At 39.8% G+C, this 121,896-nt stretch overlaps 3 protein-coding genes, 2 non-coding genes and 1 pseudogene across 9 annotated transcripts; 3 read left to right on the plus strand and 3 right to left on the minus strand.

Moving 5' to 3' along the window:
- Positions 1–23,672: 23,672 nt before the first annotated feature.
- CCDC32 (coiled-coil domain containing 32) lies at positions 23,673–33,059 on the minus strand. 4 transcript variants are annotated; one of them, XM_067743229.1, is made up of 5 exons: positions 32,904–33,059; positions 30,830–31,085; positions 27,977–28,133; positions 24,531–24,684; positions 23,673–24,500 (listed from the first exon to the last, which is right to left on the minus strand). In XM_067743229.1, the coding sequence occupies exons 2-4, from the start codon at positions 31,071–31,073 to the stop codon at positions 24,546–24,548; spliced, it is 540 nt and encodes a 179-aa protein (XP_067599330.1). In that variant the 5' UTR covers positions 31,074–31,085; positions 32,904–33,059; the 3' UTR covers positions 23,673–24,500; positions 24,531–24,545. The 4 variants fall into 4 exon arrangements, with proteins under 4 accessions (XP_067599330.1, XP_067599321.1, XP_067599340.1 ...); XM_067743220.1 differs by having other exon boundaries at positions 23,673–24,684; XM_067743239.1 differs by having other exon boundaries at positions 23,673–24,684; positions 30,830–31,080; positions 32,904–33,043.
- A 3,468-nt stretch (positions 33,060–36,527) lies between these two features.
- RPUSD2 (RNA pseudouridine synthase domain containing 2) lies at positions 36,528–40,374 on the plus strand. 2 transcript variants are annotated; one of them, XM_067743260.1, is made up of 3 exons: positions 36,528–37,179; positions 38,445–38,741; positions 39,433–40,374. In XM_067743260.1, exons 1-3 carry the CDS (start codon positions 36,553–36,555, stop codon positions 40,165–40,167), a joined length of 1,659 nt encoding a protein of 552 aa, XP_067599361.1. In that variant the 5' UTR covers positions 36,528–36,552; the 3' UTR covers positions 40,168–40,374. The 2 variants fall into 2 exon arrangements, with proteins under 2 accessions (XP_067599361.1, XP_067599370.1); XM_067743269.1 differs by having other exon boundaries at positions 36,528–36,996.
- Positions 40,375–50,173: 9,799 nt separating this feature from the next.
- LOC137208008 (small nucleolar RNA SNORA26) lies at positions 50,174–50,293 on the minus strand. The gene has a single exon (XR_010935432.1). It is a non-coding gene; the product is annotated as a small nucleolar RNA SNORA26 (small nucleolar RNA).
- Positions 50,294–52,523: 2,230 nt separating this feature from the next.
- Positions 52,524–52,605, minus strand: TRNAS-GCU (transfer RNA serine (anticodon GCU)). Its single transcript has one exon. It is a non-coding gene; the product is annotated as a tRNA-Ser (tRNA).
- A 131-nt stretch (positions 52,606–52,736) lies between these two features.
- Positions 52,737–116,107, plus strand: KNL1 (kinetochore scaffold 1). The gene is given in 27 exon segments (XM_067743285.1): positions 52,737–53,198; positions 58,102–58,155; positions 59,227–59,266; positions 61,222–61,287; positions 65,468–65,529; positions 72,898–72,950; positions 73,838–73,871; positions 76,091–76,128; positions 82,222–82,274; positions 83,103–88,196; positions 91,264–91,402; positions 91,799–91,866; positions 92,268–92,366; positions 99,076–99,191; positions 101,109–101,199; positions 101,784–101,900; positions 102,968–103,055; positions 106,685–106,762; positions 106,929–106,968; positions 108,311–108,412; positions 108,861–108,961; positions 111,706–111,774; positions 112,445–112,554; positions 112,758–112,876; positions 113,578–113,700; positions 114,417–114,510; positions 114,512–116,107. Coding segments are annotated over 26 exon segments (7,074 nt in total). The 5' UTR covers positions 52,737–53,198; positions 58,102–58,120; the 3' UTR covers positions 114,557–116,107.
- Positions 116,108–118,293: 2,186 nt separating this feature from the next.
- On the plus strand, positions 118,294–118,657 carry LOC137230097 (DNA-directed RNA polymerase II subunit RPB9 pseudogene; annotated as a pseudogene).
- The last annotated feature ends 3,239 nt before the right edge of the window (positions 118,658–121,896 follow it).

The following is a 121,896-nucleotide window of genomic DNA, read 5'->3' on the forward strand; positions in this document are numbered from 1 at the left end:
TTTACCTGTTCTGGACATTTCATACAAATGGAATTATGCAATATATGGTCTTTTGTGACTGATTTGGCATAATGTTTTCAAAGTTCATGTATGTTGTCACATGTATCAGTAATAAAGTCCTTTTTATTGCTAAATAATATTCCATTGTATGGAGTTTTACTTATCTTCATCAGCTGATGGATATTTGGGTTGTTTCCACTTTTTGGTTATTATAAATAAAGCTGTTATGAACATTATTCATGTACATGTTTTTGTATGGATATATGTTTTCATTTCTCCTGGGTATATACCCTGGTAACTCTGTGTTTAACTTTTGAGGAACCAGCAGGATGTTTCCCAGTAGCAATGTATGTGGGTTCCAGTTTCTCCACATCCTAGACAATGATTGTTGTTATCTGTCTTTTTGGTCATAGTCATCCTGGTAGGTATGAAGTGGTATCTCATTATGTTTTTGTTTTTAATACATTTTATTTATTTATTTATTTTTTGGCTGCGTTGGGTCTTTTCTTGCTGTGCGCGGGCTTTCTCTAGTTGCAGCGAGCAGGGGCCACTCTACCTTGTGGTGCGGGGTCTTCTCATTGCGGTGGCTTCTATTGTTGCGGAGCACAAGCTCTAGGCATGCGGGCTTCAGTAGTTGTGGCTCGCAGACTCTAGAGTGCAGGCTCAGTAGTTGTGGCACACTGGCTTAGTTGCTCCATGGCATGTCAGATCTTCCCGGACCAGGGCTCGAACCCATGTCTCCTGCATTGGCAGGCAGATTCTTAACCACTGCGCCACTAGGGAAGTCCCTCTCGTTGTGGTTTTGATTTGCATTTCCCTGATGGCTAGTGGCCATTTGCATATCTTCTTTGGAGAAATGTCTATTCAGATCCTTTGCTCATTTTTTAGTTGGATTACTTGTAATTTTATTATTGTAAGAGTTCTTTATATATATTGGATACCAGCACCTTATCAGACATCAGATTTGCAAATATTTTTGCAAATACTTTATCTGATTTGCAAATATTTTATCTCATTCTGTGGGTTGTTTTTTTTTCTTTCCTGATGGTGTTTATTCTCTGAAGCACAAAAGTTTTTAATTTTGATGAAGTTCAGTTTAACTATTTTTTTCTTCTGTCACTTGTGACCCCAAGGTCACAAGGATTTATGCCTACATTTTCTTTCTATATTTCTTCTAAGAAATATATGGTGTTTTGGTTTGAGGTAGGAGGCCAACTTTGGATATCCAGTTGTTCCAGCACCATTTGCTGAAAAGATTGTTCGTTCCCCCTTTGAATTGTCTTGGCACCCTTGTTGAAAATCAGTTGATTATAAATTTAAAGGTTTATTTCTAGACTCTCGATTGTATGCTATTGCTCTATACCTATCCTTAGACCAGCACCACACTGTCTTGATTACTGTGAATTTGTATTAAGTTTTGAAATTGGGAACAGTGAGTCTTTCAGCTTTGCTCTTTTTCAAGATTGTTGTGGCAGCTCTGGGTCCCTGGAATTTCCATATGAATCTTGAGTGAGCTTGTGAATTCCTACAAAAAATCCAGCTAGGATTTTGAGGTGGATTATGTTGAATCTGTAGATCAATTTTAAGAGCATCGGCGTCTTAACCGTATTGTCTTCTGATCCATGAACATAGGATGTCTATTAATTAGGTGCACATCTGATTTTTTATTTTATTTTTACTAGGCAGGAAGCTAAAATATCAGAAGGGTCTGGTTCACTCTCAAACATCTGGGTACCTTGAATAAAGCCTACTAAGCAGGTGGGTTTCATTCAGCACAGCTTTGAGGATAACACTCCCTCCCTTTGCAGTACAGACAGTTGCTCAGAATAACTTGGAGTTGTTGCCACAAATGGCTGGTTTTGTACTGTAAGAAAGTTTGGGAAAGTTTTCTCTGGACTTAATTTCCTTACCTGTAGAAAGGTAATAACTATGATTACCTCAATCACTTTAGTAAAAATTTGCTAAATGAAAAAAAAGTTTAATTATAAAAAATCAATAGAAAAAAGACTTGAACAGACATTTCATTAAAGAAGATATACAAATGGCCAATAAACAAATGAAATATGCTCAGTGTCATTAGCCAACATGCAAATTGAGACCATGTTGAGATACATACCCACCAGAATGGCTAAAATTTAAAAGGCTGACAAAGCCTTTTACTGGTGAGAATACAGAACAATTGGGACTCTCATTTACTGCTGGTGGGAGTGTTAAATGGTACAACCACTTTGGAGAAGACTGGCTGTTTTTTGTAAAGTTAACATACATAACAGTATGTGGTATTTACCCAAGAGAAATGAAAATATACATCTATAGAAAGATTTGTACATGAATATTAAGAGCAGTTTTATTCACAATAACCAAAAATCAGAAACAACCCAAGATCCATTGACAGGAGAATGGATAAATAAATCGTGGTATATCCAATACAATTAAAGACAAGTCAGTAATTTAAGAGAACAAATTACTGATACACACAACATGCACGAATCTTAAAAATATTATGCTGACGCCAAACACGATGATTTCATTTGTATGAAATTCTAGAGCAGACTAAACTAAGCTATAGTAACAGCAGATGAGTTGTTTCCTGGTGACAATGCGGGTTGGAGGAATGACTGCAAAGAGGCTTAAGGAAACTTTCTGAGGTGATGGAAGTGCTCTGTCTTCATTGGAGGCATGGTTATATGAGTTTATAGCTTTGGAAAAACTCGATCGAGCTGCTTTTAGTGTACTTGATGTACATTACAATTAGTATACTTAAAAGGATACATTCGTGATAAAATAAAATTAATATACTTAAAATGGGTATACTTTATTATATGTTGAGTTGAAAACAAGTCCACACTCCAGAGTTGGCTATTACAAGTGCTCCTGCTATCTTTCTGTCTTATCTGTATCAGGTGCTTCGCTAATTGTCAGAATGAATGTTAGAAACGGGTTTTCCTTGATGAAAATACTTATTGATCAATAAATTAATTAATAAATTGATCAATAAATTAATAAATGCCTCCCTCAGTATTGTTGCGAGGATCAAATGTGATAACATGTGCAAGTACCGCTTTGATGGACTTTACAAGCAAGTCTTGGCTTACGAGTCAGAAATCCCCCAGACTTCCAGCGTCCCCACAACCCTGACCTAAATGCCTGAGAGGTCCCTCTGGCTGTCCCCTCGCAGGGTCTTGGCTTGCTTACAGTCACCTCCAGGTCACCCGCCCACAATGTCTGGCCCCACCCAGTGCCCAGGCCCCTGGGGGTTCATACTCTGGTGTCTCTCCTTAGGTATAAATAAAACAGTGTCCTGAATAATTGCACATCTCGTCCTTGGCTTTTTTCTCCCTGACCCTGCAAGTTACTTTGAGTAGTGGTTGGAAGTGGTTGGGCTTTACTGTTCTTTCCCACTGAGAGAGCAGGAGTAAAGACCCTTCCAACAACGACTCCTCTGAGCAGCCTGGTGTACGCGTGGGCTGCCCACTGCAGCCTCACCTCCCACGATGTGGGCTCTGTAGACCAGATCCTGGGAAAGTTAAAGCTGCTCACACCCCAGGGGTAAACACAGTTGACAGTGCTCACTGTGCTTCCAGAACTTTTTTTAGGCACATGAAAATATATGGGCTTGTTTATAAGTGTGTGTTCATTTAAAAAAAAAAAAAACAGACTGGGATCATATTCTTTCAATTCAACAAGTATTTGTTGATTACCTTCTATATGCTAGGCACTTTTGAATCATTGAAAATAATTCTGCAGCTTTTGCTTAAAAGTATAAAAATCTTTCCATGTCAATACATAATGATCTGTCTTTTTTTTTTCATTATTGTAAAACATTAGTGCACTTATCACTTTGATGTATTTTATGCTGTGATAAATATGGAGTTGATAGAGGTATGCATAGGTATTTCTATCACCAGCATTGGGTGGGATACAATGAGCAGACTACCTAAGATTAAGAAATTGGGCAATAGTATGGGTTATGGACTTAAGTCATAGGATCTTTCTCCCTAATGAGTTAAAGCATGTTTTTTAGTTTTGCTTTCTACTGTGGGTCTGTTAGATCAGTACAACCACTTATGATCTGCATCATTGTGATAGCTGATACTGAGGGAGTTTGTTGGGGTTGGAGGATGGCAAGTGGAGGCCAAGGTAGGACTAGAGAAGTAAGATGGGCCCTGAGCACTTGGGATATTGGAGGTCATGTAAAGAGCCATGGGACAATATTAGAATTTTATATTATTTTTTTCCGGTTTTAATGAGATTGACATATAACATGGTATTAGTTTAAGTGTACGACATAATGACTTGACATTATATATATATATATATATATATAAAAATGATCACCACAATAAGTTTAGTTAACATCCATCACCTCAAAGAGTTATAATTTTTTTCTTGTGATGAGAATTATTAAGATCTACTCTCTCAGCAACTTCCAAATATGCAATTCAGTACTGTTAATATAGTCACCATGTTATACTTAACATCCCCAGAACTTATTTATTTTATAACTGGAGATTTGTACCTTTTGACAACATTCACCCATTTTCCCCAACCCCATCCTCTACCCCCTGGCCCTGGCAACCACCAATCTGTTCTCTGTTTCCACGAGTTAGGGTTTTTTTAGATTCAACATGTAAGTGAAAGGATACAGTATCTGTCTTTGTCTGATTTATTCCACTTGGCATAATGCCCTCAAGGCCCATCCATGTTGTTGCAAATGGCAGGATTTCCTTCCTTTTTTGTGGCTAAATAATATTCCAGTGTGTGTGTGTGTGTGTGTGTGTGTGTGTGTGTGTGTATACATGCCATATTTTCTTTGTCCATTCATCCATCAATGGACACTAAGGTTGTTTCCATGTCTTGGCTACTGTAAATATTGCTGCAATGAACATGGGAGTATAGTTTTTTGGGGTTTTTTTTTTGGTACGCGGGCCTTTCACTGTTGTGGGCTCTCCCGTTGCGGAGCACAGGCTCTGGATGCGCAGGCTCAGCGGCCATGGCTCACAGGCCCAGCCGCCCTGCGGCATGTGGGATCTTCCCGGACCGGGGCACGAACCCGTGTCCCCTGCATCGGCAGGCGGACTCTCAACCACTGCGCCACCAGGGAAGCCCATGGATATTAACTGAGTAGTTTATGACCTTCAGCACAGGGCACTTCTAGACTACAAATTAAGAGAGGTCAAGCTCTGGCCGCTCCTATGGGTGAGCTTCAGATTTGACTAACACTGGCTCAGGTTAGTTGTGCACTTTCACAAGTGAAGATTCTTTTCTCCCTTCCCATCACCCTCTAAGGTAAATGTCATTATCTCATTTATAGATGAAGAAACAGGTCCAGAGAGGCTGATGCTTCCAAATCACAAAGTTAATGAGTAACAGAGTCAGGGAGGAAGGGGCGTCTGAGGGTAAAGGGAAGAATAGCAAGGGCAAGGCCAATAATAACCCTGGGGCTTGCGTGGGACTAGGCCTAGGTCTCAAGGCCAGACCAGAGGGTTGGGGTTGGGGGCCGGGAATGATGCTAAATTCCTTCCCAGACTACAGCATGTGGGATCTGTTCTGCCTGCGTTTGTCCGGTTGGGCAGGAAGCAGAGGCTGCAAATATGGGGAGAGGAATGCCTTGGGTCTCGTAACTCACAAGGCCTGAGGGAGGAGTGGAGAGGACTGTTACCCTGGTGATGGCGGAGGTGTCTACATGTTGATTATATGTGTGCAGGCCTCGTCTACAAGCTACTGGGAAACCTCATCCTTCCTCCCAGCCGGCTGCTGCTCAGTCACTGCCCAGTGCCCTCTGTATAGACCTCATTCCTCCAAATAAAAGCAGCCCCTTAAGCGATCCTTGTAGAGCGGGGGCTCTAAGCCTGGGATTTTCAAGGACAGACTCTTGTTTAACCACTTTGTTCCAGCACTTGTAGCTCGGTCCTCAGAGCTCAGTGCTCTGAAGAAACATTTTCAGCAGATTCTGGGTGGGGCGCTAGCAGAGAGCCGAGTGCCTTTCCCTTGAGAGTCCATTCATTCCCCAGGGAAGCTCAGCTCCAGTGGACAAGCTTCCAGGATCACAGAAACTTCTGTGGCCCTGCACATGCAGAGTTTCAGTCCTCAAATAGGAGGCTCCCCAGGGGTGGTGCCAACGCAGCCTCTGCCCCCCACAACCTAGGGGAAGGCACAATATACCTCTCCCTCTGCCAGGTGTGTTAAGGGGGCTCTGCCCACTGGCAGCGTGACTGACCTGGTAGTTTGCTGGTGCTTTCAGATCTGAGAGGCCTGAGGACCGCAGAGAGGAGCCTTGCATCCTGAGCCTAGCGAGACTGTGGTCCAGGATCTCAGGAAGGTATAGTCTCTCAACTTTCTTATTTGTAAAAATAGTAGGAAATCATCCATCCTGTGCTGATATAAGGGAATGTTCTTTATTCTTAGGAAATTCTATATATGCCTGGGGAGGGGGTGGCACGGAGATAGCAAAGATGCAAATAATTGGTGAATCTGAGTAAAACATATTTGGAAATTCCTTGTATTGCACAACTCTTCTGTAAGTTTGAAATGGTATCGAAATTAAGTGGTGACACGGGGCTTCCCTGGTGGCGAAGTGGTTAGGAATCCGCCTGCCAATGCAGGGGACACGGGTTCGAGCCCTGGTCCAGGAGGATCCCACATGCCACGGAGCAACTAAGCCCATGCGCCACAACTACTGAGCCTGCGCTCTAGAGCCCGCAAACCACAACCACTGAGCCCACGTGCCACGACTACTGAAGTCCACGCGCCTAGAGCCCGTGCTCTGCAACAAGAGAAGCCACCGCAGTGAGAAGCCTGTGCACCGCAATAAAGAGTAGCCCTCATTCTGCAACTAGACAAAGCCCACATGCAGCAACGAAGACCCAACACAGCCATAAATAAACAAAAATTAAATAGTGACAAAGAAGTAGTAGAATTACAAAAGTCAAAGGAGTATATTTAGGTAAATTAATTCTCACTCCCACCCGACTAGCCCAAGAATAGACTTAATTTTTGCGTAAATTTTGAATTATTTTTACCCAGTTGTAATCATGGCAAATTTTATAGTCTTTTTTTACTGAACGTCGGCCATAAACTGTTTTACATGGTACACATTCCTCGTAACTACCACTTATGATATTCCATTATATGTCATAATTTCTACTCTCCTGTTGATGGACACTCACGAGAAAGAAGTGGATTGATATTAGTTCATCATGAACTTGGTACCAGGTGCTGTCCACCACAGGCTATGCATTATCTTTTTAAAAAAATTTTATGGAAGTATAGTTGATTTACAATGTTGTGTTAATTTGCTGTACAGCAAAGTGACATGTATATGTTATACATATATATATTGTTTTTCATATTTTTTCCATTATGGTTTATCACAGGATATTGAATATAGTTCCCTGTGCTATACAGTAGGACCTTGTTGTTTATCCATCCTGTGTATATGCATTATCTTATTTGACCCTCACGATCCTACTAAGATAAGTAGTTTTTACCCGCAGTGTGTGGATGAGGAGCTTATAACAAGCCAACCTCATTCCACTACGGCAGATTCAGGATTCTGTTGCAGTCTCTCTGACTCCTCAACCCATCCTGTGCCTCTGCTCATGCCGTCCTTCTGTTTTTTCATGACTGAAAGCTTTCTTTTCCTCCTCCTCTAACTTCACAGATCATTTTCTGTTCTGCAGTTTATACCTTGTATTGTTATTAATTCCATGTCTCAACTCTAAGGCTAGACTATGGGCTCTTTGAGGGTAGACTCACAGCAGAATCATCTTTGGAGCAGACTCACCTCAACAGGCTTAGCCCATCACCTTACACACAGCAGGAACTCACATCACTTATTCTCTCAACAAATCCTGTATTTCTGGAGGGCCTACTATGCCCCCAGGCAGTGTTCTAGATTCTTGGGACACATCAGCAATTCAATACACAATGGAGCTTACATTCTGGGAGAGGCAGATGTACAATAAAGAATATACAGACAAATAAGAAAAGTATATATTATGTTAGAAGGTGCCAAGTAATATAGAAAAATAGAACAGGGTAAGGAGGATAAAGAAGGAAGGGATGTTTCAATTTTAAATAGAATAATCGGGACTTCCCTGGTGGTCCAGTGGTAGAGAATCCACCGTCCAATGCAGGGGACGCAGGTTCGATCCCTGGTCTGGGAACTAAGATCCCACATGCTGCGGGGCAACGAGGCCCACCTGCCACTACTGAGCTTGATCGCCTCAACTAGAGAGGCTGCGTGCGGCAAACTACAGAGCCCACGCATTCTAGAGCCCACGGGCCATAACTAGAGAAGAGAAAACCCACACACCACAACTAGAGAGAAGAGACCCGTGCGCCACAACTAGAGAGAAGCCCAAGTGCCTCATTGAAGAGCCCACGTGCCACAACAAAAAGATCCCACATGCCTCAATGAAGATCCTGTGTGCCTGCAACTAAGACCTGATGCAACCAAAATAAGTTAATTAATTTAAAAATATTTTAAATAAATAAATAGAATAATCAGGGTAGGCCACATTGAGGAGGTAACATCTGAGCAAAGACTTGAGGAGATAAGAGTGACTCATGTCACTCTTCTCAAATGAACAAATAAAATGGCTTTTATGATGCATTCTAACTATGCAATTAGAAAGCAGACATTAGAAGGGCTAAGACCCTGAGCTGGGAAAGATAAATTCCACGGATAGATAAGATCAAAGTTTAAAGATCATACCCAACACAGTAGGGTGACAATGACTCATGCCACAAATAGTGCCAATTTGCTGCTTCAAAATAATTTTGGAGCAGAGAAAGCTGCTTTCTGTAGCAGGCAGTAAACACGTGAGACTTACCCCCTAAAGATGGTACAGGCTGAAAGCACAGGACAGTTTTCAGTAAATCCATATTGCCCTGGGGTCAGTGATTGAAAGAAGCTGGGGATATTTGCAGGGTATGCCCTAACCCTTTGCTGGGATCCCAGGTAAGAGTCTAGTCTTGTGCCACGTTAGAACATAGGATCTTGGTAGATTGAGCCCTGAAATGCATATCCTACGTCAACGAACATTGAAAGTCCTTTCTTTTACACTTTACACCGTTGATGTTTGTTAAACAAATTGCAAACTAGACAGACAGAATTATTACATTTGTGGCTTTTTAAAAAATACAGGAATTACATTGGATCAACTTTTTCAAACATAAGATCACACTTTCTGACCAGATCAGGATATGTCATTTTGACCGAAGTATAATTCTTAACAACTGATTTGCTTAATAAATAATTTCCAAATTAAATGGCCTTTGCTCTTTTTTTTTTTTTTTTTTTTGGTACACGGGCCTCTCACTGTTGTGGCCTCTCCCGTTGCGGAGCACAGGCTCCGGACGCGCAGGCCCAGCGGCCATGGCTCACGGGCCCAGCCGCTCCGCGGCATGTGGGATCTTCCCGGACCGGGGCACGAACCCGTGTCCCCTGCATCGGCAAGCGGACTCTCAACCACTGCGCCACCAGGGAAGCCCGGCCTTTGCTCTTCACAGAATGTTTCCATATAAATATATAAATATAATTTTGATGAAATGAATCATAACTGAAATGTATGAAGTTGTCTTAATATTTAAAAAATTTCTATACAAATAGAGGCTCAGCTTGTGAAGTACCTCCTGTAAATTTGCTTTATGTATGTAGATTTTTGTTTATTGAGTTTTCTTAGAGTAGAGCACACGCATTTGACATTACAGTTTTTTAAAAAGTATTTAAACTTTTTATACACTGATATGGAATGTTCCCCAAACTGTAAAGTACAGACTGGCACATATTTTATGCTATCATTTCTATTAAAAATATACACATATAGGCTCATGTATGTATAGAATATCCCTGGAAGGATACACAAGGAATTGGGAATAGCACCTGTCTCCAGGGAGGGAAACGGGGTGGTCAGAAGACAGGGGAAAGTGGCAGAGGTCTTTTTTACTTTATATCCTTTTATATCTTTTGACCTTAGTACCATGTGTATGCATTATTTAGTCAAAAAAATAAAATAGATTTAAACACAACATAAAAAAATATATCATTGCTGTTTTAGGATAATTATATAGTCACCAAAATGACTCAGAAATTAAATAACGAATGTTAGTGTTAATGACACATTGACAGGGTCAGGGAAAGTATTGTCTGAGTCCAGGAAATACCTTCCCCTATCTCTCCCTTTAAAGGTAGACTAGTATTGATACTTTAAGTTAATGGAACTCAATTTTGTTTTAAAGATTTACTCAAAGTACAGCTTATTTACATGCCTTCCTCAGATAGGGACCTCTGCTCTGATTTCACAGAGTCCACTATATCTGCTCTTCAAGATTGCCTTTTCTTTTTTTTTTAACTGCAGCTTCTGAAACATGAAGCTTTTAGTAATTATATGAGCAACAGATATGAACACATATTTTACACAAAATAAAATACAAATAGTAAACCTAAGCATGGAAAATATTCCATCTCAACAGTCAAAGAAATTCAAACTAAAACAAAGAAATATCGTATTCAATAAGCAATTTATTCAAAGGTTACCCCCAATGGAAAGGTGGGTCTGGTGAAATCTGTATACATTGATATCACTGGCTAAAATATAAATCAGCTGAGCCCTTTTACAAAACGTATGTCAATTCCTGCAGCCATAAAAATATTAATGTCTTTTGACCTGGTAATCCCGCTCCTCAGAATTTGTCCTGAGGAAGTTTTTCCAAGGAAGAGAAAAATCTCAGTGTAGAAAGATCTTCATTGCAGCTCTGTTCATCAAAGTGAAAAAGTGATGGGCTAGAAAGAGCATTGGCTTGGGCATCAGGTGTCGGGTTTGAGGGCTTGATTTGGGGATGGGCCACTTGGTATCTGTGTGGTCTTGGATAAATGACCTGAGTCTGCATCTACCAGGGTGGAAGGAGGGAAATCAGGCTGTGAAAGTTGGGTGGAACCAGATTATGGAGCATCTTGACTGCTAAGCTAAGGTCTCCAGGCTCTACGCAGTCAGCAAGAGGAAACATTGCAAGTATTCGATCAGAGCTCTGCATCAGAAAAATTACCCCAGCAGTGGCATATAAGATGAATGGAAAGAGCAAAAAGGTGGAGGTGGGGAGGCCACTTAGAAGTCTTCTGCAGTAGTCTCTATGAGAGGTAACGACTAATTAAATGAAATAGCCTAAATTGTGTGAGTACCTTGTGGGTGATGAGCCATTATCATAAACCTCCAGCCTCCCCGTAGAATCTGGTTAACAGTCTGCGCTGAGCAGAAATACTTCATAATAACACCTTATACTTCTAAAACCCTTTACAGTTAAAAAAAGTGCTTCCATGTGTATTATCTCATTCGATCTTCTAGGGTGTTTACAAGTGAATATTTGTAAAGTTTTCCCATGTATTGGACCCAGGTCTATGGGTTTATAACTTCCAGGGTCCACCCCTCCTCTCCTCCTTCCTTCAGCTTCCCTTTTTTGTTCAGTATTCAGGCACTCCACAGTTCTTTATTTCACTTTACTGCAAAAAAAAAGTGGCTGAACAATGCACCAGCCTCCTCACTTAAGTTCCTCCGAAGGCAGGTAAGTCATCAGTGGGCTGGATTTGAGTGCATTTGGTTTATTTAATCATTTGTTGTCTTTCTCTGATTGCATTGGCGTATCACATGTTCCACCATATGCTGTCCCCCGATGCTCTGCACACACAAGTGAGAGCCCACGAGGGGGCCTAACCTTCCCTCCTCTCCCTCCAGTTCCAACCCTTCCCCCATCCCAGCGAGGGGCATCTCCCACTGGAGGCCCCAAAAGGGAGCCTAAGTCAGACAGACCCAGTCCACGAGAAGTGGGTCTAGCGATCACCCAGGAAATCTGGGGCCCGGGACGGCACTGTGACAGAGACTTCCTAACTCCGGACTTCTCTGGCTTGCAGAGGCGCTAATGAGCAGGGCTGAGCGGTAATTAAGTCTGTGCTCAGCTCCACATCACGCAGCACAGCTGCAGCCAGCCAGGAGGAGGGAGAGGAAGACGGGAAGGAGGCCCCCAACCCTCTCTTCCCACTCTGAGCCCGCTCTCCAGGGCTCTATTTAGTGCAGCAAGAGGAATCCATAAAGCCACAGGATGAGGGAACACCTATAGGAGACAGCTGCTCAGGGCTGGGGGAAAGCACCCAGATGCCAGCCAGGTGTTGCTGCTCCAGCCCATGGGCCGCCAATGGGCCAAGCTGTAATTTTGTCAGAGGTGAAGATTACCCTGTCTTGCAACCAGCCTGGCACTACAGGACCTGCAGCAGGGTGGGGCTGAGGTCTGGCAGGAAAGGAGAGGCATGACACCTACTACCCACTACTCATTGCCATGCAGGTATGCCATTGTCTCTGGGGAGTCTGGGACCTTCTTCAGCTCACACCCCAGACCAAGGGTCTGCTCTGGATGAGGACCAACATCAATATGAATTATTCAGTGAGCAATCCTCTGGAAATCCACAAATCTATAGGACCCAGTCCATGCCCTGCAGTGGGAAGGCAGACGTGAAAACAGAGACGTGCCTTTTATTTTGAGTGTCTTTCTTTGAACTTTTGCATTTTCTATTTCTATTTTTGCAAGGATCATTTGGCATTTTTTAATGTTAGCATATTTTCCTTGGAGCAATAAAGGCGTTTGCAGTATGGAAAAAGTGACATTTGATCTGAAGGAGTCCGGAGGGGATCTTTGAGTGTGGGGAACTGACCTTTTGTAACCACCCACCCAGAGCACGGGCTGCAAAGTGTGAACTGAGCCTCCAGGAATGATGTCTGGTGCCCTCCACAGGTCAAGTCACAATAGGAGCCTTGGTGACAGCCGTGGGAGCATGTGTGTGCCTGTGCTCCCGTGCCTCTCTCCTGCGGTTTCTCTAGATGGCTGTGGCTACCCTTCTGTCCTTCCTCTCACTCTGTCGTCAGCTGTCCCAGTTCTCCGTCTCTCTCTCTCTCCTTTCAGCCCAGCCCGGAAGCCCAAGGGCTGGGCCAGAGGGAAGCAGTTGTTGCTGTTTTTCCCCAGCTCCCGCTCAAACCTGACACCCACAGAAAGGTCAGGCCCACGTGGTTCAGCACATCCCGGCCTGGCCCGCCCTGGCTGTTACCATGACGACTGCTGGTCTGGAAATGTCCTTAGCCACCTCTACTCAGCATGTTGGGTAGCTGTCCCAGGCTCCATTCTCAGAAAAGCCATTCCTGCCTGGCATTCCAGAGTTATAGGGCTTCTGAGAACATGGACGGACAGACAGAGACACAGAAAAACAGACCAAGTCAGAGGCACACACACAGACTGAGACAAAGAGAAACAAGCAGACTTAGGGACCCAGAGGCTATGAAGATGCTAGAGAGATGGTGACAGAGACTTGGCAACGCAGGACAGAGGGATAAATAAAGCAAAACAGAGTCGGAGATGGAAATAAGAAAAAGAGACAAAGAGAGGCACAGAGCACCATGATGGCCTAAGGAGAGAGAACCCCAGACTAAAAGGATAAAGGAGGGGGCCCGAGGGAGGGAGGGAAGGGGAAGAAGGCAGAGGTGTGCGAGAAATCGGCTTTCACACCCCCTCGCTCCCATCCCAGTAAATTACCTTGTTAGGCGCAGGGCTTGGATCCAATATTTCTCTTTGTCTCGTCCTCTCTGAGGTCTCAGGTGGGGTCTGAGATGATTTGCTGGCCAGGCTTTTCCTCTGGCTGGATAACATTTGCCGCCTTAGAAGAGGGATCTTGTCCTAAGCTAATAATGGTAAACTTGAACTCCACTCCACTCCACCCCAGAGCACGCACACACACACACACACACACACACACACACACACACACACACACACACACACCTCTCCTTACCCTAGGGAGGCCCTTGGTTCCATCTCACCCCAAATTCATCATAAATACCTACTCTCAGCCTTACTTATCCCAAGTAGTAAAATGGGTATCAGAACAACTGAATAGGGATGATAAGAAATGAGGCAAAATTAGGGAGTAATGAATGTGAACATCAGAGATGATGAAGCCCCAGGAGGTAACTAATATGAAAGAGGAGAGAAGAGATGCGCTGGAAAGAGTGAGTACCAGACAGGAGTGTGGGGGTAAGAGGGTAAGAGGAACCAGGGGAGGAGGAGAGAGACAGGTTCAGAGCTCTGATCAAGGCAGCCCAGAGGAGTTACAGGAGTGGTGGGCCAGCTTGGATCGATCCTCCAGGTCTGGCCGGGTACCCTGCCTCCACCATTAGTGCTATGATCTCCCATCTTGGAAGTATCTCCGAGGCTTTGAGCGAGGCCTCTCGGGGTCTTTGGGTTCTCGGCCGTTCTTAGCCTTTTCCTTTTAAGAAATAGTGAGGAGGCTTCCCTGGTGGCGCAGTGGTTAAGAATCCGCCTGCCAGTGCAGGGGACACGGGCTCGAGACCTGGTCTGGGAAGATCCCACATGCCACGGGGCAACTAAGCCCGTGCGCCACAGCTACTGAGCTTGCGCTCTAGAGCCCACGAGCCACAACTACTGAGCTTGCGTGCTGCAGGTACTGAAGCCCGTGCGCCTAGAGCCCGTGCTCCGCAACGAAGAGTAGCCCCCGCTCGCCATAACTAGAGAAAGTCCGCACACAGCAACGATGACCCAACACAGCCAAAAAGATAAAAATAAAATAAATAATGAGACCATTAGCACCATTAGCAGAGAGGAAACCTGGAGCCTATCCAGCCTTCGACCTGTCCTGACCTGGAGCACAGTGTAGAAGGGACAATGGAGCCAGTGTCCCTAATGTCACCAAGTTCCCAGCTCACTTGTGGATGGAGAACAGGTGCCAGCTTAGAGGGCCCAGCCCGGTGCCCTCTGCCCAGAGAGCCCAGTGAGGGAGCGGGGCCCAGAAGGGAGACCTGAGTCCAAGAGAGGTGTGTGTGGACATTCAGATAGGGCTGTGCTGAATTAGCCAACCTGGAGGGCACGCCACACCACAGTGGCTGGAATGTGCAAATCAAAGGTACCACACTGCCCTGGAAGATGGGTCCGGGACTGGGCGCGAAAGGGGCTGTGGCCAATGTTGTTGGTGCCCCACATCCCTTCAGCCCCCTTTTGTGTCCAGCTGCAGCTGTGGTGGACGGTCCTGACACATCCTCTTCTCTGCCAGAGGCTCTTGTCAGTCCCTGCCGGGCAGCCTGGAAGTCCCAGGAGCTTAGCTCTCCCAAAGGGCAAACCGTAACCAATGAGGGATGGCACTGGTGGAATTACTTCATCACTCAGTGGGGAATTCTGATCTGCGATCTTTATGGTTCCTCAGAGTGATCCCAGGAAGACTGAGCTATAAGTACCCACAGGGGACCCCTCAATGCAGCTTCCCTGTCTCATTGCTCCCTTGCTCCTGTTCAGCCCCTAAAATGCCTGCATCCAAGTCCTTGTCTCATGATATGTATTCAGAGAGCATAAATAGCACAAGGGCTGTCTTTCTGTGACCTTCAGAGCCAGAGTGTGTCCCATAGAGCTGAGCTAAGATAAGCAGTATTGGAGGGCTCTGCCTCTGACTGCTTGTTGGTAGGGGATCAGGTGTTTGTTGGAAGGGGTCCTTATCATCTAGGGAAGGAAAAGAGCTCACCAGCTCTACCTCCCAGATGTTGGGGAAGCCAGGGCTGACTTATTAGCAGCAAGCCTACATAGGTCTCCAACAGACAGCCGTGGACTGTCATAACTGGAGAGGACCTCAGGGGTTACCTGATCCAACTTTCTATGCAATTTGGGAATCTCCTTCACAACCTCTCTGACACCTGCTTAAACACCTCTAGTGACAGGGAACTCACTACCCTTTACAAGACAGTCCTGTCCATTCTTGGACAGCTATTAGAAAGTTCTCCTTATACTAGATGGTAATTGGTCTCCTTGAGACTTCCCTGCCCTAGACCTAGTTTGTCCTTTGTACTTCAATGTCTCATCTGTCTATCCAAGACTGCTCCAAATATTCTAAAGCCAACTGTGTCTACTACATCTTCTCTTCTCTAGGCCAAAAAATCTTATTGCCTTGATGATTCTTCAAATGACTCAATCTTCTGAGTCTCCTCATCCTGGACCCCTCCTCCAGGGAGCACTATGGTTTATCAATGTTACCCTTTCAGTGTGGTGCCCAGATGATGCCTCAGAGTAGTATGACCAGTGCAGAATGTAGTTTTCACTACTATGGCCCTAAGTACATTTCCACTATTAATTTCTAGAATTATAACTTTTTTGGCAGGTTCACAACACTGAACTGTACTCAGCTGAACTGTGAAGACAATGTCTGTGCTTTTGGCTTCTCAGCATCCCTTTTGCTTTTTTTCAGGTAACAGTAACTCTCCCCCATTTCCCATTCTCAAATGGGTCTGGTGGGATTGCCAACCCCAAAGCCCTGTACCCCTTGGCATAGGTTTGGACCCATGACCTAGGCTCAGCCAATAACAGAGTATCCTTTCCCCGGTCACAGTAATTGTTTCAATGAGGAGCATGTGACCCAAGCCAGGCCAGTCAGATTCCTTCCCTGGGGTTTATTATATGGAGCTGGAAGGGAGACCTCTACCTTTGGATGTGCTCAGCTGGGATGATGTGCAGAACTCTCTGTGCTATACCAACACACAAATCAGAGTTAATAGTGAAAGAAAGATGAGACTGAAGATACTGTTTGAGTCCTTGGATCTAGCCGGCCTTGAGGCCAGCTCCACTTCTGTCCTTCCCAGTCAGTGTCCCTTTATGGCTTGATCTAGGCTGAGTCTACCTTCTGTCACTAGAACAAAGTAGCTAATTCGCAGTTCTTTGTCCTCTAATGTGTAGTTAATTTTTTTGATCCTAGATAAAGATCATCACATTTATTCCTAGTAGGTTTCATACTTTGTCTCATCATTCCAGTCTATAGAAAAATTTTTGAGTTCTGATTCTGTGATTCAATTACCTATCCCTCTCACTTTTGATAGGGATGCCTCCTACGCACTCATGCAAATCATTGATAAAAATGTTGAGCTAGGCAGAGTAAAAAAAAAAAAAACCAACATCATGTCAATTTATCAAACAACTGAGTGTAATTTTCAGATGGTTGTTCAAACAACCATGAATCTACTCAACTGTACTCTTATCCAGCACTGACCGTCCATCCTGTCTCTGAGATCTCGTTACTTGATCAGGCACCATGCCAAAGACCGTGCTGCACCTCGGCATTCTGCCGAGCTACCACTTGATGATGTCATCCAAAAAGGACATAAGATTAAAAAACCAAAACTGGTCCTAGGCTTTAAAATGCTCAGAAACTCTCAGTAGCCCATCTCCCTTATGTGCACACATGCACACACATAGACACAATCCCTCCCCCGCCTCTGCCTCTGCCTCCTCCTGCCTTACTTGTCTGCAAAAGAACCAATTTTTTTTTTTAAGTGGATTAGGTCAGCATGAAGCGAAAAGAGAGTCCGTCCATTTGGGAAGAGGCAACCTTTACTTCAGAACGATCTGTGACAGGTAGCACTTGGGAAATGGAGGTGGGGGGAAGGGAAGCAGATGAGTATCTCTTAGCCACTCTTAACTCATGGAGGCAGCACAGGGACAACTTTAGTAAAGCCTGGAGCTGGAGGGTGGGGATATGAAGGAGCAGAGGCCCACTGTTGCTCCAAGTCTGGCCTGTTCGAGGCAGTACAGTGCAGCAACAGAGAACACAGGCTCTGAAGAGAGCTAGGCCCCGGTTCTCAGTCCTGGGAGTATCACTTGCTAACCACCCACCACTACCTTGTGCCATACCCGGGTGCCATGCTTCACTCTTCCCACTCTCTCACGCTTCGTTCCACTCGGTTACCAAGTTCCCGTGGTTCTTCCCCCTAAAGGCTTCTCACATCCACTGCTCTCTAGCCTCACTGCCGCATCCTCGTTCATGTAACCGTCATCTCTTCAAATATTTCTTCTGCCACTTTCTCTCTCTCTTCTTCTTCTGGGACTCAACTTATATGTGTATTAGACTGTTTGATGTTGTCTCACAGCTCTTGGAAGCTTGGCTTTGCTTTTTCTTCCCCCACCCCACTCTATTCTCTCCTTGTGTTTCAGTTTGGATAATTCCTATTAACCTTCCTTAAGTTCACGGATTTTTTCCTCAGCTGTGCCTACCTATTGAAAAGCCCATTGAAGGAATTCATCTTTGATATCATGTGTTTTTTTATTTCTAGCATTTCCATTTGGCTTTCATACAGTTTCCATGTTTCTGCCAAAATCCCCCATTCGTTCACGCAAGTTGCCCACCTCTTTCCAATAGACCCTTTAACATACTAAGTCATTTTTATTTTAAAGTCCCTGTCTGATGGTTCCAACATCTGTGTCATCTGTGAGTCTGGTTGTGTTGATTTCTTTACCTTTTGACAATGGATTGGGTTTTTTTCTTTGTGGGCTTTTTGTGTGTTTTGTAAATTTTTATTGAGTGCCTATCATTTGTAGAACAGCAGAGACTGAGGTAAATGGTATTTATGCCTGGAAATGAGCATGCACCTTCTGTCAGCCTGTTGGTGTGGGGGGAGGGGGAAGGACGGGAGTCCATCTATTGATAATTAGGAGTCAGGCAGGGTTTGAATTTTGTTGTTGCTGTCATTATCTCAGTGCATCACAGATTTAAATTCATCTAGTTGTGGGCTGCTGAGAGAGGAGACTGGGTGTCAGAGGGTTTTTCTGTGTTCCTGCTCCACGCTCCCCTTTTCGGCCATCCCAGCACGCCTGCCCCTCCACCCAGAGGAGACTGCCTTCCCTTGCTATTAGGTGCTAGTTTGGGGGCGGGGTCTCTGACATCCTGGTTCAGCTTCAGTCTTAGGCAGGTCCTCTGTGAGTTTCAGGAATGGGGCTTTCTCCTATTTCTGCTTCTGCTCCCAATGACAGCCAAACTCTGTCTCCTACCTGTGGTTGGTTTTGGGTGGCCAAATTTTCTTGTCCTCTCCCCCAGCAGAGCAGACGTTTGCTTGAATTTTCAGCCCAAGACAGTTTCCCACTTCTCCCCTTGGGGTAGAGGGCTTTTGCTTGTTCTCCCTCCCAGAAGCAATGGGTTTTCAAGTGTTCAAGAAGGACAAGAAAGTTCTTACCCCTCACCCAGAAGCAGATGAGTCTTGCTTTTATTCCTCCCCCTGAAGTAAGAGTCTGTTGCCCCTCCCTCAGTGGCTTAAGGCTGTTGCTTATTGGAGAAAAGGATTGGAAGCAGCCGAGGCATTTTGCCTTCCCCCAGCAGCTGCCTTAATCAACTACTTGCTTGTACCACCAAGGAGGGACGCTCTCTCCCATTTCCTGCCCTGCTCCCACTTTTTCTCATGAACCTCAAGGGACCTGTGGAAGAAAGTTTGCCGGTGAGTAGAAACCCCCTGTGTCTGGAATGGTCTCCAGCTACTCTAAACTGACACGCTAGCTCATGTGTAGCCTTTAAACGTTTGTTAAAATTTTTGTCGGTTTTGTCTTACCTGCTCGTATGACAGCTCCCCCGTTTCCCGTGCTCTGCTAAACTTGAAACTGTTCATGTGTATCTCTCTCTCCTTGAAGAGGCTTTACTTGGTTACCTTGTGACCTCAGCTTTCTGAGGGCTCAAGAAAAGCTATGATTTTGTAGATTCCCTGGCTATTTCTCATGGTTAAGGTGGGAGTGATGTTTTCTTGCAGCGCTGTTCATCCTCAGTAGAAATACAAGTCCTCGAGTCACTGTCACCTCTTTCTTAGGCAACTGCAAACACCTCACAGCTGGTGCCTGCGCCCAACTTTGCTCCTCTCCGTACTGCAACCAGCATAAGTATTAAAAATTCTGTGACCATAAGAAACTATAAGGGACCGCAAATAAAATACTTCAAACTAGCTACATAAAAACTGAAACCTAGGTTATGGTGTACCAGTTTTCTATTGCTGAGTGACAAACCAACCCAAAATGTAGTGGCTTAAACCATGACATTTTTCCTGTTTGTGAATATACAGGGATTGCAGGGACAGCTTGTCTCTGTTCCACTTGGTGTCAGCTGGGGTGGTTTGAAGGCTAGGGCCTGAAATCATCTGAATCACTTATATGTCTGATGCCTGGGGTGGGAAAGACTCAAACAGCTGGGGACTAAACTGCGGGAGCCCCTCTAGCTCTCGGTGGGGTCTCTCTAGTATGGAGGCTTCAAGGTAGCCAGACTTCTTACATGTTGGCTCAGAACTACCAAGGAACATATTGAGAAAGAGAGAGATCCCAGGTGGAATGTTTTTATGACCTAGCCTCTGAAGTCATATTATTCATGCTGTACTCTATTAGCAAGGCAGTTACGTAGGTCTACCCAGGTTCCAGGGGAGGGAATATTGACCCAACATCTCAGTGGAAGAGTGTCCACGCCACACTGTAAGTTGAAAGTGTGGGATGTGATATATTGATATGGCCATCTTTGGAAAATACAATCTGCCATACATGATTCTATGTGTTCTGTAATAGTGAAAAAATAACTTCAAAGAAATCAAGCCAGAAAATAAAAACAAAGGAAAACCACGAGCCATCTGACTGCATTATTTCATGTAGACAGATCATTGCCAAGTGTGAATTTGTGCTCCCCTCATCAATTTAAACATGTCAAACCCATGGCAGCCATAACCATCTTTCTAGATGCAATTCTGGTCCTGTCACTGCCCCTCTTAAAGTGACACTTTAGCTCCCTGTTGCTCCCCAAATACATTCCAAGCTCCTTAACAGGGCTTATAAAGCCCTCCCCACCTGGCCTTGTTTATTAATTTCTAAGCTCACCTTCTGATGCTTCCTCCTTTGTCCTTTATGCTCCAGCTACACTGAACCATTTTCCAGTATCCAAACTTTATTTTGCCTTCAGGCCGTTGTACTTGCTATTTTCCTCTTCTGGGACTTTTCTCTGCCCCCGTGCTCTTATCCCTCTATTCTCTCCAACTGCTACTCATTTTTCGGGACTCAGCTTCCCTAACTCGGTCTCTCTCCTACCTCCCACCCAGCTAGCCTAGGGCTCTCATATCTCCTTCCCATATGCTCTCAAAGCACTGTGTGCCTGTGCTAGGGCTCTACAGAATCAGAGACCACAGCACCAGTTAACTACGCCGTATCTGCCCCTCCATCAACCCACCCCACCCGTATGGGAACATACGGTTTTATTTTATTCACCACCATGCACAGTGCCTGAAGCATGGCAGGGGCTCAAAAAACATTGGTTAGATGAATGAACCTGTGCCTTAAATAGCCCACTGGGTTCAAGTAGACAGCCCTCCCACGAGCCTAAGATTGCGATGACAGTGTCCTGTCTTGAATCTTATAACTGAGGTAGGGCCAAAGCTGGCTGGGATAGTTTGGAAATTTCAGGAAAATATCAGCTGTTTTATGTGGCTGGAGCTGTTCCCAGCGTTGGGGGACTCATTCCAAGGCAGGGCCAGGGAGTGGCTCCAGGGCATCTTCCCTCCTCCAGCAATAGTCCCGGTGGGCAGGCCTGCCTGAGAGGGACACACCTCGGCAACGGCTGGTAGGACGTTTGTTTACTTGCTGTGCCTACATCCAGAGCCTATTTCTGGAGCAGGTACTGGATGCAAGCCTGTGCCATTCCAGCACTGATCTTGCCAAGCCCTGTGCCAGGAGAGAACAGCGGCGGTCACTTACCTTATCTCCCTGGCTCCAACCTGCCTTCTCTGGATATACCTAGTTATTATTGTTTTGCCCTGTTGGGAATTGCCCTTCTCTGGCTCTAAGGTTTAGCAGTAAATATTGCTCCATGTGCTCTAACTTTCTGTCTGTTTCATTAAGGACGTGAGGAAGGAAGAAAGTTAGGGGTGCTAAGAAAGACTCTCTCAGCTCATAAAGTTTACTGATTTGAGGAAGTCTTAACTGGAGCGCCTTGGGAGTTTCCAGGATCAAAGGAAACAGATCAGCATTTTTGGCCAATACAATTTTTCCTACGGTTAGTCCAATTTCTGAAAGGGAACTGGAATACAAAGAGGTCATTTGACTTATTTATGATCCCACAGTAAGCCACAGCACAGATAAAGATAGCACCCAAGACTCTTGGTTTCAAATTTAGTACTACATCAATCGCCTAAGTTAAATTTATATTAAAAAGTTAGCTTTGGGAACTAATATCAAATTTGTTTTTGGTAAATAGAGTTTCACCTTTTTTTAGAGCCATCACTTAAGTTGTCACCTCTAAACCAATTAAGAAACCACAGTTCTTAAATTCCATATATATGTGTTAGCACACGGTATTTGTCTTTCTCCTTCTGACTTACTTCACTCTGTATGACAGACTCTAGGTCTATCCACCTCATTACATAGGGGTAAGACAGGAATAAAGATACAGACCTACTAGAGAACGGACTTCAGGATATGGGGAGGGGGAAGGGTGAGCTGTGACAAAGCAAGAGAGAGGCATGGACATATATACACTACCAAACATAAGGCAGATAGCTAGTGGGAAGCAGCCGCATAGCACAGGGAGATCAGCTCAGTGCTTTGTGACCGCCTGCAGGGGTGGGATAGGGAGGGTGGGAGGGAGGGAGACGCAAGAGGGAAGAGATATGGGAACATATGTATATGTATAACTGATTCACTTTGTTATAAAGCAGAAACTAACACACCATTGTAAAGCAATTATACCCCAATAAAGATGTTAAAAAAAAAAGAAACCATAGTTACAGCCCATTAGACTCCCTTCTGTGGAAGCCTGTCTCTGTAGAGGAGTGAAGTGAGAAGGCAGCAGAGATCTGGGGCCTTCCCCCCCACCCCCGCCCCACCCCGGGTTTTCACTCTGGGCTAAACATCTTTCAGTCCTAGAATTCCTTTTCAGTTCCTCTGAATCAACTCCCCACCTTTTCATATTAAGATTTCTGTTTCTTAGGTCGAAAATGGGAGGTAGGGAAAAGGCAAAGTTGGAATCCTGCCTGAATGACAGAAACGCTGTTTTCTGGTACAGAAACATTCTCTAACCACCCATGATCAGCTGCTCTTTGGGAGAGTATTTTCAGACCTTACTGCTTTTTTTCTTAAATTGTTGTTACTGAGGAAGAATAATTTTGTTTATCATGCAGGGAGAAGGAAAATCTTAGGTGTTTTTTTTGTTTTTTTTTTCCTTTCTAAGCCTATCCATCCATCTGAAAGCCATCAGATGGCTCTGTAGGAAGAGTGAGGTTTGGCACCTGAACCCCAGTCAGAATCCCTTGCAAGCTTAGTCCAGGGCTGGATGACTGTCAGTGTCTGGCTTGCTCAAAGTGTCTGGGGAACAGAGGGTCACTCTCTCTGTCAAAGGCATCCTACTAATAAAAAGCAGTAAGAATAAAGCTAACACCAGTAGTCAATGGCAAAACAAATAGGAAAACCCATCTGGAAATTACGACAAAAATATTCATATAATTAAGCAAGTATATAGAATCACCTGGTTGGTTCCCATCCTTTTGGACAAGGCAAAATTTCTCAATCTACTTGATTTAGAAATGAGCAAATGTTCTCTGAAGGTTTTTATGGCCACCTGCTCATCATTAGGGATTTGGAACCTATTACCCAGAAAGAGGCTCCACTGGAGCCATGACCTCAGAATCCTACCCTCAGGGCACCGAGGTTTGGCTTGTCAGAGGGCACACGTTAAAAACAGGAATCTGGCAAAAGTTACCAGCTCTCCTGCGTTGACATGCATTTGTGTTTACCTCCTGACTGCCTAGGAGTGTCTCTCTGAGAGGAATCAGGTTAATAGCACCACACACAGCTAGTCTGATGAGAAAAGTTTTATGTGGACAATACCAACTGAACAAGAACACCATAAACAAGGTAGGAAGCATAGGCTTAGCCAGGAAAGCTGCCGCAAGGAGTAGGCGTGGAATTATTCAGGAGTGGTTTCAAATACCAATATCATAAACACAAGTCTAATTTGGAACCTGGCTCTTTTTAAGTGCCAGAGGAAGTCAGGGGAGAAACCATGCATGAAATAAAAAATATACATGTATACACAGAAACACCTATATTTTCACACTTCTTTCGTTCATTTTCCCCACAAGAAACAAATCAGACGAAGGAAAAGCCCAGCCTCTTTTTCCTAAAGTCCCTATATTTATTATGGACTTGTTAGAGAAGCCTCAGATGGGTCTTGGATTCAAGGAAGCAGACTTCACTCTCTTCGGTGCCACGCATCCCTGACCATTTACCAAGGGAACGCGTGGAACACAGGTGGGACCATCCAGAAGAGGCGAGAAAAAATATGGCTCACTTAACTTATCCATTATACACAAGGGTATCAGTTTCTCCAAATACTTTCACACTTGGTCCTTCACTAGGTTCTTAGCAGACTTCTCACCTGCAGCAACAGAGCTCAGACAAGCTGTGAGACAGAGAGGAAGGCGGTATTTTGATCCAGCACCCACTGGGTCAGTCACTTTACCCAAGACAGTCACACGTGCCAGCCCCCAGCAAGTCCTCAGGGGCCCGCAGCTGCTTGCTTGGTGGAGTGGAAGGCTGGGCTTTTTCCCTCCCTAGATTTCTCCTTGCTGCTGCCGCTGCCGAGCTCTCTGCTGTTCCCTCTGGAACCAAGACAGCTGCTGGGCGTGTGTGTGTGTGTGTGTGTGTGTGTGTGTGTGTGTGTGTGTAATTTATTGTTCCACTGCTGCTGGCTCGTCCCCGGGCGCTGGCTTCTCAACCTGCGACTCTGGAGGAATCAGATACTGGACCTCCTCCGTACTGATGGCTACTTTATCTGGCTGGAGCCACCTCTTGAAATGTTCCAAGGTGCTAGGAAAGAGCAGGAGAGAAGGGTGGCTGCATCAGACCTCACTGGTTAATTACTCAATGATTATCTCAGTTACTCAAAGACTGCCTTCCCGCCCACCACCAATTTCTTCCTATAATTGTTTTTCACTGCTAAGGTGGGGAGCACAGATACTCCTCTGACAGCTGTGCATCCTGGCAGCTCCGTGGCATAATTTACCCCCTAGTGGGCACTTGGGCAACAAGCAGCACCAGGCCGCCTTCAAATGAATGCAGAGTCTCTGAAGGCTTGATGAGAACAGCTAAAGAGCTTATGCCTCAGTCCTGTCTTTTTTTCCTCAAAACTGGAGAGAAGAGAAATCGTCAAGGGGAGGAAACATTCAAATAAATACCAAATTATTAGTGAGGCAGAAACCTGAGCATCTTGAAATCTCTTATACCTGAGGTAGTCTGAGGCTTAATTATACTTACAGCACTTAGTTGTACTAAACACGATTTTTCGTGTGTTTCTGTTTGTTTAGTTCTTTCTACAGCAAGATGCCAAGATGGAAACATCTGAGTAGCAATGTCCCCCACAAAGGAATGCCACTATGCCAGGGGGCTCTTTTTTGTTTGGATCTGTGGGGAGGGGGAAGTGTCCCCCTCCCACCTTCCTTGAGTACCCAGGATATCTCCACCCTAAAGCTATTAGACATTCACGGTAAATTGCAAATGACTAGGAATAATATAAACCTCATTCTGTGCTCTTCAATAGCAAAAAATCGTAAGCCAAGAAATAAGGCCATAACCAGCAGATTTTAGACACCTAAAATGAGGGAATCATGTTGTGGACAGTAGGATTTCCCAGCCCATTGCTCCCTTGCCAAAAGCATGCCATAAGGAGGGTCACACATCTGGCCTTCACATACGTGAAGAACCACACAATTCCACTACAAAATGGACTGTGTTTAAAACATAAACTTTGAAGTTTGAAACCAACTGCACGTCTACTGTTTCCTGGCGCTTGTTCTGAACACTGATAGAAAGAAGCATTCCCACAGATGTAGGCTCAGGGCGACAGGTGCCCACAGCTCAACAGGTGCCCATAGCTCAGGGGACTAAGGTGCTATGTGGGCATTTAATCTTCATCTACCATACTTTTCAAAAATTGTTTCAATTATTTCTATAAGGAAGGGAAACCCACATTATTTTAGGTATTAATAAATACACAGAAACATAAGCTTGAGTCTTGGTGCTGATCTAATTTCTGAGAAGAATTACTATTTGAGAATTATGCAGGAGAAAGTTGTCTTTTCTTCTCAGAACTGGAGAGGAAGGAAATATTGAAGAGGAGAGAATATAATACCAAATTATTAGTGGCTCAGAAATCTGTGCATCTTCATCTTTTGTGTTTGGGGCAGTTTAAGGCTCAATTGGGAAAAGAAAAGAGTAAAATGTATATTATTTTCTGAACCCTCAGAGGGAAGCTGACCTGACCTTAGATGCCACACTCATTTCTGAAGGATCTGGGGGCACGCTGATGCAATATTTGAGATAATGTAAGTGAAAATACTTTGCAAATTAAAAAATAAAATGTAACCATGAAGTTCTATTCACATACTGTCCATGATTTCAGCAGCAGTATCTTCATCTGATACCATGGGACTCTCAAAATCAGTGTTAATGCTATGATGTAAACTTAGGTTAAGTCATATTCCCCTAAGACCTTGTGTTAAAATTCAGGTTTTTATTTCCCTCACTGATTTTCATTTTGAATAATTTCTTACTGAAGTTTAAAATTCTGTTAGGAAGAATAATATTAAGAAGAGCTAACACACAGTACTGACCCTGTGCCAGGCACTGTTCTAAGTGCTTTATACATAGTAACTCATTTAATGCTCATAACAACCCTATAAGGTAAGAGGTACTACTCCTGCTTTACAGAGCAGGAAGCTGAGGCACACACAGGTTACTCACCCAGAAACATACAACCAGTAAGTGGCAGAGCTCCTATCCCCGGTGTCAAGCACCATCCTGCTTTTTGTGGCAGAATGCCCTCTCCTCCTTTCTGCATCCAGCCCATCTGCAGATACTGTTCTCCTTTGGTATAAAACCAGACCCCAGAGGGAGCTCAATGGTCTTTCAACTCCTAAAGCACATTGTCACTTCCACTCATCTGGCTCTTTTCTTATGCTGCCTCGTTTTGTTAGGTATGTCTACATATATATTTGTCAGCTCTCCCCACCTAGTTCTGAGGACCAAAAAAAGGCTCTAAAACGTCTTTACATCTCCCCTCCATGCCTATGACATCAAGCACAGTGCCTTCATAGTAGATGCTTAAGAAATTCATTCATCTGGTCTACACAAATTTGAGTGTCTACTCAAATTTGACAGAAATATGACAAACTCTGTAAGGCAGTGGAGATTGATAGGTAAGAAGACTTGGTTCCAGTTGTTGATTGATTACTACTTTCTCAAGCACAGTGTGTACTTAAAAATGAAGACAATAGCTTATTCTCAACTCTGCTCAACCTGTGATCAAGATGTAGGTGGGGGGGGGGGCTTCCCTGGTGGCACAGTGGTTAAGAATCCGCCTGCCAATGCAGGGGATACGGGTTCGAGCCCTGGTCTGGGGAGATCCCACATGCCGCGGAGCAACTAAGCCCATGAGCCACAACTACTGAGCCTGCGCTCTAGAGCATGCGAGCCACAACTACTGAGCCCGTGTGCCACAACTACTGAAGCCTGCGCACCTAGAGCCTGTGCTCTGCAACGAGAAGCCACCGCCATGAGAGTCCACGCACGGCAACAAGGAGTAGCCCCTGCTCGCCACAACTAGATAAAGCCTGCACGCAGCAATGAAGACCCAACGCAGCCAAAAAAAAAAAAAGATGTAGGTGCGGAATTTGCTTTTTGGCAAAAATACTCATTCCCCGGGCTTCCCTGGTGGCGCAGTGGTTGAGAGTCTGCCTGCCGATACAGGGGACACGGGTTCGTGCCCCGGTCTGGGAGGATCCCACATGCCGCAGAGCGGCTAGGCCCATGAGCCATGGCCACTGAGCCTGCGCATCCGGAGCCTATGCTCCGCAACGGGAGAGGCCACAACAGAGAGAGGCCCGCGTACCGCAAAAAAAAAAAAAAAACTCATTCCCAAAAATCTGCCACTGGACTAAGCAAATAAAGCAACCTTACAAAGGATGATTTTAGCTCAGAAAAGCTGATGTTGATATCAACTTATATCTGGACTCAGATGTCGCTCTCCCTGACTTCTTTAGAGGAAGAGAAATGCTTTCAGTGAAATAGACCGTCACCTGGAGCTGGACTGAGAATCAATTACCTCTCATCAGAATCAAGTCCATCCACAAAGAATTCTGATGCTAACTTCTCCTGGAGGAACCGATCCCAGCATTCCTTCTTTGCTTGGGCCAGGGTACGAAGCATGTCCTTGGAAGTCACTTCCTGATGTAAACCTTTGATTCTTCTCAGTTTCTTCTCTAAAGAGAGAGGAAGTTGAACTTAACAAGGAAAGTGAGTATGAAACAAAACTAATCTAAAATGCAAAATGCCAGACTTCCCTCGAGGTCCAGTGGTTGAGACTCTGCACTCCCACTGCAGGGGGCACGGGTTCAATCCCTGGTTGGGGAACCAGGATTCCGCATGCCGCACAGTGCGGCCAGACAAAACAAAACAAAGCAAAGATGCAAAATGTCAACTTAAAAATTCTCTCACTGATGAGTACAAGCACACTCCCTGAAAAAGAGCTCATTTTTTTAAGGAGGACAAACCTACATTTTTCTTTTTCCATCCCAATGCCTTCTCTCTGCATTGTACCAAATAACTGTTAAATTGTTTAACCCCAGAAAAGGAGTTTATAGGTTCTCATAAATAAATTGATGGCACGGTTTCTTTGAAATCACAGAAGCCCAGCAGGTATCTCTCTAAGAAATGCTTGTTTTCCCTGGCTTGACATGTGTATACTATTTTCTTTTTTCAACTCCTGAAAATAGTCTCTCGGAGGAGTAAATGGCTTTTTTTGTTACAGTGTCATAAAGTGGTTTCCAAACCTCATGAGAAAGAATTAGATAAAATGAAGAGAGATTCGTTGGTTCATTAGACACAAAAATTGACTTGATGAGAACTCAATAATAAGAGACCTTTAAGATCTCTATGTGTGATTAAGTTCTTGATTAAAGAAAAGGAATCTCCCAATGTTTTTTTTGAAGGTTGTTCTGCTTGTGGCCTGGATGTTGGAGCCTAACAAAAACAAACATCTTGTAATCCCTGTGAGAGTGATCCATTATGGCTTCCTGGTGATACATGTTTAGTTACTCTTCTTTGCATTTTAAGTATAACTGATGAACAGACAGCCCCTTTAAAAGAATACAAGTAAGGGTATCACCATTTGCCTTCTGCCTTAATTTAGTCTTGCCTCTAACTATAATAAATAGGTAAATGATGACTTTTTGGAGGGGAGGGGTGGACATCAAGCCCACCAATAGAAACTTTATGATTTGCAATCTTGTTTTCATTTCTAAACAAGCCGCATCAGCTGGAACCCACTGATCAAAACAAACACCTTTTGTTGCTACAAGTTACCACCAAAAGCTCACCCATGGAAAAAAAAAAAAAAAAACTACAGTTGATAAATGTTAAATATTTGAGAAGTTTTTTTCTCCTGGAGGATGGGTAAAGGATTATGTATATCTCAGGTTGAACTGGCTAAAAGTTTTTAATTGTTGCTCTTAGTGGATTCTCTGATATAAGTTTATTTGGCAATAAAAACAATCTTTATGTTGTCAGGCCTTGATTGTCAAGGTGGGAGGTAGTCTTTTGGGCTGGAAAAGGTCTTCCCCTTTCTGAGGGTGCTGAGTCCCTGATCAGATGTGATCAGGCAGAAATAGGTGCCTTGCATCCTCCAAACCCGCTTGCCATTATCTTCCAGACTCTGCCAAAGGCAACAGGAATCCCTCTTATTTTCTTCAGGGGAGGACATTTTAATCATCATCTTTACTGAGTTTAGAAAAGATCCGTGGAGTTTTAACTTTCTGAACCAGTCTTCACCAATCAAAAACATCACTGAATCCATGAAAGTTTCTTATATGCCCTGGGCACAGAGCACCAACAAGACGAAGGATCTGGTTCTTCAGCTTCCTAAGACTGTGGCTTCTTCTCCTATCATCATTAAACAGATATTCTGACTACAACAGAATTGGTAACCTCCTCGGCCATTGCTGCAAGTATTACTATACTATCTCTGGTGGCTTCCCAACAAATTTCATATTACACCCTCAGCTTTCTCATTAGCCATCATTCCACCTGTGTTTTTCTCATATTTTTTTCCTCCAGTACATCATTAACCAAATTCCTTCTATTTTTCCAAGAAATTTCTTAGCAATCATGTAAACTCTATTCTGACTCTTCTTTCTGTCCTTCCTCAAATGCTTCTTCTTCCTGAATTGCCTTTCCTTCCTCAAATAATTATTCTCAGGTTTGGTTTTGTGACATATTGATGCATCTCATGGATGTCTAATAATAAAGGTTAACTCAATTCTGAAGATTGGCAATCACTGCCCAAGACTGATATTTGTCTTTCCCCTAGCACGGGACAATCTGAATCTCTTTCCTGTGTTAGGAGTCTCTCTAAATACTTAAGGAAGGCCACAGGACAGGGCAGTGAAGATGTGTTCAGGAAATATTTAAAAACTAAAATGGCTAACAAGAGGCAGAATGAATTTTATGTCAATATACTCCCATCCCAACCATCAATCTATTAAATCTATTTCTCAAATTGTAGCATCATAAATCCACATGTAGCTCTGGGACCATGACCTTCTTCTTTCAGGATGCATAAGGTATGACACTTTGGGGTTATCTGAATACATGGGCCACCAAGAGTGAACAAGAGTGTCCTACAGAATGCCAATAAATAAAGCAGAATTGAGATGAAACAGTCAGAGGCAGGAGATGACAAAGACTGTTAAGGGATGTACAAGGAAAAGGGGGCTCCTTCCCAACAACCAACCTGAAACACCCCCCCTAGAATTACATCTGACAGATACATGTGGTAAGGACAAAAAAACAAACAAAAAAACAGAGAACAGAAAACCAGGTTTGATGTAACAGAACTTCAACATGCTTCCTTAAAACCACCAGCTTCTGATTAAAAAAAAAAAAAAGCCATCTAACTTACCTAGAGATGCTAAATACACTTCTGAATCCTGTAAGGGAGCCCAAGGCTTTACAGTTGGCTGCACAGCAAAGTCTGGGGCCTCCCTCTGGCCTGTGCCTGCAGGGTAAGAATCCATAAAGGAGTCTGAGAAAGCATTGCTGGCACTATCCTCTTGGTCAGGATGTGGCAGACAGGAACAGATTTCAGCCCAAAGATCCGGGCCAGGTCTTGTAGTTGTAGAGTCAACGTTCTCAAACATTTTCATTTGGAATCTGAGCTGAAAAAACAGAAGCTCAAGTGAATAAGGACTGACTTAGGAAGGAAGGTAATAGCCTTTTATCAAGTTTCTCTTAACAAAATTTAAAATGTCTTCTATTACATTCCTATGTTATAGAGAAATAGATGACAAAAGGGTAATTAGGTTCCTCTTCTGGCTCTGCACTCAGGTTGTTTTCATAATGAAGTTTGTCTTTTAAAATGGAATTTCTTTTTTTATTAATTAATTAATTTTTGGCTGTGTTGGGTCTTCGTTGCTGCACGTGGGCTTTCTCTAGTTGCGGCAAGTGGGGGCTATGCTTCGTTGCAGTGCGCGGGCTTCTCATTGCAGTCGCTTCTCTTGTGGAGCACGGGCTCTGGGCACGTGGGCTTCAGTGGTTGTGACACGTGGGCTCAGTAGTTGTGGCTGGTGGGCTCTAGAGCACAGGCTCAGTATTTGTGGCGCACAGGCTTAGTTGCTCCGCAGCATGTGGGATCTTCCTGGACCTGGGCTCGAACCTGTGTCCCCTGCATTGGCAGGCAGATTCTTAACCTCAGTGCCACGAGGGAAGTCCCTTAAAATGGAATTTCTATAAGCCAGACACAAAAGGACAAATATTGAATGATTCCACTTATATGAGGTCTATGCAGTCAAACTCATAGAGACAGAAAATAGAATGGTGGTTGGAGGCGGGGATGGTAATGGGAGTTACTGTTTAATGGGTACAGAGTTTCAGTTTGGGAAGTTCTAGAAATAGATGGTCGGAATGGTTGTACAATAATGTGAATGCCACTTAACAGTACATCTATAAATGGTTAAAATGGTAAAATTTATGTTATGGATGTTTTAACACATATACGCACACACACACAGAGGAATTTCTAGGACATTTCCAGTGAGGACAACCATTCTGCACTTTTCTCCAAATATCTCCAAAATGCAACCACTCTGTCCTCAGCCAATTAAATTCTGTTTTCAATAGGATACAGACTAAAGGCCCTGCACAGTTCCATATACAGTACACCAGGATAATAAAAATGCTGCTTGGTGAAAACTGTCGGAGAGTACTGTCATATGCAAGACTCATGTGCTCATTACATGGTGACGCTGGGCTATACGGCTCGTGTTCTTATTTTAATAGAAAAATGGAAAGACAGACATTGTCATCATTTTACAGATGAAAAAACTGAGGATCATGAGGGTAACTTGTCAAAGGCACGTTACTGATACAGAGTGAATCCCTGATTGGAAACCAGACCTGTGACGCTCCAAAAGCCATGTTTTTACCCATTATCACTCTGCCTGTTTGGGACTCTATACTGAAAGTAGCCTGAGCAGAGCTAAATGGGAAGGGCTACCCACAAAGCCCGGGGGCTTTCGTAACTATCTAATCTAATAGGATGAACTGACACCTTCTTACAGGAGGGACCTTTGAGATTAGGAAGGCTGCCTGGGAAAAGGTCTGAATAATTCCAGGAGAGAGCGCCCAGCCAGCGCAATGGCCCGGAAGTAAAAGGGCCAGATATGTGACGGAGTCCCTGTATGAACTGATGCCAAGGGTCACAATGAGGCTCCACCCCTATACCGAAGTCGTTTGAACCCACCCACACCAAAACTTTGCTAGCATCAGAGCCCTGGTCCCCTGGTCCCCCGGTCCCCCGCAGGAAGTCCATACCAGCGCGGAAAACCCTGATGTCCAGATCTCGGGCCTCAGTCGCTCAGGCCTCAAGGACTGGCCAGGAGGGACGACTGAGGCCCCGAGGCACCTCTGTGGTATCTCGGAATGCGGCCGGAGCCGGGGATACAAAACGCTGGGCACCCCCGCGCCTCTCCACCTACCGCAACCGCCGGCCCCGCAGCCCGCAAACGCTCAGCTCAGTTCAGTGGCTGGCAGCCTGGGAGAAATAGGGAGGCGGAGTTTCTAGGTGACGGATCCCTGGAGTCCTCCAACCACCTCCCAAACTGGCCATGTTCTGTGCGTCAATTGGTCGAGTGGAGCTCAGCAGGGTAAGGAAGCGAGAAGCAGAGGGCTAGGAAACGATGGGCGGGACTGTTGTTGCCTGGAAACGGTGGAGAACACGCCCTGGGCCCCAGTCTTCCCAAGGGCCAGGTAGATTCGGCTCATATCAAGTGCGTTACAGCCGCGCGGACGGCCCTTTCCACGTGGTTCCTGCTCAGATAGGGAAGCCCAGTTTCCAAGGCCTTGACTTTTCTTGGTTACCTGAGCAAGTTAATCTCCTCGGCCGTTCTCTGGGCTGCTGTTTGTCCCCGAAAATTTCAGCCCTTCGATACGCAAATTAGAGGACTTCTGCTCCTCGAATGGGGTTGGAAGCGATTACTTTCCTTACTCTCACAGGAGATCCAGGTCCCGTTCACCAAGTTATGTAGCTTTCCCACATTCATTTAGTCAATAGACATCAGGCTCATGCTGTCTTCGAGGCATTGTGTTAAGCGGGAATTCAAGACAGGTAAGACTTGGTATGTGTCCCAGCCTTAAAGCTTAGGAGGAAGCGCCATGGAGACAGACAAGTTGACAAATAACATCAAAGAGTTATAGAGGATATGACGGAAGTGTGGCCAGAGTACATAAAGGAGAGAGTGGTCATGGGAAATGTGTGTCAGAAACTTTTTTTTTTTTTTAAAGGAGATGACCTTTGATATCCTTCAGGGGTTATCCGTTCGTTGAGATGCAACCCTCCCAACCTGATCCCCAATTTCCAGGGCAGGTTACTGTCTCCCAAAAGACACATGTGAAGAAAGACATCAGCCAACCATCTGTAGAAGTAGCTTGGCTGAGGGTATAATCTCTAGATGTGTCCAAAGCCAATCAATGTGGCTATGGTGGTAATAACTACCACCATGTGAAAGGAAACTACAAGGTACTCTGTTACATTTATAACCATTCTTAGAATATGCAAACAGAAGGAAGTGGAAAGCAAGAAGGTTAGAAAACAAAGGAGCAAATAATAGGCAAGATTTTGGCAGTGCTTATTCACAGGGAATATATGAGGATGGGCGGATCCATAGAGTCCTCCAACTGCCACCCGACCTGGTGACACGAATCTGGTAGCATCTGATTCATAGAAAGGATCACTGTCATAGATTTATGGGTGCTTCATTGAGCTGCTCCATGGCCTTTCAACTCACTTATGAAGTTTTCTCTAATTTCCTGCTCACCAAAAAAACCTCTTGATTTCATATTTGGCCTCTTACATATCTTGATACCAGGATGAGGGTGCCTTTAACAGTAGGCACAAACAGTGGCTGCTATAAAATTGAATACACCTTTTAACTTAAAATTACAGTTGTAAATTTAAAAATGGTCACCCTTAGCGATTCATCTGTGTCCTTTGAGTTTAATTAGTGTGTGCACTGAATAAATCCAAACCAGATCCTGGACTTGCAAAGCTGAAACCATAAGCCCTGGTGATCTCCCCCTCCCCAAGGACTGTTCACACTGGGAAGCCACATGAGGGCAGTCAGCATCCCTCTATCTTAGTCTCTGTTTTAACCACAATGTGATTAGCACAAATATGTTTTATATTTGTTTCCTCAACCAGCCTAGGCCTTCACTGAGGTCAGGAACCATGTCTTTCTTACCTCTGTATCTCTAGAGCCAAGCGATGCTTGGCAAATGTTCAAAACTTGTTTGGTGTCTGAATGTTTAAATTAGAACCCTCATGGTCAAAGACCACACTGAATTGGAGCTAGACCTTGTGATTCACTCTTCAGTCCCTTCTCCAAGTTGCAACCAGGGTAATCTTTTTGAAATGGAGATTAGATCATGTCACACACACACACACACACACACACACACACACACACCCCAGAAACTCTTTCCCATTGCTCCTAAATTAAAGACTTAAATCCTTATCACAGTAAGTTAGGTGGAGTTCTTAGTTCAAACTATAGAGCTCATTCTAGCCAGTTTAAGCAGTAAAAGGAATTAATTAAAGCTGCTCTGTACAATAAAATTTCTGTGATGATAGAAATGTTCTGTATTTGAGCTGTCCAATAAGGTATCCACTAGCTTCATGTGATTATTGAGCACTTGAGATGCAGTTTCTGTAACTGAAGAACTGAATTAAAATTTTTTTTCATTTTAATTAATTTAAATAGCCACAGGTGGCTAATGGCTATTCTATTGTACACCACAGTATTAAAGGATATTAAATAGTTCACAGAATCTCAAGATGGACCAAAGAGTCAGACTTGGGGTCTATACCCACTGAGTAAACCTCAGTGTCCAAACCTCACTGAGGGATTTCTCAGGGAGCACCCCAATGCCATTGAACATAGACACTGCAGCTGGGCACTGGACACAAGAACTTCCCCCACTCTTAGTCCCCCAAATCAGATACCTCCAATGCTATCTTGTCAGACATGTATTCCACACTGTGCCTGCTTCCTCTGCTATATGCCTCTGAACCAAAGGTTCTGCCTGATCAAAGGAGCCCAGGTGATGGATGCCCAAGTTGCAAGGGAGGCTGGGAAGGCCAGTTTCTGAATTCCACCTCTTGGAGGCAGTACTTAATGTGGGAAATTCCCCACACAAGAGTGTTGAGAAGATGCTGGATGTCCAAAGGGTACGACAAAAATCTACTTTGCGTGGTCTATAAAAGTCCTTTTCAAACTTTAATATGCAAACAGATGATCTGAGGATCTTGTTAAAATGCAGGTTCTCACTCAGCTGATCTGGAGGGAAGGAGGAAAAAGATTCTGCGGTTCCAGCAGTTGTTGCCCATGTTTCTAATCCACAGACCACATTTTGAGTATTTAAAAAAAAAACAACGTTATTGAAATATAATTCACATTCCATACAATTCACCCTTTTGTCATGTGGCTGGTTCTCAGAGGCCTTGGCTTCTCTTGATTTGGATGTTTCTGAGCCTGTTCTCCGGCTCTCTTGTGAATCCTATGAGGCACTAATATCCTTTCAATAATTCCGTCTCTTATGAAGTTAACAGAAGTTGGTTTCAGTACTTTGCATTTAAGAACTCTGACAAATACATCTTCTGATCTACTTGGAGTTTTTATCTCAGGACACGAGCATATGGGAGGCAAATGGGAGATCTCTAGTCCTTCTCATGCTGTTAGGGAGAAGGACAAGTGTAAAAACATTGCTTCTGAGATGTGTGTGCTTAATTACATATATAACAGCTTTATTGAGTTATATAAGTCACAAAATATACCCTTTAAAGTATACAACACAGTGCTTCTTGGATATTCAGAGTTTAGCAATCCTCATTTTGTTTTGTTTTGTTTTAAAATAACTTTCAAGAGTCTTTCCAGACTCAAGGGACGTCGAGCATATCTACATGGAATCTACACTTAATGAATCATTCTCACAGCCTCTCAACTCAACTCATTCTGCTCACTCCTTCACTCCTATTCTTAACGCAGTCCCGCCTCGGCACTAGGCGTCACTGATTGGTTGGTGCCGAGTGACGTCATCAGAGCGCGACATGGCCGCCGCGGTTGGGTGGTCATGTGGCTGGGCGGCCGCGTGTGGCTCCAGGTTTTTGGGCGAGTGTGCTTCAACCTCCGGCGTCTCACCTTTGACAGGACTTGGGGTGGCCGTAGGGGCCCCATGGCGGAAACACTTTCGACCAGGGCCGAGGCAGCTAGCGGGCTGGGGGCTCCGGCTCAGCAAAATGGAGATGCGGGTGGCTACGCGAGGGGTGAGCAGCCCCCAGGGCGCCCGGAGCCAGCGGGCCCAGGAGTGGAGCCGGCCCCGGGGGACGCGACGCAGGCCGCAGGGAGCGGGGAGCAGGCCGCGACTGTAGGCCCGGGCCCCGGCAAGCGGAAGAAGCGGCGGGGAGCAACCGGGGAGCGCGTCGTGCCGCCCCCGAAGAAGCGGCGGGCAGGCGTTAGCTTCGGCGATGAACACTTTGCCGAGACCAGCTACTACTTTGAGGGCGGCCTGCGCAAGGTGCGGCCCTATTACTTTGACTTCCAAACTTACTGCAAAGGCCGCTGGGTGGGCCACAGCTTGCTGCACGTCTTCAGCACCGAGTTCCGAGCCCAGCCTCTTGCCTACTACGAAGCCGCGGTCAGGGCAGGACGCCTGCACCTCAACGAGGAGCCAGTACAGGACCTCAGCGTTGTGCTCAAGGTGGAGTCCTCATGGGGCCTGCCCAAAAGGGGGCAGGGTTTTATTTCATAGTTACTAGGGCATAGGTACTGGAGTAAAATCGGGGTAATTCTGAAGCGTTCTCATTTTCACTTGGAACACTCTTTTAGCGCCCCATCTCCGCAGGTAGACAGCCTGTATGCTTAAGAACTCAGCCCACTTATCCCCTCCATCAAGGCGTCTTCGGTGTTTCCAAGGGACAGAAGTTGTAATTCTCATAGCTCCTTTTACGCACTGTCTTGTGGCACTGGTGCTTATGACTTTCTACCTTGCGTTGTAGATCTCTATACAAATAGTAATAACCGAGACTATCATTTATATCTCCTGACTGTGTGCTGGGCACAGAGTTAAGCATTAGGTACTTTAACATTTAATTCTAATGACAAACTTGTGGAGTAGATACTGCCACCTCATTTTACCTGTGAGGAAGCTGAGAAAACTAAGGTAAACCTCACAGAGGTAAGGTAACAGTGCCACTTCCAACGCCTGTGTCCTTATAACTTCTGCTTAAATTATTTATCACAGAGCCTGATAAGATAGAATTGTGAAATAACAGAGATTGAGACTAGAATTGTCTAGCCCAGTGCTTTGACTCTTTAAAATTCCATCACAGCTGAGGTACCAGACACCCTTGTTATTAACACTGCCTCACCATAGTTGTGAGGGGATGCAAGGCATTTGGAGAGTGAGTGGTTTGAATCCCCTCTCCCATCCCAGTTTTGAGAAGCAGAGGTCTGGACTGACCCTCACATTTTACAAATGAAGAAACTGAGGCCTGGAGAAGTTAAGTGACTTTCCTTAGAGCATACAGTAGGCCTATAGCAAATCCAGGTGTAGAGCCCAAATCTCTGGACTTAGAGCTTGGTGTTTGTTCAAGGTCACAATAAGTGATGATTTATGGAGGTTTTTTTCCTTTATTTTAGAAAAATTTACTTTTCGAATATAACTTTGTGGTAGAGAAAATACGAATAAGCAGAATAACAACAAAAATCCATACTCTTACCACCCAGGGATATCACCGTTAACATTTTGTGTATATCCTATGAGTTTTTCAATGTCTGCTATCTACCTGTATGTCTGTGTTTTTGAAAAGTGAGACTACACTATGCACACTGCTTTTTCTGTTTAAGGATGTACTGTGACCATTCTTCCATGTCAGTAAGGAAGAGGGGAGGAAGCTGTGTGTGCTGCTGACTGATTATAGGTGGCTGGACCCTGGGCTGACTGGTTGCCTATGTCATTGGCAGGACAATGACTTCTTACGGAACACAGTGCACAGGCATGAGCCACCAGTTACAGCAGAACCCGTCCGCCTGCTAGCAGAGAACGAAGATGTGGTGGTTGTAGACAAGCCTTCTTCCATTCCTGTCCACCCCTGTGGCCGCTTCCGACACAACACGGTCATCTTCATCCTGGGCAAGGAGCACCAACTCAAGGAGCTACACCCATTGCATCGGCTTGACCGCCTTACCTCTGGGGTCCTTATGTTTGCCAAGACAGCAGCCGTCTCGGAGAGAATTCATGAACAGGTTCGGGACCGGCAGGTGAGCCAAGCTTTTGCCTCCTGCAGGCCACCTTCTGACCTCATGAATGCTCTGTGTTGAAAGGGTGTCACTGAGTTCTAGATCTGAAGTGAGCCTTCGTGTTTATCTGGTCATGCCGCCTATCTTCAGGAAGGTCAACACCTAAAGTGCCAGAGACAGGTTATTATCTCTCATGTTTCAAAAGATCTTTAGAGATGGCATATACTGCCTCTCAGTAATATGCTGTTTTGAAGATTTAAAGTGCTGACAGGCTGAGCAGGGTTTTTAAGACTGTGGTGAGAATCTACTTGGTGGAAAGAATTCTGGATGGCGTTGGAAGATGCTTGGGTAGAAGAGTTAAATGGTGGTGATTGTGGTCTTGAGACTTGTAATTCTGGATCTGATTGTAATATATTTATTGTTTACTGTATACCAAGCTCCAGTACCAAGTACGTTAGAGCCCAGCTGACTGAATCCGTATAATAGCCCTGTTGGTGTAAATGCTTTTCTAATCAAACATTTTCCAGACAAGTTAATGGGATTTAAAGAGGCTAAGTAAGTAATGTGCCTAGGATTGCGCAACTGGCAAATGGTGGAGCTGGGGTTTGAATCCTTTTCTGTCTGACACAGGTCCATTGTCCTCACTGCAGAGGGTTTGGGCTTCATGCGTTTAGGCTTTGTGCTGACTTTCTCCCTCTCCCCTCCTGTGTAGCTGGAGAAGGAGTACGTGTGCCGGGTGGAGGGGGAGTTCCCTGCCGAGGAAGTAACCTGCAAGGAACCCATCTTGGTGGTGTCCTACAAGGTAGGGGTATGCCGTGTAGATCCTCGGGGCAAGCCCTGTGAGACAGTGTTCCAGAGACTGAGCTACAATGGCCACTCCAGTGTGGTACGGTGCCGGCCACTCACAGGCCGCACCCACCAGATCCGAGTCCACCTCCAGTTCCTGGGTCACCCCATCCTCAATGACCCCATCTACAACTCAATCGCCTGGGGCCCCTCCCGAGGCCGAGGCGGCCACATTCCAAAGACAGATGAGGAACTACTGCGGGACCTTGTGGCAGAGCACCAGGCCAAACAGAGTCTGGATGTGCTAGATCTCTGTGAGGGTGACCTGTCTCCAGGACTCCCAGACTCTACAGCCCCTTCCTCAGAGCTGGGCAAAGACTGCCTAGGAGAGTTGGCTGCATCTGCCCAAAAGATGGATGGAGCAGTTGAGGCAGGCCCTCAGGATCTGGACACAGTGCCCTTGGCATCAGGGAAGGCAACGGAAATCGATGTCGTGGATCAAGAGACAGACCCACTCTGTGCAGAGTGCCGGCTAGTGCGACAGGACCCCTTGCCGCAGGACCTTGTGATGTTCCTGCATGCCCTGTGCTATAAAGGACCAGACTTCGAGTACTTTTCACCCATGCCTGCCTGGGCACAGGATGACTGGCAAGAGGACTGAGGGCTGTGGCCAATGGAGGGATTACTTCTCAGACTGGAACGGGGATGGGCCATGAAGTAGGAGTTGACCACATGGGGTGGTACTCAGACTTTCTCAGGGGTGAGATTGGGCTCTTAAAGGACCTGCTCATACTTGCTACCTCCTTCCTTCTCCCTCCAGCTAGAGTTTGGGGACTTTTTGGTTTGTAAAATAGATCTCTTTTTCTAATACCTTGTGTGTCTGGTTTTCTTACTAGTCTTTTTGGTTTTTTAATTGAGGTAAAGTTCACATAACACAATTACCATTCCAAGATATACAGTTTAGTGGTGTTTCATACATTCACAGTGATGTGCAGCCATAACCTCTTAATTAGTTCCAAAACATTTTCATCACCCAAAAGGAAACCCGTACTCTTTAAATAGGTAATCCCCATTTCCTCTTCCTCCCAGCCCCTGATTCCATTCGTCAACTTTCTGTCTCTATGGATTTGCCTATTCTGGACATTTTTTACAAATGGAATCACATAATATGTGACCTTTTGTGTCTGTCATCTTTTGTTTAGCATCGTGTTTTCAGGGTTCATCCCATTTTGTTTTTTTGGCCACGCCATGTGACATGTGGGATCCTAGTTCCCTGACCAGGGATCAAACCTGCGCCCCCGGCATTTGAAGCACGGAGTCAGCCATTGGACCGCCAGGGAAGTTCCCTGAGTTCATCCAATTTATAGCACACATCAGTACTTCGTTCCTGTCTATGGCTGAATAATGTTCCATTGCATGGTTATAAACCACATTTTGTATATCCATTCATCGGTTGACGGACATTGGGTTGTTTCCACCTTTTGGCGGTTGTGAATAGTGCTGCTATGAACATTTGTATACAAATTTTTGTTTGAATACATGTTTTCTGTTCTTTCAAGTACATACCAAGGAGTGGAATTGCTGGGTCATATGGTAATTCTGTGTTTAATTTTGGGGGAAATCACCAAACTTTCCCACAGCAGCTGAACCATTTTACATTCCCACGGGCAATGCACAACGGTTCCAGTTTCTCTGCATTCTCACCAACACTTGTTATTTTCCATTGTTTTGATTGTAGTCATTCTAGTGGGATTGAAGTATTATCTCATTGTGGTGTTTTTTTGTTTGGTTTTTTTTTTGCGGTACGTGGGCCTCTCACTGTTGTGGCCTCTCCCGTTGCGGAGCACAGGCTCTGGACGCGCAGGCTCAGCGGCCATGGGTCACGGGCCCAGCCGCTCCGCGGCATGTGAGATCTTCCCAGACCGGGACACGAACCCGTGTCCCTTGCATTGGCAGGCGGACTCTCAACCACTGCACCACCAGGGAAGCCCTCTCATTGTGGTTTTGATTTGCATTTCCCTTGTAACTAATAATGTTAAACATCTTTTCATGTGCTTGTTGGACATTTGTGTATCTTCTTTGCAGAAATGTCTATTCAAATCTTCTGCCCATTTTTAATTCAGATTGGCTTGTTGTTTTTGAGTTATAAGAGTTTTTATGTATTCTGGATATAAGACCCTTAAAAGATACATGATTTGCAAATATTTTCTCCCATTCTGTAGGTTGTCTTTTCACTTTATTGGCAGTGTCCTGTGATTCACAAAACTTTTATTTGTTTATTATTTATTATGGTAAGAACACTTAACATGAGATCTACACCTTAACAAATTTCAATGTGTACAATACGATATTGTTAACTGTAGGCATGGTGTGGTACAGCATCTCTGGAACTTAAGTATCTTGCGTAACTGAAACTTTATACTTGTTGAATAGCAGTTCCCCATGTCCCCCTGCCCCCAATCCCTGGCATCATCATTCTACTCTCTGCTTCTATGTGTTTAACTATTTTAGATACCAGGAAAGAAAAACTCATTTTCCTTTACTCACAGAATACTCTACTTCAAATATTTGGTGGTTTCCCCACATCAAGCAATTCTCTGACACAAGCTGGGTGTCCTACACTGTAACTCATCTCTGACACCATCTACCTGGAGATAGGGTCAGATGCCACAAGTTAAGGACTTGGTCCCACAAGACTTTCCCCAACTTCAAATGCCAATGGCAAGTCCAGATTGTTACCTGTGCTTCTGACCCACTGTGAATCAAAGGTTCCCACAACCGCCTCTTCAGGTTCAACCATTTATTAGAATGGCTCACAAAACTCAGGAAAGCAGTTTCCTTACTCAATTACTGGTTTATTACAAGGGATTTTAAAGGACAGGAAAAACAAGCAAGATGAAGAGATACACAGGGCGAGGTCTGGAAGGGTTCTGAGCACAGGAGCTTCTGATACCGTAGAGCTCAGGTGTGCCACTCTCCAGCATGTGGATGCCTTCTTGCTCACCAACTCGGAAGCTCTCTGAACCTTGTCATTAGAGATTTTTAGGGAGGTTTCATTACCAAGGCATGACTGATTATATCATTGGCCGTTGGTTATTAAGTCAAACTCTAGCCTTTCTTTTCCAGAGGTTGGAGTTTGATGGTGGTGCTGGAAGTTCCAGGGTTGGTTCCTCTGACAACCAGCTCCCATCCTTAAGGGTTTTCCAAAAGTCACTGCATTAACATAAACCTTTTTTTGGCCGTGTGACAGGGCATGCAGGATCTTAGTTCCCCGACTGAGGATCCAACCCGTGTCTCCTGCAGTGGGAGTGAGGAAGGGGCATATTTTGGGGTGACATTTTGGTTTCCCTCAGCTGGATCATATGGTATTTCTGCTTTTAATTTTTTGAGGGCCCTCCATAGCGGTTGCACCATTCTACAATTCTATCAATGCACAAGGGTTCCAATTCTCTACATCCTCTCCAACACTTGTTACTTTGGTTTTTTGATAGTAGCCATTTTCCTCACCCAAAAGGAAACCCATACTCTAAATAGGCCATACAAATGGCCAACAAGCATATGAAAAGATGCTCAACATCAGGACAATGCAAATCAAAACTATCAAAGATATCACCTCACACTCATTAGGATGGCACATACTGAACAGTAGTGTGGGTGGAGAAACACATTGAGTTTATATGCTTTTAGTGGTTCATACTGGTTGTTAACCACCTACTATATGCCAGACATTATTTAGTGCTGGGATACAGAAATGAATGACTAGGCTCTGCCCTGATAGAGCACATATGTTTAAGTGTGCAAAATACAAAGGGAACAGTGGACATATGGCATAATTCAGTCTGGAAGTGCCAGCACTGATTTCCCAGAGGAAGAGGCGTTTAACAATGAGTTAGAATTTGCCCAGTAGAGACATGAGAAGGATTCCAGGTAGAGGGGAAATGTAAGAGAAGGCAGGCGTATTCCAGAGCTAGAGAAGATGGAGGCAGCACCCAAGGAGAAATGTTTTGGGGACTTTTGGCCCTCTGGTCTCAGTGTATGATTCACTGTCACTGACTATGGAAGTCTTTGCATGGCTTGTATTTCAACAGGGCGCTCTGAACTACAAAGCATAGAAACAGCCTGGGTAAGACAAGATTCACATCGATCTGAGTATCTGCCCAGCTTTGTGAAAACTCTTATCTCTTTATCTTATGAGCCAACCAATTCCTCTTATCACTGAGACCCTCCTTAACTCAGGAGCTCTGGTTTCCTAGGACTGGCAAAAATCAGATGCCTGGTAAAACTCATTCATTCAGCAGACATTTGAGTACCAACTGTGTATTAATTTTATACCAGACTCTGTTTATATAATGGTGAATAAGATAGATATGGTCCCTGCTCTTATGGAGTACACAGTCTGCAGTGTACAACATGATGTGGGGAAGACCAGTAAACAGTTAACATACAGGGAGGTCAATGTTCTGTGTGATGGGAGGAGGAAGGGGGCAGAGGCTATCTCCATACCTAGTCTGTTGTCTTCCAGGGTTCTGAATGGGAACATTAACCTTTGCCCATTTTCTTTCCCTCTCTAGTCCTGTTTGTCTTATTCGCATTCTTTTATTCAGCTTCAGAGGTTCTTGAAGTAAGGACACATGGATGGGCTTGATAGGGTCCCTGGATCTCTTGAAATTGTATGCAAAATTTTCTGTATGCATATTTTTTTCTGAGGAGTCTATGTATTTCAACAAATCCTTCAAATCTGCATTGTCTAATACTAGCCATGTGTGGTGATTTAAATTTAAATTAATTAAAATTAAATAAAATTTAATATGCAATTATTCACTTGCACTAGCCACATTTCCAATGTCCAATTCACTTGGTCTATTGCACAGCATATGTGGAGAGCACTTCTATCATCACACGAAGTTCTATTGAGCAGCATTACTTCAGTCTCTATTGAAAACAAAAATCCCTGACTACCATGACTCCACTAGTCTGCAGACACTTAAGAAACAGGGGTTTTGTGTGCGTGTGTGTGTGTGTGTTCGTGCACATGCATGTGTACTTCCACCTTCCACATGCTAGTCAAGTAATTGGTCTCTGTGTCAGTCAGTTACTGTGCTAGGTGCTAGAACAGTTGTACAGAATCTGTGAAAAAGTTATTGCCCTTAAGGAGCTCAGGTTGAATCCAGTTGATCTTTCCTCTAGTTAACAGTTGGCTGGACTTGAATGTGTTTTTTTCCCCTTGTAAAATGTTACCCTTTTTATTTATTTATTTTTAATTTATTTGTTTTTGGCTGCATTGGGTCTTCATTGCTGCGCACGGGCTTTCTCTAGCTGTGGTGAGCAGGGACTACTCTCATTGCGGTGCGCGGGCTTCTCATGGCAGTGGCTTCTCTTGTTGCAGAGCACAGGCTCTAGGCACGCGGGCTTCAGTAGTTGTAGCACATGGTCTCAGTAGTTGTGGCTTGTGGGCTCTAGGGCCCAGGGCCAGTAGTTGTGGTGCATGGGCTTAGTTGCTCCGTGGCATGTGGGATCTTCTCGGACCAGGGCTCGAACCCATGTCCCCTGCATTGGCAGGTGGATTCTTAACCACTGCACCATCAGCAAAGCCCATGGTACCCTTTTTAAAAATTTAATTTTTATTATAGCCCCCTCTCCTTACCCCTACTCTGGAGGTAACTACTATTAATAATTAAATGGTCTTTTTATGGACTGTTTTCTCGTCATAGATACATAAATCTATCTGTATTTTAAAATAAAAATGGGATCATGCCTTACAAATTTTTCTGCAAGTTGCTTTTCTCTAGGACTTTTAAAAAATAATAGCTGCCTTGTGTTCCATTGTGTGACTACACCATACTTTAATCCATCCCCTATTGTTGAAATTTTAGGTATTTGCAGTTTTTCATTATTACAATCTATAGTGAACATCCTTATATCCTTTCACACTTGTACACGGTGCTTCTGTAGAGCAAATTTTTAGTATAATTGCGGAGTTGATAGCTTTAAATACTGATTGATAGGTAATACCATACTACCCTCCAAAAAGATTAAACCAATTTACATTCCCATCAGTAAGTAGTGTGAGAGGTAGAGGCAAAGGCAGCTGAATGTAGTGACTGAAACGGCTGGTTAGGCAACTGCATTTTCAAGTTTGGCTTTAGTTCCAGCTGTGTGTTGTAATCATGGGTTTCCCAGAAGGTCTGTATCTCTCAATGGATGACCTAGGTTTGCTTGGGTTAGTCTTGCTCCCAAAGGCTTAGTTTAGAGAAAATGGGCTCATTTCAAAGCCTCTTTAGGCTTTGGATCACTGGTCCTCAGGACTGAGGATTTTCTAGAACACAGAATTACTGAAAACATATTATTGAATTATTGAAAATGGAAGCAGAGCAGCTTAATGAATGTGACCAGGTTTGGGATGGATAAGTTTATTGGAGTCAGAGGTATCATCACCAAGGCACTCATTCTGCTTAGAACACTGCTTTGCACATGGCAAACAATATTGTTATGATTATGACTATTGCTTTCCTCCCCTCCAAACCCTCTGTGTACCCTCCTTTTCCTTTCATTTGAAGCTTGTCCATATTTTCAAAACTGTAACATTTTTATCAGCCATTAACCACATCAAAACAGTTAAGAATTGCCTACTAAAGTTGACCAGTGATTCCACTTGTACCTATATACCTAGAGGAAACACTTGTATATGTACCCCAGAAGGCATGTATAAGAACATCCACAGCAGCATTCTTTTTTTTTTTAAATACATTTTATTAATTTATTTGTTTTTCGCTGCCTTGGGTCTTCGTTGCTGCGTGCGGGCTTTCTCTAGTTGCGGCGAGCGGGGGCTACTCTTTGTTGTGGTGCGCGGGCTTCTCAGTGCGGTGGCTTCTCTTGTGGTGGAGCACGGGCTCTAGGCACGCAGGCTCAGTAGTTGTGGCGCACGGGCTTAGTTGCTCAGCGGCACGTGGGATCTTCCCGGGCCAAGGCTTGAGCCGGTGTGACCTGCATTGGCAGGCGGATTCTTAACCACTGCGCCACCAGGGAAGCCCCAGGTCAGCAGATATTTTGTTGCTCTTCTTACCTGTATTTTTGTTGAAATTCTTTCCCCTTTCTTTCCTCCCCTTCCCTTCCTTCCTTCTTTCCTTCTTCATCTTTTTCACTTCCTCCCTCCCTCCCTTCCTTCCTTTGCCAGAAATTCTTTCTGTTAGCAAAGCAAAGAATGACTTGGTTGTGATATACTGTATGCAGTTTCACAGTCAGATATGATATTCTATGAATGGGACTTTAAAGGTCAGAAGTACCCTCCCCCCTTCACTATCACTTACTTTAGAAATAATATCCTTTGCAGCTCACAGCTGAGCAGCCTAGCACGTGAACAGGAGCACAAGCTCTGGGGCCAGGCTGCCTGTTCAAATCCTGGCCCTTCCACTTATCATAGCTTTGAGCAGGTTACCAATTTCTCTGTGGTTCACTTTCCTCAGGTTTAAAATGAGGGTTTTATATATATAAATGAGGGTTTTATATATATATTTATATTTATATATATAGCAGCATTCTTATAATAGCAAAAAACTGGAGACAACTGAAGTATCTGTCCATAAGACAATAGATAATTATATATTCAGATAATTGTATAATAAGCAGCAGTAAAAATGAATGAATTATATGGATAAAACAGTGTTGAGTGAAAGAAGTCACAGAGGAATGATTCCATTTATATAAAATTCAAAAACAGACAAGACAAATATATATTCCTAAAATGTTATATATATGTATGTATGTATATGTATATATGTATATTTGGTAAAGAAAAGTAAAAGGATGAATAACACAATATTCAGTGAAGTAGTTTTCTCTTTGGTGGGAGGATGCGAGCAGGGAGGGGCACACAGGAAGCTTCAAAGGTCCTAGTAATATTCCATTTCTTTAGCTGGGTTGTATATAAATTGTACTGGTTTTATGCTTTTAAACTATACATACACAATATATTACATGTATGTATTATATCCTTGTATGTATAATACCTTTCAAGGTAAAAAAAAATTTTTTAATCGTTAAAAGATCTCTCTCTTTCTTTTTTTAACCTTTGGTTATCTCTGAAATAGTGATTCTCCTGGTCACCCACTGCACAACTCCCAAGGTCTATTTGACCTCCATGCAGCTGGTGGGTACCACTCCCAAGTGCCTCGGCCATGGGTCGCTTTCACCAGCGATGGAAAAAGAGCACCATATGTCTGGAATTTTGGAGACAGTAATGATAAGCAATATATAATAATTTGCAAAAGTGACTGACCACTTTAATATGCCTTAGCAGATTCAAATAATGCTTCTTCATCATAACAGAGCTGAGAGATCTAAAAGCAGTTTAGAGTTTTGATATTCTAGATTTGGCATTCTTTCAGACACAAAGAGAGCCCTGTGCATTGCATTTCCTAACACTTTATTAATGTGACATCTAGACACAAAATTCTTGAAAATACTTCATTAATTCAGGTAAACAATAAATGATACAATTTTCTGGTTCCTTTTTCTTGTAAACTTTCCAACATTTGAAATGGAGGAAGAATAGCTTTATGTTTCATCCTAAATGCTAAATTGTCCAGAATCAGAATTGAGGCAAAATTATAAGGATTAAGAATTTTACAAGCAAAGGAATGTTAAAAATTGCCAGAAAATCACCAGAAGCTAGAAAAGAGATGTGGAACAGATTCACTCTCACAGCCCTCAGATGGAACCAACCCTATTGACACCTTGATCTCAGACTTCCAGTCCTCAGAGCTATGAGATAATTTCTGTTGTTTAAGCCAAAAGAAAAATAAAACTAAGTCCTACATCATGGGCTAAAATAAAGGTTGCCTCTGTTACTTGCTGGGTTATACCAAAAAAATGATTACTGACAGTCATTGAAAGGAGAGTTGATTTTAAGTGATCCTTGTAGTGAGTACATAGAAACTACTGTCAAGGAGCTATTTCAGTTTTCTGAAAGCAAAATTTTATTTTAGGTGTCAAGTTTCTATATTATTCAAGTATTTAAAAATCAGAATTTAAAATCTATATCTGTATTAGCTATCAACAGAAAGTTGATCATTGAGATGACTTGGAATTGCTACTGGTCTGTTGTTATCACTCAGTATGCTGTCATAATTCAGAACAAATATAGCCTTCATTTGTCCGTCGTAACTTTCTAAGCATTAACTGAAGGCATCTGATCTAGAATTGATAAATGTAAATTAAAAGATTCAGGTAAAAATACTTAAGAAAGTCAGAATCTTTGAGAAAGCCAGAGGGGAAAAAAGTGCTTAGAGTCAATGACCTTTTATTTAGCCCAAAGAGAAATATGAAAAACTTACTACTCCATAGTACCAAAATCAGAAAAGGAATTATTGCTTCTAACTCCATGGAATCATCAGTCATGTCCTCACGTCCTTCATCCATTAATTTCACCTACTGAAGTTGGGTTTGACCCAGTTTCACTTCATTCTGGAGATTTCAAATGAATATTTGAAATTTGAAATCTGGGGCATTGCTCATCCTCACTGTGATGAGAAGGAAAGGTGTATGTAACTGGTTCTTGCTTGCTATCTATCCATAGCTATCTTTGCAGAAGATACAAAGCATGGGATATAAGCAAGTGTTATTCCCCCTTTCCCCTAGTCTATTGGCATTTATTCACTTTCTCTTCCTGAAGAAGTTTACTATAAACTAGATTTAAATTTTTGCTCTATCGATCTTCAATATGAAAATATTGTTTAGTTTTCAGCTTAGTAGGCATTCCCAGAAGTTGTTATGGCAACATGGATGTTTTCATATGATAGCATGCAGCTGAGGGAATAATTTGAGGAAAAAATAAGTTTTGAGTTGATGTTGCAGACTCAGAGAAGAATGCCTGGATTCATTCTTGAACTTCTCCAGGTCTTGTCACAACTGTCTTCCCAGAGATGATTCTCAGTGGGACCGTACTTCCAAATGGTAAGGAACAGAATGAATTCACTTCTGATATTGCCTGCCTCTCAAAACCAATCTTTGTTAAGTCTTGCAGCCCTGGGTCTGAGTTTCTCTTGTAAGAGTTAAGAAACAAACTGGAGGCACACCAAAAAAAAAAAAATCCTGGATTTCACTTCTTCCTTCAGAGATTTGTCTATGAGGGCTGCTGACACATAAGGATCTGCCCAGGCAGCAGACCATCACCAAGTAAACACTGGACAGTTCTTCCCAGAGCACCTCATTCTCCAGAGAGAATAGGTCTTCTTGAAGCTGGACTCAGAGAATGAAGATCCATTCCCTGGCACCGAAGTAACAGGAGAGCTGGAATATCTTGGTAATGCATCTGGCTGTGCAATGGTTCTTTTTCTCCTGGTCTTCCAGAGGTGAGAGGTCCTGCAATAGTTCAGGATAGGACTTGTGAAGAACCCTGGTGTTGATGGAGAATGATTTCCTTGAGCTGTGGTTTGTTGACAAATTTGGGGGAGTAATGGGGATATTTCAAAACGTATGAGCCATTCAGGCAGAACTATCTTGTCCAAGTCTTCAGTTGCAGCTTCTCCAGTAGATGGCGCCTCTAACACTTTACTGCCTGCCTTCATTACATTGATAAATTTTTCTCCATTACTACTAACCCAAGTCCCCACACCCCTGGCCTCAGGCTTTTAAATAAACTGGCATGTTGTTAATCCTTTTTTTTCCCCAGCTGTGACTCCAGACAGAATTCAAGAGGAGTTTTACAATCTTTTCTCTGGGTTTTAAAGAGACTTACTTTACCCTTCTGTGTTAGCCTGAATCCTTTTGATTCTCTCAGAAACAGGTAAAATAAGCACAGTTCTTACACATGAAGAGATCAAAGAAATGCAAAAACTTGGACTGTCATAGCAAGACTTACTGTAAGCATGAGCTTTGTCCAGAGAGAGCAAGGCCTAGTTGAGAGGAAGGTTAAGATCAATGTCTTGAGGGCACTTCAGAAAAATCTCTCAGGGGCTCTTAACCTTTTTTGTGACATAGATCTTTGGTAGTCTGGTAAAGCCTATGGGTCCCTTCTCAGAATATTGTTTTTAAATGCATAAAATTAAGTTTGTTGTAATAGACAGTCAACCAGTTAAGTTGGAATACAGCTATCAAAATAGTTCAGAAATCTGTGATATAATACCAAGTGAAGCAGAAACAGAAAGACAAATACCATATGATATCACTTACATGTGGAATCTAATGTAACATATATGTGGAATCTATGACACGAATGAACTTATCTACGAAACAGAAACAGACTCACAGACATAGAGAATAGAGTTGTGGTTGCTAAGGGGGAAGAGGGGTGGGGAGGGATGGATTGGGAGGTTGGGATTAGCAGATGCAAACTATTATATATAGAATGGATAAACAAGGTCCTACTGTATAGCACAGGGAACTATATTCAATATCCTCTGATAAACCATGATGGAAAAGAATATGAAAAAGAATGTATATATACATATAACTGAATCACTTTACAGCAGAAATTAACACAACATTGTAAATCAACTATACTTTAATAAAATAAATTTTAAAATTAAAAAAATCTGTGATCTAATAGTATAATGCATGTACTTTCTTATGAATGCATAAATTTACAAGATCTAATGGCCGGTCCAACAACTACCATTATCTTGAAGTAGTAGTAATGAGCATAAAGCAGTAACAGTAATGTGATATAACATTATCTGTTATTTCTATTGGTGACAAAAATCACGGGTAAGGTTAATATTACTGTAGTTTGCTGCTTATCTTTATTGAAGGAAGTGCTTTCAATTAGAGATGAATGAAAATAAAGCTGCAGTTTTTTCCCCAACGAAGTAACCAATTGAATTCTATCCATGGACCCCTTGGGAGTGTGTAGAATCCGGGTAGAAACACCTCCTAGCAGCAGAGTGGTGAATGGATTACAGAGCAAGGCTGAAGGCAGGTACTGGGGTGACCCTCAGTCCTCAGCCCAGGCAGGTATCAACATTCCCAAGGGATTTGAATTGACAAGGAGGAGCCACTGGAGCCTGAATTCCACCCGGAGGGCTAAGAACTTTGCTGAAGACACCTGCCCGGTGCCAGGTTCTGGGATACCGTACACTGCAGAGAGAATGTGTAAACCATCACCGCAAGGGATTGATGAGCACTTTTTACTAATTTCCCGCACCACATAGGATGATGTTAAGAGCCACCAGAGTTCGACAGACTTGGGTTACAATGCCTTTTCTGCAATTACAGAAGCTGTATAACCTTAGGCAAGCTTATCTTTCATTGTCCTCATTTATAAAATGGAGTAATAAAAATTTTTATCGTGATCACAGGGTTATGGTTAATTAAAGTGCTATAATTCATTGTGTTGCCTGCAGATAAATACTGGATAAATGAAGGTTGTTAAATGTGAGTTGAATGAATCTGCCCGATGACCTTTCAAGAGGGGAATCTATTCTTTTTCTACTCCCTGTTTTTCCCTCTTTGCTTAAATCCAAGAGAGGAATTAAGACCTCCTTTGGGAAGGTAGACGTTCAGTCTCTGGCTTCTAGATACTACCAAGTTTCCACGTGTTGTCAACATCTTTTTAATGTCGAATACTTTTCTTGAACACCTGCAGCCTGCTGGGGGCTGGAAGAGAATCCTCAACACTGTCTCGCGGTAGCTTTTGAAGTGAAAACCCTGGGGTAAGAATCCACAGTAATTGAAGTTCCTCAATCAGGAGCTGGGTTAATTAATGTTGACCAGACCACAACTGGAACATATGGGAACAGTAATAATCGTGGAATTCTATGCACTATTGTTAACTTCATTAAAAAGACATTAAATCCATTTTATAATTAAACTCCGAATCCCAGGAAATGTCTCTTTCCCAACTTTTTCTTTATCTGCGAGGTCACAATGCTGCCGAGCCCTTCTTTCAAAGATTCAAACAGGAGGTTAATTGTGCTAGAGTAAATTGACTAGTAAATCATACCTGGAACAAATATTCAACTGTTTTCATTCCGCAAGCAAATTTACGTTTGTCTGTTCAAATCAGAGGCAAAAACAATTCCTCGACGAGGATGGGATTCGAACCCACGCGTGCAGAGCACAATGGATTAGCAGTCCATCGCCTTAACCACTCGGCCACCTCGTCCCCGAAACCTCCTGTTTCCTGCTAGCTATAGGGAGTAAAACTAGGGGGATGTGACGCAATGTGATAGAAGCCGCCATTTTGTACGGAAGCAAAGCTCCTATCCTTTTGATAGCAAGAAATCAAAAGAAGATGGCCGCTCCCATACTGTGGGGGATCTGCAATGGGAATGGACAAAGGAAAATTCGGTAGAAAATGAGATAACCTTGAAAGAAATAAAATCGGCATACAGGTTGCAAAGGAAGTTTGATTAAAGGAGTCTTAGGAAGGCTCTGGAGCCTAAGGGGCGGGGCCGACGCGTTGAGCGGTTTTGCGCATGCGCTCCAACAGGGCGGTTAGATTTGAATGCTTCACTGAGGCCGTCTGGGTGTTGTGAGGTGACGTCGAGGGGTGGCGGTGAGGTGCCTCTCTGAGAAGCGTGCGGACGCCAAACAAGTCCGAGGAGAATTTCTCAAGCAGTTGGGCCGCGGCGGGTAACTTTCGGCCTGGGCTTCGCGCGGAGGGATTTAGGTTTTGTCTGAGCGGTCTGAAGGCCCCGCGGTGGGAGGTGGGGGACACTCCTACAGCCAAACTGCCTCGGAACTCGCTGGGCTCAGGTACTGACGCTTCTCCGCGGGTGCGGGTCTCTTTTTTTCCTCACCTCGGCCTGCACATGTGCCGCCTCCCTCCTCCCTAGCAGTCTCCGTCCACACCTGGGCCCCACGGCGAGGGGGACCCGGCCCGCGGCGCCCCGCCCGCCATCTTCTGTCAGGGTTCCGGTACTCTTCCTCGCACCCCAGTTTCTTTTCCTTGGGGAACTCGCGTCCGTTCGCACTTCTTACTCAATCTTTTCTTAGCTATAAATGAAGTGACAGCAATAAGTGATTTTAAACTCTCGGCTTATGGTTTATTTACAATGTCTGATCGAGTGCTAGCAGCACTGAGCAGATTTTGGGTTTCCGGCGGATGTAATAACATAGACAAATAAAGCCAATATTAGTACACCACAAATAAGTTTTTAAAAAGTTTTCCTCTGTCCATTATTAGACCAGAGTTAAGGAGTCTTTTCTTGCTGTTTATCTCAATACTGGAGTTTAAGAAAAAGTTCTAAAAAAAATACATTGCCGATTGGAATTTTGAAGATAGGTTTATAGAGAGATGACAGAAAAGACCAAAGCAGAACTTACTCTAGGTATTAAGATTGAAGTTTTCGGTTGAATTGAATAAGTCGAATTCCTCAGATTTGTATTGGGTTCTTTGTTGTCTTGTGCCAGGGCTGGGAGCGGATGATTGAGTCCCTCATCTAGAGTTTACAGTCCAGAATGGGAAAGAATTAATATACACAGATAACTATAAAACAGAACAATGTAAAGGATTGTAGGACATTCTGAAGGAATATGGGAGCACAGAAAAGCTTATCTGATGCTTTTTGGCAATGGAGACTAAAGGAGGCTTCTTGGAGAAAGTGGTATTTGAGGTGGAACTTGAAGGGAAGAATGATTTATAGAGATGAGGAGTTAATGTAAGATTTTGCTAATTAAAGTTTGGGTTCAAAGCAGTATAATTCTTTTTGACTATGTGAATGGCTAGGAATGTTTACAAGATTGACAAATAGATGTAAACTGAGTAAAAATATTTGGAGTGGTAGTATTAATGATGTGTTTGATGCTAAGTAAGAGATGGTAGAAGACACTCTAGCTATTGTTAGTAGGACAGTGCTGTCCAATAAAACTTTCATTGTTAATGGTAATGTTTTATTTCTGCACTAACACGGTACTCATTAGTCCCATGTGATGAACACCTGCAATGTGTCTATTGTAACAAGAACTATATTGTAAATTTTATTTCATTTTAATTAATTTAAATTTTAATTAATTTAAATTTAAATGATATAGACTCTAGACCTGTTCTGTATTGGACAGCACAGATCTAGAATCTATATCATTGGAAACTATGAAATATATTAATTCTAGATAGTGGTGAAGTAAATGAAAGAGTGGACAAATAGCTAGATAGTAGATTTTCAGGTTTTGCAGGCTCCATGGTCTACATGATCTCTGTCACATTTTTTCTTTCTATGCTTTTTTTTTTGTTCTCTGTAACTGATTTAAAATGTAAAAAACTACTGTTAAAGGCCCATGTGGCCCAGCAGCTGTAGTTTGTGGACCTCTGGATTATTTAGACTAGTACTTCCCAAATTTTCTTGGCTCATTATGCCCCTAGGACAAAAGAAATATCTAACAGTTCTATCAATATTTATTAAGTGCTTAGGTCCAAACAGTTTTAGAAGTTGTTAAGTGATTCTACCTGCTTAGTAGCCATTTGAAAAAAATAATATACATAAATTGAAGTAAAAGATAATATTTTAATTTTATTCATCAATACTTACAATTATTTACTAATTGGATATGTGTGCCTGTTGAATATTGCACACCTTTTAGATTTTGGAATCAGATTGGATACTGCCACCCTCATTTCCAGTACCACATTGATCAAAAGTACTTGCTTTATATCACAGGAACTGCCAAAAATCCAGCTTTGCAATAATATGTTATCAAAACTAATGTAATGTGAATGGGTACTATTTTGAGCTAGCAGTGATGTATAGATGTTGAGAATTGTTGTTTCTCTCAAAAGTTCAAAATATCCCAGAACACCTTTGTGAGTAAGCTGTAGCACCCCTACCTATGTGCCAAGTGCACAGTTCTGGAACCAATCAGTAATCAATTAATGTGACAATGATCAAAAGTTCAACCATAATAGCATTTTACACGTGAAGCTTAATGTGAGAACCTGGAGTCTCCTGTTTCTGTTGGAGGTGGAACTTACAGATATGTACTGAATAGAATATTTTTAAAAGAGGACATCAATAAGCTTTGAATCTTATTACTTAATCAAGTGTCAGCTGGTCTGCAGGCTAAACAAGAATGATGCACGATGACTGTTTCAAACAATGAAGATGTTTAGGTGATCCTGATTTGATAGTATTTACTTTTTTTTTTTTTTGCGGTACGCGGGCCTCTCACTGTTGTGGCCTCTCCCGTTGCGGAGCACAGGCTCCGGACGCGCAGGCTCAGCGGCCATGGCTTACGGGCCTAGCCGCTCCGCGGCATGTGGGATCTTCCCGGACCGGGGCACGAACCTGCATCCCCTGCATCGGCAGGCGGACTCTCAACCACTGCGCCACCAGGGAAGCCCGTATTTACTATTTTTAATCTGTGAATTTTTAATATATCACTGAATTTGAAAATATTTCCAAAAGAAGAAAAAAATGCAAGACATAGATCATGAAGCCCCCAAAATAATATTTTTAATTTAAAAATTTAAGCTATTACATACTGTCCTCTTTCCCAAAAGCACCCACCTTCACTACTTTAAGTTAGTTATTTTGTATCGAAAGAAAGCTCTCTTGGGACTTCCCTGGTGGCACAGTGGTTAAGAATCCACCTGCCAATGCAGTGGACAAGGGTTTGAGCCCTGGTCCGGGAAGATCACATATGCTGCGGAGCAACTAAGCCCGTGTGCCACAACTAATGAGCCTGCGCTCTAGAGCCCTCGAGCCACAACTACTGAGCCCGAGTACCACAACTACTAAAGCCTGTGCACCCTAGAGCCTGCATGCTGCAACTGCTGAAGCCCGCACACCTAGAGCCCGTGCTCCGCAACAAGAGAAGCCACCGCAATGAGAAGTCCACACACTGCAACAAAGAGTAGCTCCCGTTCGCCACAACTAGAGAAAGCCCATGAGCAGCAGTGAAGACCCAAAGCAACCAAAAAAAAAAACTCTCTTACCCGCAACCACCTCCACCTGCATCCGGAGCCTGTGCTCCGCAACGGGAGAGGCCACAGCAGTGAGAGGCCTGTGTACCGCAAAAAAATAAATAAATTAAATAAAAAATAAAAATATTATTTTAAGTAGATATAGGTGTTATCTGTGAACAGGAGATAAGTGAAACCAGAAGAATGGATAAACAGACTGAGACAGTGATGGAGGACAAAAGGAGAGGGTCAGAGATCAAATCCTAGAAGATACCCATCACCTTATATCTATATTAACAGCTAATTAAATAAATCAGTACTGAAAAGTAAGCAGACTTTTACTTCAGGTTCAAGTTCATTATGAAGTATTCTTTAATTTGACTTGTTATATATGATGAAAGCATGTAAAATAAGGTATCTTTTAAGTACCTGTTTTTTTGTTGTTTTGGTTTTTTACTTATTGCTAAAAGTGTAAGAACATTGATTCTGACAGTTTGTGTATGTGGTATTTTATTTTTTTCTAAGTAAGTATTTTAGTCTTTTTATCTATCTATCCATCTATTATTTATTTTTGGCTGCCTTGGGTCTTTGTTGCGGTGCGCCGGCTTCACATTGCAGTAGATTCTCTTGTTGCGGAGCACGGGCTCTAGGCGCGTGGGCTCCAGTAGTTGTGGCACGTGGGCTCAGTAATTGTGGCTTGCGGGCTCTAGAGTGCAGGCTCAGTAGTTGTGGTGCACACTTAGTTGCTCTGTGGCATGTGGGATCTTCCCGGACCAGGACTCAAACCCATGTCTCCTGCCTTGGCAGGTGGATTCTTAACCACTGTGTCACCAGGGAAGTCCATATGTATGTGGTATTAATTTAGTATTTAGTAGAAATGCTCATATTGTTGAGTCAGAATCTCTAGCTATTCTGTTTTTTGAAATCTGCAATGGAATTTTTTCTTACCCAGGGATAAAGTTCTAAGGTTAAAATGCATAAAGTGAAAATATAGGTATGGATAGGTAGGAGATAAGACCAGTTAAAGAAACTTCAGGTTATGCTTCTTATTGCACACTCTTTCCAAGACAGATACTCATTGAGTGAGATTGTAAACATAATCAACTATGCTGTTTAAAATGTTTTTTCCCCCAATTATTTATTTATTTATTTATTTTGGCTGCCCCGGGTCTTTGTTGCAGCATGCAGACTTAGTTGCAGAAGGATAAGGGATCTAGTTCCCCAACCAGAGATCAAACCTGGGCCCCCTGCATTGGGAGTGCAGAGTCTTACCCACTGGACCACCAGGGAAGCCCCTAAAATGTTATTTTTATGCCTTAAATTTTTTTTTGCTCGAGTACTTAAAGTTAAATTTTCATAAGATAAATATGCATTTATGCAAATCCACTTTATGCAAATACCAGTATTTTGATAGCTGATTGACTATATTTTGAGATTGAATTATTATATAATCCATAAACTCATATAAACTAGGACAAATTTTTATTTGAACCGTTAAAGTCCATATCATTCCAATCAGAGTTAGTCACTGATTTCCTCTTGAATATGAGAATTTTCTAGGATTGGTCATTATTAGAGAATAGTTTAAAATCCTCAAAATTTCTCATGTTTAATAGCCCCATAGTGAAGTTTTTACTTTTTTTGGCTCTCCCACAGAAAGTAATCCTGAAATTACAACTCTGCTCTGCTCTTAATCTCTTCACAGATTACAACTTCTCTTCCTTTTTTCTCACCTTTTCTCATATTGTGTATTTGTTACAGAAACAGTTTTTCTTCGAAAATGGATGGGATGTCTTCAGAGGCTAATGAAGAAAAGTAAGTTTGGGAAATGCAGCTAAAAATGTTCAACTCTTTATCAGGGAAAGATACTTTTCCAATTAGTAAGACATGTTTATAACTTCTGAAATGTTTTCCCAGTCTGTTCCAGGGAAAAGAAGTAAATGTTACAAAGTCACAGCACTCCCTGCCATATCTTTATATAAACTCATCTAGAGTCAAAACTGAGAGGGACTTTAGAGACCACTTCCTATCTCTTCAATTTAAGGATGAGAAAATTGAGGCCTGAAGAAATGAAATGATTTGTCTAAAGTTGGCATCACAAACTAGTGGCAGTTTGCAGCCTACAGGCATATATATATATGACAAAGAAAAAATTGTCTAAACAATAAACAATGTTTTTTAATTTTTGAATTAATTGCCAAAATTTCAAGATTTCATACAATAATTAGATTTTCAGCTTTTCCTGAAAAGTCAAGTGGTGCAACACTGGGCTCATATTCTTGCTTGGCAACAACTAACCTGAGCAGAGTACATAATAGCTGTGATGATCAAACCAGGCAGGAAGGAAACCAGACTAAGTTGTCTGTTTGGCTACCATAGCCAGTTGAATATTCAAAACCTGCTCTAAAAATCACACTGTAGTAAAACCAGAACTAGAGTCTCTTGATTTATGGTCCATTTGTCTCTTTTTTTTTTTTTGGCTGCACTGCGGCTTGCAGGATCTTAGTTCCCTGACCAGGGATTGAACCACGGCTATAGCAGTGAAAGCACTGAGTCCTAACCACTGGACCGCCAGAGAATTCCCTTTCTTTTTTTTTTTTCTTTTGGTCCATTTATCTTATAATTATGCTTATATAAATCAATATGGTAAATTATGTTTTACTGATTGTTTTTCAAGAGATAGTCTTATGGTATACCATATGTATTTTAAAACACTGACTTTCTAAATACTGAATTTAAGTCTTGTAATATAAATTTTATTAAGTGAAAGTGACGCCAAGTGTTAAGTGATGACCAATTTAAAAGCACATAAGGGATGTTGTAATGATGGGTTTTAGAAATTCAGTTTTTTACCGCTATGTATGTAAATTTTTTTTCCTCTTTCAGTGACAATGTAGAGAGACCTGTTAGAAGACGACATTCCTCAGTAAGAAACACCTATTTGAGCTAATAATTGTTACCTTTTATTGAATAATGACTACATACCACAGTAATTTTGAATGACATCACCATCCCAACCCCCCTGGCTTCTATTGCTCTCTGGATAAAGACTCAAATATTTAACCTGGGCTTCCCTGGTGGCACAGTGGTTGAGAGTCCACCTGCCGATGCAGGTGCATAGGTTCGTGCCCTGGTCTGGGAAGATCCCACATGCCGCGGAGCGGCTGGGCCCGTGAGCCATGGCCGCTGAGCCTGCGCTCCGCAACAGGAGAGGCCACAACAGTGAGAGGCCCGCATACCACAAAAAAAAAAAAAAAAAAATTTAACCTGATTACACAATTCTGTAAATATACTAAAATTCCTATTTTATGGGTTTCATGGTAATTTAATACATTCTATGCTGTGTAAATTATACTTTAATAAAGCTGTTTAAAAAATATATTTAAATGTGTACAAAGCTGTAGCAAGACACACAATAATCCAACTCAAACCAATTTAAGCACAAAATTTATTGGGTTATGAAATTGAAAAAATCCAAAGATAGGGATGATGTTAGGCACAATTTAACCAATCAGGTGTTCCAACAGTAGCACCAGAGGTTGTCGGGTACTTTCACTGTAAGCATCTTTGCCACAAACACTTTTGCCACATAACTAATTGGCAGCAGTGCAATTTAGCTGTAAAGGTTAAATAACTAATTGATAGTTTGATTTCATTTCTTCATTGATGCAGTACTCTCATTTTTATATTACATAAATCTGAGATATGCCAAGGTCTCCAAGGCAGAGTTGAACCCATTTCTCCCACAGAATTTTGGAACATCTCTCAACAGACATATGGCATTATGCCAAGAACAAACAACAGTGTGGAAGCGTTTTATAATGCAATACAAAGCTCAGTTACAAATATGTATCCTAGTATTTGGAAACTGATAATTTGTCTTAATGAAGAAAGAAATTTTAATGAAAATGAAAAAGCGCAATGCCAAATGAAGGGAACGAATCAATAAACTAAAAAATGTATAAAATACTATGAGCAAAAGACAGAAGGCAAGTGCTTAGGTACAACCCACAAAATAAAATCAGTTATTTGCTCAGTATTGCCATGAATCTACACACATTTTAAATGTATTCAAGTATTTCATATCTTGCAATAAAGTCTTTAACTTTCTTATTCATTTTTCATGTTTCATTATGTCCTCTTTAATGTCCCTCTTTTATCTTTTATAGCAGAAATGCCTTATGGCCAGTTAGTTATGCAGCAAAAATGTTTGCAGCAAAGATGTCTGTGGCAAATATGCTTATGGTGAAAGTACTGGACATGATCACCAGTACTAGGATTTCATTTTTTATACTCTGATCCCTTTCTCTGGGTAATCTCCATTATCAGAACGGGCTCTCCCTCTGTGATTACTACAGTACATCTAGCTCTCCCAACTTCCAGGTTCAAGTCCTACATGAAAAATAGTGTCTATTTCCTCAGGATAAAACACAAAGGAAACAGAATACTCAGGATTGAATCCTGTTGGCTTGATTGTCTTGACCATATCTTGATATGGGTCAAGTCCTCATTACCAAACCAGTCACTATTGACAAAAGAATACCATGTGCAGATTGTTCTCAGCCAGGGCTACCTGTTGAACCGTAGAGTTGGAGTAGAGCTTTACTGAGACCACATGGGATGAGAGTAGGCAAAATAATTGGGGAATGTGGGCAAGGAGAAGGGAATAGATGCCGAATATTTAAAGCAGCCACAAAGTATACCACTGAGCAATATGAGTTTGAGGAGTTTTAGAGGTTTTTACAGGAATTTTAGCATCTCTACCTTTCTGCTCATGGTATAACTTGAAATGAAGTGATTATTAATAGACATTGCAGATTTTCTTGAATAATTCTGTTCTAGATTTTGAAATGCAGATTTTCTTGAATAATTCTGTTCTAGATTTTGAAACCCCCAAGGAGTCCTCTTCAGGACCTCAGAGGTGGGAATGGGAATGAAACTGTTCAGGTAAGTCTCTGGTACAAATGCTTTATAGATGACTATTTTCAGTGATTTTTTTTTTTTTTTTTTCTTTTGCGGCACGTGGGCCTCTCACTGTTGTGGCCTCTCCCATTGCGGAGCACAGGCTCCGGATGCGCAGGCTCAGCGGCCATGGCTCACGGGCCCAGCCGCTCCGCAGCATGTGGGATCTTCCCAGACCGGGGCACGAACCCATGTCCCCTGCATTGGTAGGCAGGCTCTCAACCACTGCACCACCACGGAAGCCCTCAGTGATATATATATATATATTTTTTTGTCAGTGATATTTTTAATAGTTAGAAACTTTATTAGCTATATGAAGGGAGAATGTCATAAATGATTCTCAACTGCATGTGTACAAGTAGGCATCCCATGGCCTTAAGGTTAAAATCCAAACACTTGAGCAAGCTGGCACTCTTGATTTTTAACCCCTATTTGCTTTTCCAGACTTCTTTCTTGCCACTCTCATACATGTATCTCACCATTCAGAACTGTTTACCATTCCCCAAACAGACATGAACTGTCAAGCCTGTAGGTATTTACATGTGATGTTACCTCTGTCTAGATGACTAGTCCCTCATTCTTTGTTTATCTGCCAATATTTTATTAAAAAATTTTTTTTCAAACACACTGAAAAGTAGAAAGAATTTTAGGGTGAATGTTCATATAGTCATTACCTAGATTCTATAATTAATAGTCATTACCTAGATTCTATAATTAATATTTTATCATACTTGGTTTATCATATATTTGTAGTCCTCTATTTTTAAAATTTATTAATTAATTTTGGCTGCGTTGGGTCTTCGTTGCTGCACACGGGCTTTCTCTAGTTGGGGCGAGCGGGGCCTACTCCTCGTTGCAGTGTGCAGACTTCTCATTGCGGTGGCTTCTTTTGTTGTGGAGCATGGGCTCTAGGCACATGGGCTTCAGTAGTTGTGGCTCACGGGCTTAGTTGTTCCGTGGCATGTGGAATCTTTCTGGACCAGGGCTCGAACCTGTGTCCTCTGCGTTGGCAGGCGGATTCTTAACCACTGCGCCACCAGGGAAGCCCTGTAGTCCTGTTTCTCTGGTAATTCCTATTTGTTTTCAAGACTCAGTTTTGGTATCATTTCTCTCAAAAAATCATCCCTTAACATCTTCTATTGTAATTGTTTACTAATGTCCATTCTAAATTGAGAACTCTCTGAAGTCAGGACTTCGTTATGTGTTTTTTAATATATTATGCCTGGTATATAGTTCACTTTCAGTACATTTTGTTGATGGATGAAATGCATATAGTTTTGGAGACCATATAATTCTGAGTGCTTACACTACTTCTGCCTCTCTTATCTTTCTATTTCTCAAATACATCAAGCCTTTCCCTGCCTCAGGGCCTTTGCACATGCTCTGCCTAGAATGTTTTCCCTCTGCCTAACTGTTCATCTGACTACTAACTAATCCTTCAGGTCTCAACTTAAATGTACTTCCTCAAAGAAATCTTCCATGATTATCAGGCTAAATTATTTTTTTATATATAGTTTTTATTCACACCACTCATTACACTTTGAATTTTATATTTTTGTGGATTTTTTGTTTTAATCTGTTTCACCATTAATCCGCATTAGAGTAAGGACTGAATTGTTTCCTTTACCAGTCTTTTTCCATCACTCAGCACGGGATTTGGTATGTGTGGTTTTTTTTAATTTAATGAATGTTTGAATGAGTAAATGACAGATTCATAGACTCATAGAGCTTTAAAAACAACAGGACCTCAATACTAATCTTGAATCTAGTTCCTTCATTATATAGATGAGAAATATGAGGTCCAGAGAGGTTAAATGTTTTGTCTAAGCCCACACAGTTAGTGGCAAACTTCAAATTGGAGCTCTAATCTCCTAATTTCTAACTCAGTGCTCTTTCCAATATACCACACAAATTTCAGGGGTTTTTAGTAAGAAATATAGTAGTATTTACTATGTCCATAATATTGTCATTATTAAGCTCAAAGCTGCCTGTAGTGTCTGCCAAAGATCTTAACAGAGTGGATGATTCTTTGTTATAACAAAACTTGTCCTCAGTTATCCAGAATTAGCACAGTTAAAATTCTCTATGTATTTCATTTGTTTTTGTCTTTTGCTTTTTGTGTTCGGTATCTACGTGAGTAAAAATGTTTGCCGTTGTTAAGGAAGATGAGGGAAAATAAAAGTAGTATATTATAATGAAAAGATGCTCAGCATCACTAATCATTAGGGAAATGCAAATCAAAACCACAGTAAGATACCAACTCATACCCATTAGGATGACTACTATTAAAAACAGAAAACAAACAGAAAATAGAAAATGTTGGCTAGGATGTGGAGTAATTGGAACCCTTGTGCACTGTTAGTGGGAATGTAAATGGTGCAGCTGCTGTAAAAAACAGTGGTTCCTCCAAAAATTAAAATAGAATTACCATATGATCCAGCAATTCCACTTCTGGGTGTATACCCAAAAGAATTGAAAGCAGGGTCTTGAAGATATGTATACCACTGTTCATAGCAGTGATATTCACAGTAGCCAAAAGGTGGAAGCAACCCAGAGTCCTTTGATAGATGAATGGATAAACAAAATGTGGTGTCTATGGAATATTATTCAGCCTTAAAAAAAGAAGGAAGATGCAAGAGGGAGGAGATATGGGGATATATATGTATGTATAGCTGATTCACTTTGTTGTAAAGCAGAAACTAACACTCCATTGTAAAGCAATTATACTCCAATAAAGATGTTAAAAAAAAAAAAGAAGGAAATTCTGATATATACTACAACATGGATGAACCTTGAGGACATTATGTTAAGTGAAATAAACCAGTCACAAAAAGACAAATACTTTATAAATTACACTCATGAAGTACCTAAAATAGTCATATTCATAGAGACAGAACGTAAAATTGTGGTTGTGGGGAGGTTGGCGGGGAAAAGGAGGAGTTGTTTAATGGATGTACAATTTCAGTTTTGCAAGATGAAAAGATTTCTGGAGATTGGTTGCACGACCATATAGAGGTACTTAACACTACTGAAGTGTACACTTAAAAACAGTTAAGGACTTCCCTGGTGGCGCAGTGGTTGGGAATCCACCTGCCAATGCAGGGGACGCCAGTTCGATCGCTGGTCCAGGAAGATCTCACATGCCGCAGAGCAGCTAAGGCCGTGAGCCACAACTACTGAAGCCCGCACGTCTAGAGCCCATGTTCCGCAACAAGAGAAGCCACCGCAATGAGAAGCCCATGCACTGCAATGAAATAAATAAATTAATTTAAAAAAACAGTTAAGATGCTTCAGTATGTTATGCTAAGTAAAATAGTCACAGAAGGAAAAATACTACATGATTCCACTTATATGAGGTGTCTAAAATAGTCAAACTCATGGAAGCAGAAAAGAGAACAGTGGTTGCCAGGGACAGAGAGGAGGGGGAAATGGGGAGTTGCTAATCAACAGTATAAAGTTTCAGTTATGCAAAATGAATGAATTCTAGAGATCCGCTGTACAACATTGCTGCTATAGTTAACAGTATTGTATCGTACACTTAAAAATCTGTTAAGAGGGTAGATTAAGTGTTCTTACCACAATAAAATTAAAAAAAAATTTTTTTAATTTTATTTTTTTGTACAGCAGGTTCTTACTAGTTATCCATTTTATACATATTAATGTATATATGTCAATCCTAATCTCCCAATTCATCACACCACCACCCCCCAAAATTAAAATTCTTAAAAGTGGTTAAGATGGTAAATTTTATGTGAATTGTATTTTACTGCAATTAAAAAAATTTTTAATCTTGAAAATAGTATAGTAAGGTTACCATAATAGGCAACATATCACTTGTTTTGTTCCCAGTCTTTCTTCTACTTAATTGCAAAATAACCATTCATTTAAAGGAGAGAGAAAAGGTAAGGGATAGTAATCACCTTCCTTAAATATGTTGTTTTTGTCACTGTGCTTATTTTCACATTGAAAATCATATTCATGTTAAGCGCTTCTATATTGGAATTTTTTGGAGAATCAGATTAATTATGAAAATTAATGATATCACATTAATTCAGAATAAGAACTGGTCTCTGTCTATCATAATCTTGGAGACCTAATTCACAGTGGTTTTATTAAAAATCATACCATATAAAAAAAAATCATACCATATATTCTCTGTCCTTAGGAATCCAATGCTTTGAGAAATAAGAAAAACTCTCGTCGAGTCAGCTTTGCAGATACTATAAAGTAAGTTGAAAAGAAAAATAATTAAAATGTTACAGGTAATACTTTTTGTGTGTCACACCAAATGTGTTGGTACTAACTGATTCGGATAATTTGTGTTTCAATTAGGGAAGCTTTAGAAAATTGTTATTTAAAAGGCTGTTATGCTTAAAAGAGAAACATTGAAAGCATCCCCTTTACAGTCCAGAACAAAACAACTATGTCTTACGGCTGCTATTTAACATTGTATTGGAGGTGCTAACCAACAAAAAAAAACTAGAGAAAGAAAATGGAGTTACAAAAATTGGAAAGATGGGGATAAATCTGTCACCTTTGCAGATTAAATAATTGAATATTAGGAAAATCCAAGAATATCAATTGAAATACCTCTGTAAACAGGAAGTAGCAGGATACAAAATTAATATTTAGAAATTAATGTATTTCCTATATAAAAATAATAACCAGATAGAATGTAAATGTCCTTTTTCCATTATATTATATTTAGTTGCTGTAAATTTAATAATAAAAGAATATAAACTGTACAGGGATTTCCCTGGTTGTCCAGTGGTTAGGACTCCACACTTTCACTGCAGGGGACACAAGTTCGATCCCTGGTCGGGGAACTAAGATCCCAGATGCCCTGTGGCATGGCCAAAAAAAGGAAAAAAAAAAAGAATTGTGCAAATGAAGACAAGTTCCTGAATAAAAAGATTTAACATCATAAAGATATCACTTCTCCCTAAGTTATTAATTTAATGTAATTCTTATATGTAATGTTTTTATGATTATTTTCTTGATGCTGAGCAGTATATTTGTATTTCCTCATTGATTGAAGAGTTGTTTAATTGAGAATTTTAACATTCATATCTAGGTGGTAAAGACGTCTTGTGGTCATTAATTTTCAGTTACATTGTAGTGAGAGAATGCTAATTTGTATTATTTTGATTTTTATTGAAATTTTCTGTGTGGTCTTGTATATGATCAGTTTCTGTGAATGATCCATCCACTTGAACAGAAGATACATTTTGTATTTTAGGGTGTAGAATTTGATATATATCAAATATATCCATTTTATGCATGTTATTTGGGTCTTCTGTAATTTTATATAATTTTAGTCACTTTAATCTGCATGAATTATGAGAGAGGTAAATTAGTCTGTAACTGACAGTGCATCCTGCTCTTTCCAGTAGTTCTTCTTTATGAATGTTTATTCTATGTTTATTGGTGCATAGTCATCAATGTTATATCTTCATTCGGGATTGCACTTTCTAGCATTATGAAATATTCATCCTTGCTTTGTTTATTGCTTTTTGACTCAAATTCTACCTAGACTGATGTTAAAATTTCTGTCTTTGTTATATTTTTGTTTTCATTTTTGTGGTATATCTTTGTGTAATGTTTGACCGTGTATGAGCAATGGTAAAGTTAGTCTATTTCCTCTCTCCCAACCCAATTTTACTTAATAATATACTTTTGTACTATTAAATGTGCTTAAACTTCAAATAAAACTTCATTGTATTATATGATATCCTTTGGCATTTATAATGGATGAAGTTATTGGCCTACTTCTTCCTCTCATTTTCTCCCCCCATTCCCTACCCATCTTTTTTTAAAATTTTATTTATTTATTTATTATTATTTTGGCCACGCTGGGTCTTCGTTGCAGCGTTGGGCTTCTCTTGTTGTGGTGTGCAGGCTCTAGAGTGCGTGGGCTCAGTAGTTGCGACGTGTGGCTCTCGGGGCATGCGGGCTTAGTTGCAATGTGTGGGATCTTAGTTCCCTGACCAGGAATCGAACGTGGTCCCCCTGCATTGGGAGCACGGAGTCTTAACCACTGGACTACCAGGGAAGTTCTTCCCTCACCCCACCTTTTTTTAAAGTTGTATTATATCTCTTTCTCCCTTTCTCTCACTCTCTTATCTCTCTATCTCTCTCTCTGGGTATTTGACATTAGGTCATTTGTCACATTTGTGTCTTAGTTGTATTCTATATATTTAAATGTTCACATCAGTTCTATTACTATAGTTGCCCTAATTATCTCTTGGTTGGCCAAAGCTTTTTATCTTATGTTTTCCCAAGAAAGGCTCATTGAAGCAATACTCCCTGAGTTCTTGGGCGCTCAGACTGTTAGTCATAGCCTTTATACTTGAAGATTTAGCTGGATATAAAATCTTCAGTTCACATTTTCTTTTTTTCACTTTGAATATGTTTTGTTTTGTTTTTGTTTTTGTTTTTTATCAAACACCAAAGTCACTGAGGGTTTTTTTTTGTTTTTTGTTTTTGTTTGTTATACAGCAGGTTCTTATTAGTTATCTATTTTATACATATTAGTGTATGTATGTCAATCCCAGTCTCGCAATTCATCCCACCACCACCCCACATTTTCTTTAAGGAACTTGTTAATGTGATTCTGTTATCTTCTGGCATTGAATGTTTCTATGAACAAGTCAGAGGAGAGCATGATTTTTCCCCCTCATAAACAACTAGATCTTTTTGACAGGCTACCTAACAGATTTTTTTTTTTTCCTTTATCTTTGAAGTTTATTGACTTTACTTGGATACATCTTTATTTTGACTGTTTTGGGTCTTGAATCTTGAATTAACCTTTAAATATCTTTTTCTATTTCATTATTTAAATTTCGTTAGGGACTCCATAATTTAGAAACACAAATTATGTTTAGATTCTTTGGTTTTCTTCTGTATTATATTCTATCTTAAGTCCTTTTATTTTCTTTTACTTTGTTCAGTTAAAATTTTTTTCTATGTCCTTTACCATATTTTCCAAGATACTTACTTACCCTTATGTCTCTTCCAGTTTTGCCTTCATTCTGTGATGATTATATTTTTTCTTCTGCTTCTTTCATGAGTTTCATCTATTTGTGTGTCATTTCCTGTTTTCTTACCATCTTTTCCTTGAGTTCTTGTATTTCTGCTTTCATTTCTGTCTTTGATAGAGATGATTGATTTGTTATGTTTTTTAAGTCCATAAAAAACTGTATGCATACAATTTTCATTTTCTCTGGGACAACATTTTTCTGAGTGTTTTTCTTAAGTTATGTTATACTTTGCTTTCTTTTAATCTTATGGTGTCCTTATAGATTGTATACTTTTTACTCATCATTGAATGGGTTGGGTTTTCCTGAACCACCTATTTTCAAGACATTTCTGTGGAGGGAGAGGGGATGTGATGGTGTTCCAGGGTACCTGTCTTTTTGTAAACAGGCTCTCCTTTTAGTTATCATAAAGATAGCTTGTCTACTTAATATCACCTTCTTCAAATTTTATTTTCTGTATAATTCAGATTTCTTTAACTTGGCGTATTGTGAGGTGAGCTCCTAGATCAATTTAACCTTGAATTTAAACATTTTAGGATGAGGCTTGATTGTTTCTTGTCCAGAAATCTTCCTAGGAAAGTCCTGGGCTTTGATCTGCATTGTTTCCCATTCCTCATTTGTTCCTGTCTCTCCTCCGAATTCTTTATCTTAACAAACCTTTAGGATCAGACAGATTAAAGAAATTCAATTCTGTATTTGTCATATAAAACATGATTTTGCATTAGGATAAGTTTATAGTTGCCCAGGATTTCAGTTGTGGGGCTATTTGGAACATGTTTTCTTCTTTTCCTTAGAGGAGTAGTAAGTAAATGTTGGTAAGGGGTGAAGAAGGGGGTTCCCACTTAGCTGCAGACTATGTGACATCTTTCTGTTACTGAGTAGTTCCAAACAGTAGGTACCTTCTGAAATATAAATTCATTGTTGTCGACTGATAGTAATTTTAATTGTTTTATACTTCTTTTCTATCCATCTTTTATCCACAAATCAATTAACGTCTTCCTGGATAAACATGAGTTGTCAATATTTCATATGTATTGAATTCTGGGAGTGGGGGGTGGGAAAGACATAGTAAGATTTGGTATTATCAGGGAAGACTAGCTATTGCCTGCCAGTAGACTTCCCTAGGTGGTATATTCCTTGGTGACGTTGCTACTGTCTTCCTAGATCTTGCCCTTGGCTTTGCAGACTCCATATTGGTTTTTTCTGTACCAGAAATGGGCCTATCTCTTAGAGATGGACTTCTACTAAACAGATTCACTAGAGATTTGTGTATAAATAAGAATGCTACTACTAAATATATCATGAGAACCAAATCAAATGAATCAGAACCCTTATTTGAGTAGATCAATACATTCCTTATAGGCATTCTACCTAAGAAAGTAAATTATAATGTAAATATGGCTTGCTGATCATGGAATCTGAACTGTTAGTTATTTGAATGGTTCAGAATGTTTAATGGCACCAGGCTAATGAATCCATGTCCACAGTAGGTACATACACACCTGTTGCAAGCCTTGAATGATTCTGTCTGTATACTCCCAGTATACTCCTTGAATAGGTGTGGCCAAGGTTTGATTTAATAACTCATTTTCTCCCCTTTGTTTCAGACTGACTTTTCCTTCACGTGCTGTTTTTTTGTTTTTTTGATTTTTTTGGCTACGCCACTTGGCTTGTGGATCTTAGCTCCCTGACCAGGGATTGAACCCAGGCTACTTGGTGAAAGCACTGAGTCCTAACCACTGGACTGTTAGGGAATTTCCTTACATGTTTTCTTTAGGAATATTAATGTTAATGTAAAAATAACTATTTTAAATTTTCTGTTAAGCATTTGATTGTTCCTTGTGCTGTGTTAGATATTTTTGTGTAAATTACCTTTTTTCTTTTGAGTTACTTCCTTGGGATTATAGTCCCCAAAGTAGAATTGCCGGACTTAAAAGAAGCAATGGTTACATAGTCATTATTACATTTTTGTTATTGGTTTTAGTACCTCTAGTAATGTACCTTTTTTTCCCTAAGGCACTGTAAAGATTAGATTTTAACACTTAATTTTAGCTGATTTTATTGTTATCTTAGTTATTTTAATTTGTACTTTATTTTTCATTACTATTTTTTCTATATTTTGTTCATTTATGCTTTTTTTTTCTTCTCATTTTGAAACATTTCATTTTTTATTTCCTTGTCTACCCAGACGATATTGAAGAAAATATTTTAAAGTTTTTGTTTGGTTAAACCCTTTAAATTTTGTGTTATTAAAGCATGTGTCTTTCTTGGTTCATAAATAATTTTTGCAACAGATTGTACCTTTGAAAGCTTTCCTTGTGTCACAGACACTATATAGGTTGAAAAAAAAATGAGAGAGCAAGGAACAACCATAATTAAGATAAATATCCAGAAAGATAAATATGGAGGAAAGAATTATTTTGCCCTTTCAGTTAGGTGTCTCCATATGTTTGCTAAATATGTTTTATTAATTTATACATTTACAACTTACTCTTTGTCTACCTAATATGTGGTGTTCTAAAATTTGGATCTTAAGGCATCTAAATATATTTCTGCATTTTCTTCTTTGTATTTCTTTCATTTTTTTCCTCTGACTTCTTTTTTTTTACATGTAATTTGGTTTATTCATTGTTAGTTTTCATTGATAACTTTCCTCCTACTGTATGATAGCAACCTTGTTTAGTTCTAATACTTTATTGCTATGAAACTTAGTTAATGTGTTGGATGACTTCATAATTATCTTTTCTGTTGTTTGTCCACAGATAATTTTTAGCTGTGAAAAATTTTAATTTGTAACTTACAGGTTGTAGATTGAGTTTAAAATTTTTAAAAATTTAGTCAATAGCCATTTTTTAATAGGGTAGCTCAGCCAATTTACATTTGTTAAAATCAGTACACCTATTCTCCCTGTATTGTTGGTTAAATTTAACTTTACTGTTGCAGATTTTTGTTTTGCATTTAAACAAGAATGGATATTGGATTTTATAAATGTTTTTGACCATCTATTAAAATAACTAGAGTTTTTCCCAGTTTAATCTTTAATATGATAAAACAAATTTTGGGGTGTTGAGTTATCTTAGCATTCCTGGGATAAATCCAGTTCAGTCATAAAATATTCTTTTATTGGGTGGGCCAAAAGGTTCATTCCGTTTTTTCTGTAAGATGGCTCTAGTAGCACTTAGTGTCTTTAACTTCATTCGAAACAATTTTGTTAGATTGTATGTGACAGCTGTTATATCAGCATGCATTTTAAAAAAGACTTACCAAAATTGGTGAATTTTTGTATAGCCATTTTAATATTGAAGTTGGAAGAAAAAAAGCAACATTTTAGTCATATTATGCTTTATTTCAAGAAGGTAGAAAAGCAAGTGAAACGCAAAAAAAGATTTGTGCAATGTATGGAGAAGGTGCTGTGATCAATCAAACGTGTCAAAAGTGGTTTGCGAAGTTTCATGCTAGAGATTGCTCACTGGATAATGCTCCATGGTCAGGTAGACCAGTTGAAGTTGATAGCAATCAAATCGAAACAATAATTGAGAGCAGTCAGCGTTACACCATGAGGGAGATAGCCAACATACTCAAAATATCCAAATCAAGCGTTGAGAATCATTTGCACCAGCTTGGTTATGTGAATAGCTTTGATGTTTGGGTTCTACATAAGTTAAGCAAAAAACCTTTCTTGACCATATTTCTGCATGCGATTCTCTACTGAAACATAATGAAAATGTTCCATTTTTAAAACAAATTGTGATGGGCAATGAAAAGTGGATACTGTACAATAATGTGGAATGAAAGAGATCTTGGGCAAGTGAAATGAACCACCACCAACCACACCAAAGATGTTGATGTTCTGTATATGGTGGGATTGGAAAGGAGTCCTCTATTATGAGCTTTTTCCAGAAAACCAAACGATTCATTCCAACAAGTACTGCTCCCAATTAGACCAACTGAAAGCAGCACTCGACGAAAAGAATCCAGAATTAGTCAACAGAAAACGCATAATCTTCCATCAGGATAACACAAGACTGCATGTTTCTTTCATGACCGGGCAAAAACTGTCAAAACTTGTATGGGAAGTTCTGATTCATCCGCCATATTCACCAGACATTGCACCTTTGGATTTCCATTCATTTTGGTCTTTACAACATTCTCTTAATGGAAAAAATTTCAATCCCCTGGAAGACTGTAAAAGGCACCTGGAACAGTACTTTGCTCAAAAAGATCCATCTTTTGGGAAGATGGAATTATGAAGTTGCCTGAAAAATGGCAGAAGGTAGTGGAACAAAAAAGGGTAAATACGTTGTTCAATAAAGTCCTTGGTGAAAATGAAAAATGCATCTTTTATTTTTACTTAAAAAACCGAAGGCACTTTTTGGCCTACCCAATAAAACATTGCCAGGGAATTCCTTGGCAGTCCAGTGGTTAGGACTCTGTGCTTCCACTGGAGGGGGCACAGGTTCTATCCTTGGTCAGGGAACTAAGATCCTACAAGCCACACTATTTAAAAAAAAAAAAAAAAACCTTGCAGGTTTTCAGTAATCTTTATTTTGTTTTCTAGAGTATTCCAGACAGACCCTCATATGAAAATAGTGGAAAAGTCAGAAATTTCAGGTAAATTGTTACTGCAATCCCTGCTAAATCTGTTGTCTATATAATTATGCTGTGGTTATCTAACCAGATAATTGGTATAACTTAGTATCCATCTTATTGCTCAAAAAGTGTAACTTGTAGAGTCATGTACCAAAATGTTCATTGCAGCTCTATTTACAATAGCCCGGAGATGGAAACAACCTAAGTGTCCATCATCGGATGAATGGATAAAGAAGATGTGGCACATATACACAATGGAATATTACTCAGCCATAAAAAGAAATGAAATTGAGCTATTTGTAATGAGGTGGATAGACCTAGAGTCTGTCATACAGAGTGAAGTAAGTCAGAAAGAGAAAGACAAATACCATATGCTAACACATATATATGGAATTTAAGGAAAAAAATGTCATGAAGAACCTAGGAGTTAGACAGGAATAAAGACACAGACCTACTAGAGAATGGACTTGAGGATATGGGAAGGGGGAAGGGTAAGCTGTGACAAAGCGAGAGAGAGGCATGGACATATATACACTACCAAATGTAAGGTAGATAGCTAGTGGGAAGCAGCCGCATAGCCAGGGAGATCAGCTCGGTGCTTTGTGACCGCCTGGAGGGGTGGGATAGGGAAGGTGGGAGGGAGGGAGATGAAAGAGGGAAGAGATATGGGAACATATGTATATGTATAACTGATTCACTTTGTTATAAAGCAGAAACTAACACACCATTGTAAAGCAATTATACTCCAATAAAGATGTAAAAAAAAAAAAAAGTGTAACTTGAGCCATGGGGGGCAGAATGAAAGGTACATGGTTAGTATTTTTTTTTATTGTTAATGTCCTTATGCAATTTTTCTAATGCTTAATCAGTGTATTATTGAAAAACTTTAATCTTTTCTCTATTTATAGAAACAGAAGCAGGAGGAAATGTCCTATTTATGCAGTAAGTAAAAAAAAGTGATGTAAATTATACTTTAAAACTTGTTTATTCCTATTAAATGAAGTGTTTTTAAAGTTAAAATTCTTTTTGTTTTTTATTTCCATTCCCTTTTGTGGAATACTTAGGATTAATTCAGAAAACAAATTCTTTGCATAATTTAATATACTGCTATAGTTGATAAGTATGTGCATTGTACACCTTATCCTATTAAGAGGGATGAAACATTCTACTTTCATATATAAATCCTCAAATACATGAGCTAGTACAAAACAATAAATACCAAGTCCTCAGATTTTTTTCATTAAACTAGTTTTTCTTATTATAACATTAATACAAAAATTAAATAGCAGTAGGCTTGAACAAATGAAAACATGCTTATCTTAATCATAAGAGAAATACAAACTTAGACTATATTGAGACATAATTTTTCATCTAATCAGTTAAGAATATAGGTAAAAAGTCTCATTGCTAGTGGGTATATATTGTAGAAGGCAATTGGCAATATCATTCAAAATTTTAAATGCACATGCTCTTTGGCTCAGAGATTTCATCTCCGAATTTATCTTACCAATACACTTGTAAATGTGTGAAATGATGATATAAAGTTATTCACTGTAACATTTATTTTAATAGTAAAAGATGTAAAAGATCCTAAAGGTCCATCAGTAAGGGACTGGTTAAATAAATTACAGTTTTTCCATGTAATTGACTAGTGTTGAGCTGGGGAAAAAAAAAAGATTCTCTTTATATATTGACAGAAAAATCTCTAGGCCATATTACTTAGGCTCCTCACAGATAACCACTGTTGATAATTTTGGATGTCCTTGCAGAAATTTTATATGTATATCCAAGTGCATGGTTTATCTTTAGCTTTTTTTTTTTTAGACAAGACAAAAATGGGATCACTCAGTGTCTTTGGCACTTTCCATGTTGTTACATGTAGATCTACCTCAGTCTATTATAATCTGTTGTGTGTCTGCACCAACATTTAGTCAGCTCCCCATTGATGGACATTTGGGTTAACTTTTTTTTGGCTGCGCCCTGGGATCTTAGTTCCCCAGCCAGGGATTGAACCTGGGTCCCCGGCAGTGGAAGCGCGGAGTCCTAACCACTGGACTGCCAGGGAATTCCCTGGGTTGTTTCCTTTGACTTACCTTTTTTTTTTAAAGCTAAATTTCTAGAAAATGAGTTGCTTTACAGGTCATTCGTTTTTTCGTCGTTTTTTTTTTTTTTAAATTAATTTTGGCTGCGTTGGGTCTCCGTTGCTATGCTCAGGCTTTCTCTGTTTGCAGGGAGCCGGGGCTACTCTTCATTGCAGTGCGGGCTTCTCACTGCAGTGGCTTCTCTTGTGGCAGAGCACTGGCTCTAGGCGTGTGGGCTTCAGTAGTTGTGGCACGTGGTCTCAGTAGTTGTGGCTCTGGGGCTCTAGAGTGCAGGCTCAGCAGTTGTGGCTCACAGGCTTAGCTGCTGTGAGGAATGTGGAATCTCCCTGGACCAGGGCTCAAACCCGTGTCCCCTGCATTGAGCAGGTGGATTCTTAACCACTGCACCACCAGGGAAGCCCCTACAGGTCATTCTTTAAAAAAAAAATAGGGAATTCCCTGGCGGCCCAGCTGTTAGGACTCCATGCTTCTACTGCAGGGGACCCGGGTTCGATCCCTGGTCGGAGAATTAAGATCCCGCAGCCTCGTGGCACAGCCAAAAAATATATATATTCTTTTAATAAAAAATTAAAAAGAAAAAGCAAGCAGCATGTATTAAACATATTTTTATAGTGTTCTTGAAATTTAGATATCTGAAAAAAATTAATGATAAGGTCCTTTAATTGCCTTGTAATTTTTTCTGCTAGTATTAGATGTCTTTTTTTTTTTTTTTAATTTATTTTTTGCGGTACGCGGTCCTCTCACTGTTGTGGCCTCTCTCGCTGCGGAGCACAGGCTCCGGACGCGCAGGCCCAGCGGCCATGGCTCACGGACCCAGCCGCTTTGCGGCATGTGGGATCTTTCCGGACCAGGGCACGAACCCGTGTCCCCTGCATCGGCAGGCGGACGCTCAACCACTGCGCCACCAGGGAAGCCCAGATGAGTCTTTTTTTAAAGATGTCTTTGGAGTTTTCTGCCAGTCACCCTGCGAAAACCTATTGCCTACCCTACTCTTTCAACTGTTGTGATTCTTAGTAATTGTCCAGAGTATAGATTTTTAAATTACTTTATAATTTTTAGGAATAAGAATCCAGAAGATAACTACTGTGAGATAACTGGTGAGTATGATCAGAGTACTTTTCTTATCATACGTTTTTCTCTTTATCTAGATTCCTTGAAAAGTAATATGTAAGGGAACCATGAACAAAAAATGTAGAGAAAGTGTTCTTCTTTACACAAAATCTTTAATTTAAAATTTCACAAACTTACTAATATTTCTCTCAAACCTGCTGTTCCTGTTGTTCTCTGTCTTGAACTCCCACTCACTGTCATTCACTCAAGTCAGGAATTGAGTCATGTTTTACCTTTTCCTCCTTTCCCCATATCCATTTGGCCCTATTCTCTTTGATTTTTTTTTTCTTTTTTTCTGGCTGTGCGGCTTGCGGGATCCTAGTTCCCAGACCAGGGATCGAACCTGGGCCCCCTGCAGTGGTAGCGAGGAGTCCTAACCACTGGACCAGCGAGGAGTCCTAACCACTGGACCACCAGGGAATTCCTCAGGCCCTATTCTCCTTCAATTCTGTCTCCAAAATATCTGGCCCATCTGTTAGTTATTCTCTGTTCCTTCTGCCCGTATTTGAATTCAAGTCCTCGCTGTTCTTTCTTGAGCTATTGTATTTAGTTTCTTATCCTTCTAGTCCATTCTACATATTTCTAAATCTTATCATATTACCTCCCAGCTTACAGTTGTTCAGTGACACTATTTTGCTTACAGGATAAAACCCACACTCTTTAGCATAAACTTGGAAAACCTTTTATAATTTGGCTTGTTTTTTTCTCCAAGTTTATCTCCAGCCCTTTATAGGCATCCTGTGCTCTAGCCCATGAATAACTACTTGCAGTTTCCCATGTGGACTTTTTTCCTGCCTGTATCCATTTGTAAATGCTATTTCCTCTGCCTAAAGTGATCTTCCTAATACAGTTTGTCTAACAGTCTTCTCATCTTTCACTTAACTTAGCTTTTCACTTAGCTTAACTTTAGTGCTTTCAAAGTAACCAGTCCACAAACTGTTATAGTCCTTGACAGAAAAGGAACTTGCAATAGAATGTAAACCAACTATGGCAGTAAGCTACTGTTTAGCGGCATTTTTTTCTTAGCAAAGCTCTACTGATGAAAGGAATTTTACATCAGCTGCAAGCTCCTTATCTCAAAATGAATTAATTAATTGATAATAAGCAGTTCACCATCTGGCAACATACGTTAAGTAATACTGGCTTAAATCAAGCCTTCACTGACAAAACCAAGGAGTTAGTCACTCTGTTTTGTGCTCTTACAACACCCCTTTTATTTCTTAGTCTATTGTAGATTTTTTTTAATATAAATTTATTTATTTTTATTTTTGGCTGCGTTGGGCCTTTGTTGCTGCGCACAGGCTTTCTCTAGTTGCCGCAAGTGGGGGTTACCCTTCGTTGTGGTGCACAGGCTTCTCATTGCGGTGGCTTCTCTTGTTGCGGAGCACGGGCTCTGGGGCGCGTGGGCTCAGTAGTTGTGACTCGCGGGATCTAGAGTGCAGGCTCAGTAGTTGTGGCGCACGGGCTTAGTTGCTCCACGGCCTGTGGGATCTTCCCAGACCAGGGCTCGAACCCCTGTCCCCTGCATTGGCAGGCAGATTCTTAACCACTGTGCCACCAGGGAAGTCCCTATTGTAGAATTTATCATGCTGTATTTTAGGTATTTACTTTTGGCTCTCTTATTAAACTAGGAACTCTTTTGAGTCCAGAAATTTTGTCTTGTTCTTTGTGCTTTAGTATATGGTTGAGTTCTGGGGCACATAATAGGTTCTGAAACAATATTTGTTAAGTAAATGACAAGAATGGAAGCTGGATATGTAAATAAAGCTTTAATAAAAAGCCCATAATTACTTCATCATATTCAGTCGAGGTTGCCATAAACTCTTTGAAATATTCTAAATATTTACCTTTAAACTTAAGAATTTTTAAATGTATTTCCTGTTTCATTATAGCATCTTCAGTCCCTTCCTTATTTCCAACATCCAGTTTGTTACCTAAACCTTTATATTTCAGTTCTAGAATGTCTTTTTTTTCTTTTTCTTTTCTCAACTTCCACTCTTTTTATTTATTTTTTTATACAGCAGTTCTTATTAGTCATCCATTTTATACATATTAGTGTATATATATCAATCCTATTCTCCCAATTTATCACACCACCACCCCCACCACCACTTTCCCCCCTTGGTGTCCATACGTTTGTTCTCTACATCTGTGTCTCTATTTCTGCCCTGCAAACCGGTTCATCTGTACCATTTTTATAGGTTCCACATGGATGCGTTAATACACGATATTTGTTTTTCTCTCTCTGACTTACTTCACTCTGTATGACAGTCTCTAGATCCATCCACGTCTCTACAAATGACCCAATTTCATTCCTTTTTATGGCTGAGTAATATTCCATTGTATATGTGTACCACATCTTCTTGAGGTGGGCTTGTATTGCTATAAACTTCCCTCCTAGAACAGGTTTTGCTGCATCCCATAGGTTTTGGATCATCATGTTTTCATTGTCATTTGTCTCTAGGTATTTTCTGATTTCCTCTTTGATTTCTTCAGTGATCTCTTGGTTATTTAATAACATATTGTTTAGTCTCCATGTGCTTATGTTTTTTACATTTTTTTTCCCTGTAATCGATTTCTAATCTCATAGCATTGTGGTCGGAAAAGATGCTTGATATGATTTCAATTTTCTTAAATTTACTGAGGCTTGATTTGTGACCCAAGATGTGATCTATCCTGGAGAATGTTCCGTGTGCACTTGAAAAGAAAGTGTAATCTGCTGTTTTGGGATGGAATGTCCTAAAGATATCAATTAAATCTATCTGGTCTATTGTGGCATTTAAAGCTTGTGTTTCCTTATTAATTTTCATTTTGGATGATCTGTCCATTGGTGTAAGTGAGGTGTTAAAGTCCCCCACTATTATTGTGTTACTGTCGATTTCCTCTTTTATAGCTGTTAGCAGTTGCCTTATGTATTGAGGTGTTCCTATGTTGGGTGCATATATATTTATAATTGTTATATCTTCTTCTTGGATTGATCCCTTGATCATTATGTAGTGTCCTTCCTTGTCTCTTGTAACATTCTTTATTTTAAAGTCTATTTTATCTGATATGAGTATTTCTACTCCAGCTTTCTTTTGATTTCCATTTGCATGGAATATCTTTTTCCATCCCCTCACTTGCAGTCTGTATGTGTCCCTAGGTCTGAAGTGGGTCACTTGTAGACAGCATATATATATGGGTGTTGTTTTTGTATCCATTCAGCAAGCCTGTGTCTTTCGGTTATAGCATTTAATCCATTCACGTTTAAGTTAATTATCAATGTGTATGTTCCTGTTACCATTTTCTTAATTGTTATGAGTTTGTTTTTGTAGGTCCTTTTCTTCTCTTGTGTTTCCCACTTAGAGAAGTTCCTTTAGCATTTGCTGTAATGCTGGTTTGGTGGTGCTGAATTCTCTTAGCTTTTGCTTGTCTCTAAAACTTTTGATTTCTCTATCGAATCTGAATGAGATCCTTGCCGGGTAGAGTAATCTTGCTTGTAGGTTCTTCCCTTTCATCACTTTAAATATATCATGCCACTCCCTTCTGGCTTGTAGAGTTTCTTCTGAGAAATCAGCTGTTAACCTTATGGGAGTTCCCTTGTATGTTATTTGTTGTTTTTCCCTTGCTGCTTTCAATAATTTTTCTTTGTCTTTAATTTTTGCCAATTTGATTACTGTGTGTCTCAGCATGCTTCTCCTTGGGTTTATCCTGTATGGGACTCGCTGCGCTTCCTGGACTTGGGTGGCTATTTCCTTTCCCACGTTAGGGAAGTTTTCGACTATAATCTCTTCAAATATTTTCTTGCATCCTTCCTCTCTCTCTTCTCCTTCTGGGACCCCTATAATGTGAATGTTGTTGCATTTAATGTTGTCCCAGAGGTCTCTTAGGCTGTCTTCATTTCTTTTCATTCTTTTTTCTTTATTCTGTTCTGCAGCAGTGAATTCTACCATTCTGTCTTCCAGGTCACTTATCTGTTTTTCTGCCTCAGTTATTCTGCTATTGATTCCTTCTAGTGTAGTTTTCATTTCACTTATTGTATTGTTCATCTCTGTTTGTTTGTTCTTTAATTCTTCTAAATCTTTGTTAAACATTTCTTGCATCTTCTCGATCTTTGCCTCCATTCTTTTCCTGAGGTCCTGGATCATCTTCACTATCATTATTCTGAATTCTTTTTCTGGAAGGTTGCCTATCTCCACTTCATTTAGTTGTTTTTCTGGGGTTTTATCTTGTTCCTTCATCTAGTACATAGCCCTCTGCCTTTTCATCTTGTCTATCTTTCTGTGAATGTGGTTTTGTCCCACAGGCTGCAGGATTGTAGTTCTCCTTGCTTCTGCTGTCTGCCCTCTGGTGGATGAGGCTATCTAAGAGGCTTGTGGAAGTTTCCTGATGGGAGGGACTGGTGGTGGGTAGAGCTGGGTGTTGCTCTGGTGGGCAGAGCCCAGTAAAACTTTAATCCGCTTGTCTGCTGATGGGTGGGGCTGGGTTCCCTCCCTGTTGGTTGTTTGGCCTGAAGTGACCCAACGCTGGAGCCTACCCGGCTCTTTGGTGGGGCTAATGGTGCACTCTGGGAGGCATCACGCCAAGGAGTACTTCCCAGAACTTCTGCTGCAAGTGTCCTTGTCCTCATGGTGAGCCACAGCCACCCCCTGCCTCTGCAGGAGACCCTCCGACACTAGCAGGTAGGTCTGGTTCAGTCTCCTATGGGGTCACTGCTCCTTCCCCTGGGTCCTGATGCTATACTACTTTGTGTGTGCCCTCCAAGAGTGGAGTCTCTGTTTCCCCCAGTCCTGTCGAAGTCCTGCAATCAAATCCCGCTAGCCTTCAAAGCCTGATTCTCTAGGAATTCCTCCTCCCATTTGCCAGAGCCCCAGGTTGGGAAGCCTGACATGGGGTTCAGAACCTTCACTCCAGTGGGTGAACTTCTGTGGTATAAGTGTTCTCCAGTTTGTGAGTCACCCACCCAGAAGTTACGGGATTTGATTGTATTGTGATTGCAGCCCTCCTACCATCTCATTGTGGCTTCTCCTTTGTCTTTGGATGTGGGGTATCTTTTTTGGTGAGTTCCACTGTCTTCCTGTCAATGACTGTTCAGCAGTTAGTTGTGATTCTGGTGCTCTCGCAAGAGGGAGTGAGCGCACGTTCTTCTACTCCGCCATCTTGAACCAATCTCTAGTTCTAGAATGTCTTGAGTCTAATCCCTTATTTCCATTCTTATTGTCTCTTGCCCTAAGACAAACTCTCAACATGTTGTATCTGAACTTTTAGAGTAGCTTCCTCATTGGATTATCTTCTCTTGAATCTTCTTTCTTCTCCTTCTCTTGAATTATTTTTATAAAATGCACGTCTCATCCTGGAAACATTTAGACTCCTTAACATAGAATAAAAGATGCCTCAGAATCTTACCCTAATATCTTGGTCTTTTTTTGTTTTTTTTTATTGGAGTATAGTTGTTTTACAATATTGTCTTAGTTTCTGCTGTACAGCAAAGTGAATCAGCCACACGTATGTATATATCCCCTCTTCCTTGGATTTCCTTCCCATTTAGGTCACCACAGAGCATTGAGTAGAGTTCCCTGTGCTATACAGTCTATTCTCATTAGTTATCTGTTTTATACATAGTAGTGTTTGTATGTCAATCCCCATCTCCCAATCCACCCCACCCTTCCTTCCCCCCTTGGTATCCATACATTTGTTTTCTATGTCTATGTTTGTCTGCTTTGCAAATAAGTTCATCTATGCTATTAACATTTTGGTCTTATCAGTTGGTACTCTTTACTATGTAACTTCTACTATCCAGGAAATAAAAATGGGGAAGTGAAGGAGGAAAAAAAGTAGTCCACACTTTCCACTTTTAGAATCCCACCTTCTCTACCACATTCGAAAAATATTTTCATCACACAGAGAATACAGTAATCACTGAACTCTCTGTCTCTAAAGTGGGAAAATTTTAAAGTCTCAGTGAAATTTAGGAAGGACTTAGTAACTGAAAAAACTTTAGTAAATACTTGTAGCTGATGAAATTCCTAAGAAAAGGGAAGGCAGGCTCTTGGTGATATATATTTTTGTCATTGACTATAGTTTTTCTTTTTACTTAATAGGGATGAATACATTGCTTTGTGCTCCCATTCAGACCCAGATGCCCCAGAGAGAGGTATGAGTTCATGCAAGTGCCTTCATATTTTAATCTTCTTTGATAGTTAAAACTTTTAAAACACAAAAAATTTCATGTTAGTGACATGATTTAGGGATTACTTACCAAAATGGACCAACATAGACTGGAAAAACTACATACCTATCCAGTTAACTAAGTATAGTTAAATCACTGCCAGTTTAAATAATAGGGAAATATGTTAATTATATAAGGACTTCTCAACTTTAATGGGCATGTGAATCATCTCAGGATTTTATTAAAATATAGATTCTTATCCAGCAGATCTGCGGTAGGTCCTGAAATTCTGTACTTCTAACAGTCTCCTAGGTGATACTAATGCACTGGTCCACAGACCGTACTTTGAGCAATAAAGAGTTAGACCATGTCCTCACAAGTAAAACCACTGCATTCAAGGACAACTCAACCACCCAAGAGTATAGAGTGTACTATAAATTAGCCATCATGCACTTATTCCTTCCAAGTCTTTTTTACTTAGAATGAGAATGACCTATCTAATATAACAATTCGAATTTACATTATAGTTATATTTGGTATTGTCAGTCTTTTCATTTTTTAGTCAGTCTAGTGGGTGAATAGTTAACTTTTAATTTGTTCAGAAACACTAAAAGTATTCACAGACTTCAGAAAAAAATTTAAATAAGAAATTCTGTGCTGCACACCACACCATTGATTCAAACAAACCAATGTAACATGAAACCATCATCTAGGATTGTTTATATAATACTCTTTCTATATAGTACATGTTATAAAATACCTTTTTAGAAGTTTGCATTTGATTTGATCTCTTATATTTTCCTTTCTTTGTAGGTTTCAATTACAGAATACAACCATGAAAGGAAACATGCAAATGACCAGACAGTCATCTTTTCAGATGAAAACCAGATGGACCTGACAGCAAGTCATACTGTGATGATTACCAAAGGCCTTTTAGATTGTACCAAAAGTGAAAAATCCACCAAGATAGATACCACATCATTTCTGGCTAACTTAAAGCTCCACACTGAGGATTCAAGAATGAAGAAAGAATTAAATTTTTCTGGGGATCAAAGCACTTTCTCAGAAAAGAAAATAAATTTCAATGACTTCATAAAAAGATTGAAAACAGGAAAATCGAATGCTTCTCCTTTTACAGGACCTGATAAAGAAAATTCTGAGATGCCTATTCATTACAAAGAATCAAATAGGGCCTCTTCTATGCATCAAATGCATGTATCTCTTAGTGTAGATGCAAATAGCAGTAATATGACTAGACACTTTAGAGAACAAGACGATGGGATGAATTTTACCCAATGTCATACAGCCAATATTCAGACTTTGGTTCCCACATCCAGTGAGCCCAGCTTAAGGGAATTTAAAGGTGGTGATATTACAATTTATGGCAATGACTTTATGGACCTGACAATTAACCACACTATACAGAAGTTACCTTCAGCAGATAATCTGTCTGAAATAGAAAATCAAACTCAGAATGTCATGATGGATGTTTCAACAGGTCGTGTAGCTAAAGCACTAGGACAGAAGACAGTCTTTAAGGATAAACCAAACGATGCTTTTCAAGACCCTTCCTTAAACCCTGAAGGTGACATACATATTACCAGCAGTCATATTACAGGGACAGAAATTCAGACAGTCACACAGACTTCCAACCAGGACGTCAGAACATTGGCCATGATCCCAGAATCTAAACGTTCCAGTCCAGCTATTCAAGATTATAAGACATTTTTCTATTCTAGTTGTAATGATGCCATGGAACTCACCAAGTGTTTCTCAAGTATGAGAGAGGAGAAGAATTTGCTAAAGCATGACAGGAGTTATTCTAAAATGTATCCCAATCCAGATGCCATCTCTCTTCTCAGAGAGAATACGATTTATTCGGGAGAAGAAAGCATGGACATTACCAAGAGTCACACAGTTGCAATACATAATCAAATTTTTAAACAAGTTCAGACAAATGTACAGATAGCAGCTGCACCAGTATCTGAAAAAGAAATGATGATCCAAAATCACATAATCGTGTCAGAGAATGGGGAAATGAATATAAATTATAGCTCAGTTCCTCACGTATCTAAGGAAAGATTACAGCAGAACCTGGAAAATCCTTTATTTACTTCATTGACTGACAAAAGGACTGAAATCTTCACAGATGAAAATATGGATTTGACTAAAAGTCACATAGCTAATGTAGGAAGTCAGTTTCCTCTTGCATCTTACAGTCTGGCATCTGAGAATACCAGTAAATCTCACTCTCACAGCATAAGCCCTTCAGATGAATGGGAAGAAATGACCAAAGGTCGTATTGAACCATCCCGACAACCAAACATAATATCTAAAAACATCCCAACTGACACATGGGACAAAGGAAAAGATCAAGTTTTGAATATTTCACCCTATCTTGATAAAGATTCTCCTCAGTCACCTGATATTAACCAGAACATAGCAACAAGCCATAATATAGTATACTCTGGTGGAGATCTTGATAAACAAGTAACACTGAGAAATAATAGAAATACAGTTTCTTGTGAGCAATCTTTGTTTCCTACTACAAAGCCATTGTTTTCATCAGAAGGACAGTCTGCCATGAGAAATCATAATACTGCTGTTAATAGTCAAACAGTGAAAACTGTACCAGACCAGAATTCTAAACTGCCTGAGCCACTGAGGAAAAGTTTAGGCAGTCCCACGCCTGACTGTTTTCATGACAAGTTAATTATTTGTTCAGAGAAGGAGCAAAATATGGACCTAACCAAGAGTCACACTGTTGTCATTGGATTTGGTCCTTCTGAAGTACTAGAACTAGGTAAGACTAATTTAGAAAACACTAACAACCAGCTAACAACGGTAAACAGACAGAAAGCTGTAAAAGTTGAAAAATGTAATGAAAGTCCGATAGAAAAAACTGGAGTATTTATTTCTAATGATATCATGGGTGTTTTGAAGGACAAAACTGGAATTCTGAATGAAAAGCAAGATGTCAAAATTTGTGAAAGGAAAAGTCTTGGCAGACTAAAAATTGATAAGACTGTTGTATTTTCAGAGGGAGATGAGAATGATATGGATATCACCAAGAGTTACACAGTGGAAATAAATCATAGACCTTTACTAGATGAACATGATTCCCGTTTGATGCCTTTGGCAGGAACTTCTAAAACTGTTTTGTATACATGTGGGCAGGATGACATGGAGGTCACCAGAAGTCACACAACTGCTATAGAATGTAAAACTATCTCACCAGATAAAATAACTACTAGGCCTGTGGACAAAACTGTAATGTTTATAGATAATCACGATGAACTAGAGATGACAAAGTCCCATACTGTTTTCATTGACTACCAAGCAAAGGAGAAAACTATGCTTCCAGACAGCTCTAACTTTGAACTATCCAAAAGAAAAAGCCTAGAAAAATCAAAAGTGACACCTAATCCTGCTAAGGAGGGTGTTTTCTTTCCGGACAACGGTGAAAGTGATCGCTCGGTAGCAAAAGTCAGCCAGCTAACATTACCGGGGGAATGGTCTAATAGTGATCCTTTAGAGAAAGCTGAAGCATTTTTAGCTGCTGATAACATGGAAGTGTCTAAATCAACCATTTGGAAAAATGACAAAAATGTACAAAAGCCTGGATTTCTGAATGAATCTCTATCAGGCAAAAGTCAGAGAAGGAAGAGCCTTAGACTCAAAAATGACAAGACCATTGCATTTTCAAAGAATGACAGAAATGGTGTGGATGTCATCCAGAGTTGTACAGTGGAAATAAATAACAAAGGTGTCCTGGAAGATAGAGAGGACTCTCATTGGGTGCCTTTGGAAGGAACTTCTAATACTGTTTTATATACATGTGGGCAGGATGATATGGAGATTACCAGAAGTCATACAACTGCCTTAGAATATAAACCTCTCTCACCAGATAAAAGAACCACTGGGCCTATAGACAAAACTGTTATGTTTGTAGATAATCACAGTGATCTGGAAGTTACTAAGTCCCACACTGTTTTCATTGATTGTCAAGCCATGGAGAAAATACTTCAAGAGTACCCTAAATTTGGAATAGCAAAAGGAAAAACCTTGGGTGTTTCTTTTAGTAAGGATGGTAGCTCTGTTCAAGAAATCACTAAAGAACAAGCACTGGCTGTAGAAAACAAAACTGTTCTTCACACTGAGCAAAAGCATCATGTGATACCCTTTGTTCCTACTAATACATTGTCTGGGGGTCAAGGTGAGACAGAAGTCAAATTCCATAGCACTGCTGTGGATGAAGAGGCCATGAAAGTTGTAGTCCAGGCCTATGTATTGGAAAAAGCCAAAATTGAAAGCTGTCACTTAAATAGTACAGATAGAAGAAATGTGGGTTTTACAGGCAGTTCTGTAGCTGCTGTTTGTGGATCCAGTGATAATTATTCCTGTTTACCTTATGTTTCCTTTTTTGATAATTTGGAGGAGAATGGCATGCCCTTATGTGATAAAGATGATGTAAAAGCCAGTCATTGCCCAGTGCAAAATGAGCTTCCTTATGCAAACAATTTAGCTAGTGAATATTATTTGAAATCTGAGGGACTGCCTCTTTCTGCTCCTTGTTCTTTGTTAGAGAAGGAAAAAGTTGTTCAAACCAGTACCCAAGGACAGTTAGACTGTGTCCTAACAGTACTCAAAGATCAAGATCTGATTAAGGAGCCCCCAAATCTATTAGCTAATGAAACTTTAGTATATGGTGAAGATTTGGGGGAGATGACTAAACTTAACTCAAAGCGAGTATCTTGTAAGCTTCCAAAGGATCAAACGGAGGCCTTTGTTGATAATGCAGAGCATAGTTTAAAGAAGACCTTTGTTGATGATGTTTGTGTTGCTCCTCAGCATCATCTGTCAGCCCAGCAACATCCATTACCTCAACAAGGACAGAGTATTGTCAGTAAAGATGAAACAATATTGTCTAAAGTGGGAAATAAGAATTTAAATATTGTTAGAGGAAATGCCTCTGAACCCATATGTGAAAACGATTCCACAATGCTCAATAATGAGAAACAGTTTACTATGGCCTGTAAAAAAGAACTAAAGAAAAATATTCAAACAGCTAAATGTAATACAGCTATAGATTTCCACAATAACTCAGACTTGACCAAGCAAGTTATTCAAACTCATATCAATCCTAGAGAAGCATCAGATCCTGTAATTGAATCTAATGCTGCAACTTTTAGTAGTATCAAACCACATCTGAATAATTTGAATGAAAAAACTGAAGAATTTTTAGATTTCCAACCAGTTCATATACCACCTTCTCCAGAACAATTACTTGAATTAGTAAATAAGGCACACAGTAATATGAGTATAGTGCAAGCTACAGAAATACATAATGTTAACATAGTGTCCAGCAGTGTTAAAGATGATAGGGATGAAGAAAATAAAATTTCTCATAATGGAGCTGAAACCATCTCTGTACCATTAATGACGACTATAAAAGATAAAGTGAGGAGATGTTCTTTGGGAATATTTTTGCCCAGATTGCCAAACAGGAGAAATTGTAGTGTCACTGGTATTGATGACCTGAAGCCGATTCCAGGAGACACAACTGATTTAAATAACTTAGAAACTCAGCCAGTCTCCAGTAAACATTCAGACACTGGATTTGTTGCAGCTAAACTGAACTTAAGTCCATCTCAATATATAAATGAGGAAAATCTTCCTATATATCCGGGTGAGATTAATTCCTCAGACTCTATTAGCATAGATACTGAGGAAAAGGCTTTGACTGAGACATACCAAAAAGAGATTTCACCATCTGAAAATAAACTGGAAGAAACCTGCAATAGCCAAAAAAGAACCTGGGTACAAGAAGAAGAAGATGATATTCAGGATGAGAAAAAAATCAGAAAAAGTGAAATTAGGTTTAGTGATACCGCACAAGATCAGGAGGTGAGCTCTGTCTTGAATTAAGAAATGTTCTTGATTTTTTATGAGTATTCTTGAATTTTAATTTTAGTCTCGGGTAACTAGGAATTGATTATTTCCAATTTTATATATACATATATATATATATATATATATATATATATATGCCTGGAGAAATATTCCTATGTAGAATCTTAAGAAATTAACTGACTAGCAGTTAGACTTAAACACAATTTGAAGTGACAAATGGTCACAAAAAATGAAATGGAAAGTAGTACAAAAATTAATATCAAAATTGTGTAATTCTAAATATTCTGTCACTTCTAGTGATTTGTCATTTTGGCTTTGCATATTAGAATCTCTAGCCAGGGTATATGTGGTTTGACAAGTCATCTTCAGTGTGAAAATATTTGGAGGGTAAAAAGCTTTTTTATTATGCAAACTGCTTAAAGAAAAGCTGGACTGAATTTTCTTGGCTAGTGAGGATATATAGAAGCTGAAAGTCCATTTCTTTCGAGGATGGGAGAATGCCTAGATCAAGCCCAGTATCTCAAAGTGAAGTAAGTGAGATTTTGTGTTTATTTAAAAGTCATAGAAGTTTCTTTATTTTGCAACATCTAGGCATTTTGGAAGTCCTGAGGTGACAATGTATGATAAAAAGTAGAGCTAGTGAATTAACCCATTTGTAAATATCTTTGTTATAATTGATAAAAAAGCAACATTTTGGACATGGAATTGTTAAACCCTCAGCTGAGAAATGTACATCAGGACTTGTTCATTAGGTTGGCAGCAGAGGGGCAGAAGGAAGTATAAAGGTAGGGCTAAATGTGGATGTGTTCATATTTAAATTTTGATGATAACCATTGATGTATGTGTGTACCTCTTGGCTATACTGTAGGAATACATTAAGTAATTCAGTGGAAACATACCTCCTTGCTAACACTTTAATAGTTTAGATCAGGTAATGAATCCTCTTAGAAGCATTATACTTTACGTACTCTGTTGCATTATGTCTCATTTTTAATTGAACATTAAGGGAATGTAGTATTTTCATCATAACTCTGCCAATATCTTTATCTAGAGGCCTGTTGCCATTTTTGTCTTTTATGAAATTTTTGTTGCCAAGAAAGGCAGGATTACATTTTTTCTTTCCAGATTGAGTTGGTTTAGTGTATTCTTGGTTATCAAAATACTCATAGCTTTGGGACTTTGAAATGTTAAATATTCATGATGTGTGAAAAAGCATGATACATAACTGTATGATCTTAATTACATAAAAATGGATGCTAAGTTTTGTAGGTACACAAACGAGACCTAGGACGACACATCAAACAGTAAACTGCTTGTGATTGTGGATGACTTTGTTTTTTCTTCTTGTGTTTTTTGGTTTCCTATTTTGCATGTGTTAACTTTTAAGAAATAAGTGTTATTTTAAAAACCTTTTTTAAAAAAGGCATAGATTTTAAAAGTTGAGGGAACACTGATTTGGATAACTTGTCACTGAAACTGAGTTTTACAGGTGGAGAAATAAAGATTAGAAAGTATAATAGGTTCATAGGGGGCTTCCTTGGTGGTGCAGTGTTTAAGAATCCACCTGCCAATGCAGGAGACATGGGTTCAATCCCTGGCCCAGGAAGATCCCACATGCCACGGAGCAGCTAAGCCCGTGTGCCACAACTACTGAGCCTGCACTCTAGAGCCTGTGTGCCACAACTACTGAAGCCCGCGTGCCTAGAGCCCATGCTCCGCAACAAGAGAAGCCACGACAATGAGAAGCCCGCGCACCACAATGAAGAGTAGCCCCAGCTCGCTGCAACTAGAGAAAGCCCGTGCACAGCAAAGAAGACCCAACACAGCCAAAAATAAAAAAACAAATAAATTTGTGAAAAAAAAGAAAGAATCATAGGTTCATAGAAACAAAGTTTAAACTCTGTTAAGAAATACGTAAGTAAGCTTAGAAGATGATTTCATTGGTTCTTTAAGGTGAGGTCCTGAGGAAATTGTTCATCTGTGAAGCTTTGAGAAAGTTGTAATAGTAATATAAAATGTATAACTGAATAGATTCTATAAAAATTAGTATTATTTTATTTAATAAATATTTATTGGGTATCTACTATGTCCTAGGTCCTGTTTAAGTCCTGGGAATGCTTCAGTGGGATTTACGGACAAAAATCTGTTCTCATAGAGGTCACATCCTAGCACTTAGACAAGGAATATATTGCCCTTAAAAACATAAGTAGGGCTTCCCTGGTGGCGCAGTGGTTGAGAATCTGCCTGCCAATGCAGGGGACGCGGGTTCAATCCCTGGTCCAGGAAGATCCCACATGCCACGGAGCAGCTAAACCCGTGTGCCACAAGTGAGCCTGCATGTTGCAACTACTGAAGCCCGCATGCCTAGAGCCCGTGCTCTGCAACAAGAGAAGCCACTGCAGTGAGAAGCCTGCACACCGCAGCAAAGAGTAGCCCCTGCTCACCGCAACTAGAGAAAGCCCGCACACAGCAATGAAGACCCAACTCAGCCAAAAATCAATAAATAAATAAATTTATTTTAAAAAAATATATAAGCAAGTAGGTAGATGAAAATGGCATTTAAGGCTGTAAAGTCAAAAGGTTAAAATGGTAAAAGCAGGACCATATGACTTATTTGACTTCAATCAAAGGAGTCTTGGTCACCTGGGGAAGGAAGTACTAAAACCTGGAAATAAATGCCTTCTCTGTACTCCAGACAGAGCCACTGTGTACAGCCGGTATTCTCTTCTGGTTTTCTGCAGTGTGGTAGCCCTGACCATGGTGACTAGTAGTTGAAAAATTGGATAGGTCAACGTTTGGTAGCTCATATGATATGGCTGTAACCTAGATACCTCTGGGAAACATTTGCTTATATAGTATAATGTACAAAGTTATTTCTATATATTTTTAAATAAAATTACTTTGAACTCTAAAAGCCTTATTCTAATTCTTTATTAAGATATTTTATATGATTATAGATAAATTTTATAGAAGTATTTCTCTTAACATTGAACACTTAGTCATTATAAGTATACACTGTCATAACATTATTCTTATGATGTTTCTTTACTGATCATTTCAGATTTTTGATCACCGTGCTGAAGGAGCTATAGATAAAAATGCTAACAGTGTGTTGATAAAAAGCCTGAGCAGGACCCCATCTAGTTGCAGCAGTTCTCTGGATTCAGTCAAGGCTGATGGGACCTCTCTGGACTTCAGCAGTAAGACCTTCATGAAGGCTAAATAATAGAAATCATCTGCTTACTTGACTAATAATAAATATATTTCAGTTCAGGAGATATTTGAAAGTTGTATAAGCTTTTTGGTAGTTGATAAGTAAAGTCATACTTAGTTTATTTTTAATTCTTAGTTATTTTAATAAATTGAGAAGTGTATATTATGAAAGTGATTTTCTTAAGAGGCTTATAATTAGTAGAGAAACATATATGGAGCCTTAAAACTGTAATACACTTTGCCCTACAAACGACTGTCTTCCCAGAAAAATCCTAGCAGATAGCTTCAAGAGCTTGAACCACACATAAACCTGAACAATAACTAAAATTAAGTTTACAATTTAATTTTGACTTACTCATCACTTGAATTTGCTTTACTTGTAGCACACCCCAGTAGTCAAATAGAATCACAGTTCCTCAGAGATACCGTTTGTGAAGAGAGCTTGAAGGAGGTATGTTAAAGTAGTTCTCATTTCTAATGCAACTAATTTCTTTATTTTGTTTTCTCTTTAGTTTTTTTTAATTATGAAATGTTTCAAATATACAGGAGACTAGTTTTCTTTTTTTTCTTTTTTTTGGTTAAGGATCCAACATGGCAATTAATTATGTGGAGTAGAATCACAATTGGAAGACCTACGTTTTGTTTTGTTGGGTTTTCTCCCAATTTTACTGTTACTGAATAAACTTCAGAAATAATATTAGATAAAATCTGCTTATGTATAGCTTACAAATATCTGGATAGTGTTTCCACAAATATATGCAAAGTACTTTAAGCCATTTAGAAACAAAGGTGGTGGTTATAGTCAAAATGACTCACCTTGAATGGTCATGCAAACTTTTTTTTTTCCCTCAGAAACTCAGAGATGGGAGAATAACAATAAAGGAGTTCCTTATACTTCTTCAGGTCCACATTCTGATACAAAAACCTCGACAGAGCAATCTCCCAACCAAAGTAAGTTCAGTTTCTTGGTAAAATAGTTATCTCAGTTAAAATATATTGTACTTGTTTACTAAACCGCATCAAAGCAAGCATTTATTAAAAAACAAAAAAAGAATCTAAGGAAGCAAATTTTCCTATAGAAGGTTTTCCTGTAGAAGGTACATTTGGGGTTAGCATAAAAATTGATTTTTTAAAAAATAATCATGAATTTTGAAAATGTGAAAAAATTTTTTTCATTTCTTGCCATCTATTTTGTTTTTTATACTTTTTCCTGAACAAACGGTTTTTAAAAAACCAAAGTACAGCAGAAGTTTGTTTTTTGGGGGTTTTTTTTTTTTTTTTTGGTTTTTTGTCTGCATTGGGTCTTCACTGCCACGCACAGGCCTTCTCTAGTTGCGGCAAGTGGGGGTTACTCTTCGTTGCAGTGTGCGGGCTTCTCATTGTGGTGGCTTCTCTTGTTGCAGAGCACAGGCTCTAGGTGCGCAGGCTTCAGTAGTTGTGGCGCACAGGCTTAGTTGCTCTCCGGTATGTGGGATCTTCCCGGACCAGGAATCGAACCCGTGTCCCCTGCATTGGCAGGCGGATTCTTAACCACTGCACCACCAGGGAAGTCCCCGGCAGAAGTTTTTTTGTTTGTTTGTTTTGTGGTACGCAGGGCTCTCATAGAATACTTAAATAATACAGTCAACAAACTGAGTTTAAAAGATTAATAGACAAACATATCACTTACATACAAAATTACACAATATTTTTTTCACTTAAGTCTGTCGAACGTTTACAAAAGTTAATTATGCCCTTGGCCACGAAGAAAATGGAAAAAAAAAATGGAGATTTCGTGGACATCATCTGATCTTAATCCAATAAAATTAGAACTAATAAAAGGACAAATATCTTAGCTTCTTGGAAATTAAGAAACACATTTCTAGTTAACTCATATCAAAGAAGAAATCAAAACTATTTAGAAAGCAAAGTAAGGAGAACATTTAATGCCAAATATACGGGATATACAGCAGAAATTATACTTACCAGGGAATTAAAAGCCTGAGATATCATTGTTATAGAAAAGACTCTAAAAATAAAGGATTTTTTAACACTCACTTTAAGAAATTGGAAAATGAACAATAAAATAACATCCATAAAAAGGCAGGAAGACAGATTTAATGCAGGTAAATAGTAAAGTTATTGAAATAGAAAAAAAATAAGCAGAAAATATAACAGATCTAAAAACTGGTACTTTGAAAAGACAATAAAATAAGAAAACTCTTAAAGAGCCTAATTAAGAAAAAGGAGAAAGCTAAAATATATATGGTTGAGAAAGAAGACATGTCCACAGATTAAAGGAGAGATTAAAAGAATTTTTTTTTAATCCACCAACTGTGACGACAAATTTTAAGACCTAGATGGTTTTTCAGAAAAACATAAATTACCAAAATTAACCCAGGAACTGGAAAACTCTAATTAACTACCATTGAATTTTTTTTTTACAATTTACCATTAAAATTGTCACTAGGACCAGATGAGTTCTAACTTTTAAAGAATAGATCCACACATACATGAATATTTGGTTTATGACAAAGATGCCCTTGCAGAACAGTGGCCTTTTTTATAAATGGTGTTGCATCAGTTGGATATCCATAGGAAAAAAAATGAACCTTGATTCAAACTTCACCCTATACATAAAAATCAGTTCTATACAACACCAAAAGTACAAGTGACAAAATTAAAATTTGGAGCTCATCAAAATTTAAAACTTGTGTGCTACAAATAATACCATCAAGAAAGGGAGGGCTTCCCTGGTGGCGCAGTGGTTGAGAGTCCGCCTGCTGATGCAGGGGACATGGGTTCATGCCCCGGTCCAGGAAGATCCCACATGCCGCAGAGTGGCTGGGCCCGTGAGCCATGGCCACTGAGCCGGCGCGTCCAGAGCCTGTGCTCCGCAACGGGAGAGGCCACAAAAGTGAGAGGCCGGCGTACCACAAAAAAAAAAAAAAAAAAAGGGAAAAGACAACCCACAGAATAGGAGAAAACATTTGCAAATCATACATCTTATAAGAGGCTTGTGTCCAGAGTATATAAAGAACTCTTGAAACTCAAAAAGACAACCAAATTAAAAAATCGTCTGGGACTTCCCTGGCAGTCCAGTGGTCAGGACTTCACACTTCCAGTGCAGGGGGCATATCCGATCCCTGGCTGGGGAACTAAGATCCCACATGCCCCGTGGTGTGGCCAAAAAAAAAAAAAAAAAAAAGCCAAGAAGCTATGCAAATGGCCAATAAACAAAATTGTGATTAAAGAAATACAAATTAAAATGAGTTACTATCACACCCACTAGGGTGGCTGTAGTCAAAAAGACAATAAGTATTGGCAAGAATGTGGAGAAATTGGAATTTTCATACATTGCTGATAGGCATGTAAAATGGTGTAGCCACTTTGGAAAACAGTTGGGTATTTCCTCAAAAAGTTAAACATTTCCTCAAAAAGTTAAACATAGAAACAATTCCACTTCTAGGTATTTACCTAAGAGAATTGAATACATACATCTAAACAAAAACTTGTACATGAGCATTATTCATAATAGCCAAAAAGTGAACTGATTATGAGTTACTTGAAGCTGGGATGGGGTGGAGGAGAATGGGGAATGACAGCTAATGGGTACAGGGTTTCTTTTAGGGGAATGAAAATGCTGTAAAATTAGCTGGGGCTTGATGTTGTACAACCCTGTGAATATATTTTTAAAATAATTTAATTGTATACTTAAATGGGTGAATTATATGGTGTGCAAATTAAATCTCAATAAAGCTGTTTAGAAAGAAATCAATTATAGGAGGATTGTATATCTAACGTGAAAAGTAAATCAAAGATGGAAACTGGGAAGATACTCATGCATCTTTTGGGTTGCCAACCTCATTATTCTTATCACCATAGTGCCCCTTCCTAGTAGAATCTCCTTGCCTCAGCTGAAGATGTGGAGTAGAAAGGTGCCTAGGTATGCAGCCAGAGTCTTAGGAAAAGCAGAAAGAGTACCAGGGGACCAGAGAAAGCAGAGGGGAAGGGTAGGAACAGAGAGGATGCTGGCAGGGTGGAAGAGGGAGAGGATATGTAGGAAGCTAATCTTTGAGGGTATGAATGCTCCCCTTTCCTCTCAGGCCTTACAGAGGTCAGGAGGGGCAGTGTTAGGGAAATAAATCTGGGAACAAACCCATCAAGATAGTAAGAGAAATCAACTATACTTCAATAAAATAAATTTTTTTAAAAAGATGGTAAGAGAGTTCAAGCTATATCAGGAAAGAAATTTAAAAATCCCAAAGTAGAGGAAGGCCAAAGAAATGGAGTATGTATGGGCTGTGGAAAATGAGGTTCACAGCTATGGGCATCTGTTCCAGGACTTAGATGACTATGAGTCTCCTTTAGGGTAGAACTGGGGAGAGCATTTTTGAGGCAGGTGGGGAGATGTGTGGCAGCCCTCATAGACAGATGTACAGCATCCATATGTGTGTGTGCAGTTATAGGAGCTCAGCTGGCAGCACCGGCAAAAGGTACTATGTAGAAATATCAAATCACTATATTGTGTAACAAGAACTAATAACATAGTGTTGTAGGTCAGTTATATTTCACAAACAAACAAACAAACTTATTAAAAATGAGATCAAATTTGTGGTTACTAGAGGCAGGCAGTGAGAGGTGGGGAAATAGGATCAAGGCAGCCAAAAGGTACAAACGTCCAATTATAAGATAAATAAGTGCTAGGGATGTAAGGTACAACATGATAAATATAATTAACACTGCTGTATGTTATCTATGAAAGTTGTTAAGAGAGCAAATCCTGAGTTCTCATCACAAGGAAAATTTTTTTCTATTTCTCTAATTTTGTATCTGTATGAGACGATGGATTTTTTTTTGTTTGTTTTTTTGAGATGATGGATGTTTATTAAACTTGTGATAATCATTTCATGATATATGTAAGTCAGATCATTAGCTGTAAACCTTAAACTTATTCAGTGCTATATGTCAATTATATCTCAATAAAACTGAAAGAAAAAAAAAAAGGTGCTATGGTAGTGCCCCAAGACCTCCTGCATGCCCAAGGAGTGGCTCAGGCCAAAACACTATAACTTACACCCTTTCAGTGCGGTTGAGGAACTGCTGCAAGTACCCCTGCCAGACCTGAAATACCCAAGAGCTGATTGTGCATAAATTGGGCACTTAATCAAAATAAATAAGTCAAGTGAGGAGGGTGACCTGTGCATATAGTCCTGGACTCAAGGTACAGCAAATTACCCATGTATTGCATACAGCATGGGCAGTTGCATCCAGTATGTACCCATAGTGCATGAGCCTAATATCCATTGGCACTTGGCATTCCTGGTGAATCTCTGAGAATGTGGTCCCATGTTTCACTTTGTGGTTATGAAGCTTCAAGAGGAAACCTACTCTTTTTTTAAAAAAAACTTTACTATTATAGGAATTTTCAAACATATACAAAAATAGATAATAGTTTAATGAAATCCCCATGTATCCATCACCAAACTTCAAAAATTATCAACTCTTTATTCTCTACATTTTCCTACCTCCCCACCCCTGTTATTTTGGAGCAAATCCCAGGCATCATCAATTTATCTGTATTTCAGTATGTATCCCTAAAAAGATGGGAACTCTTATTTTTAAAATATCCAAATACCATAATCATATCTTAAAATGATTAATTATTAAGTCAGTATTTATATTTCCCTGATTGTCTGCATTATTTTCCAATTTGTTAAGTTGCAACCCGGGTGAGGTCCAAACATTATTAACACTTGATATCTCTCTCTCAATTATCTTTTGAAGTATAAGGTCCCCTTCCATAACCCTCCCTTCCCCCCGCTTCTCTTTCTCTCTCTTCCTCTCTCCCCCTCTCTCCCCTAACCCCTCCCTTTTTATGAGGAAGCCAGATTTTTCCATACTCTGTTAAGTATGGATTTTGCCCATTGTGTATACCCAAACTTTCATTTTAACGTGTTCCTCTGCCCTTTGTATTTTCTGTAAATTGGCAGAGGCCTTTTCAGATGAAGCGTTTTTTTTTCAAGTTTACTTTATAGTTGTACTTTCATCAGGAGATAGTATCTGGTGATGATGTGATGATCAACCATTATTTAATGATCAACCATTATTACTAGATTATCTAGATCTAGTAATTCATTAGGAGTTGTAAAGTAGTGATATCCTAATTTTCTTCTTTTTTTTTTCATTTATTGTCTAAATACTTCTATAAAAAGAAATATTCCTTTATCAAGTATTTGGCTCCTATATGAAAGGCAGTCAGCCATTTTCCCAAGGAGGCCTGATTTCTTTGAGAAGTATAGAGCTTTGATTTTTCTTTATAAATTTAGCCTTAAAAATATTTTTTAAGAAAGAGAGTCAACGTCAGTTATAATTGCTTTTAGCACATTTTTACACTTTCTGAGCACATCTGTTAGAAAGCTTGTTACAGATAGAGAAATGAGAGTAAAATCTCATTCGTTATTTCCTTTTAATTTGTCAACTGAAAGGGGAGAATGAGAGGAAACTAACATTTGTTAGATTACTTCAGCAAGCCCTGAGCTTTGGTACCTTTTTTTTTTTTTTTAATATTTATTTATTTTTAGTTTTGGATGTGTTGGGTCTTCGTTGCTGCATGCGGGCTTTCTCTAGTTGCAGCAAGCAGGGGCTACTCTTCGTTGCGGTGCACGGGCTTCTCATTGCGGTGGCTTGTTGCGGAGCACGGGCTCTAGGCGCACAGGCTTCAGTAGTTGTGGCTCGAGGGCTCTAGAGCACAGGCACAGTAGTTGTGGCACATGGGCTTAGTTGCTCCGTGGCATGTGGGATCTTCCCGGACCAGGGCTCGAACCCACGTCCCCTGCATTGGAAGGTGGATTCTTAACCACTGGACCACCAGGAAAGTCCCGCTTTGGTACCTTTTTAAAAGACTTTTACTTTAATCTTAAGAGGTTGGTCAATATTGTGCCCATTTTATAGATGAGGAGACCAAAGCTTAGAGTGGTAAAATGACTTATTCCGTGCCACACTGCCTATAAATAATGTACAGTTGTGGCGTTTTGTTTGGTTTGGTTTTTATATGTAATGAGCCAACTTGGTTTTTCCAATACTGCATTAAGGACATCAGAAAGTCATTGGATTAGAGCTGTAAGACATTTAAAAAATGTCCAAAAGACACTTAAGACATTTTAAAAATAACTAAATTTTTACTGCTTTATTTTATGTATATCAGAAAAGTTTGAGTTCAACCTGGGATACAAGTAAGGAACAGGGTTAGAGAATAAAAATAGAAAAGAATAATCTTGGAAACTGGCATCTTTTTTCTTTCTTTTAAGGGAGAGGTTTTTGGTAAGTTTGAATTTTCAGGTATTGATAGTTTTTAAAACAATGCATAGCCATTTTCCTTTCTCCTCAATTTTATTGAGGTATAATTGACAAATAATGCATAGTCATTTTCAAATCACTTTCAATCCTATGAGTGGAACATCCACAGTTCCTCTAAACATCTGTGAGAAATTGACTTTGAGATTAGAGACTTTATTTCAGATTCCAAGTAGTAGCTTACTAGGTATATGAATTTAACAGAGTTTTCAAATTTTTCTTTGTAGAACTTTTTAAAATAGGCACTCTGAGACTTGAAACAGTTCTTGAACATGGTTTGGTTCTCAAAATACCAGTTTTGAGGGACTGATTTTTTTTTTTCCAGTTTACTATAAACACATCACCTACTCCAGAAGACCTGATGTTAAGTCAATATGTTTACCGACCCAAGATACAGATTTATAAAGAAGATTGTGAAGCTCTTCGCCAGAAGATTGAAGAGTATGAAAGTTTTCATTTTTGTGTGTGTTTGTTGGATGGGTAAATAATCTGTGTGGCAAGGTTTTGATTAGAATAACACCGGCATAGGAAAAGTTGATAGCATTAATTGGCAGTGTGATATAGTATATGGGAAAGAGTTTCAGCTTTGTAGTCAGACAGATGGAAGTTCAATCCTGGCTACAACAGTAGCTGTGTAACCTTAGGTAAGTCTTTTAACCTTCATTTCCACATCCATCAATTGAGGATAATAATACCTACTTAGTAGGTAGAAATGAGCAGTAGAAATAGTGTATATAAAAAGGTTGCATGCCATTCTTAGCAAAGAGTAGGTCCTTAATAAGCAATCATTATTAGATTATGATATCATAAATTGCAAAAGAACATCTTTAAAAGAAGATAATACCCTTTAGAGATTCATATATAGTGCCTAAAATCAAGATTGACTTTGGGTTTATAATTCTATCACATTTGCCCTTGATTTGCATTTATAAAAGAACAAAGTTTTACTCAGACTATTGTCAGTGGTTTGGTATAAGTAGATGCTGCAGACTAATTTACAAATTAGGTATATCTAGATTTTCGCAGGTAAATCAAGACTTGCGACTCAAGACAATGTTTATATCATACTTATCTAGAACTGTCAAACTAAATTTGAACCAATCTAACAAATAGAAAAGAAATGAAACAATCTTTTAAGAATCGTGTAGTTTTAAAACTTTTGGTGGTGAGCACACTGTAGTGTACATAGATGTCAAAATATAATTTACACATAAAATTTATATAATGTTATAAACCAGTTACCTCAATAAATAAAAATAATTAAAGGGAATTATGTAGTTTTAAAACTAGAAGTTTAAGATGCTGTTAAATTATAGTACTGCAGATTTGCCTGATTTCTGGCTTGTTCATTCAAGAAATATGTATCGAGCACCTACTATGTGCCAGGCACTGTACTAAGTCATGGGGTTCATCACTGAACAAGACAAGTTTCTTATCTTAATGTTGTTTAAAAGAGTTGGGTGTCTCAGGATTTGTCTGAGAATGTTTTGTTTTGAATGAAATAGGTAGATCTTGTATACAATGAAAAGTCTGTTTAGATGTGCTCTACTGTTTGATTTTGCACCTATGTGCCTGTATATATTATCTTCTAACTCTGATAAAAATGTATTTCCTCTACTTATTAACAAGAAACTAATATATAACTTTGCTACTTTTATTAATGGTATTCTATAAAGGTGAGATAAGACCAAAGTGAATTGGAAACCTTTACTTAAAATAATAGCTACGGGGCTTCCCTGGTGTCGCAGTGGTTAAGAATCTGCTTGCCAATGCAAAGGACACGGGTTCGAGCCCAGGCCCAGGAAGATCCCACATGCTGCGGAGCAACTAAGCCCATGCGGCACAACTGTGGAAGCCCACGTGCCACAACTACTGAAGCCTGTGTGCCTAGAGCCCATGCTCTGCAACAAGAGAAGCCATGACAATAAGAAGCCTGCGCACCGCAATGAAGAGTAGCCCCCGCTCACCACAACTAGAGAAAGCCCGCGCACAGCAACGAAGACCCAACACAGCCAAGAATAAATAAATTTATTACAAGAAAAAATAATAGCTACAACTTCACAACAATAATGCATTCACAAGCTTAAGGATTCTCTATAAGCGACATATTTTCATTTTGGAACAAGTTGATGCATTGAGATGAGAATTCTATTTATTTGGGAGGGAAGTTTTTTTGAATCATAACATTCTTGAACTGTTCTCCAAGTGTTGAAATAATCAGGCTGGCCGCTGTTCCTGAGTGAATTCCCCTCTTTATGTAGAAAAGAACTAGGAAAAATTAAGTGTGCCTGTAGATCTGAGCTGATTCATTCTAGCTGACTTCTGAACTCCGTGCTAATTAACTTTTCTATATTTTAGATTAAAGCTTTCTGCACTGAACCAAGATAAACTGTTCACTGATGTAAATAGGAACCTATGGGAAAAAGTGAGACACTACTCTGATGAGGAGGTACTTTTTTCTCATTTTCTGAATGGGAATCAGTATAGACATTTTGAAAAATGTTTATTGTGAAATTAGTAACTGTTACTTGATAATTAGTGATGAGTTCTTTAAAATTTACTTCTCAGATATAATATGTAAACAAGATTTTATTATACATGAATGATTATTAATATATAATCTTTTCAAACCTTAAGTGATCAATTTAATATATGAAATATATTTGAAATTTATTGAGTTCCCTCCTTGTTTGCTTTTCACTTAGATTAAGATGGGGAAGAGATTTACTTTAATTGATTAAATAATAAGCAACTCATTTTATATTTGCCCTAATTAAAGAATTTTATTAACTAAGAGCCAGTCATTTTCTAATTTGTAATATAAGTGAATTAAAAGTAGGAATCAAAATTGAAATCTTTGGTTCTGGACTTAAACTATTAAATGGTATTAAATTTGCAAATGAGAAGCCTTAGGAATCAGAGTCTAGGATGGGCAAAGTTTAGCAGGTACCAGCTGAACCAGCCTTCCCAGACCATTTGCCTTCTCTAACTCATTTGTTTGAGTGCATTGTAATCTTTGACTTTCCCTTACAGCTGAAGGCCTTTGGAATTTACCTGAACAAAATAAAATCGCGTTTTACCAAGATGACTAAAGTCTTCACTCACCAAGGAAAAGTGTCCCTGTACAGCAAGCTGGTACAGTCGGCTCAGGTAATTTGAGACAGTTAAGAGCTTAGAAAGATCTATTAAAATTACTTTATAACTGGGGCTTCCCTGGTGGTGCAGTGGTTGAGAGTCCGCCTGCCGATGCAGGGGATGCGGGTTCGTGCCCAGGTCCGGGAAGATCCCACATGCCGCGGAGCGGCTGGGCCCGTGAACCATGGCCGCTGAGCCTGCGCGTCTGGAGCCTGTGCTCCGCAACGGGAGAGGCCACAACAGTGAGAGGCCCGCGTACTGCAAAAAAAAAAAAAAAATTACTTTATAGTGGTTATGGAATATGAAGCATGTTCCTTAGGAGACGTGAATGAGAGCTGGGCAAAAACTTAAAATTGTTCATAAGAGGTGGGGTTCAATTTATTGAAAGTAGTAAATCCTGGCATCTTGAGTAATTCTGGAATATATTTACTAATATGTGCCTATGTGTCATCTCAAATTTGTTATTCATTATACATACTGAAATAAAACAATACAGGATTCTGATCTTCCATTGCTAAGGACTGTGCTGTAGTATGATCTTCCTCATAGTCCATACTCAGCTGTGTTTGTGTGTGCATGTGTTTAAAGTAGCATTTCCCAAAATAATCATCCTTTAAGAAAGGTCTTGCATAAAAAAACTTTCCATTGAAAATGTCTGGGAAATGTTACATGCAGTGTCCCCCTTTTGGAGAAATATAATAACTAGCATATTAAAGTCTAAGGTCAGAAATATACATATATATATATTTTTTTAGTCTAAAAAGAAAAAAATGCTATAATTCTATTTGACCAGTGTTTCCCAAATTTATTTGACCATAGAACATTTTTCATGAACTCTTTTTAAGTAATATATATTAACATCTTATATTACATGGAAATGCTAAAATAAAGCACAAAATATGAACTTATATTAATCTGTTTTGTATGCTTTAAAAAATTCTTTTAAGACCAGACTTGAAGTTTTGATCTTTGTTTTAAGATTTGCCTGTTCATGAATTAGACACAGCAGTTTGAACCACTTATAATGTTATAATGTTTTGTTTGGAGTTTTAACTTGACAGTCTATGATATTGTGTGTTTAGAACGAGAGGGAGAAGCTTCAGAAAAGGATAGATGAGATGGACAACATACTTCAGAAGATTGATAACTGTCTCACTGAGGTGGAAATAGGTAAAGTATCCTGAATACTTTTCCAAAAGAAAATTTAATTGTATCTAAATGCTTCCCTACAGTACACATTGCTGGTAGCACTATGCTGAAGCCTTGTATTAGTAGCTTGAGCCATTAAATTAGAGCAAATTAAAACTCCTTTACTGTCATTCATAATGCAATCAACAAGAAATGCCCAAGATAATAAGTCTCTTTGGGAAGCTCTTCATAACCTAGACCGTGATGTTGTGTTGTTGTTGTTGTTTTAATAAATGAACTTACCTCTGTTTGAAAATTATCTATCCTTTCAGTTGGATCTCTCATGATCCCGACTTGTTAGTATTATCTTGAAACTACTTTCTCAAAGATCACAAAATTTCCCATCATCATCAGATTTGGTAGCTCTCAGTCCTTAGCCATCTAGATGTCTTTCATCATTTGACACTGCTGATTATTCTTTTCTTCCTGAAATTTTCTTCTCCCTAAACTCTATGATACTGCACTACCCTGACCCTATTCTTTTCTCCTAGCTGTTCCTTTTAGCTCCTCTGTTGTCCCTTCTCTAACCCCTTGTGTAACCATTTAGATTTTATCATCTACTCATTTCTATATTCTTTCCCCTAATGCTTTCATCTGCCTTAACAATTATATTATATGAATAATTCCCAAATTCAGTGAAATTCATCAAGCATTTGTTGAGCACCTGCTACCTGCCAGATACTGTGCTTAGCATCAGAAAAAAGATATACACAGATTTTTGCCTTTAAGTGGCTTATAATCATTTTGGGTGAGGGCATCTTTTGCCTCTTTCTCTTGAGTTCAGACTTAATGTTCCCAGCTTCTTGCTGAACCTCTTGGCAAAAGTGTCCTTAATCACCTTAAACATTATGTGAAAAAATGGAATTTATTGTCTTCCTTTTCCAAAATAAAATCTGAAAACTTCTTATCTCTATAAACAAGTTTTCTTTCTCATCTCTTAACGGCATCACCATTCTTATAAACTGTAAAAGGCTCGAAATTTTATTGTCTTGTAGTCTCTCTTATCAAGTCCTGTCATATCTGCTTCTTCAGTATCCCCTGTGTTCTTTCCCATTCACATTAAGGCTGTCATTAATTCTGACGTGCTATTTCCAGTCTTCTAACTAATCTTTCTACACTCTTAATTTTATTCTATTACACTCTTAATTTCATTCTGTCTCTTTCCTGTCCAACCTGCACATTGCTGCCAGATTAATGATTATGAAAGACAGTTTTCATTATGTTACTTCTCTGAAAACTTTTCTGCCTTTCCATTTATTACAAAATAAAATCCAGACTCCTGAGCTTGACATTTAACAATCTCTACAATCATTTTCAGATATTCCTTTCTTATATGATTTTACTATTATTCCCTTACACATCCTAAATTCCAACCAAATTTTGTCATTTCTGTGCAGTCCTGCCACTTTGTCTTTGCCTAATGTATTCTCCCTCTATTTTTACCAAAGGACATGTTCTCTATCTTCCTTGAGCTACCGTGGCTACTTTGTTAGTACCTCTTATATTACCTATCATATCTACTTGTAATTATGGTTACTTTTTATAGTTTATTTTCCTAAGTAAATTGGAAGCTCCATAGGGGCAAAGATCAGCTTTTATTTTTCTTCATATCCTTCAAAGTTCTTAGCACTATGCTTTGCACAGAATAAGTGCCTAGTACATGTTTTCTACATTGAATTGGTAAGTATATGAATTTCATAATCTTAAACTGTACCACCCCTTTGTTCATTATCTTGCTTTTTTACTTCATGAAAAAAAATAGAAGCCATTAGGGCCAGAACTTCTAAACTTTCTGCTACCAAACAAACCAAACTTTTATATCTCTATATCAATTCTTTCATCCTTCCTTTTCCCTAAGATCAGTGTTTCCACCTAAACTTTGAATTGCAGCCCCTCTTGTCTTCTCAGGAATCTTATAGCACTGATTTTCCCTTATCTATTGTATATTCAACCTCTCTGCCTCCTCCACTGGATATGTTCACCTCTCTCTTATCTTTAAAAATACCAACAACCACACTCTTTCTGGGTACCACTGGATGGCTCCCTATTTCTTTCTTCATTATTCCTTGAGCAAATTACTGAGTACCTGTTATGTGCCTTGTATAGTGCTCGGTGCTAAGAGTACTATGGTGATTAAAAACAAAACTTTATACCCTCGTGGAGCATTTTTCTTTTCATTTATCAATACTTCAATTACTTTCTTTTTTTAAAATATTTATTTATTTATTTGGCTGTGTCGGGTCTTAGTTGCGGCACACAAGGATCTTCGTTGCAGCATGCAGGGTCTTTCGTTGCGGCGTGTGAGCTTCTCTCTAGTTGTGGCGTGCAAACTTAGTTGTCCCGCGGCATGTGGGATCTTAGTTCCCTGACCAGGGATCAAACCCATGTCCTCTGTGTTGGAAGGCAGATTCTTAACCACTGGACCACTGGGGAGGTCCCCCATTACCTTCTTTTAATTCAAACATTTATACACAAAGAAAGGTTTCCATGCTTTAATTTTTAAACATAATATACAGAACCACAATACTATTTCAATTGCAAATCATGGGAGATCACATTCAAATATGCTTGGATTTGACAAGTTGCTATTACAATACTGAGAAAAGATTATAAGAATTAAATAGTTTTATGGTAACTGCTATGGAAGAGTGGTTCCATGGTGCTATAAGTTCCTGAAACAGAAATCTGACCTAGTCAGGTCAGGAGAGGCTTCCCTCTGAGGAAGTGGCATTTAAGTCAAGATCTGAAGAATAAGTAGGAGTTAAAGTGAGAAGGGAGGGGAGAGCCGACTATTCAATATGAATAGCACAGGTAGAAGCCCTTCTATGGGAAAGAATATACCAAGTACAAGGGTCTGAAATAAGGCCAATGTGGCTAGAATAGAAAGAGCAAAAGGGAACATAGTCTGAGATGAAAGTGGAGATGTCACTTTTAGGGGCCAGGCCAAGGAGGGCCTCTTAAGGAGTTTTGAGTTTTTCTAAGAACAGTGAATAGCCATTTGAAGGTTGTTAAGCACTGGCTGCAGTGTAGATACTGGATTTGAATAGATCAAGAGTAATTATAAGAAGTTAAGTGTAGTTATTGGACTGATATGGTTAAGAAAGGACAATAGCTTATATTAAGGGAACCTGGTGGTGGCAAAGGATAAAAGTGGATTCAGAAAATATTTTTGAGGTAAAAATCTAAACTTGGGTTTGGATGTGGGGAGAGAGAAGGCTTTTAAGGATGTGTCCAAGATTTCAGAAACAAATTAAATTTAAAAATGTAAATTTGCGTCTGTATATGTGTATCTGTTCCTGCTTAGTCCGTGGGGTTTCCTAACAATAACTTTAATATATGCAAATTATATATAAACAGTTTCCATCTCAGAGTGTCCCCTAAGAAGCTGCTATTGGAGATCATTGCCATATGGCTCAAAGTTCACTTGTCTGCCACTAGAAGCAAGTCTTAGTATGAAATTATTATTATAGCTCAGTGCTTTTTTGGCAAGGAAAGGTAGGGAAAGATGAATGTGAAATATTCTTAACACTTCATTTGGGGACCATCTATTCTTTTCATTTCTGGTTGTTTATTTTTGACTGAGTTATTCTAATGCATGTTGTCTACTTTAGAAACTAAGTATTTGGAGGATGAACAGAAAGACAATCCTGTGGAAGAGTGGGATTCTGAAATGAAGTCTGCAGAGAAAGGTAACTGAATTAATTAAGGAGATAAATGGGGGGAAAAAATCCCCTGTTCTGAGTTTATTTATTTATTTAGGTAAGATTAGTGAGATAGACTTTTCAATAAAACAGATGATTTTTGTACCAATATTTTAATGTGTACATTCTGATAGATTTATTTTTCTTTTCAAAGAACTGGAACAGCTGAAAATTGAAGAAGAAAAGCTTCAAAGGTTAGTCTTCTGTTTGAGTGTTAGAAAATACGCTAAACTTCACATGGCTAAGTGACTTCCTACCTCCAGAAACTGACAAGATTGAGGGCATGAGTATTGACTAAGGCTGAGTCAGAGCTTCTACTGTACTTTGAACTTGACCTTGGAGGCCATCTTAGTCAGTAGTATTTTCTAAGCATTTATTGTTTACAGAGCATTAATCCAAGGCAGTAGTTCTCAAGCTTGTAAAATATCAGGATCCTGGGCTTCCCTGGTGGCGCAGTGGTTGAGAGTCCGCCTGCCGATGCAGGGGACACGGGTTTGTGACCCGGTCCGGGAGGATCCCACATGCTGCAGAGCGGCTGGGCCCATGAGCCATGGCCGCTGAGCCTGTGCGTCCGGAGCCTGTGCTCCGCAAGGGGAGAGGCCACAACAGTGAGAGGCCCGCGTACTGCAAAAAAACAAAACAAAACAAAAAAAATATCAGGATCCTATTAAAGAAAATCTAGCATTAAACTGCTTTTATATGGCACTTAAGTATAAATAAATATAAAATGAGGTATGTGTTTCTTTTTTTTTTTTTTTTTTTTTTTTTGCCGTACACAGGCCTCTCATTGTTGTGGCCTCTCCCATTGCGGAGCACAGGCTCTGGACACGCAGGCTCAGCGGCCATGGCCCACGGGCCCAGCCGCTCCGTGGTATGTTGGATCCTCCCGGACCGGGGCACGAACCCGTGTCCCCTGCATCGGCAGGCGGACTCGCAACCACTGCGCCACCAGGGAAGCCCGTGTGTGTCTTATACTCTGGATCTTATTTAACTATAAGACTAAAAGAAATCAAATACAAATAATGGCAAAACCAAAAAAATTCCAATTGAAAATGTAAATTTGACAGGTGATAATATCAATATTTGGCTAAAAATAAATTGATGCTAGCAAAATGACTAACAAATTATAAGTTCTATTTAGCTCTAATAAACTAAACAAAACCAAATGCAGGCACTGAAATTATGTCATGTCTCAGTTTTATGTTGGGCATTCTTACGGTCTACATTATGCTTACATTTTTAACATCAAAATGAAAATGTAAATTTTAATAATAATCCTAAAGAACATGTGAACCCCTAAGAATATCTTCATGGATCCCAATTTGAGCGCCATTGATTTAGGCCTTTCCTAATTAGACCCAAACTTCTAGTTTAATGCTTATTAAAAAAAAAAAAAAAACTAAGAATGCAAAATGGATGTCATACACCTCACTGGGGAGCCATTTAGCACATGACTTTTTGTCATAAACTTTTAATGAAGTCTGAATTCTCTAACAGTGGCCTTATCTTTCTCTAAATACCTGGTTTGATTTGCAGAAATCTCTTAGAGCTGGAGGTACAGAAAAAGCAGACCCTTGCTCAAATAGACTTTGTGCAAAAACAAACAAATAGAACTGAAGAGCTACTGGATCATTTGAGGTAAGGAAAAGTAGGTGACATTAACTTGTGTTTTATCCTGTACCTTCACGGTTGTCTAAATCCACTAGTGCAGTTGACATGTGTTTGTAATGTGTAGCACTGTTTTTAACCTATAATACAATGCATTCTCAAAAAAAAGTTAATATACTCAACACTAAGCTGAAAGTATACAAGATGGGAGAGCTATGGAATTATAATTTTTAAATATTTAATATTTTATATTGCCTAGACTTGGTTTTTCTCTGATATACAACTCAAGATTGAGTCCATTCTTATTTCTTTCAAAAGCATAAGTTTGTATATTCACAATATTGGAATTAAAATAATGATTGTCTCCCAAGACAGTAGAAAACTCCAGCAGCTGCTGATGGTACTATTCAGGTGGTATAAGAAGTTAACTCTCTTATCTCAAAAAGTGTTTTTTTTGTCTTGTTTATCCTCTCTTCAGCTTGTCTGAATGGGATGTCATTGAGTGGAGTGATGATCAAGCTATATTCACCTTTCTTTATGACACAGTAGAACTCACCATCACCTTTGGAGAGCCAGTAGGTGAGTAGCAAGAATAAGATAATTCCCCTGCACATAAATGTACGGCTAAACTTACTAAAGATTCATATCTCTATTTTAATACAATAATAACTATTGACATAATAAAAGCACTGCTGAAAATCTTAATTAAAAGAGGCAATCACTTTAATTAGTGATAATAGAATTTTATTTTATTAAATAAAAAATAAAATAAAAATTCAGCTAGTGAAAGTTACCCTTTGTCGAATTACATTAGATAGAAATTTTGCCTATCCAAAATAATGGATCAACATGCTATTCATATCTGTTTACTCTGAGTTCCTTTTTTCCATCTGTCTTTTGTGATAGAGAATTTACTCTAATGGCTGATGATTCTTGACTGGTTGTTTTTTTGTATATAAGTTAACCTAAAAAGCTAATTGGAAATTCTGTGTGTATTGGTAGGTTTATCAAAGTAGGTAGACATCACTATATGGTAACTTGACAGAGTCCTAGCTATTTTGTTAAAATCTCCTGTCAGTATCTTTAGGTCTTTTCTCTTGAAACAGATAGCTTCAGCATGGCCAACCCTGGGTGATCATGGCCAAATTGAAACTTAGGATCTTTATAATCTCCCAGCCTCCAAGCCCAATTCTCCTTAAAAGTTCCTGGGAATTCCCTGGCAGTCCAGTGGTTAGGACTTGGAGCTTTCACTACTATGGCCCCGGGTTTAATCCCAGGTTGAGGAACTAAGATCCCGCAAGCCGCATGGTGCGGCACCCCCCAAAAAAGTTCTTTTTCTGATGAATACCATCAACTTCTGTTCAGGTTCAAAATTAAAACTTAGGAATCACTCTATACCTCTTTCTTTATTTTTATTTATTTATTTTTGGCTGCGTTGGGTCTTCGTTGCTGCACGCAGGCTCTCTCCAGTTGCGGCGAGTGGGGGCTGCTCTTCATTGTGGTGCACGGGCTTCTTATTGCATGCGGTGGCTTCTCTTGTTGCAGAGCATGGGCTCTAGGCACGTGGGCTTCAGTAGTTGTGGCACACAGGCTCAGTAGCTGTGGCTTGCGGGCTCTAGAGTGCAGGCTCAGTAGTTGTGGCGCATGGGCTTAGTTGCTCTGCGGCGTGTGGGATCTTCCCGGACCAGGGCTCGAACCCTTGTCCCCTGCATTGGCAGGAGGATTCTTAACCACTGCACCACCAGGGAAGTCCCTATACCTCTTTCTTCCTCACCAGGCATATCTAAATCATGAATAAGACTTATTGATTTTAATTTAATATTCATCTACTTTTTTGTGTCTCCCTATCAATAGTCATCTCTAATCTAAATGATTACAATAACACTATAGCTGGTCTTTCTGGATCTTTTCCTTTTCCTCTCCAATTCTTTCTCCTTCCTGTAGCAATAGTGATTGTTTAAAAGTTTATCATGCACCCCCTATTCTTAGACTAATGATCAAAATACTAATATAGCCTGTAAGGCCCTGCATGAATTGAATTTTTCCTCCTTTTCCTGCCTCATTTTACACTGTTCTCTGCACATCGGCCACAATGGATTTCTTTCATTTCCTTAAAAGGTCATGATCTTTCATGCTCAGTCATATTTCATCCTACCTCAGGACATTCATACTGATGTTTCTTATGCCTAGAAGCTCTTTCCCCTGTCTTAGTCCTTCTGGGCTGCCATTTTAAAAATACCATAAACTGAGTAGCTTATAAACAACTACTGGAGGCTGGAAGTTCAGTTCTGGAGGCTGGAAGTCCAAGATAAGGATGCCAGCAGAGTCAGGCAAGGGCCCTTTTCCGGGTTGCAGACTTTTCATTGTATCCTCACATGACTGAAGGCCTAGTTAGCTCTCCAGGGTCTCTGTCGTGAGAGCACTAATCCCATTCCTGAGGGCTCCACCCTCGTGATCTAAGCGACTCCCAAAGGTCCCATCTCCTAATACTATCACACTGGGTATTAGGATTTCAGCCTATGAATTTCAGACCATAGCACCTCCTCTTCACTAAATAAATGTCTACTAATAGTCTTTAAGAGCTCAGCTAAATTATCACTTTCTCAGGAAAGTTTTCCCTGACTCTCCTTTACTCATTCCCTCCACTACTTGCCCTCCTGGTATGTGTTCTCATTGCTTCCTGCAGTTTTCTTAATTGAGCTTATTATAGTTTGTAGTTCTTGGTATGTTTATTAGTACAATTATCTGTGTGTCCCCCTGAGTTGTAAGCTTCTTTAGAGCATAGATTGATCATGTCTGTTTGTCTCACTGTCATATCCACGGTGCCTAATACATAGAAAATAATCAACAAAGTGAAAAGAATCAGAATTTGAGATACAGGAGATAACTGGTGTCTGGAAGAGCAATCAGCTCTCCTGGCTACCTAAAATTCATTACTATAATGCTGAAAGCATACATGATTTTCACTGTATTAGTACAAAGATAGTAGGTCTGGGGAGGTCATAGTCATTTTCTTTATATGGTTCCTGAAAATAATATTATCTTCACACAGAAGTTAGGGATCAAAGGAGGAGGCCCTGATAAATTACAAAAATGTTCCACACCTTAAATGTCATTTAAAGGCCTGCCCAGTTAATATAGTTCAGCATTCTCAGGGGAAACTTTGCATACACAGAGAATAATATGATTCAAGGATAAACCTTCAGCTGCCTATGAAAAAAACCTTGCTACCCAGAAAGAGGAGGATTCTAAAGTACTGAGTTATATGTGGCTTTGAATCAGATAATAAAAAGAAATACTATCCTTCTGTTGGTTTTTCCTAGTTGGTCTCCGTTTCCTGGACAAGGCTTGTAGGAAGATTGTTGACCTGAATTTTCAATCTCTGTTAGATGGTAAGTTCAAAACATTTAAACCAACAAGACTTTGTTGGAAATTTACAAGTGTATATTGCTCCTTGAGAACTCTTTTACATACTAAATTAAATATAAACAACAACAATAATAATAATTTGTTCTTAGAAATGTGTATTAGACCTAAAACTGCTTGGGTATTGTTCCAAATATTGGGTGGGTTTTAAAAGAAATTTTTTTAAAAAGTTATTACTAGATCTTGAACAATGGTTAATAATAGCTATTTCCATAATTTACAAATTACCATTGTGAGTACTTACTCTGTATCAGGCATGTGTACTACTTACATCAACACTACTCACCATTTTACAGTTAGGGAACTATAGCTCAAAAGAAGTAAGTATTGTGTTTAGGATCACTCAGCTAGTAAGGAAAGCCAGAATTTAAACTCAGGGTTATGTTACATTTAAGCCTATACTTTTAACTAAGTTCTATTCTATATGTGATAAAGGCTTGAGTTTATATCAGAATGTCTTATGTTCACTATATATGTTGATTTATGTGTTTGAAAATAAAATGGAGACGATACTTAGACACCTAGTAGTTTGAAGGTATTTTTAGTTAATATTTCTAGCTTGTATTTATATATATATATAAAATATATGAATAATAAGTAATACTCTGCTTTTGATTTTTTTTTCCCCTTCCTCAGAGGATAAAGCTCCTCCTTCCTCCCTTTTAGTTCATAACCTTATTTTCCAGTACATTGAGCAAAGGCAATCCTGGAAGAAGAAATGTACAACACAGCATCAGGTACCCAAGGTAAATTCCCATTGAAGTATTTAAAGGAAAATTATGTTAACTGTCCCAAACAGCAGAACTGAAATTTTATATATGTAATAGTGTATCCTGAAATGATAAATATATTAAATTGTTTAACTTTGGGGGGTTCTTTATAAAAGAGCCACTAAACACTGAAATGTTTTCATACTCTCATTTTTTTTTTTTTTTCCTATTTTTCCCAGATGCTTCAAGAAATCTCACTGGTAGTGAGCCATTGCAAACTTCTTGGAGAGGAGATTGAGTTTTTAAAGCGATGGGGACCAAATTATAACCTAATGAACATAGCTGTGAATAATACTGAGTAAGTGTGTTAGTTCCCTAGGGCTGCCATAACAAAGTACTACAAACTGGGTGGCTTAAACAACAGAAATTTATTGTCTCACAGCTCTGGAGGCTGAAAGTCTAAGATTGAGGTGTCAGCAGGGTCAGTTCCTTCTGATGGCTGTGAAAGAGAATCTTTTCCATGCCTCCCTCCTGACTTCTGGTGATTTGCTGGCAGTCTTTTGGCATTCCTTAGTTGTAAATATATAATCCCAATAGCTCCTTTCATTTTCACATGACATTCTTCCTGTGTGCATGTCTGTGTCCAAATGTTCCCTCTTGATTAGGACACCAGTCATTTTGGATTAGGGGCCCCCACCCTACTCCACGAGGACCTCATCTTAATTCATTAAATCTGCAATGACTCTGTTTACAAATTAGTTCATATTCTGATGTACTGGGGATTAGGGCTTCAACACATGAATTTTTAGGGGACACAGCTCAATCTATAACAGTAAGTAATTAGTTGAAAACTTATTAAGATAATTTATTTTATTGAGTTTCATGACTAATGAAAATACAACCATAATCATACTTTTTTGCAGTTGTTTTACTCTCTGTTTGATAAGGACAAGAAATGATGTATACCAAAGTTTCTCATGCCAGTATAAAAGCAAAATGTATTTGTGTTTCATTCTATTTTTGTTTTGTATTTTTAACTGAGGATCTTGTCTTTTACAGATTGAGGCTTTTATTCTGCAGCTCAGCAGCATTTGCAAAGTTTGAGATAACTTTGTCTCTCTCAGCCCATTACCCATCTGTCCCATTACCTTTCTCTATTCAAAATCACCTTGGAAACATTGGGTGAGTAAAAGGCCAGCAGGAAAGGGCCCCCAACTACTTTTTTACCTTTGTTATATCTTTTGAAAGATCTCTCAAAGTGATCAGAAAATGAATAGACCATAGTGAAAGCCAAATGTCACCTCTATCTGAGTTCATTTTGAAGAATTTGTTCTTTTAAAGTCAGTGACCTTCATTGCTATCTCCAGTGGATGCTGGAGACAGCTGGTCTATTTTTTTATACTTGCTCCACTTTTTGAACACCCCTACCTAAACAGGAATCAAGAAGGATAAAAATCCTGCATAAGCTTAGTCCAGATCATATTTGAACAACTTTTATGGTGCAGTCATAGTGCTTTTCTCAATTAGTCTGCGGAAACAGACCTAAAAATATTTCATTTCTACTGTATATTTTGTGACTTTTTGGACACAGTGCTGACAGATTGTAAAGTGACAGAGTTTAGAATATGCCCACCTCAAATCCATCAGCAAACACCAACAGATATTTATAGCTAGAGAAAGCAGCTAAGTCAAGATACCTCACAATTATATACAGAATTGGTTCTTAGGCCTTATTTTTGGAATCTCAGTTTAAACTGGACAATCTAGCTATTTCCAGAAATACCTATTTGTGCTTCCTAGCAGACTCAGAAACTGTACTCAAACTGTACTCTGATATGAATTGCACTGAAATTAAGACAAGTTTCCAGAAAAATTAAGTAACCTTTTGTTCTTTACAGCCAAGATAAAATCGCTGCCATTCTGTCTAAAGCACCACTGGAAGACAACTACCTAAAGAATGTAGTCAAGCAAATTTACCAAGATCTGCTTCAGGACTGACTGCCATTTCTACCAGTACACCCATGGACTACAGTTGTAACAAATCAAGCACAGTACACTAAATAACAATATTATGTCAGAGTCTCCATTGCTGTTTAATCATCTTTAGGTCATAGAAGCCTAAAATTTCTTCTGATGATGTTACAGTTAATTTGTATGGTTTTTAAATTTCTACAGTCAGGAGTAATGAAAGGCCTCAAATAGCCTGCTGTCCACTTACTCACCTTTCTACCAAAGGTTTAAGTAGTGGAACACTTAGGGAAAATTTCTCCTAACTAAAGTTGTGCTCTCCGCTTCAGTACAAGCCCTAAGGAGTAACTTTTAAGTATAAGAAAAGATGTCACCACCGACAAAAACATTAGCCATTTTCCATATATAGGGCTGTGATTTTTAGTTGCTGGCTTCTGCCTACCAGGTACTTCTGGGGTAGTCATGTCTATCTACCAACCACTCATCCTCCTTTTGCTCCATTCCAGAGATGTTATTAAGAGAAAGCAATAGCACTCAGCTATTGGAATGGTTGCCATCTTTTCTCGAAGACCTTGCCTTCTTTTAAATAGTGTCTATTAGTATTTTCCTAATAAATATAATTTTGTAGGGAAAGTTAATTCCTCTTTGGTCCAATACATATATGTAAATATATTAATTTGTTCTTGTGTTTGTGAGGTAGTAAGGAGATGTATAAGATGTATAGACACCCTTCTGCCTGGGCAGTTTCTGTCTTTCTGAAGGATGCTTTCCATCAAGATTCTCAGTCTCCTTTTATTTAATAACCAGCTTCAAACAATATCACACCCAAAATACAGGTTTGTCAAGTTTTGGCAATAGTAATGAACTTAATATAAGTATTGGTTTCTGAAGCCATACGTTTCTCATACACAAAAATAAGCACGTCATTGATATTGAATGATCAGTATTATCTGTAAGATAGACAAATATGAAAAAACTTCACCCAATCTTTAGTCAAATCCTAATCATGATAATTTTTGTTTCTCTTATATTGAAGCCTAAACTAAAATATATTTGCATTTTTAAACTAGTTCGTCTTAATATTTTGCATTATACTTTAGGATGGGGTTTAAAGACCTATAGGTCCCACGGATGATATCTGCCCTTTTGATTGGCTTTTACTTCGGAGCTACTTTGTCAAAAGAGCAACTGGTCTTTTAAGCTTCAAAAGTCAACATAAAACTCATTTGCCATAAAAATCAAGATGTAGATGTTCCCTATTTCTGTGAACTCCTTGAAAAACTTTTAAAGTCACCAATATGGTCTATTTCTCATGAAACTTAAATTAGTTTTCTTACTGGAGTTATTTCTTTTCTGTAAAGCTAAAAAATAGAAGTTTTGTTTTATGCATTTTGGTAACCTGGAATGACCAGTTCCCAGAATGATTTGGCTTGTAATGATGGTCTCTGCTTTCTTGGGCTTGGAGTACATAATTGTAATATTTACCTAGTTATTTGCTTTTGTATTTGTTCAAAGTATTGGTTATTTTTATAAAATTCTTTGGAAGTTTTTCCTCTACTGATTGGAAGCAGATTAGTTTTTGTGCTATTAAAATAAGCTTATTATATGAAATATTTTAAAAGCAGTGTCTCTTTATGAAGTTTTTTTTTTTTAACCATGTATCCAATACATCTTTGAAGATATGCCAAAGAAAGCTCCATTTAGGAACACCCACCTATTTGAAAACTCAGATAAGATTAAAGTATGTCAGGACCTTAATCAAAGAACCAGGTACAAACCATAGTTATCCTTATGCCTCTAAAGGACAGTAAAAGAAAGCTATTTTGAAGTTCCTTAGGAAACTATCACTTCTTATGAGTTAACGGAGTGGTTCTCAAAGTATAGTCCCTAGACCACTAGCAGCAGCCTCACCCCAAAGCTGCTGAATTAGAAACTCTGAGGGAGGGGACCAGCAATCTGGGTTGTTGGGGTTTTTTTACTTTCTTTTTTTCAAAACAACTTTATTGAAATATAATTTACATATGATTCATCATTTTTTTAATTTTTTTTTTTTTTTGGCTACGTTGAGTCTTCGTTGCTGTGTGCGGGCTTTCTCTAGTGGCAGCGAGCAGGAGTTACTCTTCGTTGAACTGTGCAGGCTTCTCATTGCTGCGACTTCTCTTGTTGCGGAGCACAGGCTCTAGGCACGCCGGCTTCAGTAGTTGTGGCACGCAGGTTCTAGAGTGCAGGCTCAGTAGTTGTGGTGCACAGGCTTAGTTGCTCTACAACATGTGGGATCTTCCCAGACCAGGGCTCGAACCCATGTTCCCTGTATTGGCCGGCGGACTCTTAACCACTGCGCCACTGGTGAAGTCCCTGACTCATCATTTAAAGTGCCCAAATGAATGGTTTTTAGTATATTCACAGATACGTGCAACCATCACAATTTTAGAACATTTTCATCACCTCAAAAAAAACCCCCACTTTTCAACAAATGGTGCTGGGAAAATTGGATGTCTACATACAAAAGAATGAAGTTGGACTCTTACACCATATGCAAAAATTAACTCATAATGGATCAAAGATATAAATGTAAGAGCTAAAACTCTAAAACTTAGAAGAAAACGGGAAAAGCTTCAAAACATTGGATTCAGTAATGATTTCTTAGATAGGACACCAAAAGCACAGGCAACAAAAGTAAAAATAGTTAAATAGAACTATCAAAATTTAAAACTTGTGCATCAAGGGACATAATCAACAGAGTGGAAAGGTAATGTATAGAATGGGAGAAAATATTTGCAAATAATGTATCTGATAAGGGCTTAATATCCAGAATACTCAAAGAACTTCAATAATAAAAACAAAAAAACCCATATCACCCAATTTAAAAATAGGCAAAGGACTTAAATAGACATTTCTCCAAAGATGATACACAAATGGCCAACAAGCACATGAAAAGATGTGCATTATTTGTATTAGGGAAATGCAGATTGAAACCAAAATGAGATACCACTCACACCCACCACAATGATCAAAAAGAAGATGGGGACTTCCCTGGTGGTCCAGTGGTTAAGACTCAGTCCCCACTGCAAGGGGCACCGGTTCGATCCCTGGTCAGGGAACTAAGATCCCGCACGCCCACGCAGTGCGGCCCCCAAAAAAGAGGGAAAAAGACAAGATAACAGGTGTTGGCAAGGATGCAGAAAAATCGGAACCCTTGTGCACTGTTGAATTGATGGAAATAAAATGATGCAGCTGCTATGGAAAACAGCACAGTAGTTACTCAAAAATTAAAAGAATTAACCATGTGATGTAGCAATTCTACTGGGTATATACCCAAAAGATGTGAAAGCAGGAACTCTTAACATATTTGTACACTCACGTTCATAGCATATTCACTGATAGGCAATTTCAGTGTCTATCAGTTGATGAATGGATAAATAAAATGTTATATACATAAAATGGAATATTATTCAGCCTTAAGAAGGGGAAAAAAATTCTGACACATGCTACAACATATATGAATCTTGAGGATATTATGCAAAGTGAAATGAGCCAGTCACAAAAAGATAAATACTGCATGATTCCACTTACATGAGATGCTGAGTGTGGTCAAATTCATAGACACAAAGTGGAAGGGGGCGGGGAATGAGGAATTCTTGTTTAATATGTATTGAGTTTCACTTTTGTAGGATGAAAAAGAATTCTAGAGATTGCACAACAATGTGGATGTACTTAACACTACTGAAATGTACACTTAAAATTGGTTAAGATGTCAATTTTTGTGCCTTTTACCACAATTTTTTAAAAACATCCATAGGTGTTGCTATGGAAACAGACAGGACCTAGGAACCAGGCTTCTTGATTATTATATTCTGCCAGGAGTGTAACATGTTTTACCCAAGGGGGACAAAGACAACCGCATTCTTCTCTACGCATGCTAGAATTGTGATTACCAGCCGGAGAAGAAAAACGGGGCATCATCTACGTCAGCAAAATAACACAACTGACCCAGAACATCACTGACGTGTCCCAGGACCAGATGCTGCCTGGAACCGAGCACTACCGCTGCCAAAAGTGCGGCCACAAGGAGGCAGTGTTCTTCCAGTCACACAGAGCCAGGGCTGAGGACGCCATGAACCGGCACTACCTGTGCAGGGCCCCACACTTTGGCCACCACTGGAGTGAGTGAACCCCTTCAGCCCCACATGTATAAATGCTGGGTTCCTGCGTGCAAAACAAACAAAAAGCAAAACCTATAGCCTTTAGGTATTGCCCCCTATTTTCACATCACCCCAACCCACCTTACCCCTAAAGCAACTAGTAATCTACTTTTTTTTTTTTAAATAGCTCTTTATTGGAGTATAATTGCTTCACAATACTGTGTTAGTTTCTGTTGTACAACAAAGTGAATCAGCCATATGCATACACATGTCTTCATATCCCCTCCCTCTTAAGCCTCCCTTCCATCCCTATCCCACCCCTCTAGGTCATCGTAAAGCACCATATAATCTACTTTTTATTACTATGACTGCCTATTCTAGACCTTTCATATTAATGGAAGCATATAATATGTGATATTTTATGACTGGTTTCTTTAGCATAATGTTGGAAGTTTCAGTCAAGTTATGTATCAGCTTCATTCATTCCTTTTTATGACCAAATAATATTTCATTGCATGAATATACCACATCTTATTTATATGTATTAGGGTAATGGGATTTTAGAGATTACACAAGCAACAAATATATATATACAAATTAGACTTCATCAAAATAAAAAGGTTTTGTGCATTAAAGAATATCAAAGTGAAAAGACAATCTAAAGAATGAGAAAAGCTAATTATGAATCATATATCTGAGAAGGATCATGTATCCAGAATATGTAAAGAATTCTTACAACCTAACAATAAAATAGACAACTCTATTTTTTAAATGGACAAAGGACTTGAATAGACATTTCTCTAAAGATCTACAAATGGACAAAAAGTACATGAAAAAGATGCTTGACATCATTAGTCATTAGGGAAATGAAAATTCAAACCACATTGAGATACCACCTTAAACTTACTAGGATGGGTTATATAAGTTTTTAAAAATTGAAAATAAGTGTTGGATAGGATGTGGAGAATTTGGAACATTGTGATTGTTGTAAAATAATGCAGCCACTATGAATGAAAAATGATGCAGCCACTATGGAAAACAATTTATCAGTTTCTGAAAAGGTTAAACATAGAACTACCAAATGACTGAGCAATTCCAATCCTAGGTATATATCCGAAGGAACCGAAAGCAGGAACTCGGAAAGATATTTGTACATTAATGTTCATAGCAGCATAATTCACATTAGCCAAAAGGTGGAAACAATTCAAGTGTATATCGACAGATGAATGGGTAAACAAAATGTGGTATATACATACAATGGAATATTATTCAGCCATAAAAAGGAATAAAATTTTGATACAATAAGAATGGGCCTTGAAAATACTATGCTTAGTGAAATAAGCTAGACACAAAAGGACAAATATTGTATGATTCCACTTATATGAGGTAAATACAGACCTTATTTAGTTCCACTAGTTTTTATATGCAACTCATTTGTGTGTGTGTGTGTGGTTTTATGCAGTTTTATCCCATGTATATATAGATTTGTGTAACAACCACCACAATCAAGATACAGAACTGATTCATCACCACAGAGTTAGGACTCCCTTTTGCTTCCACTTTATAGTCACAGCCACACCTGCATCCTTATCCTCTGGCAACCACTAACCTGTTTTCCATCTCTATAATTTTATCAATTTTAGAATGTTATATAAATGGAATTATAAGGTATGTGACTTTTTTTTTTTTTGCGGTACGCGGGCTTCTCACTGTTGTGGCCTCTCCCGTTGCAGAGCACAGGCTCCGGATGCACAGGCTCAGCGGCCATGGCTCACGGGTCCAGCCGCTCTGCAGCATGTGGGATCTTCCCGGACCGGGGCACGAACCCGTGTCCCCTGCATCGGCAGGCGGACTCCCAACCACTGCGCCACCAGGGAAGCCCGGTATGTGACCTTTTGATACTGGCTTTTTTTCACTCAGCATAATGCCCTTGAGATCCACCCAAGTTGCCATGTGTATAAATAGTCTGTTCCTTGCTATTGTAGAGGGTTATTCCCACTGTAAGGATGTATCATAGTTTGTTTAATCATTCCCCCATTGAAAAATACTGGGCTGTTTCCAGTTTTTGGCTATACTAAATGAAGCTGCTATGAATATTCATGAACATATTTTGTATGATCATACATTTTTATTGCCTTGGGATAAATGCCCAAGAGCTTGCCGGGTCATAAGGCAAGTGTATATTTAGTTTTATAAGAAAGTATCATACTATTTTTCAGAGTGGGTACACCATTTTACATTCCCACCAACAGTGCATGAGAGATCCAGTTTCTCTATATCCTCATCAGCATTTAGTATTATTAGCACAATTTTTACATTCGCCATTCCAACAGAGGTATAATAATATGATTGTGGTTTAAATTTGCATTTCCCTAATGGCTAACATCTTTTTGTGTGTTTATTTGACATCTGTATGTCTTCTTGATGAAATGTCTGTTCATGTCTTCCGCCCGTTTTCTGACAATCTAAACAAACTGTATTGTTTTGTTTTGTTTTTACTGCTGAGTTTTGAAAGTTCTTTATGTATTATAGATACAACTCCTTTGTCAGATATGTGGGTTGCAAATGTTTTTTTCCCAGTCTAGAGCTTGTCTTTTCATCCTCTTAACAGGGTCTTTTGCAGAACAAACTTAAAATTTTGGTGAAATCCAACTAACAATTTTTATTTTATGGATTGTGTTTTTGGTGGTATATCTAAGAACTCTTCACTTAGTCCTAGTTCCTGAAGATTTTCTCCTCCATGTACTTCTAAAAGTTTTATAGCTTTATGCTTTACATTTAAATCTTTTATCCATTTTGAATTAATTTTTGTAAAAGGTTTAGATTGAGGTTCATTTTTTTCCTATGCCCATAGAACTGCTTCAGCACATTTTTAAAAAGCCTATCTTTCAGGCTTCCCTGGTGGCGCAGTGGTTAACGGGATTAGCAACTAAGCCCGTGCACCACAACTACTGGGCCTGGGCTCTAGAGCCCGCGTGCCACAACTACTGAAGCCTGGGCACCCTAGAGCCCGTGCTCCGCAACAAGAGAAGCCACTGCAATGAGAAGCCTGTGCACCGCAACGAAAGTAGACCCCACTCGCCACAACTAGAGAAAGCCGCGCACTGCAGCAAAGAACCAAAGAAGCCAAAAATAAATTAATTAATTAAAATTTTTTTAAAAGCCTATCCTTCTATTGAATTACTTTTTTTTTTTTTTTTTTTGCGGTACGCAGGCCTCTCACTGTTGTGGCCTCTCCCGTTGCGGAGCACAGGCTCCAGACGCGCAG

This window comes from Pseudorca crassidens, chromosome 1 (assembly GCF_039906515.1).
Source record: "Pseudorca crassidens isolate mPseCra1 chromosome 1, mPseCra1.hap1, whole genome shotgun sequence".
Taxonomy (NCBI): Eukaryota; Metazoa; Chordata; class Mammalia; order Artiodactyla; family Delphinidae; genus Pseudorca; species Pseudorca crassidens.

Excerpts from the sequence above, each read along its gene's own strand:
- CCDC32 (XM_067743229.1), bottom strand. The coding sequence starts at position 31,073 with ATGAAAATGTTTGAGAACGTTGACTCTACAACTACAAGACCTGGCCCG. Across the intron at positions 28,134-30,829 it reads AGTGTATTTAGCATCTCTAG|AGAAGAAACTGAGAAGAATC; the intron begins GTAAGTTAGATG and ends CTCTCTCTTTAG. Across the intron at positions 24,685-27,976 it reads GGACTTGATTCTGATGAGAG|CACCTTGGAACATTTCAAGA; the intron begins GTAATTGATTCT and ends GCTCTTTCCTAG.
- RPUSD2 (XM_067743260.1), top strand. The coding sequence starts at position 36,553 with ATGTGGCTGGGCGGCCGCGTGTGGCTCCAGGTTTTTGGGCGAGTGTGC. Across the intron at positions 37,180-38,444 it reads ACCTCAGCGTTGTGCTCAAG|GACAATGACTTCTTACGGAA; the intron begins GTGGAGTCCTCA and ends TGTCATTGGCAG. Across the intron at positions 38,742-39,432 it reads AACAGGTTCGGGACCGGCAG|CTGGAGAAGGAGTACGTGTG; the intron begins GTGAGCCAAGCT and ends CCTCCTGTGTAG.